This window comes from Gouania willdenowi, chromosome 11, assembly GCF_900634775.1.
Source record: "Gouania willdenowi chromosome 11, fGouWil2.1, whole genome shotgun sequence".
Taxonomy (NCBI): Eukaryota; Metazoa; Chordata; class Actinopteri; order Blenniiformes; family Gobiesocidae; genus Gouania; species Gouania willdenowi.
The window spans coordinates 4,260,187-4,404,365 of NC_041054.1; the positions used below are offsets into that span (position 1 = coordinate 4,260,187).

A 144,179-nucleotide genomic window follows, 5' to 3' on the forward strand; every position below is an offset into this window, starting at 1 on the left:
CTGTTTAGCTCTTTTTGTGACTTTTCTGTCCTTTTAAAGCTAAAGCAACATTTTACAACTTAGAATTGACAACTTAAGCCAATTTAAGTAACAGCAACTTTAAGTTATCATTATATTCATGAGGATTGATGTTAATAATTTGAAATAAATTAAATTTAAGCTTTTTGCTTAATTACTCATTATGTTCATAATTTAACAAAAAAAAAAAAATACTATGTGTTTAAAAATGTAATCCTATAATTTGATCTATTTTTGTTCCTGGCGGTGAAGTTTTTTCACCAAAACTAAGACATGAAAAAGTAGGCCTGATTCTCAGGATATATTGTAGTAAAGCCATCGCCTGTGGATGTCAAACGTAACATAACATTTTTCTCTAAGACAGTTATGGTGACATCACACTGGGGGCCAAAAAAATGGGATTGTATCCTATCCAAGGGCCACATTATCAACAATTCATGTCAGCAAAAAAAAAAGACCAATCTGAGCATTAATGCAGGAAGCCAAAGGTTTTATGTTTTTGGAATCTTTTTGTGTGTCTTTCTGCATTAAATTAGTGTTTTTGGAGCCATTTTGTCTATTTATGTTGTCATTTTGTGTATTTTTAATGTTGTTTTGTGTATTATTGTCAATTTGAGTTTTTAAGTTCATTTTGGGTATTTTTTGCTATTTTTTTTGTGTGTTTTTGGAGCCATTTTGGGTATTTAAGTTAAGCTGTCATTTTTCATGTTATTTGTGTATTATTGTCAATTTGAATTTTTGTCATTTTGCATATTTTTCTACCATTTTTTGGAGCCATTTAGTTTATTTACGCTTACATTTTGTGTATTTTTCATGTTTTGCGTATTATTTTTTTGCTGTTGTCATTTTCTGTATTTTTTTGCAATTTCTTTGCAGTTTTTGGAGTCGTGCGGGCGAGTAGAACAGTTAAACGTGGTCATAATGTTGTGGCTGACACTGGCTCTGACACTGTTACATCTTTCCAGGGATTACATACAAACATCACCTCCACCTGCTGGATCCCTCTCCCTGCTCATTAGCCTCCTATGCACCCCCCCCCCCCCCCCTTCCTCCCCTCCACACAAACAGCTCCATCTCTCCCTTGGCCTGCAGGCAAACATATGCTGCTCTTCCCGTCAGATTCCGGTGTGTTTGAGGGAGAGAGAAGGGATTGTTTAATGTTTATTAATCACCTGTCTGTGGTAGAGAGAGGAGACAACACACACACACACACACACCCCTACCCTCGCTCCAACACACTCTAGTTTCAATGTCGGCCTGGTTTCTCCAGCCCCAGCACGGCTGATGAATATATTTGGATTTCAAGATGCTACTTTATTTTGTAAATCCTTGTTTATTTCCATTTCCATGATTTGGATCAATGGACTTCTACTGGGTAAAGGAAAGTGTTTTTATCTTCTTCTGTATGCAGCTCAGTACTGATGCTAGGTTGTGTTTGGGTTTTATGGCATCCAAACCATAAACAGTTCTCGGGCTACCCTCCAATATCATCATCATCATCACTATAAATCAGGGGTATTCAACTACAGTCCTCGAGGGCCTGATTCCTGAGACTTTTAGATGTGTTCCTGCTCCAACACACCTGAATCAAATGAATGGCTAGTTATCAAGTTCTTTAATTTCATTCAATAAGTAAAACTTTCATAGATTATTGATTCAAGGCCCACAATTTAAATGTTTTCAAGTATTTATTTGTTTATTTTTTACATAATTTTGGCTTCCAGCTCAAAAGACCCACGAAAACAGGAATTCAAAAAAATGAGAATACTGTGAAGAAATCATAATTTATTTCTCAGTTTTTGCAGAAAAAAAAAAAGAGGAGAAGAAGGACTGGACTTTGACCTTGATTCCCGAATGAAAGGCACACTTTACTTTCATCAGAAAAGAGGACTTTGGACCACTGTCCTTCTCCTCTTTTTTTCTGCAAAAACTGAGAAGTAAATTATGATTTCTTCACAGTATTCTCATTTTTTTGAATTCCTGTTTTCGTGGGTTTTATGAGCTGACACCCAAATTATGTAAAATAAACAAATAAATACTTGAAATTGTTTACATTGTGGGCCCGGAATCTATAATCTATTAAAGTTTAACTTTTTGAATGGAATTATGGAAATCAAACAACTTTTCCATGATATTCTAATTTTTTGGTTTCAACCAGTTGTGATGGAGCAGGGAGACATCTAAAAATCTCAGGAATCAGGCCCTCGTGGACTGAAGTTGAATACCCCTGCTATAAATTATGCATTATTCATTAGCAAAACCGGCAAGGGCCAAAGATAAAGTCCAACAACTGCACGCCAACTACAACAATTACGCCCTTGGGGTCAATTTTGCTTATTTTCAAAAGAATGTTGACCAAGTTTTGGGACAGGCACTTTGTTTATTTGTTGAATACATAAATAACCCCTTGATAATGAAACCATGACCTGTTCTCTAGCGCCACCATCAGGCCCAACTTTTGTATTAGAATTAATTTGTCCAACAGTTTTCATCCAAATCTTTTCAAATTTACTGACAACAATAATGACCACAAGTGTATGAACACTATTGGTTGTAGTGTTGGTATGACCTTTTCTGAAAACACCACCCTCAGGTCAAAAGGGGACGTGAAGCGTTACACAGTCCGAGGTATCTTTAGCTCTGCAACACTTCGGAGTCTCTAAATCCTCTGAAATATGTGTGAGGAGGTTCTGTGTCCAACACCAGCTAAAGTGAAAAGGACACGTTTCTGATGCACAGTTGGAAGCAGCGATCTTGTCATGCTGAACTGCCATTAGCATAGCCGTTAGCGTCGGATGAGAGTACACTTCCGGTTCACGTACTTTGGCAAATCGGTAATGGAGAAACGAATAAAGGTGTTCGTTTTACGTTTTCTGTACCGAAGCAAAAGAGATTGAATTTGAAAAACAAGGCATTTTCCGTTTTTTCATTTTGGAAACAAATTTCAAATAATTGGTGTTTTTTTTTTTTTTTTTCATGTTGTTGTTACATAATCAAAAACGAATGATACACGGATTAGTCACACAGACAAGTTTTACACAGCTAAAACAGCTTGGGGTCAAATTGACCCCAGAGGAACATCAATGCTGTAAAACGTGTTCAGCACAATGGAAAATATCATGATGAAAATTGTATGCTTTATCAATTGTGTCAAAACTAGGAAAAGTCATAAAATACGAAGCAAGATAATAGTCAATTATTCTTTTTTGAATGATGAACATTGAATGGGGTCAAATTGACCCCAAGGATAATAAGTGGGTTAAAACAAAAGCTAAAAGGTTTCAAAAGGTCATCGAAAACCAAATCTTCCAGTTAAGATCCAGACTTAAGATTCATGTAGATTACAAAAAAAAAAGTCAAATTGGGTCCTCAGGCTCACCATTACAGACATACTTTACAACATATTTCTTCCTAGTTTCCAACAGCCAAAAATTATTTATTCCCAGTTCTTTAGACCAGACTCTCCTCTGTAGAATATCTGCTTCTCCAACCTGTGGCCTTTCATTCCCAGCTGACAATTTCTGCTCAAAGCGTTGGACTTTCTCAGCCTTTGTGACAAAAAGCTGCAGCTCACATGAATTCAGACTCGGGTCGTTTGGTTGACGGTGAAAGAATAATCGCACCATTTTAAAGGAGAAATGCATTTCCCGGAGCTAACTGGGATTGGGTTTCATTCTTGAACTACAAACAGAAGATCTGAACAACGTAACCCGATTCATTAGTTCTGCAGGTGATGCAAAGTGATGTTAAAACCTTGACATGCGTTGCATCAGAGGTGTTAAAACAAACTGCGCTCAGTTTTAGAGAGAGTGCCAAAGACAAGGGATGATATTAACCAGGCAGAGCAGTGTTCCCCAACAGATTTAGCTTTAGGAAACACCTTCACCCTTTCATAAGGAGCTATAACATATGGTGACAACCGTCCATCATATAAGAAGCTGTAGAGTCAAACGCTGGCATTGATTACAACAAACACACTAAATAAAAAAAATGCTGAAATATGCTTTAAAGAAGATAAAATACAGAATATCTGCCACCTATTGCTGTAGCCCTGTTGGGTTCAGAATCCTTGTAATGCAGAAATGGGCAACTGATGTCTCGGGAGCCACACGCGGCCCTTGAACTCGCGTTGTGCAGCCCCCAAAAGTAAATGACTCAAAATAGAGACAAAACGACTCAAAAACCATACAAAAATGACAGCAAAAATACACAAAAGAACAACACAAACTCACAATGACAACAAAAAATAAACAAAATTCCCATCAAATACGCTAAACAAAAACTCACGACAACAAAATCACTATTAAATATACTAAAGAACAAAAAAATGTAATAAAATGACAACAGAAATACACAAAAATGACTCAAAACATGCGAAATAAAAATACTCAAAATGGCGACAAAAACATGCGTTAACATTTAGTGTTTCCTGTATTAATGCTTAAATTGGTCACTATTCTAAATGCTGACATGAATGTTGATAATGTGGCCCTCATGTCAGACTCATTATTTTTGACTTTGCTGTGACAAAAGTTGTAAGTTGTTTGGTGTGAGTAAAATTTCATTGTGAGAACGAATGAAAGGTATGAAACAACAGTTTTGTCTTTTATTGCAATGTAGGGTTGTTAATATCCACGGCTGCACCACAGAAGCATTTGATTGTGTCTAATCATATTATTGCTTTTTCCTTCTCAGACCTCATAATAATAATTCTCACACGTGCACAAATCAACCAGAGACAGAATGACGCTGTTTATCTCAACAGTGTGTCACTTTTAATTGGAACACAAGAAGCAAAGAGGTCAATGGTACAAAAAGAAAACAAGAGGAAAAGAGGGCGGGGGAGCGGAGCGGTCACTTGGCGCCGAGGGTGAGATTCTCCAGGTCATGGATGCCCTCCTTGTCAATCACACGGACAGTAAAGGAGGGAAGGTTCAGAATGAAGCGTTTGTTCAGCTGGAAAAGAAAAACATTTGACTTTTTACTTCACAGCAGCGTTAACATCTGTAATCAGAAAAACATCTCATCCAATAGATCCTAAAATGAATGAATGAATGCGTTTTGTTGAACATGTGTCTAAACATCAATAGAATATCATGTTTAGTTCACCTGTTATGAACACTTCAAGTGCATTAGGTGCTAAATGTTTGTGTGCTCTGGAGAAATAAGATCATCTCGTCCACGTGTCAAACTCTAGGCCCGGGGGCCAAATCTGGCCCTTTCGAGCATCAAATTCAGCCCGCAGGATAAAGTCAGAATGAGAAAAAACATGAATCATCGTGTAAAAAAACCAAGTAATTCAGTTGAAGATATCTCAGCCCTTCCAAATACAGAAATTCAATGAATATCTACAATTTTAACCAGGGCACAGTTTTCCCACGCGTATATCACATGACATTTTTTAATTGCAACATGTTGAATGCTCAGCAGACCTGGGTATGAGCAGATTTGGAGGTTAAACATGTTAATGCATCTGAAGTTGATGTCTCGTATTATTTTTTCAAAATAAGAGAAATGTAAGAGGATGTTGCTGCTTAAGGCCAGTGTGTGGTTAATATTCTTTAAGAAAAGGAAGAAGCTCAAAGTAAGGACTCACCTCCTCAATACACTTCTTCAGCAGATCCACAGCCTCGTCCTGAGTCAGATCTACAGGAGCAAAGACACAGTCTTACTTTCTCAAATCCACAAAAAAAAAAAAAACACGTGGAGCACTTCAAATGAGATCCCTGTGCTGACCTGGTTTGTAGTATTTGTCCAGGATGGACAGAGTGAGGAAGGCACCGTAGCCGTGTGCAGCGAACGGAGCCTTGGCTAGAGACGACAGGTAGTCCATGTAGTAAAGTCCTGGTCCGTCTGTCTCATCGTAGCCCGCCAGCAGCAGGTTCACGTGGTACGGAGTCTGGAGGAACGGGCGAGACGGAGATTAGGACACTGCTCACACTCCTCTGAGTCATCAGTAAGAGTTTCAGATTAGGGGTGTGCATTACCATGAATCAGACTATACGATTTGCATGTCGCGATAAATACGATATAAATTGTGATATCAATAATTACAAATTTCACCTTTACAATTACAAAATGGTATGAAATACAAACCATTTCATTTTTTTAAAAACTTTGCGAGAACAAGTAAATTGTAACCAATAGGGATATAACGATTCACTCAACTCCCGATATGATTCTCTCACAATTTATTTTACAAAATGAGTCTGTAGATAAATGACTGAATTTTTTTTTCTTCTTTGAAATAAAAAAATACTGTACTATTTTCTTTTATCTTTCATTGTCAAAAAAATCCCTCGATAAACTATGTAAAACAATGCAATTTAATTAAAAATAAATCCTGAATGACAGTGCTGTGTTTTCCAATGTTATTTTTCTTGTGCAGCTGAAAATGTTATATATATATATATATATATAAAATCCCATATATATATATATATAACAGATTCTCTCTCTCGTTTCTCCCTTTCCTCTCTGTGTCCCTCTTACCTTTGATTTCACAAGTTGTTTCTTTATCACCTCTTTCATTTTGTCTTGTAAAAAGCTAAAATGCTTCCACACTTCTGATTTAAAACACGGTGGTGCGTACTGAATTTCAAATTCTAAATAGAAAGCGCTGTTAAAAAAAGTACCGCGATTCAATTTCAGGTTGTTGATGTGAATTGTGACACCTTTGAATCAATTTTGAACTGCCTCACGATTAATTTTTACATCCCTATAATTCAAGTACCAATATCAAAAACAAGAGGTATGTTTATCAAACTGTCAAATTACATTTTTCAAAAAAAGTTGAACTTTTGCTTCTAAAACAGATTATGAATATGTTATGTTCTTAAAAAAAAAAAAAAAAGTAACCACACATCTATAAAATGTAACTTTCATGAAAAACACAAGCAATCAACTTCCAAGCTAAAATGCATTGAGGACTGAGGTAGTTTAACTGGTTGTTCACCAACACATAATGACCATAGTTTACGTGCTATATATGTTAGCACAATGAAATGTTTTTTTTTTTGTTAAAAACCATGATTGGAAAATTGTTGCGGACATATTTTGGATTGATACGTTCAAAATTTTTTTTTTTTACACTCTTAATTGAGATGGATTGGTTGTTTGAATTCCAATGTTTTAGTTCAACTGGTGACCATTTCATATGGTGAATGACCAACGATTGAAGTTACAATCACTGTTGAAATTTACACACCGCAATAGGGACAAAATGTGTGGTTTTCCAGCAGAGTATACACATTACAACTCCAGCAAATTAAGGACATGTTGATAATGCAAAAGCTGCATGAGCTTGTTTAAGTTAACTAAATGTAAAAATACAAATTATACATGTTTGTTCAGCTCAAAAATTCCAGATTTGGTCAAAATAAGGAAAGTTTGTATAAACCTTCCCAATGTTCTCTTGCCAACATCTGAGGTCGTGATTATCGGGTGACACAGTAATCCTTTATTAACACCTCAGTGTGTTTTATGTTGCCATTTGTTATTAATGAGAGATGCAAACATTTCTCACACCAACTCTCCGTCTAAATAGATGTTATCAAGCACTGCTGCAGAAGTAGCACCTCACTACGAACAAATTGCTCCTAATTATCGACTTCGGTTTCTCATCTTGGCAACAAAGGCGTAGTGACGCACGCGGCATTAACACGAAGCTGCCAGTGAAGGATGAGAGAGAGAGTGAGCACAGGTGGGCGTGGAGAGGTGAAGAGGGCGTTACAGGACAGAAGAGGGGATCGGGGTGTCATTGGCAGTGTGACATCTGCATGAAGTTTACCCCCCCCTCCCTCTCTCACCAAGTGCCCTGGAGTGAAGCCAGGGCTCATTAAAAACTTCTAAAGCCACCCATCCCCCATTTCTTTTTTTTAAATTACATATTTTACGCTCGCAGCCTCTTCTTCTTCTTCCTTCAAAACACCCAACTTTGTTCCCTTGTCGTTGCTCCTCATTTAAAGCTAATTTTCTGAGGTTTCCGAACAATAATTGCCCGATAATCTTGAGACAAAGTGAATATCTTAATGCTGTGATTCAAAGGACAACAAGACAAGACGATGTGTGACTTGTGTGTGTTTGCGCTCCCTGTGGAGCCGCTGTACTGAGGACGTTTGTTAACATTTCTAATACACACACGTGCACAAATGTGAGAAAGAGAAATAGCGTGTTTGTGAAGGTGCACAATGGGCGTGAACCTCAGCTTGAATATCTTAATGTGTGTGTAACTCCTGTGTGAGTTCTGTGATCACCCCCCACCCACCCACCCACCACACAGCTGTCTCACTCGCTACAAAGTAACAATGATACACGCTTGGCATCAAAATAAGCCCCTCTTCCCTTCGCGTGCCACCTCGGAGGGATCCAAGCACCTTGTTAACCTCGCCACCTGAACTCACACCAAGTTCACATGCAAACAATACACACCATTGTATACAGACAAAAGCAACAAAAACAAATCTGATCCAAACTTTTTTGGTTTTGTTGTCTTTTTCCTGACTTAAAGCTGCTAGAGACGATAATATTTTATCAAAAAATGCATTGACACTGTGGGTGTCAATGCAAAAGAAGGATTTTTTTTTTTTTTAAAATACAATTTTTTTTTGTGTGATCCGATTGTGCATATTACATATTAAAAGCATCTTTAATCAGTTTGAATTATTTGACCCTAAAGTGACGCGCGTTCGCAGAAGAGGTCCTAAGGTGACTCATGACTCCACAGACATGTACAGTGTTTACAGAAATAAATATGGAGGCGTCCAGTACGTCCCGTGTAGGACTGTGTGTTGCGCTGAGAGATCTTTCTTTATCTGCACCCGGGACCTCGCCCTAGGCTTCCGTGCCTACTGCGGTAAACTCCTTACTCAACGCGGCCTAGCCCTAGAGGCTCATTTTCACATGGTGATGACGTAGCTCCTCGGCCGTCCCGACTGCAGTCGCATTGCAAAAATTGTATACGTATCAGATTTAGGAGCACATAAGAAAGATATGAAATAATCGGAATTGTGCTGTTTAGACTGTCTTTAATAGATTGGATACAGGTCGCATTTTGGCAAAAAGATCGAATTTGGGTCGGATTTGCCTGCAGTGTCAACGTAGCCATAGTGTAGCTCTCATGAATCAATTAATCGAAAATCATTGGCTCAAAATTTAAAATGTAAAAGGTTTAAAGTGACACTCAAAGAGTCTGTTTTGATCTCCTCTGTAAACACTCAGTTTTATTGAAATTGTTGGGAAAGTTGTGTGCATTGCATTGTGGGATGTGGAGTCCCGTAGACGGATGCATACCTGGAAGTGTTTTTCTTTCATTCTTACCAAGATATCTGGTGTTTCTTCTCCAATTTCAATAATGTTGATTTACAGTGGAGATCAAAACAAACTTTTGAGAGTTTAAATAGAAGATGGGATCTTTGAGCAAGAAAAACTGTCAAAAATAATTAGAAATTCAGGAAACAGGAGTCACGAACATAAGGACAATGGTGATTGAATTGCGATTGTACGTTTGGTCTTTTGCCAGTGTGTTTCATAATTAGGTTTAATACATCTTATTAAAGCGACGGATTAGAAATGAAAAAAGGAAGAGGTATAGAAAAGACAATTGAATTTACATACAATGACATTTAATGAGCATTTAGTGCGTAAAAACTGATTTATTTTCAGAATAAAAGTATTCCCAAATCAATCCCCCGGCCGTCATGGAGCACGTTCCAGTATCGCTGCTTAAATTCACTCTGCCCATTTCTGCGCCCTGCCCTGAGGCTCTGTCTCTTTATTGGCATTTCTCCCAAATCTGCTGTATTAATTGTTCATCTGTGCAGGGCCAGAGGAGCCGCACACAAGATGGCTCCAGTAATTATTGGTGCCCATGTTCAAATATACTTTACAAACCCATATGGGACTCGCCGTAGATCATAACAGCAACGAGGATCACTGTTGGTCTAGTCTTTAATGAAAACTATTTGATTTTAAAACCTTAATTGGAAACAAAAACAACCAACCATGTGGTTTCACACAGCCAATCAGCAACAACCAGTGCTGGAAATCCCAATATTGTTCAATTTTAAAGCTTTTTTGCGCTAAAATAGTCGTTTTAGGTGTTGCTACATTCCCTATTTCTTTTAGTAAGATGATGCATCAACATGGATCATTTTAAAGTCTTTTTTCAACTAATAGTCTGGTAAACTAGCACTACCGTCCAGTTAAAAACACAACTTCAGCTTTTCTCATCTTTACTGGACCAAAACATTACAATCCAGGGACACGGTGGATGTGAAATAAACAAAAGCTGAGCAGCTACTGAGTTTCTGAGCCGTTGTAAGTTCATGTTTCATTACCGACATGAATTTGGCCGATCGAGGCCTCAGGTGATAGTTCTCGCTGCTCCTTTTTTTATTTTTTCATTCTCTCGGAGTGAGCACGGTACTCCAGAGGTTAGCACGGGTTGTTTTTCTGGACGAGGAGCTGGTAACCACGCAGTCGTCATTTCATTTACTCTTTGTTGATATGTTCTCTTGACTTGAGCTAACTACACCTCCCTGAGGTTCGCAGTCACTGGAGTACGGCTGCTCTCAAACTCAAGGACTCCTCTGTGGTTTATCCTGCAGGGATGTGGGCATCAGAATTAACTGATAAATTAATCCATGATATACAGACAGAGGTTTGTGACTCCAGGCTCTGGGCATGAGCGCCAAACTACCATTTAATTTTTTAGGATAGGGCAGAGGGCTGATTCAAAGCTGGCAGAAAAAGGAAATGACATTTGATGTATCTTGTCTGTCTGGACCCAAATTTAATCTGTGGATATAAAATCAGATTAATTAAAATAAATCCCAACATATGCAGCTACTTTTCCAAACGAGCGCTGGCTGTCTAAGACTACGGGCGCTTTAACTTATCTACACTTCATTTTGTTTGGTTTGAAAATGGCCTTAATCCATGTCTGTAAAAGTTGCCTTTGGGGTCAAAGTTCACAGTTATCGCAGACCTTCAGTGTGTGCTGCATGAGTTTCACAGACAGTCACCTGAGTGATGCATTCATGGCACATATGAAAAAAAGGAACAAAAAAAGCCACTGAATAATTTTCCATGTTGACAAAACAAAAGGATTGGAAGTGTAGTTAAAAGTTATTGAAAAACAACACATTTTCTTACACTTCCATGAGATCTTTAGCAGTTTTTAACTCAAGTAGACACAACACTTTACAGATTCAACACACTGGAGATGTTCCGAGGCAGAAAAACCTGTTTATACAACATAATTTGCGAGTGTCCTTGTACTCTGGAAGTTGATGAATGTGAGAGAAAGCATAGCTGGAGGAAGAAGTTGGAAGGAGCGCAGAAACTGCTACGGCTTCAGTTTCCCGCGTACTCCTGAGAGCCGAATCCTGCTTTCACCAAACCAAACGCATCACCGTGAGGCACGAAAAAATATAACGATACTCTTGCAGCTCGTGGCGAGGCATGAATATGAATGTGTAAACGTTCACCCGCTCAACCTTGGCTGAATAAACGCGATCCTCATCACGTGGGTCCCTGTGTGTGCATGCTTATTGTGTTTGTGTCGACTCCTACTCGCTCTCTCACTCGGGTCTGTGTGGTGGTGTCTGCTGGGACCCGTCCCCCCCCCCCCCCCCACTCCACCCCCTATCCCCTGTTCGTCGTGTCCCACATTCCCTTCTCTGCCACACTAATTGTTTTTTGTAATTATTTTCACCCTACTGCTATTGTGACAGGCAACGGCTGCACTACTCTTAACAAATTAGGGCTTTGAACGCAACATGCAGACGTCTTGGGCAGAGCATCACACACACAATAATACACATACACTACATAGATTATTCCTTTTGAAGGTAATGGCTTAGCTACACAATTTATAGCATGATGATACATTTTTAAGTAAAAAAAAAAAAAAAAAAGCAAACTGATCTTGTTTCACACACACTGATGCAACATTTTAATTCCCTCACAAATGCAATTTCTCATTAAGATGTGATGCAGGAAACTGTGACATGCAATTTAAAGCCAATTCTGACTGTGGCATGGAATTGATGTGTGTAAAAGGGTCAAAAGGTCACTGTATACGGCACACTGCTCAAGTTTATTAAAGGTGTGAGCATTACCCTTGCTCTATTTAAAAATGATTTTACTTCCAGTTCAGAGGAATAAAAACATGCAAACCAATTTAGAAACGCACCAAAATGAAAATGCTCATCCGAAAATTAGGAAACAATTGAAATGCCATGAATTATTAGTGGCATTGTTTTTGTGGTTGTGACTGTGTGTAGTAACCTCACCAAAACCAAGACATAGCATACGCATGAACAATTAACATTAATGAATAAATCAATTAAAATTGATGCACAATATAAAATGAAATGTTTAACTTCATTCCATTCATGTGCACATTAAATAATAATGTACAGGCCTATAAATGACTGGGCTGCTAAAACAGAGTCAAATTAAATATGTTCTCTCATAAAAACACAAAGTGCATTTAAGCTCTTGATGAAGAGCAGCTTATAGGCCACGGCAATATATCGATAGTCAAGATATATTGAGATTTCTGTTTTACCGATAAAGAAAATTACAACATCACATATACCAATATATGAGCATTTAAGCATGAAAAGCACAGTTAAATGGGTTTCTGAGTGCGTTCTAAACCACACCTTCCCTTAAACAAGTTTTGGCTGAAAACAAACCAAATATATCAGTAAAACAAATGTTAAATGGTGATAAAAAGTTAACTAACGACAGAATACCTTTAAGTTAGGATTAGTGACATTAACTAGAGTTACAGTAAATACTATAAGAAAAGGGTTCATTAATCAGGCAAGTCATCAGAGTGCCTCTTTAAAAACCACTAGAATCCAGTATAACATGGTAAATAAATAATAACCTAGTGTAAGCAGTGTTGGCTGTAAACCGTCATGAAGCTGAAAGCTACACTAGGTCAGAAAGCAAATATTTGTGGAGGCGAGGTAGGCCAGACGGCAACAGGCTCAGGTGTTGTCGGGAAATCTCAGGAGGACGAACCTGTGTCGCGTCACAACAAGCTGATAAAATGTAGTCGACGGCCAAACGTATGTAGTGTAGGAGCCGACATGTTTGAAAGAAACAATACACGCGTCTAAAGTCGAGAGGGAATACGTCACACGCATACATGGGGTGCAGAGTAAGAATTAGACAAACTACACTTAAAATGGAAATGAAGTGAATAAACAAACATAATATAAAGGATTTTCTCTGATTTAACTCAGATCAAACATGAATGGTTTAGTTATTGTTGGACAGAAACAAAAATAATGCACAAAACCTGGTTGTGTGGCTGGATTCATGAATCTTATTTAAATCTTTTGAATACAAAAATAAATTCTTAAAAAAATAAAATTAAGATGGACTCGAGCACCTTAAATAGCAAATGTAAACAGTTCCTCCACCATAACCATTGTTGTTTTATACAATGGTTATGGTGGAATCACTGCATTCTGTCTCTTTCTGAACTTTTACTTTTAGTCAACTGATACCTGCTGATCAGAAGCTGCTGATCTAGAGATGTTCTAATGCTGTAGGTAAATCATGACCAGGGTAATGTCAAACAGCTTCAAATACTTATACTTCACCTTCATCAATATTTATAATGAACACATGAGAACAAGTATTTCACTGGTTTCCTCCCAAATATCCAAACCCCTGACAGGTGTATACAGATGTAATCAGGGTTATTCACTTCAAGTCTAATATGCTACATTCACACTGCAGATATATGTGGCCAAAATCAGATTATTATTGCCCATATTAAACCTGTATCTGATCTGCTAAAGACAGTTTGAACAGCACAGGCCACTTTCATATGTGCTCCTAAATCTGCTAAGTATCTGATATGTGACAGTGTGAGTGCAGTCTGAACAGCCAGGTCACTTTTACCTGACCTTTGTGTCAGTGAAATGTGATAAATGTCACAATTCTGCATCAAGGAAGAAGCAGCAAAAGAAAAAAAGCCATGGTGGAGAAAAGAGTGGAAAGTAGGGGTGCACCGATTGCAATTTTCTGGACGATCAACAAATTTTTTTTTTTAACTGACAGCAAACACCTTGAATGTTCCAATCTTATTTTACTGTACAACATTGAACAATACCTGTGAAACAATACAAATGTGTTGTTTTAACTGCAAATGAGGTAGTTATCTCAAATATGAACTAAAAGTTAAAATAATTGCTGTCCAAAGTACTAAATCAGTTTATTTAGTCTTTTTCACATTTTAAAAACTAAATAAACATGTCCAACAGGTTCCACTGCTGACCTGTTTTCAGCTCTTTGACTAAAATAAAGTACACAGCAGTATTTTGGTTTTACAAATAAAGAAAATCACAGTGTGTGGAGTAGGTGATAAAATAATAATCTACAGGACAACTTAACAAAACATCTTAAAGCCCCAATAAAGTGTCCAAAGTTTTAAGTTTCCATGTAGAGCAAAAATAAAAAATGTCCAAATGCAGCAGTTTTGTGGATATTTAAATGTAAAAATATTATTCTAAAAATAACTTGCAACAGCTTACAGAATAAAAGCTCCTAAAAGTTAAACATTCTACAGAAATAATAAAGTGCATCATGTGTAACATTTTCATAGGTCAACGGGTAATGACTGAATGAACATGACACAGGTTCGTTGTTCTCACACTTATTACAGTCACTTATTTATTAGTGGAAGGTTTTTATTCATGTCCAAAGCCGTGAACTGCATCATTTTCCTTAAAGTAGCTTTGCACTTTTCACTGACAAGAACTCTCAGCAGACCACTGGCTCTTTGCTCTGCTAGCTTTAGTATTAGCTTGATTGCTAGCTTCAAATGCTGCATACTCAGCAGTGTGGTGGCTTCTTAAATGGTAAATGAGGTAGCGTTTTGTTTGCAGCACCACCAGGACTTATTTCTGCATTACAGGAATTACAAATTGCAATCCTTTGCTCTCTTTTTGTGTAATACTGCTGAACTGCCGACATGCTAAGCTAACCGTGCTCCGGGTGACTGTTGTTGTTATCCTGTGCAGCAGAGGCATGCGCACGCACATGCACACATGACATGGTGGGCAGAGCCTGTCAGTCATCTCACAGCAGAAGAGGACAGTGGCTGACTTTATGACTGATTTAAAGACGTTTGTGGAGGTAGAAAAGATCAGTTTCATATGCAAGGATTGGCCGATCGCCGATCCCCCAAAATAAGGGAAATTGGCACGGATCGATCGGCCGGCTAATCGATTGGTGCATCCTTAGTGGAAAGTGGACATTAGTTGTCAGTTATGGTGCCAACTTCGGTTGCACAGAAACATTATCAGTGCGACATACACGCCGAGATGCCTCAATATTTACTCCTGTAAACACAGCGAATGTCTGCATGGTTGTGTATTAACTCAGGATTTCATGTGTAATATGAACGAGCACAAAAAAAAAATCTGAAAAGTGCATTAGGACGTGCTGTCTGAACATATCTGTAGTTCATATTATATTGTTGCTGAACACTGACTGAAAAAAGGTGTATGTTTAGATAATCTTAAACAACAGGAGAAAGGCAGGATTTGTGTCAGTAATTTAGAAACATACATGCAACAATCAGCCATAAGAAAAATAATTAAAAAGTGTGTGTGTGAGTCTGTTACGATGCTTTGTAATACGAGACACTTACCCTGCTCCGCAGGTAGTCTGCGAGGTTCTTTCGTGTGAAGTTGGCTGCTGCTGCTGGACTGAGTTCATAACCTGGGAAATAAAATGTCATCAAAAAATGAAAAACACCGGCATCGGAAACAATTTATCACTGACAAAAAAACAATATATAAAAAGCGGTATATGCAAAAATCTGTGTAGAATTAAAGTAAAGTGCTATCGAAGCACAAAAAAGTTTTCAGAACAATATATCAACCATAATAAATATGAAGTGTCTATAGTTCCAGACCCGGATCTTAGACAAACCTAACTATAGTTCCGACACTTCCTGTGCGCAGTTTCGTCACTGTCTGACCTTTTCTACATAAGCGTAATGTGCCTGTATTACCACCGTGTCAGGACGGCCGGTCTAAAGTGCTATACTCAAGGATTCTTAGTTCAGCTGGTGTGGGTTCAAATCCCACTTCTGACATTTTTTTTTCATTTAAACATATTTAACAAGGCAAATTCCACCTTTAAAAATACATATGCTAAAAAAAAAAAAACATTTTAGGGTATGTCCACGGTTAGGGCTAAAATAAAACTGACAGAACTATAGCTAGAAGGACACAGGTCCGGCAGTGACGGAACTACCGACATTCAGCTTACTGAGCATTCGGACGCATGCGCACAGGAAGTGCCGGAACTATAGTCAACTTTGTCTGAAGTCCGGGTCCAGACAAATAGCAACAGCTTAATAAATAACACTGTATATAGTGATCAATCAGTTGTGACTAATTTCTAAAACTGACAGTGTTCTTCTATCCAGTGAATGTTAAAAGAAACATGGTGTGGAAGAATGTTATGACAAACTAGTCTTACCGTTCCTCATTTTGTAGAGTTGCACATTTTTCTGGATGTACTCTGCAAACTGCACCGTGTCCCCTGCCTCTCCAACACACAGCAGCAGGATCTTCTCACTCAGCTTGAACATCTTGTCATAATCTGTAATAAAATGAACAGATCTGTCATTAATCCCATTCACAGAAAGAGAAAAATGAGGAGTTTAGGCTGATGCAGTCAGCACAACACTGAAAAAAACAGCTATTTCTGATGAAAAACAAAGTACAGGGATATTTTTCCTTATAAAACCGATTTGAAAAACAAACTAAAATATTTTAGAGGTAAAACAATACATTTTTTATTATTATTTCCCATCAGCTTTATTAGTTTAGAAGATGCTCTAACACAAATCTGCATACGTCACACTATCTTTCTCTGTCGTTATAATCAATACATTTTCCCAGTTTTCCTGCCCCCAAACAAATCTATTTAGAAACCGTGGTGTGTCCGTGTTCAATATTAGGATAATACGTTTTGTTCATGTCAGTAATGAGGCAAAGACGATCTGTGAGTTTCACTTTCACTTTTTTTTTTTTTTTTTTTTTAAAAAAACATGTTTAAACTAAAAACGATTTAAAGTAATTTGATTGCAAACATCTGCATTAGGTGTAACAGTTTAAAGCTTTTTTTTTTTTTTTTTTTAAATAACCGGTCATTAAAAATGCTTTCCTAAAAACAAGTTTAAAGTAACTCACGCACACAGGGGGTGTTAGCATCATTAGCCTAAGTTAAAAACTATGAGTTCATGTTTCAGTGATAGTTGGATGCTTGCTTTAAATATATAATTCCCACATATATAAACACGCAACAAAAAACACTTCTTAATAGGAGATATTTAGAGAACAGCCTTTAAGACACACGTAAAGAAACCGGCTGAGTGGCTAAACAGCTAAGCTAACGCATTGTCATACCGTGTTTCATCTGAATAATGCTGCTAGCAGCAACATTGTCGGCAGCGACGAGGACGAAATCCGGTCCTTGTATCCCGACTAAATACTCCATTCTGTAAACTCTGAATTAATATTGTCTTTTTTACGATTTAATGAATGAACAAGCGGCTGTTAGCTTCGACTCTGTACGGATTACACAGCAAAAGTTGGACAGACCGCGATGAAAGATGATGTCAGCATCTGTGCGCGTAATACCTGCGACGACAACAGTTGTTACGTATTCACTATAGGGCCCGCCCTTCTGAGGCTTGGGATTGGCTGACAGTGATGCTCTACCCAATCAACAAACGATGCAGAATGCTACTAGCCAATCAGATGAAGCCCGTTGCTTAGCTCTCATTTTGGGCGGGTTGTTTGAAAAAAAAAAAAAAAGCAGCTTTCAGACTGTGATATCCAAGTAGCGCAACCAAATAATCCCAGGTAGGATTATTGTATCGGATACTTTACTCCACCAAAATGAACAGAAAATCGCCTCGAAGTGTGATGGAGGAGGTTGTTGGAGTTAATGACTGCCAAAGGAGACGGTCGCCGCGCTTAAGCTCTCCTCCGCAGGGAGAAACTGTCACCAAAATGGCGCTGGGATCCGCTGTTGTTAAACGCTCCATTACAGTGAGGAAAATAGCGCCCAGGAAGACCGTCACACACACCGAGCACGACAAGGAGAACACACCGAGCAGAGGTCAGTCGGAGCAGGTCCAGCTGAAGAAACAGAAGGTCTCCACTCCGACTTCTGGCCCGGACCCGGACCGTGGGAGACCCTCGTCCGGTAAAAAGAAGAAGAAGGCCGCCATGCCGTCCCCGATCCTGCCTTCCTCACCACCACCACCACCACCATCATCTTCCCAGTTCACTGTGCACCCCGAGGACGCTGTGTGGTCTCAGAAGGTGCGTCGGTCCTACACCAGGGTCGGGGAGAAGTCCTTCCACAGCCCCGACAGCAGAGACACACTTTTCGGATTCGAGAAGCTGAAAACCCCGGAGGTGGTCCGCGGACCCAAGCCAGCTTTGGAGGTTTCAGGGTCCATGAACTCATTCGCGTCTCTTTTGGAGGCAGAGGACTGTGGACCAACTGGTTTCCCTGAGCAGGATCCCAACATTCCAGGGGTGACTTTGGTGAAGGAGAAGAGGAGGAGGCCGAAGGTCCAGCAGCTGAACTCTTTGGAGATGGACGAACTGGCTGCCAGGATGAATGCTGAGTTTGAGAAAGCTGAGGAGTTTGAGTTGTTTGTGGAGTAGATTATGACTTTAAAGGATTAAATAATCAAGAATTTGACACTCTGCTCTGCTGCAATCCTGATCCACAATATCATCATCATCATCATCATCATCATCATCAGAAGTGGACTTTATCTATTTTCTGTTCATAAAACTCATGAACCTTTGAAGACTTTTTAAAGGTGACACATCAATCAGTGTCTCAAGATCCTCAGAACATTCAAATTTTTTTGTATAGTTTGATGTCTCCAAATTATACAGTTTGTTTCACCACAGTTTAGATGTTTGTTTGTTCATGTAAACACTCTTTATATGGTTGCAATCATTTTTAAGTTGAATATTATCAGTCCGTTTTCTCTAAGAAGTTTGTATAAGCATTGCATTTTTCCATCAGTGTCAAATTAATTAACAAGCAAGACTGTTTTTATTTTTTACAGGTAACATTCACATGTTACCTGTAGATTTCAACCATTTTATGCAGATAATTTACCAATGTGAACACTGTAAAGGGAGGATTTTCCAACAAGAGTGTTTTTGGTGTTTTTTGAGATAAAGCAAAGCAAATCTAGCTGTTAATTTTAATGTCTGACACCAAAAAAAAAAAAAAAAAAATCCTCTCAATAGTTGTTTATTATCCACGATGTAAAAGACATTTGTTAAGACCGGATCTTCATTGATTGTTACTGTTTTTTTTTTAATGTAAATAAACCAACAACTTAAATGACCATCTCTGTTAGTTTGGACAGTTGTTTATTTATCTGTCAGTGATATTTATCGAAGCTGTAAAGAAGTCTTCTAAACTAATTATTAAATGTTAACCCACAGTTAAAACCCTGCGTTAGCATGGAGGGGTTTGTTTTTGAACAGATTAATAGGATTATAATTTTTAAAAGGTTTACCAATTTTTCGCAAGAATTGCAAGAGAATGTAAATTTAATATTTTTTCACAAAAAGTAGAGAAAATGCTTTCAAGTAAATCCCCCAAACTGCATCTGCATTCACTTCATGAAATGACAGACGAGGTTAGATGTTTGGTAAAGTGTTGTATATCTGTTATTTTTGATGTAAATACATCAATGATGTGCAGGTAAGAAACACTAGCGTTACGTAAACAGAGATGGAAAGTTAAAGTCCTGTCCTCAGGGGTCTTTGTTGTGTAGTTTACAGTAACAAGATGCAGAGATTAATCGAGACTTCTTGTCTACGTTTAAGGCTGTTGTAAGGAGCCTTTGTTTCTCTTTAAAGCTAAAGTTTTCTCATTTTGAAACTAATTTATTTTGCAGAATTACATTAGAATATGCTGCAGTTTCTAAAAAATATGAAGATTTTTGCAATCTGATTTTAAAGTAAATGTCAGCTTTACTTATATAGCACATTAAAACAGCCAGCTGCAGTGCTGTACAATATAAACACCTTGAAATATATAAAACCATGACGCCACAAATAATATAATGATAACTAGGTAGGTTATTTGGACTAAAAAAAAAATACAGAAATGTATTAAATGTCACCAGAAGTGTTAAGCAGAACAGGAATTCTTATAAAATGTGTATTTGTGGAAAAGAATAGTAGATTAGTTAAAATATAGTTGATCCTATATGCTAATTGTTGACGCCTTCATTTAAATATTTTAGTTGTGCTACTATTTGCTTTCGGAATTGGTCGGGCTAAGCTTCAGCACAGGATAAATGGGTGCACACAAAATAATCAGTTTTTCCAAACCTGCCTTATTCCTCAGGCTGCTACTTCCTAAATCTGGGTGCAACTTCTTTTTTTTAAGAACACAACTACTCCTACAACTGCTAGCAATTTATCAAAGCATAGACATGTAAAAAAACAGAATATTTCAAAGGATATTTGCCGTTATAAGAAAAAAAAAAGAAGCTTCTAGCAGTAAGTGATGTAATGGTTAGCTCATTCAGTCGTTCCCAATTTTTTTTCTGCATTCTTCTGCTGAACAATGAAAAACTCTCAGGGCCCCCTCATCATGACAAAATTAAAAAATATATATATAAATAAATAAATGGGTAAAAAAAAAAAGTGTAATCACATATTTTAGAACAGTAATATGGCTCTTTATTAATAAGCTGCAAAGAACAAAACATTTTCTAATTTTCATGCTCAAGATTAAACAAGGCCATTCTAGCGACCCCCCCCCCCCCCTTCAACTGACGCCCCCTGTCATAAGGTCACGCCCCTGCAGTTTGGCAACCACTGAGCTAACTTAACATGTTTGACTCACAGCAAAAAGGTTTGGGGTACAATGCCCTGGTTAACTGGAGTCTAGTTTGCTTTTCAGGCCACTCAGAACTCTTCATTTCCGAGTTGCAAATTCCGAGTTCCGAGTTGCCTGGAACGCAGCATAAGCAGGTAAGAAGATAAATAAATGAATACAAATGGCTGACATGTTACACATTTCACAAAGCGCTTCGCTCCGGTTTGATTCGCCCCTAACTGCTGCCTCTTATCAAAGTTAGTTGTGATCGCTATTAAATTTACAGAAGCGCCTCCGGGAATAAGGTGAATGAGTTATTCCGTAGCACAGTTAAATTGACAGTTTCACCGCCTGTATTCATATTCATATTCATGCTCCTATAGGAGGGAAAATAAACCCTAAATATCTTTATTTGAACTTTGAGAGCGTCTCAGTTTTTGAGTCAGATGTCTACCTCTGTTTTTACGTGTGTGTGTGAGAGAAAGAGGAAAATAATGAGTGTATGTTTGCAGTGCGCGGGAAAATCCACAATTTGCGTTTTTCCAGGTGCACGTGCGAGCAAGGCGTGCCATGTTTCCTATATCATTTCAGCTCAGCGTTTTGTGTTTTTCCCATGCACCACCGAGGCTGGTGCTCTGTATATTTTTAACTATAGGTATTTATCTCCACTTGTCATAATGAGTGAAAGTTACCAAAGAGAAGTGAGGAGGGTGTATAGTTTGAGCTGCCATAAACAGTTACACTGTTGTGTCTTCCTGCTGTTTTTTTTTTATTTTTTTTAAAACAACTCATATTCATGTGTTTTTTTCCCACTTTTTTTAACCCCCCCCCCCCCCCCCCCCCCCCCCTTTGTTTTCCTCCCCTTTCTCCCAACATTTCACTCAGGGCAGTTGTCGCTGGTTCAGCTTGACTGCTTCGTTAGGGCTCATCATTTGCATTCAGATTAATTATCTAATTACCGACAAATGTCCGGCGGCCACCCCACACTCCGGCTCGTCAGCTCTGCAGCCTGTAATTATTTTAATCATTTACTTTCATCTGGAGCGTTCCTGCCACACTCCTGTGTTTAGAGGCCATTCTTAATTACCCTGCCAAGAAGACACTCTTGTGGAGAGGGAAGCTGAAGGGGTGTGTGTGTATGTGTGTGTGTGTGTGTGTGTGTGAGGAAACATGTGAGTATGGAAGAGAGGGACCAATGGGGACGTGATCCAGAAGCTCTGACAGCACACAGGAAGCTGGTTGCTCCCTCTCTCTCTCTCTCCCCACTCCTCTTTCTTCCCCATCATGACCCCCCACCCACCCCTACTCCTCCTCCCTGTTATACTTCCTCCCTTTTCACCCCCTTTATCACAAGCACACACAGGAAGCGCCCGTGGGCCTCAGCGCTCTGACTACTAATACACTCACACAGGCACTCTGTGGTGCTCATCATCATGCACACATCTTGGTGGAAAACTCCATCCTATACTCTCAGATCATCCATCTGTCTCCGCCTTAGCATCCATCCATCCCTTCATCCAACCTGCACAGTCTGCACATGCAGCGTCTGTCTAAGGCCGGTCCTCTCTTCTCCTCCCCCCGCCTCCCCTCTCTCTTCCTCCTGTGACCACTTCATAATGATGCTCTCACTCATCCCTAAAGCATCTCACCCCGTCTTCTCTCCCCTGACTGTTCTTGTTAAGGAAAGCGAGCAAGAGAGAAGATATGAGCGCTGTAATTGGGCTCTTGAATATTTAAGTCACTGGGGATGAAAGTTTAATGAAAAGATGATTATCTACCAGTTTATCACTCCACTGTTCCATATTTTATATTCCTCATACCACTCACTCCGAGCACTGATGTCCGCTACGAAAACCATACGAGGAGACCAAATTATAAAACCATGAACGAGGGGGTTTGGGGGGGGGGTCACTCAATGCACTTTTATTTCACTCTTTAAATGTTTTGTTTACAACAGATTTGTCATCGTTTACAAGAGCCTTGGAGAACGTTGGTCTCCTTCATCATTCCACAAACCATCATCATTAAAGTTATTCCCAGCTGTGTTGTAAATTTGGGCAGATGTTGAATCGTCATGTTGGGCTTTTGGGAAATTTGCAAAAAATTCAGATGAATAGACAAACACCAAGGCCATGAAACGGAGGAGAGGAAGTATATGTTAACTTTTGATGACATTTGTTTACACACACAAAACCAATCATACAATCCTTATGAAATCAACTCTATTAATAATCTCATTGGATGATCATACAGTTTTTTCCTTACATGCCAACGTCACAAATCACAAAGCATGACATAGTTTCGTGCCTTCAACACACCTTTCCTCTGATCATGCTGGTACAAATGAGCTTAAAATATATACAGTACAAGAATTTAGACCATGAAATCTTGCAAATTTGTGGAAAAATGCTTCTTCATCTGCTTGGGTTAAATGAGTAAATGACTGTCTTAAAGGCCCCTGAATCAAATCAAATCATGTCAGACTTTGTGACATCGGCAAATATTGTACTGTTGTCCAAAGAATCAATATAATGGTGTATCATCTTGAAACTGGTGATTTACACCCCTTGGCACCAGGCCAATGGCATCGTACTCACACTCACTCCTACGGGTCGTTAAGAGCCTGCAATTAACATAATACACATGTTTTTGGATGGTAGCATGGGGAGAACATGCAAACTCCACATGCACAGATGGATCCAAGTGTCAGGGAGCTTGAACCTAGGACCTTTCCTGATGTGAGGCAGTTGTAATAACCACTGTACCACTTCCTCAAAATATCATTTTTAAAAGGGCGACAATTTCTGCAAATTATTCATGGACTCAAAGTCTCTCCATTTGAGAAAATGAAACACAATCCATTGGCTTGTTTATTTAATCTTGGAGTTCCTAATTCATAACATTTACTTATGGAGGTGAGTGCCAAAGTCTCCTTGAGCTGATCTTTTGTTACACTGAAAGCATCTAAAACTAAAACGAAATGCTCTTTTTTTCCACCCTCTGGCAGCCTTTAATAAAGAGATTAATTCAGTGGAAATGCTTTGGCCTACAGCAGCAGATACTTACCAAACCTTCTGATTTCAGCCTTTTCTGTTGATTATACGTGACCTCCACAAACAGCCCAGAGACACAACTTAACAAAAAGCACAAGGATACTCTTTTCTTTATGTAATCTAGTGGCAGAAACAGGCGTCTGTTTGCTATTCATTCTCATTATTCATAATGGCGAGGACATTAATCCCCTTTTTGCTGCAAGATGGTGTGAAAACACATCGAGCTTTGTGGCACTTTTAAGCAAACCCCAGTGGAATAGAAGGGACTGGGAGAGTGTGGGGTGGTGGTGGGGGTGGATTATGGTGAGGACCCACACATAGCCTTAGGCCACAGTTTGGGAATGAGGACACAGTTTGGACCACAGAGATTACAGACCAAGGTACGGAGTGAATCGAGGACATTTTCCAGGCAAAGATACAGCCAGCGTGGGTCAAACATGGACGATCATCTCCAGTTATCCCATTCACATTTCATTGTGTACGCATGAAATTTAAGATAACGCAGGTGCTTCAAAGATATGCCTGTCATTTTATCTTATTGGGTACGTGCAGGGGATTTTGATCTTGAGTGAACCGTGTCAGCAAAAACTGTGATTTAATAGTTGAAAGATAAAGACAAATTAAAAAAAAAAAATTGCCCGTGTAAAACCAACCTGAAAATGATGAACTATCTAATAAACAAGCTGTGACATTCCTTCACAGCAGAATTGGCCTTTTAAACAGTAACTAAACAACTAAACCATTCTTTTCCTGCTGAAAACAAATGTATTTGCATATAAAGTAAAGGTCTTGATTGATTCTTGACCAACAAGTATTTCAATTTAGTGTATTTTATGGTAAAAATCTAAGAGTGACTGCCCTCTATGGGTTAAAACCTGACTATTAAGATCTAATATTGCTATTGGCTGAGAATGGTGGTTTGTGATGTTTTGGTGGTTTCTTACATCACAAACCACCACTGTTGGCCCCGCCCCTCCTATGAAAACTAGCACCTGTCGACTCTCCAGTCTGTGCAAGTAGGTTGGATTGAGATACTTGCGAATAGAGAGGAATAGTGAGCATTGAGTAGCTCGTTAGCGTAGCATCAATTTTATTTACATTTTTCACTGAACATTTACAAAAATACAAACTCTCGATGAGGATAATAAACTCAACTTCTAACTTCTTTAAAAGCGGAGAACAAAAGACAAAACAAAAAGGAGTACATTAAAGGAAAATTAAAAAAAAAAGGTAACGATGAGGTGCATCGGGGCTCTCATAAGGGTTGGCCATACAAAAATATATACAGTACTGTATATGAATATGAAAATATAAATCGAAGCACACTGTATATAGGCACTGTAAACAAAAACTAATAAGCATAGCATAGATTGTTCTTTGGAGATTTCATAATATAGACTAGGCATGTCTTAACTGCTCCATGAGCCCCGCCCATAATCAAGGCTTTCTTTGTAAAAAACATCCAGCCTAGCGTATACCTCATGGTTTAGTTACTATTTAAAGAGTACAAATACATTTCACCAAAGTATACTATAAAGGAGGCTTTAAACTGAGTAAAATAGGGCACTTTTTAGTTCTAAACACTAAATGTAAGATGCCTTTGTGCATAAGCCTTTTCACACTCTGGCTCTCGTTCAGTTCTTCCGCATGAGGTCAAAGGTCAAGCGGGATAAACTCGCCATGGCTGACGGTGTAGGAAGCGAGTCTGACAGAGATTTTGATTATTTTTGCCATTGGAACGTTTATTCCTTAAAAGATTTTTTGCTCAAACGTGGCATCAGCCTCCAAGGCAGAAAGACCGAGTTAGCTGCTAAAGCTAAAGTTTAGCCTGACGTTTCATCAGTGACCCAGGATATAGTCACATTTCAGAAAATACTTTATTAAACACTGAGGGGTTTAATAAAGTATAATATAAGTATAGTATAAATGGCATAGCTGTGTATTAAAAACAAAAAACAACACTATTCATGATAATTATACACACGCAGAAAAAAGGAGCAAGACTACACAAAGTAAATGTGCAAATGAAATGACTTGTCCATCTTGTCCACTTCCTTCAAATTTGTAAATTTAAATAATATAATAGCTTAATAAAAAAAATAATCATATGGACCTGGTTAATGAATGGTGTACCTCATAAATGTACCTTTACAAAGTGAGAATTCATACTGTAATACCTGCCTGGTCCACATCCCTGGTGTCATATAATGGTTAGTTTATATATATACAGTACATGTCTGTGATATGAATCAATTGTTCATGAACACATCAAGATTAGACCAAGTCAAGAAATAGGCGACACAGTATATTCTGTTCTTCTCTGTGTTTTTTCACAGTGCCACTACAATTAATATATATTTAGTTATAATTTATAATATTAAACAATATAATATACAATTTATATTTATCAATTTTATTCACACATTCAGCTAACCATAGATTATGCCAGGCACTTTTATTTTTTTTGTTAATTAAAAAAAAAAGCTCAAATACTCATTGAAACGTTCATTTAAAGCTGGTTTTAGTGAGTGACTGCAATCTGAGTGTTGCACTTGTGATGTCAGATAGATAAAGCCTTCCTTTATCGTACAAAAAGTCCGCTGAAAATCTCAACGCATAGCACAAACAACAGAAAAACTACCACGTTATGTAAGTTGGTCAGAGTAAGCAAGATTTGTCCAAACAGTACTTGCAAATTTATGAGGGGTGGTGAAAAAAAAAAAATCCATGAATCCAGATTTTATTTTTGACTGTTATGGATCGACTGTTAAATTTCCAAAGATCAATTATTTATAGTTTTCAAATTGTAATACAAAGCAGGCTGTCATACACGATTTAACCACTACTCGCCACAGAATGCAGTGAACAAATGCTAGCTTTTATAAAAGGGGCGGGGCCAACAGTGGTGGTTGGTGATGAAATCTGCCTCCAGAACTAGTAACGGTGAGATAAAGCCTCAAGATGCATCGTACCACTTATGCCAAATTGTTTGAAAAAGGGTTAATTTGTTAACATGAAATCAATAAAAATCTACAGGTTTAACAGAGCCTGATTCTTATGATGCTGCCAAACCACCGTACAAACTCTGAACCGCTTCCTGAAGCAGTCACATGGTACAGCCAGGAGCGAAGCTTCGCTCTTCATCATTTTGACTCCTCCCCCAAATGAAGCAAGCCTCGGCCGGCGCTTTGCGGAATCGCCCCCGCCATTACTCGACACAAGCTTTATAGCCTCGGCACATCTCATAACATCATAACATCAGCCTCTATCTCAGCCAATAAGAAAACTGGATTGTAATAGCTGGGTTTTAACCAATAGAGGATGAGTCATTCTTACATTTTTACAACAAAATAAAATGTCACGAGTTGGACAACATGACTTCATTGCAAATACATTTGTTTTCAGCAGAAGAAATTGGTTTTGGGCTTTAGTTACTCACACAAACTGTTCCTTCTCTGCATGTTTCTGTTTATTGTTCATGAATTCAATTCTGTTCAACTTTATTTATATAAATAAATGACAACAAAGTCACCTCAGTGCACCTAAGAAATAATAAAGTCCATAGTAAAAAAGAAAGAACCCAACAAGATGAATGTCAGTTCCTTTGTTGAGTTTTGGTTTGTAAAACATGACAGAGGTGTTGGAGAATTTTCAAAAATATCTGCCAGTTTCCACAACTTAGCATTGCTTAGCATTGCAAAGCTTTACAGTGTGAATGGTGACGGGTTGCAAACTGTATCTAAGTCTGATTAAGGATTTGGGACTGAGTGTTTTAAAGACTTTTTGTCTCCCTTTGTAATTTTTACATTTCTGTCCAATGTGTGGAGATAGATTAAAGAGCTTCATGGTCGTCTCCAGGCTGCCATATGTTGCATTCTGCTTTTCAAAACAAGCCCAAATCCACTAACCTTGGAGAGCGACGCCTCCTGGGACTACAGTCAGTTAAACAGTGTGTTAAACTGCCTCATCAACACTCAAACAAATGTAAGCTTTGAATCTTTTATCGGCCTTATCGGTTTAATGCACAATTTCATGGTGCTGAGGCGGAGTTGACCTGCGCAGCTTGTAGCTTTTTGTGGACTTGGTGTCAACGTTTAGCCCGTTTAGCCCCATCTCTGTGGCCCCCATGTGGGTGTGGAGACCATCTCCAGACTGGCTGAGTTGGTAGGTGAGTGGGAGGGAGTAGAGGAAAGAAAAAGAGCAAGTTAAATGGATGTGACAATCTCCAAACATTCCTGCTGGCAGCTGCTGTAGTCTCCTCCACACAGTTCATCATTGCCCGTTCACCGTGGGGCCCCCATGACCCCTCTGAGCCTGGCACACGCACCTGCCGCTTTCACCCACAAGCAGATAATCTGTGGGAGGATCCCGGCCGGGATCCCCCTCAATGTGCTCTTGAGAAAACCCCTTATGTGTGAAAAGGCTTCCTTTGTTGGACACAGTTTTATGGGACAACGTTGGGCTTTATGAGGTTTGAGGGATTTTCCACGGGACTCCATAGACGCTCTAATCCTTTCAGGCATGAGCGAATAAGAAAGTTTTAACCTGCTGTTTTCATATTTATTAGCTGGTTAATGCAGACGAGGCAGCTGAACCCCCGCCCTCCTTCCTCCTTCCTCCTCCCCCTCCTCATCCTCACTCAAAGCTTTGGACTATGGACCCTGTAATGAACCTGATGGCTTGAAGTGAGGCAGTGAGGAGAGTCAAGAGGAAGTAGAGAGGGTGGTCCATCCCCGGGTCACCAGGACCCTAAACACTGAAACACTGAGGCTGGGATGGACTCAACAGGTTGGAGCCTCTCATTGGTCAGCTTTCATCATCCTTCCATCCATCCATCCATACCCCTCCTTTAACTCATCCATCCATCTGTCCTTTCAAACATCCATCCGTCTATCCATCCTTCTTTTCATTCTTTCGACATCCATCTGTCTGTCCATCCGTCCATCCATCCATTCATCTATTCATTCATTCATCATCCATCCATCCATCCATCAATCAAACAATCTTTTCCATTTTTTCATCATCCATCCTTTTTTGATTCTCTTGTCATCATCCATCCATCAATCTTTTCCATTCTTTCATCATCCATCCTTCTTTTGATTCTCTTGTCATCCATCCATCCTTCTTTCCATTTTTACATCTATCCATTCATCATTTCGTTCTATCAATCATCCATCCATTCATCCTTCTTTTCATACGTACATCATCCATCTGCCCATCCGTCCATCCATTCATCCATCCATCCATAATCCTTCTTTCCATTCTTACATCTATCCATTCATATTTTTATTCTCTCATCATCCATTCATCCATTCATCCATCTTTTCATTCTTTCATCATCCATATCCATCCATCAGTCCATCTAACCTTCATTTCATTCTTTCATCATCCATCCATCCATCCATCCATCCATTCATCTTTTCATTCTCTCATCATCCATCCATCCATTCATCCATCCATCCATCATCCATCCATCCAGAGTTGTTTCTTCCCTGACGACAGGTCTTTCTCTTCAGTTCATCATACTGAGGCCTGAGGGCCGCTGCCTCCCCACCCCTCACCCTCCTCGCCCTCCTCGCCCTCCCTCCCTCCATACCCCTCCCCTCCCTCTGTCAGAGCTGATTGTTTCCACGCCAGCAGACTGCTACTGCTGGGGGCGAACACACTGTCACACTACATCAGGCAGAGGGAAGAAAGGCAGAGAGGGGAGTGTGAGTGTGATCGTCTGTGCACTGTATGTATGTATATATATATATATATATTTGTGTTCAAAGAGCTCAACACAAACAGCCGCACCAGGGATTCCCAAACTTTTCATGTCAAGGACAGGATCAAGAATCCAAGACACTGGACTTTCACATAGTGTCCTGAGGAATGTCATGGTGGAGAGGACTGTTAGTGAGTGAGAGTGAAGTAGACAGAGAGGTGAATGTGACAGCAGGAGAGGGAAAAGCTGTTCACAGCCATGACTGCTCAAAACAACAAGGAGAGCTGTCACAACAGGACAGAAATCACATGGAATCCAAGGCAAAACACATCTTCCTTCATTTGTTTCGATCACTGTCTGCTGGTGGCGAGAGGAAAAATGCACAAAAATCACACGCACAGACAGTTTGTACTTGTTAAAACTTTCATAATATTCAGCACATTGAAACTCACAAGGTCAAAATAACTTTCACTGATTTTAGACCAGTTAGGGTCAGAACCCTATAAATATAAAGAATAATATTGAGGGGAAAGCTATGCAAAACGTTTAAAAACATACAAATGAAAACGTTTTTATTTTCAAGGTAGGATAAATACTATTTACTGTATGTAAAAGGCACAAAAAGATACAAAACAGGAAAAAAAAATATGGAAACTGATACAAAAATACAAAAGGGAGTCTTAGGCATTAAACAGAAACATGTAATTACAAAAAATATGTCAGTTACAAAAAGATGCAAGGATTGTTTAAAAAAAAAAAGGAGTATATAGGTTAAAAATGATCCAAGAGATACAATAATAAAAAAGATAGAAGGGTGGGAAAATAGCAAAAGTATGAGGAGGACTACACAACATGATAAAAACAAAAGAACATAAAAAATTCAAATAACAGACACCAAAAGAAGAAATTAAATGCAAATATTAAAGAAAGAAAACAGAAATGGGCACGTATATTCAGGTATGAATAATACAAAAAAGATACAATGATGTAACCTGAGAGATGGAAAGGTACAAATGGATGAAAGGAAATTCTAAACAGAAATGTGTAACATTATTCAATTTTCAAAGATGAAGAAAGTCCACATTTCTACACACAAAATAAAAATACAAACCTGTGTAAATATTGCACTTTTTTCAGCAAAGCTCAGTGGCAATACATTTAGATCTGTTGCTGGAACTTACACGATATGTAATTTTTATTTGTGTCACTGATAGAAAAAAAACAGTCAAATTCAACTGAAAAGTGAGTTGAAACCAATATTAAAAACATGAGAAGATCTTCTTTTGTTCATTGGTTAGTTCTCAATATGAGTTAGGGTCTCTGGTTCTCCATTAGGGAGCCTGTGTTGAGCCCCCTGTGGTCCATGTATGTGTGTCTCTGCAGGAGGAGGCCCTCATCCCTCCGAATTCTGCTGCCCCCTGGTGTAAAAGCACTGAAACTACAGCATAGGTTTTTGTTGAAAAAGTTCCATAAAACGCTACAAAGAAAGTTTGATAAAAAATACAGAGATGACAAGAAATTGTATTGTTACAAAAATGCCAGAAACATGTATATAAGAACTAAAGTATGAATTCAAGTTGAATAAATTAAAATCACAAACTGATGACTGTGCTCCTAAAGCTCTTCATTAGTACATTATCCTGCAGACAGAAGCCACTCCCGTCAATATCAGACATGGGCAACTGGTTACCCATGGGCCACATTTTGCCCTTTGGAGCAATTTTGTGCAGCCCTACAGAAAAAACACAAAAACACTCCAAAATCAATCAAAACGTCTTATACAAAAATACTCAAAACTACAACATAAATATACAAAATGAAACATCGAATGATCAAAATTCACAGAATTACAATAGAAATACACAAAGGATAAGAGCAATTTACAAAATGACAACAAAGGTACACAAAATGATGAAAAAAATATACGAAATGACAACAAAAGTAGAAAATTAGGACAAAAAAATACACAAGGACTCCAAGAATACACAAAATGATTTAAAAAAACAAATAAATGAACAGAAAAATACACAAAATGACAATAAAAAGATGCAAAAATGGCCGCAACAGTACACAAAATGGGAACAGAAATACAACAAAATGAGTCCAAAAACAAATACAAGGACATAAAAAACACAGATTGACAGCACAAATATACACAAACTGACCGAAAAATTTAAACCCACAAAAAAAAAAAAAAAAAAAAAAAACTAAATGACTCCAAAAATATACAAACCCTTTGTTCCTTCATGTATCAGTGCTTAATAATTATTATTAATATGTGGCCCTTGGATCAGACAATCATATCTTTGTGACGTCATTTCTGTGACTGTGATCTTGTATTTGTTTTCGGGGGCACGAGGGCTCACCAGTTGCCCAAGTCATGGTATAAAGTAAATGTTTTAAACTCGAGGCCCTTGGACCTAATGTGACCCATCAGAGGACCATAGGTGTTGTTTAGTTTCACATGTTTGTTAGTGATCCAATGTGACTCAGTTATATAAGCATAGAGCCATGTGTGGCCCCTCTAACTAATCTGCACACCCTGCTGCTGCTGCTGCACAAACAAGCCATGAAAAAAAAAAACAACCAAATATGGGCAAAAGTTGAGCTGGGAAATCAAATGAAATATTGAGTATAGTATAGAGCTGCTGCAGTCAGCGCTTTGTGAGATAAAGAGGAAGCATGGAGAAGCATCAGCTCCTCTTTGTCAGATGCTGCATGGGTTTGAGGCCCTTGTTGTGTGGAGGTGATACAGAGACTTTCCAAACAGACGCTGCGTGTCGCCGGCGGGCCGCGCACCGCACCTCTCCGGTTTAAACTATAGTCTGTCATCCCACACGTCTCATTTTCATCCTCTCTTTATTCCCTTCCATCTGACTCGAGCTGCAGGTTGGCAGGGGAACACGGAGGCAAAGGCACAGTCACGTTTGTGCTTTGCGCTCCGGCGCTGCGCCCCCAGCCGAGAGGAAAGGCCCCCAAGGCTCCAGCATCTCTGGATTCAAGGTGTTTATGAAAAACAAAGAATTCAAAACTGTTTACAACTTGTTTTTATGCAAGTTTGACACAAACAGGTTTCCTATACACGTCTCATCTACAGTGTGACATCTTTTTTTTATTTATTTATAGGGAATTCATATATTAACAGTTATTATGCCAAAAGAAGAAGCTAGTGAAATTTATTTTATCAACTCGTAAAATTAAATCTTACCAATATTTCGTTGTATTTTCAACACTTAAAACCCCTTAAGTATTATTAGAATTTCTTAATTCAAACATACTTTAAATCAGTGATTCTCAAATGGTGGTTCAGGACCCAAAAGTGTGTCGCGGACATGTACTGCTGGTCAAAAATAAATAAATACTTATCTTTCATTTTGAAAGAAACTTTTCTTTTGACAGGCATGCTTTAAATGCATGTTGCACAGGAAAATATATAGATTTATGTTTTAAAAAATATTCTATATGTGTGTTTTTAACAGCTATTTGTTTGAATTCTAAATTTAATGACCGTGGCAAAATGTGGGTCAGGGCGTTTACCTGCTATGCCTATGTTAGCGCGGTAGTTTTTTTTTTTTTTTTGGTTTAAAACCACTATTTAAAAAATAGATTTGGACATTTTTTGGATCAAATCGATAATCGCGTGGTGAAATATCACGATATATTGCAAAATCGATTTTTTTTTTTTTTTTAGAGCCTTACCACCAGATTTTTTTTTTCACTTTTAGTCAATTTAATGTGAGTTTGGTTTAAAACTAATCAACATCTCAAGTGAAGGTTTTCAGTTCATATACTAAATGTTATGTGTGAGTAGGGCTGGGCGATATGGACCAAAACTCATCTCGATATTTTTTCTCAAATTGATGATGAACAACATATATATATATATATATATCAATATTTTTAATTAAAATAGAGTCTTACCAGAAAGACAATTCTGGGTCAAATTTGCTGATAGAAAATGCAGCCACATTTATTAATAAACAGCTGCACAATATGGGCCACTTTTGACTTTTTCTCCTATAAGGGACAGCATGTGCGAGTGAATTCTGTGGTGTGTCTTGTTTAGGGGCAGGTCTGGGTTAGGACACTCAGTAATCCATCTATCTATGCTTTCCATGCTTTATTTTAATACAAAATAGGTTATAAAATATTTTCTATATAGGCAAAATTGTAATTTTCCATATCACAATAATAGAAAACTCGATATATCTTGAATCTTTATATATTGCTCAGCCCTATGTGTGAGACACTTTCTTTGTTGAAGTTTTCTTCCTTTCTGCCTTTAAATCCTCTGATTACCTTGAAATCACATCTCTCATGTCGACAAAAGCCTTGTTTGTTCCTGTGTTACGCATTTAAAGGTGCTTTTATGTCGCTTGTTGTTTACAAGTGACGATTGGCCTGTAAACATGTTGTCCTCTCCACTGCGTCATCCACCTCCTGCCAAAGAACAAGGGATCAAAGTTTGTGCGTCCATCTGACAGGAGAAGCTTAAAAAGTGAACGTATAAATAAACATGGGAGCTGCTTGGTGTGGAGGATTATCTGGGAGCTTGCCCTCAGGGTTTGGCCCCTGAATGCAGAGCAGACATGTGGATGGGATGGACTCCCCAGGGGTGTCAGAAGGGTGCGTTGAGGGGGCTACGGATGGAGATTATGGAGGTGGCAGCATTGGGGTGGTATCTCTCCGTGTACACACATTGATGAGAAAGAGGTGAGGGGATCTGTGATTGCCCGAAGGCAGCAGCAGCAGCAGCAGAGATTGACGCCGAGGCCTCACACAGATATCACAACACACAGGCCGTGTGATGAGCAGATACAAAACAACTTTGTTCGCCTCACAAAGAGCCAATTGTGAGCTCAAATGCCATCGGCCCCCGGGGCTCCAGTACAGCAAGTACAGCAGATAAACCACGAGCCTTTTCCAAGCCCTGTGTGCACTTTGATAAATCTAAAACCCTTGCAATCATCAAAGTTGATCTGAAATAAAATCAAGGACGGCTTTGGCCTCTCTGGACTTTTTTCTATAATTAGACTTGTGACGAATCTAAAGAATGATTGTGAAAACAAACTGTTCTGATTGAAGGATACTTTATTCTTTCAGTTCATTAGAATTATAAACATCATTTATTCATATGAAGGATCTTCTAATAGTTCAATCTTTTAATACATATTTGGTACAACAGATGTGCACGAGACAAACACAAACACACAGTCATTGCTTAACGTCAGAATACATCCTTCCTCATGTGGGATTAGAAGCTCAAAGTGAGTTTCTCTTCAGTTTTTTTAAAGTACACTACTGGTTTTTCCCTCTTCCACTCCCTCCATGATAAGATGACAGTATTAAATGCATGCTGAAGTTTAAGTTATTGGACTATATTCACAAATTTTAAAGTCTTGTTTTCTTGCTCATGTTTTGAACATGGAGGATTTCTTTCTGTTTTTTGTTGCACATTTAACCTTAAGACTCCAGTTATGTTTTTGAGGATCCAGAGTAGCCTGAAACCTCTGTGTTCTTCAGGGGGAACATGCAAACTCCACTTGAGGCGCTTATTGACTGAATTTTACCCTGAAACTGAGAACTTTCAACACCAATGTCTGCATAACAACCAGTAGAAACAAGACTTTTGGTAAATTGTTGTACTGTAGTGCTTTTCAACCAACCCGGTTCTTTGGAGGAAGGCGGGGTTTACAAGCTGGCGCCTGATTGGATGAAGCAATCAACACCAGCCAGGTTCAATCCTGTTACATTCAGTCATCCATCCATTTTCTGACCTGCTTGTTTTGACAAAGGAAAATAAAGCTTGCAATCACAGATTTGAAAAATGTCGTATTGTAAAAAGTTTGGGCTTAAAAAGATCAACTAGGTTTGGGTTTGGGCCATATTCTGTTGGACTAGGGCCATATTCTGTTGGGTTGGGGGCATATTCTGTTGGGCAAGGGCTGGATTCAGTCGGGCTAGGGCCGTATTCTGTTGGGCAAGTGCCGTATACCGTTGGGCTAGGGCAATACTCTTTTGGGCTAGGGTCATATTCTGTTGGGCAAGGGCTGGATTCAGTCGGGCGAGGGCCGCATTGAGGCTCCCACTACCTGGCATGATTGTTGGACTGACAAATAGGCGCTTCCCGCCTTGTTACAGAAGACGAGATCCAGCGTGATTATAAAGTTTAATGTTGGATCTCAGACTGCCTGATAACTGAAAAAACTGAAACAAAACTACATTGAAATCAAAGACCAGAACAACAAGAGGCTCTGACCTCCATCAGGCAGTAAATCCTTCATTCAGTGTTGAGTAGTAATAGTGAGATTTCTCCTGTTTCTTACATCGTGGCCTATGTGTACATGGAATCTCTGGACTTTAGGGCACAGTGGGAACACTGACACAAGAAGGACACAGTACACATTTCTGCCCTGGGGTGAGAACAACTCTGAACTTAAAGCTCCAGGAACTGTCGGTCAGTAAGCGCCCATAGCAACACAGTCAGTGGGCTGAAACGACATCTAAATAAACACAACAAACTAATGACTATGAAATGAAGGATAGAGTAGCTTGTTAGACTGAAAAACAGTGATGCTCTCATTACAATAATCAACAAAAGCTGAACACATCAGAACATTACACAGGATGATGTCAGATTGTCCTTTCTTCAGGGGAAACAACTTCTGGACTCCACACTTCCTTTTCCTCACAGTTTATGATTGGCTGACGGCAGCGACAGGCGCCGCCGCCGTCGTCATTGCAGCGGCGGTGCCCATTCGCAGGAGCTCCTTTCTCTGTGTGAGGATGACGTCAAAGCTGGATTGGAGACGGTTCTGCTGCTCCTGGACGCGGCCCTGCAGCGTGCGCACCCATCGGATCAGGGCCAGGCGGCGGTACATGGTGAGCTGCACTTGGTGCTTCTCCATCTCCTGGGCCTTGAAGTGTTCGCGGTCCCGCAGCGTCCAGACGGCGTCCATCATGTCAGGGAGTTCGCCGTCAGAGTCTGAGGACTTGTCATCGTTCTCATTTTCCTGTCCCTCCTCCAAAACGTTCCCGAGGGTTCTTCCAGTCATGGACTTGAATTGGCTGAAGTTTTTGGATCTTGCGAGTACTTCTCGGCTCCCCCGGTTTTCCTCCTGTTGGTTCAGTTTGGGTTCTCCGACTCCAATGCGGTCCCAGCCTCCTGCAAGCATCCCTTCTCCTCCGCTCTCCAGGTTAAGAGATGACCTGCTGCTTTCGGACTGGAAGCTATGTTCCGACTCTGAGCCGCTGTCGCCCCATTCATCTTTGTCCTCCTGAGCAAACAAATCCTCTTCCTGCTGAGATGTGAAATCCAGGCTACTTTTTCTCCTCAATTGTCCCAACTTCTTCTGCTGCTTTTCATCTTCCTGGCAATAGATGCCCTCCTCTTCCTCCATCCTCCTTTCCTCCGCTCCATCAGGGGGAACTCGTCCGTAGCCATCATCTCCGCCCTCGATTTCATGTAACGGCTCCAGAAGGTTCCAGCACGGCCGGCGCGAGCGAGGCGACAGGATCCCTGAGTTGTGGTGAGATGAGGGTGAAAAGTTCGGAGGGTCACGACCCAATGGGCCCAAACTGCGAGGACGAACTTGGTTCCGGTTTTCATCTCCGACTCCACTGCCAGTGAGGACCTCGTCCTCTTTGCTGGACACAAAGTTATAGTTGCCATCTTTTACCCGCTTATGGTTTCCAACGGAGGAGTCCAGGCTTCTGTTGGTGCCTCCATGACGAGATTTCACAGGTTGCTCCTGATGTTGAAGCATCACTGACCTTGACTGGGACTCACTAAAATCACAAAATACAAGGTAAGTAAAGTTATGACACGTTACGACTAGGGGTATAAATCACCAGTTTCATACAATATGACATAAATGATTTGGACAACGGTACAATATTTGCCAAAATCACAAAATCTGCCACAATTCAATTCAATTTGATTCAGAAGCCTTTGATTGCTTTAAGACAATATCATATATCCATTTAACACAATCATCTTAAAGCTAGAAAAACCAAGAAATATTGTTGCTTTGTCAATTTCATTGCTTAAATGTTTCAGACGTTATATGATGGCCTATAAAGTCAAGCACAAATTTGTTAGGATTTACTTCAATAAAGCTGCGAGACTCGAGAAGTAAAAGCAACTTTTAAATCTTATGACAAATATTTCATCAGTAAGTTAACACTAGGTTTTCATTTCAGATTCACAGCAATTTTAGTCGACTTCATTGATTCGACACATAAGTTAAAACACTTGCATTTTTCTTATGCAACAGATGTAAAATCCTCACAAGCCCAATGCCTAATTATTTGAAACAGACTTGTTTCGAGTCAACTTAAGAAAAAATTATTTCAGACTATAACATATACAGTATTATTGAATATTAGAGCATATTAGTCATTTTCTTTAATGCAAATGTAAATCCAGTCATTGTGTTTTTAGTTTGCGTACGTTAAATAAGAGTTGTTGATCAAAAATAAAAGATATTTTAGTCAGTATTTAGTCAATTAAATTAAGGCTAGAGCAAATTTAAAATTGACCAAATGTGACACACACACACACACACACGCGCACAGGTCTCAACACTCCTTTCATGTTAGCATCAAATATTTACATGTCTGCTTAGATTTGAAAAGTCTCTAATCCTGACTTCCGGCTAATGTCACTCACTCGCTCTCCTCCAGGCGCGCGTTCACGTGGTGCTGAAGGACAGCGACGGCGGGAGCGCGCGAATGCCGCACAGGCGTGAAACGAAACATCCGCCCGTGTAAAAAAATGTTAAATAGCAAATAACACAGGCTGATATGAAGACGTTTATATTTGTGGATAAATACGTAGGTTTGCGCACAGAAGAAAATAAATAAATAAATAAATAAAAATAAAAGGCGTTATTTGTCCAATTTTAAAAACGAATTATTATCCAAAAAATAAATATCAAAATAGAAAATGATGCATGTGATATGTGAAAGAAATAGATTATGTTTTTAAAAATATTGTACGTATATGTGCGTCAGAAACGTAAAAAACAGCGTCCGGGAGCGCGCAGTGGCGTTTTTCTGTATTACAAAACAGCAAAAAATAAATAATAAATAAATATATAACCACGAAACTCATTAAAATAACCGAAATCCTTGATAAATGTAATCGATATGGTAGAAAACGCGGTATATTGGTTTGGTAAAGGCTCACCCCATGTCAGTGCTGGCTCCTCGATGGTGGACCGTGTCATATGAAACCAGAGCACAGCGGTGCTTTCATCGGTCGGTGGGTTACATAATAAGTCCCACACTGAGCCATGTGAATCCATTTTATTCCACTGCATAGTTCTTACCTTTTTTTTTGTTGGGTGGTTTGTCCACGGATCAGACGGCCGTTCTTCCCCCTCCTCTGAATCTCCAATGCGATGTTTATCTTCCTCTCCCCTCCCTCCTCTTCATCCTCTTCCTCCTCCCATCCAGGGAAAAGCGGACCTGGTGACTCAACAACAGCTTCCTAAAGTGGGCTGGACTGCACGGAAAGGGAAGCTGCATTAAAGAAGAAGAAAGAGGAGCAGTGTTTGATTAGGACATGGGTCACATTCATAATCTTCACTTTTACATAATAAACCCAATGATACAAGCACTATAAGCTTCAGCCTCACTTGGGTTTTCTTATGGAAATGCACATCATGGAGTTATTATAGAACAGATATTTGTCCGATAACTTCAGAATTCTAAGAACACTTGTGTTGACTTTTGTACTTTTAACAGTTTATTGATTAATAGTCATAAGTTAAATTGAAATTTTTCCATTCAAACCTATTGGAACAGTGACATCCTACTGATTCTGAGGGGTAATTTTGGTTCTAAGGGGTTATTCTGATTCCGAGAGGTGACTCTTAGGGGTTATACTGACTCTGAGGTTTTTTATACTGACTCCGAGGGGTTATACTGACTTCGAGGGGTTATACTGACTCCGAGTGGTTATTTTGACTCAGAGGTTATACTGACTCCGAGTGGTTATTTTGACTCAGAGGTTATACTGACTCCGAGGGGTTATACTGACTTCGAGGCGCATGTTCCATAGAATTAAACCAGGGAAATCACACATGCTATTTTACTTTGCACCGCAATTATACCTCTTTATAACACTACAGAGTATGTACACCTCTTTGTAGATCCAACTTTCAAACACATACTCATTTGGCCATAATTGAGTGATATTAGGTATTTCTGATCTACAAAGGTCATCTTTATTTTCATTCATCACACATCATTCTTTAAGAACTGTCTCAAGTTTATTAGTGACGCATAAACACTGAATAAAAGGATGATTTATTGCCACTAATTTATTGTCTGATCCAAAGGTGACATTATCAACGTTCATCAATGAAACAGAAGAGGTAATTATTTTTGAGTCACATGGTATTTTATATCGCCATGAAATGAACAAGTTAAACCTAATTTCAATGTAATGGCCCACTGGATGAATATCTATGGAAAAACCAATACTGATATCAATCAATATTACAATTCATGTCAATATCGGCCAATAATATTGATGGGTAAATATTACCCATTGCTAATTTGTATGTTTTTGTTTTCTGTATGACTTTTTGAAGTTACATTGTGTAATTTGTTGTCCTTTGTGTGCTTTTGGAGTCGTTATGTGTGTTTTTGTTGTTATTTTATTTATATATGTTGTCCTTTTGTGTATTCTTAAGAATCCTTTTTTGTTTTTGTTGTCCTTTTATGAATCATTTTGTTCTTTTGCATGTTTTTATTGTCTTTTTGGAGTCCTTTTTTGTATTATTCTGTTCTTTTGTGTGTTTCAAGAATCATTTTTTCATATTTTTCTGTCAGCTTGTGTGTTTTTGTTGTCTTTTTGGATGTTTTTAGAATATGTGTGTGTTTTTGAAGTCATTCTGTGTATTTTTTAAGTCTTTTTGTATGTTTTTGTTGTCAGCTTCTATGTGTTTATTGTCCTTTTGGCTGTTTTAAGAATGATTTTTGTATTTTTCTGTCACTGTGTGTTTTTATTGTCCTTTTGTATGTTTTTAGAATAATTTCATGTGTTTTTGGAATCTTTCTGTGTATGGTTTAGTCCTTTTGTACATTTTGTTGTAATTTCATGTGTCTTAACTGTCATTAATTGTGTTTTTGGAGTCATTTTGAGTGTCATTCTGTTCTTTTTTATGTTTTTGTTGTCCCTTTGTCTCCTTTTGGAGTCATTTTGTGTACTATTCTGTTCCCTTTTATGGTGTTATTGTCCTTTTGTGTGTTTTAAGAATCATTTTTTTTTTGTATTTTTCTGTCACTGTGTGTGTTTTTATTGGCATTTTGTGTGTTTTTAGAATAATTTCATGTGTTTTTGAGTCTTTCTGTATATGATTTAGTCCTTTTGTATGTTTTTGTTGTCATTTCATGTGTTTTTTATTATCCTTTTGGGTGTTTTAAGAATAATTTTTCTTGTCACTTTTTTTTTTATTATTGTCCTTTTGTATGTTTTTAGAATAATCTTGTGTTTCGTGTCATTTTTTGTATTCACGTTGGCCTTATGTGTGTTTGAGGAGTCATTTTGTGTGTTTTTGTCAACATTTTGTGTATTTTCTTTGGGGGCCACACTGGTTGCCCATGTCTACTCTGCTCTGTGTGTGCGCGTTAGCTACTTAAATTGTTCTTTCATCCCTTTGCTTGGTGCCATAAAGCATTGTGGGAAATGAAGCAAATAACAAGACTGTCAAATGAAAGAAATCACAACAAGGTAATCCCAGTGCACTCCATGTAAACAGACCTTTAGGAGAGTTGTTAACACACGTGTAAAGCAAACAGTCTCAGAGGTGTTCGATGCCTAAACGGTCGACCACGACTCAGCAAACGCTGACAGGCTAAATGAAATGACGTCAGCAGTGGTGGTACGTGGTGGTGTGACTTATCTGCAAACTGGTGACGGAATGCTTCTGTGATTGTCAGCCACAGATCAGAAGGACACGGCCATAACTCTATATATGCATGTGTGTGGCAGAGAGAGAAAGGGCCTACATCAGACAGACTTAACAAGTGTTCATCGCCTCTCTCCCGATCTCATCCCCTGACATGTTGTTGCTGGCGGCAGAAGAAGAAAACACACCCTCCCTCCATCCCTCCACACACACACACACACACACGGTTCCATCCTCTCCTCCCTTTTCTCCTTCAACAACATCCCCATTCAAGTGCATCAGCTCCAGGCGACCTCCAACCCTCCCTTCGTTCGTTCCTCTCGCCCTCCCCATCCTTCACTAGTAGCCTGAGCACATGAAAAATACATCAAACACAAACGTCTGCCTAAGGCCTCGTCACACGCAAGATCATCTCTCCTTCCATCGTCCTCCCGAAAAAGAAAAGAAGAGAAAAGGGGAGAAAAAGCCCAAGTTGGGCTAGAAGAGCTGTCCACGCACAGGATGAGCAGTGTGGATGTGCACGGCCTCCTGAGGGAAGTACACCACAACCTGCTACCAGAGGTGTAAAAGAGCACTGATATATTCTACTCAGGTAGAAGTACTGCTACTTGATTAAAACTGTATTCAAGTACAAGTAAGTCATACATAAAAAATACTCAAGCACAAGTAAAAAGTAGCTCTATCAAATAGTACGCAAAGTAAAATTACTAGCAGAGGTACTCATGTTACTGTAATTGAGTTGCTTTTATAGGTACTTGTACTTTTTTGAGTATGTTTCTAAATCAGTCATTTTACTTGTACTTAAGTACATTTTACAAGAAGTAATTTGTTACTGAGTAAATTACTATTTTTTGTTTTAAAATGATCAACGGACATTATGAAACTACAAAAAAAAAAATGAAATGACCAGACAAACATCAAAGGCTTCACATCTTAGCAATAGGGTTAGGGTCATACCAATCAGATTAAACGTAATGTATCATGTCAAAACAATATTGAATAAAGTTTATTTCCTCAGTTTTAGAGTTAATAAATGTAGCTATGTACTTAGAGCATGATATATATATATTTTTTTTTTAATTTTGAATTGAATTCATTGATTATTTAAAAAATAATTGTACATTTTGACAAACCTTTTATTTTATTCAGGCGCCTTTGTGGAAAATAAATTAAGTTTATACGTGAGATGTTTCCTGTATGCAAGGGAAGCATGGCAAGATTTATTTCCAAAAATAAACAAAAGCAAGTACTATTCAATTGAGCTACTTTTTACAAGTACAATTTCAGTCAAGTAACAGTACTTCTACGTGAGTAGACTATATCAGTACTCTTAACATATCTGGTTCGTAGTTACAGTACTTTCAACCCCTATGTTTATTTTTGGTTGCCATGGTTCCCTTGCATACAATAAACATCTCATGTATAAACTTAAAAGTTCACAATTGAAACTTAAATGAAATGTTTGTCAATATCTACAATTCTTTTTGACAATAAAATAACACCAATTAATTCAATTCAAAATAAAAACAATCCTCAGGCTCCAAGTATAGATATATTTATGAACTCTGAAACAGTGCCATGTTAAATGTGCCATGTGGGCAACAACATACAGTAATAGGTAGAAACCCAAACCTGAACCATAGAAAGTGATGGGGTGTTGATCAGAAATGGCACGACTAAGAACATATGATGTTCAATGTGGCTTCATAACCAAATCTGGTTGGTCGCCTATGATGTGATGCATTTGTTTGTGAACTCACAATGTCTGTTGATCATTTAAAAAAATAAATAAATAATAATTATTCTAGAAATGTAATTAATTATTTGCTTCTTTTAAAACGTACTTAAGTACAAGTAGAATTACTGATTTAGAAAAATCAAAAAGTACAACCACCCACCTCTGGCTGCTACTATCCAGAAAGGAGCACGACTTACCTTGTGCATCATGAGGCCTTGTTGGATTTGCACACACTGCCTGCAGCTGCATGACCCACTTCCCTCAACTCAGCTCCACGTCTGCTACAAGGCCCCGGCCTGGGCTGTGACAGCGCCCGTGGGTGCCCTGTCAGATCCCGGGTGCTGAGATGCTTTCAGGCCCAACGGAGAGAAACACCAGCTCACCACCAGCATCAGCCCGATCAGCAGAGACGTGTTAAATCCATGCACTAATCCACTAATTATACACTTTTATTTTAGGCCCACATACACACACACACATCAAGTGCAGATGTCATGACATGAGAGCGCACACCCTTGGGTGCTCCAGCTCTGGTTTCTCTTTGATTATTTCACCCTCATGCCCTCAGCTCCCCTCACAAATCGCTACAAAGCCTGATCTGTGTCCTCTGGATATTTAGAGCCTCCATCCATGCCAAAACATGTAAGCATGCTCAACTTTAAGAGGGGGGTTCAGGGTTTATCACACTGACCTCCTCCTGGTTCCCTGATGGGGGGTTAGACAAAGTTGTGAAAAGCAGTTTTGGAGGAACGGGGCGTGATGTCCATGATGTAAAAGAAACAACGATTTCTGTTGAACTCTAATTAGAAGTGATTAGAACAAAGTGAGCCTGAAGTCCTGAGATCAAGACTTTATCTTCCTTAATTGCATCGTAATGACTCGAAAATGATGATGATGAGGGAATTCTATGGACTTATAATCAGACATCTTCACACCTCTGAATATATGGATAAAAGGTGGAAGAGAATCCTCAGCAGGAACATAAAGTCGGGGCCTCCATGGGCTTCATTTCACTCCCTCCTCCTGGCGTTGGCCCCTAATGGTGGTTAATGGGGGGGGGGGCTCCTGCGTGCCATCCTAACCCCGGGACCTCGGCCTTAATCACCGTGGCTACTAATGAGATGGAGAGACATGAAAGGGCTCGTTAGAGGGGCCATCCCTTTAATGCTAGACTATCATTAGCTACTTAACAAATCATTAGGCTCTAAACTGCAATTAAGCAGCTTTGAAAGAGGAGAGAAAAGTGAAAGAAGACGTCAAGGTGCTTTTTAGAAACACACCGTTCACACTTTTGTTTGTGTTACAGCTACAGACCTGGGCAATGTATCCACATACAAGATATAGCCAGTTTTCAGTTTTGGAGACATCGCCTATAGCTCAAGGCCCGGGGGCCAAATCTGAGCCCTTTAGATCATCCAATTCAGCCCACAGGAAAAATGACATGAATGAAGAAACACAAATCACTACATAAATTACCAGATATTTAAGCTGTAGCTATCTTTGTCCCTTCAAATACACATTTTATAAAATGAATGTTTGCAGGAGCCTTTGCACCTCTATCACACCACTGAACTCTTCTTTTATTGCAAATTGTGGAAAAATACTAAATTTTTCTAAATTCCAGCATTTGTTAACAAAACACTTCTAAATAAATAAATAAATAAATAAATAGTCACAAAATCAAGGATTTTTTAAGTGTTGATCTTGCAGGAGCTGAAAAAAATAAGTTTGACACCCTTGGCCTATTACACATTTTTTTTAAATTTTAGATCTTATTTTATATTTCAGACCTTCCCCTAAACAAGCCACACGACAGAACTCACTCACACATGCTGTCCATTATAAGAAAAAGCCAAAAGAGGGACATGATATGCAGCTGTTTGTTAATAAATGTCCCTGTGTGACATTTTTCATCAGCAAATTAAACCCAGAATTGTCTCTGGTAAAACTTTGAGTGAAAAATAGATTTATATTATATATTGCCATTTTGAGAAAAAAATTTTTAGATATGAATTTTGGTCCATATTGCCCAAGTCGAACACTTCCTATTGCAACACAAAGAATAATATTAAGTAAAACTTCCTCTGATGCTGTTGTAAATGTTTGTGACTGAACGCTTTGTAAGATTAGTGTTCTGCAAGTATTATTTTACATCTATAATTGATCATTTAAGGCAAAATAATTGTTAAAAATCCACTTATTTCTTTAAAAATAAAAAAAATACATAGATTAAAATAAGAAAGCCATATCATTCAGTTTCCAAATTATGCAAAAAAACTGAACAAACATCTATTTGGGTTTTTTTGAGTGACTATCCTTCAAAAGCACTTTATCTGGTATGAAGCAGTTTTGTTCATTGATTCGTGTCCAACTCTTGACATTTTAATTTGGTCTATTGTTGCAAAAATGTACGACTTCCCTCTATTGGTTAAGAATGGCTGTTTGTGACGTTTTGGTGGCTTCTTACATCATTAACCAGCACTGTTGGCTCCGCCCCTTCTATAAAACTATCACCTGTGGACTCTCCAATCTGTGGTGAGTAGGTTGGACTGAGAGAATTGTGAATAGAGAAGTATATTGAGAGAGTATTGAGTAGCTAGTTAGCAAAGCACAGATTTTTCTTTAGAGATTATATGGTATAAAATGGGCGTGTCTTAACTGCTCAGGAGCCTCGCCCACAATCTCGGCTTTTTTTTTTTTTATGAATTGCATGCATGGCTTCATGTTTAGGTTGATGGACCTTCTCCTTCTGCAGCACAGGCTTCTCTCACTGCTGGAAATATCCAGATAGATGCTGCTTACTAGCCATTAACCTTCTCCTTCATAGATGTAAATTATAGAGGAAGTTCTGATTTGCAGAGCAAGAAACCAACAGTTACCGACTGATCCAGCGTTGGAGCCTCTCAGCTTTCTGAGACGGGATGAGTGAGAACCTCAGCGTCTGTATCTGGAGGTTTCACTTAAACTGCTGCATGTGGACAAGTACAAACGTAAACGGGTAAACAGATTAGACTTAAAATACATTTTTATTTACAAAGTGAAACAAATGCATGTTAGTAATCGTAAAAAGAATTCTAGCTATTAAAACTAATTTATCCTATGTACATGATAAAACACCTTTAATCAGACTTGGATCATACAATTAAATATAAAATACATGCAAATGATTGACAGATTGAGAATTCAGTCTCCATACACGACACGCCTGAAACCAGTCAGAGCAAACCTTTGAGAGGAACTGGTTTGATAATTCCCAGATTAGTGAACATTCAGTGGTCCAGGAAGCTGAAGATGCTCCTCTGGGAGCTTATTGTTGGCTTGGTGGGTTTGTTCTCTCTGCAGAGCCTCTTCGCTGCTGGGTTCAGGGCCTCCATCGGCCTCTTCTTCACCATCTGAGGATCAAAAACATCCAGAGATAAATACAAAGGGTTAACTTAGTGATATTAAATATGTACAGCTTCTGATTTCATAGGGCAGAGTGGACTTTGGCTCCCCCTTGTGTCCAAATGTCAGATTACATCACAGGCCATAGCCCTATAACCAAGCCTACCAACCAGAAAATTAATAAAATATTAGTCTGTTCACATGACGATCACACCAAATTAACTTTAACAGATTTCTGTTTGCGTGCATTGTTTTTTTTAGAGCGGAGACAAATTGACCACAAAGACAAGCAGACAGTGTTCAGGACAGATAAGGAGCGGAAAACCAAAGAAACATTATTTTTAAACAAGTTCTGAACTAAATGTGTTTCCAAGTAACCTTCAGGGCAGAGATGGGAAACTTATCATGGTAGGGGCCACAAAAATGTGATGATATGATCTGAGGGTCACATTGTAGAATAAAGGCCAGTTTGAACAGGAACAAAAACAAGCTTTCAATATTGTTTTTTGTGCGTTTTTGTTGTCCTCATAAATCTGTTTTTGGAGTAATTTAGTTTATTTTTGCGTATTGTGTGACTGTGTTATTGGGGTCGTTTTGTGTATTTTGTTGTGTTGTTCACTCTCTCATGTTGAGTATATTTCTGTTCTTTTGTGTATTCTGTAAATGTATGCATTTCGGAGTCATTTTGTGTATTTTTCCTGCTATATTGTGTATATTCTCTCATTATGTGTGTTCTTGTATTTTTGTTATTCTGTGTACTTCAGCTGTTTTGTTTTTTGTGAGTTTCTAAAGTCATTCTGTGTATTTCTTTTGGTGTATTGTACATTCACTTTGTATTTTTTATTGTACTTTTGTGTATTATGTATTTTTTGCGTGTTTTATTGAGTCATTTTGTGAAATTTAGCCATTTAGTGTATTCTGTCATTTAGTGTGTTATTGGGAGTGCTTTTGTGTATTTTTCTGTAATTTTGTGTGGTTTTGGAATTATTTTGTGTATTTTTGATGTTACACTGTGTCTAATAACTGATTTTAAGTTTTGTTGCCTTCTTGGGCATTTCTTGTAATTTCAGACCAATCAAAAGCTCAAATAGCTCCTAAAGATGAGTCGGCGTGTGGGCACATCCACTCACTTGTTTCTGGGGAGCGTTTGTCGCTTTTTCATCTTTCTCTGGTGACAGAGTCTGAAACAGGAAGCCACGGCTACTCCTCGGGGCCAGAGGATTTCCCTCTGAAATGGACGCCAGCTTCTGGAGGACGGCTTGGGGCTGACTCAGCAGGGAGCCTCTCCTCATCTGCACAGACAGTCATAATAAACAAAAAACTTAACAAGTTGTCTACGATTAAAGCACTTTTGTCTCTTATTGTGAAATACGTGCAGACTTTGTTCAGAGTTGGTTCTTAGAGCATTAAAATGCTGGTGATGTGATTTTCTTACCAGTGAAGGTCTTTGGAATGGATTGAGAGCTGCTGATGTCTTCTTCTCTGGTGCTGCTGCTGGTGGGTCTGTATTGAACAATTCAACAACTTTAGTTTAGATCAGTGGGCGTCAACACTCATTTTAGTTCAGGGGCCAAATACAAAGCAGTTTGATCTCAAGTGGGCCACAGACTTATGCTGGAAAACGAGTAATTTTAACACTATTGTGCCCTAGTTTACACTTCTACGTATACATGAAATACAAATATATGTAAGAAACCGACCATATCCAAGCAATTAGTGATAGAAATCATTTCCAACAGGATTTTCACTTTAAATTTCCAAGATTTTGTGACCAATTTCTATTCAATTAAAGGAAATGTCATAATTTGAGGAAAATTGAAAGATTTTGTAAGAATTTAGCGATATAAGCATGGGGAAAAGTGTGAACCCCGGCAAATATTGTTGAGTTTCATTTACATGTTTTCATTTTTACTTTCTTCTGTGGGTTGAATTTGATGCTCCAAAGGGTCGGATTTGGCCTCTGGGTCATGTGGTTGACACGTGTGGTTTAAAGGCTGCTCATCCATCACATAAACAACAAACTACACACCGTGTCTGAATGATTCAGTCATTAACGAACGGTAAAAAGAATCAGAAAGGATTTCATTTGCCTGGTACAGTTTTAAAACAGGACCCTAAGCATGTGTTTCTGCCTTCTTTAGGCTCCTGAAAACCTCTGATATCAAACCCACCTTTTTTCTGGAGAGTCCTGGCTGTAAGCTTCTTGGCCAACTTCATGAACTGACTGTCCTCCTCGTCACCGATCCTCTCGTCATCAGCATCCAAATCATCGCTTTTCTTGGTTTTCTGTTCAGACTGTAATAAAAGAAAAAAGACCATTAGCAATACATTCATTTAAAAACAGTGTTGTGTTGTAAAGAGTGGGGGTGAAACTTTAAATCAATAAATAACATACCTGCTCTTTCAGCCACTGCTCTCTCTCCAGTCTCTCCTTTCTCCTCTGGATCTCACTGTGGTCGACGTCGTCATCTTCGTCCCCATCTTCCTCTCCCTCACCTCCTGCTCGATCTGTGATGAATCCATCATCTGGAAAAGCAGTTGAGGGAGAAATTAAAAACGTGAAACACAGGATAAAAAATGTGCAGCAAACTCTGTCGCCTTAAAACAAACTGAAACGACAGATTGACACACAGGCAGTGTGTGAAATCATCCCACTAAGGCCATTTTAGTCCTACCAATATTTTTCCAGCGGAATTGTCGAGCGCGTCCCGGGCCGTCAGTGTGCAGGTCACCGTCTGCGAGGTAGCGCTCCTGATAGAGACGCAGGCGCCGCTTGTCGTCGTCCATTATGTGCTTCCTTAAACACAATTAGAATCAGATAAAAATCCCTCTATTTAAAGAGCTAAGCAGGTGTAAATTATATATGTTTAATAAACTCAGTGACTTTCACTGACATGTGGATCTTGTTGACTTGGTCTTGCAGCTCTTCATCTGAAGGAAGCTCCTCAAGAAGCTCCTCCTCCTCATACTCGCTCCCCAAGTCGTTGTCATCGTCTTCGCTGCCCACGTCGCTCCCCGATAGCTCCGCCTCCGAGTCCAGGTAGTCCGTCAGACGCCTGGAAAACAACCGTTTTATTCAAGCCCATAAATGACTAAATGAGACCACCATCTACTTTCTGGTTTACACTCACATCTTTTTCTTCTTCTTCTTGACTCCTCGGTGTGGTGCAAACACTCCTTGCATCTCCTCTTCTTCGACCTCGTTGTTCTCATCTTCACTGTCATTTTCATCCTCTTCCTCCTCATCGTCACCATCTCCCTCCTGTTCCTGTACACCCACAGTTCTTTTACTATTTCAGTTTTTTGGATCAGGAAAACTCACTAGCTCAGGGTTCTCGCCAGCGCAGTTGAGTGTCGAACCCCTACGCTGCGATTTGGACCCCCCATGCTGTGATGTCGGCCCCCACACTGTGATGTCAACTGGCGTGGGGGGGGGGGGTGCTTTTCTGCTGTTTTCTCCTTTATTAATCAGTACCGTTGTAATAACTGTTGCCCACTTGGGACACAAAAGGGACTTCCATGCGTGTATGGGTTGTTTAAACTCTTATCTGCACAACCGAGAAACGCATACATCGGCCGCACCGTCTATTTACTTACAGACAAACTGCTCCGAGGACCCCTGCAGCCACTTAGCTGCCCCGATGTTGCCTACGTGCATTCTAAGCTTTGTAACCCATAATTACCGTCCAATATAAATAGCGTGCTTCATAATCTAAACAAAAACAGTCAACTAAATTAAACAAAAGGAAAATGGAAAATGAATGAGTTGGGGTAGCCCTCGTGTCCATAATAATCCCAATATTACTGCGGATCCCACATAAATACCAAATCTAAATTTGAAAAAGAAAACATTGTCTTTGGTTCTGGCGCAAGGAACAACTCGGAAAATGGAGAACAATGTAATTAACACCAATTTGTGCGTTTCTGTTTATACCACGTCGCCCCTGCCCAGGCAATGTGTTAAAAGAATGTAATCAATACCATTATTTTGTCCCGACACACGGGCAGCTTCTTCTTTGCTGTCCTATTTCTTATTTACCGATGCAAATTAGCGCCATGGTATACATGACTAGCACGACTCTCATTGGCCGACAACTTGGCGGGCTGAGCCCTGGAGTTTTTAAGCCAAAGCGTGTCTTCGAATCAGTTTATCAAGAAAGTGTTATTTCTTGTCTACACAGTGTCTGAATATGTATTTGTTGAGGATCTATACCAAGCATGAGTAACTCTAACTCCGTTCATCACGATCATTTAAAATGACTTTTTTGCTTTACAGTAAGGCTGTAACAAAGGTTAAAAAAAAAAAATAAAAAAAAATCTTTATCTTTACAAAATGTGTCCCTACAAAAGCAGGAAACAGTGTTTCAGAGGGCTATTAATTTTAACTTTTTTGGGGATGGATGCCCCTGGACCCCTTACAACACTCACATGCCTGTGCCTCTAAACGATCCCCTACGCTGTGAAAAGTTCCTTGTGAGAACCATGCTAGCTCATGAAGACTGAAGCCTTTACCTTTAAAACCAATTCATCTTTTATTACCTGGTCACTTTCAACATCGGACAGAAGGTGAAACTCGCAGTCTTCCTCTTCTTCCTGTGGCTCCTCCTCCTCTTCCTCAGGCTTCTTTTCACTTTAAATGGAAACAAAATGAATAATTATCATTTGTATTTTCAACAGACAATGACCTATCATGCATTGCAGTATAATATTTAGGCTTTGGGATGATTAAACCTTTACCTGTGAGGTGTGGGTGAAGTCAGGTGGGCTGATCCTGAAATTAATAGAAAAGGAATCAAATGTGCTTTTAATGTTTCCACGGTTATGATTTTATATTATGAAATAAAAATGTCTCCCTCTCACCTTGACTGGAGAATTTCCCTGAACAAAGCCCCAGCAGCTGATCCATAGTGTTGTCAGAGTCCTCATCCTCCCGTTGCTCTTCATCTTTCTTCTTCTCCGACTCTTCTTCACTCGCCTGAGTCTGAGGAAACGTCCCCGAGCACAGGCCGAGCAGCTCATTCTCCTCACTGTCCCCGAGCTCTCCTACCCGACCGGAGCTGCTGTCCGACGTCCGAAAAACCCCGGAGCACAACCCCAGGAGCTCCCCCATGTTGGCGTCCATTGCGTTTTCATCCAGGCTCTCCAGGACCAGCTGCCTCTTGTGGGACGCCGCCGCCCCAGGACGGGGGCCCACGTTCAGGAAGCCGTCCGCATCCAGCAGCTGGGAGTGGGCGTCGTCGTCCAGAGAGAAGTGGCCCTGGGAGTCCCCTCCCAGTCCAGGACCTGAGACAGCTCCCACTAGTGTTCCAGAGTCCGTGTTGGGGGACAGAGGGGCGTACAGGTCTTGGGAGTCTTCGACAGGAAGGCAAAGTGAGCGCTCGGAGAGTTTTCCAGAACTCTAATATGGACAAGAAAAGAAAGAAAAATGATTACACACAAAGTGCATGATGTTGGTTATTGGTTAGTGTTTCTCAAAGTGTGGGGTGCACCCCCTGGTGGGGAATGGAGGTATGACAGGTGGGGCACAACAAGTAATGAAGTAAAAATACTTTGTTACTGTATTTAAAGTGGTTTTTTCTGGTATCTGTTCTTAACTAGAGTATTTATTTTAGGGCGACTTTTAACTTTTATTCCAGATATTAAAAGATTTTATATTTTTCCATGTACCAGTATTCTACAAGTTCTTCAAAAAAAAAAAAATATTGTGGAATTTGCTAGTTTAAAAAGCCTGTCTTATTATTGAAGGGACAGTTATTTTACTTTTTTACTTAAGTACATTTAGTAGAATGTACTTTTACATTTACCAGAGTCATTGTTCATTCAAGTATCTATACTTTTACTTGAGTACTGAAGACTAGTACTTATGACAGGTGGGGTGCGACAAACAGGAGGAAATTTTCAATTTCATGCCAATCTTAAAAACCTTTTTTCATTGACAATAAAGATCATTAACACTAAACACACAGAGTAATTATGAGAAGCCTGAAGATACAGCATAGACTAAAATAACATTAAATTATTAGACTCCATTAGAACTAAAGTGCAACTAAAAGTGCAAGAATAATGATCTACGTCAGCATGCACTTCACACGGAGCGGAACAATAAACAAACTTTCAATAGCTGACTTAAAAATAAAAGGTTTTTGTTTACTTAAACTTTCTGGTTATTACCTGTATTTTTTTACAATTGCACTTTTAAATGATTAGTTTAATTTAGTTTTTATATTTTGGTTTAATTATGACATAGGTTACTTGCATTATGAAACATGAAGTTATTTGTTCCCCTTCAGTTCATTTCATACTTGCTCTGAATTTCCGTTTTTGTTTTCTACTGCACTCTTACATTTGTTTTTTCATGCAGAAAATTTGTTTGATTTTGTCTTTGAAATATTATGAAATATGATGTTACCTGTTCATTCTCTGTTTGTTCAATAAATCTGAAAATGTGTGATAAGTCAGGGGGCGGGGCAATGAGTGCAGCATCATTGATCTCACCTTTGAGGCCGAGCCGAGGAAGCTGGACCTAAACAGACACGGCGAAGGAGAGCGGAACATGGAGTAGTTGGCCACGCCTCTTCCTGTGCAGCGCTGGTTACTGATTGGCTGGTAGGATGTGATCATGGATCCAGCCAAGTCAAAGCTGCTGTTGTGACTGTTGTCCTTCACCAATGACAGACAGTCATCGTCCTCTGGAGACGAGACAGATGGAGATGATGAGTGATCACAACATCTGGGCACGGGCTACAAGCTAACAGCTAACAGCATATTACACACCTGTTCTATTGCCGCTGTCCTGTCCCGGGGGGGGAAACCTTCTCACACCATCACTAAATAACAAACAGAACATCAGTGTCAAACCCAGACATAGAAAACAATAATAATGTTCTTTTTTCCAACCTTATTTTTGTCGTGACCCCATTTTTATATCCAGAGACATTTCTTCTCTTTAATTAGTTTTTTTGATCATGTTCATTATACTGAGTTACAAATACAGAGTAGCCAGTAGAAGAAAAAAAACAATATATATATATATATATATATATATATATATATATATATATATATATATAAAAAAATATTAAAAAAATAATATGTATTTATAAAATTGTATTATTACTAGACATTTCAGGTGACACCACATGGGGTCACGACCCCAAGGTTGAAAAGCCCTGATATTCTATATTTGACTTTCATACACACACTGACCCTGTGCGAGAACAGGAGCTTCCAGGGAACAGCAGGAGGGTCCCGTCTGTGTTAACCAGGTCAGGGACCGGCGAGGGCCCGCAGAGCCTCACAGAGGAGGGACTCTGGACGCTCTGCACCATGCTGCCCTCCTCATCCTCACGCTCTTTCTCCACCTCATCACCATCACCTCCTCCCAGTAGGTCCTCCACACCCTGTCAGGCAGAACATCATCATAAATGTGAGCAGCAAAAAATGCAGAACTCAGCAGCAAGAAGAAAACTAGACTTTAAAAAAAAAAAAAATATATATATACCTCTTCTATCTCCGACTCGTCTGTCAGATCTTCCTCTTCCTCTTCCTCATCCCCACAGTCTTCGTTGTCAAGTCGATTCAGTTCTGCTTTCCGTGCCCTCTCCTCTTTTCTGCTCTGAGCCATGGCGAGCTCAAGGCGCTGCTTCAGCGTCAGTAGCTTCTCTCCTACACACAAACACAAAGTTCAGACTTTGGTTAGAAATCACAGCACAAGCAATCTTTAGAAAACTAATGATCACACGTTCACGTTTTCCTGAGGATTCCCACCTGGTTTGGCGACCACCTGCTCCTCTGCTCCCTCTTTAACTGTGACCGTCAAAGCCTCCGCGTGCAGCTCCTCCCGACCAGAAGGGGTGCTGTCTTTGCGGATGATGCTTAGCTGCATCGTGCGCTCTCCCTGAGGACGTGTGGGCGCGTGAACGTGTTTGAGGTAACGTTTCTTCAGAGCTTCCAGACCTGCGTGGAGATAAATGATCCCAATGAGCTGACAAAGACAGACTTTGACCAGATGGACCATTAAATGAGTAAAAAAAATAATAATAATGATTCGAACTTTGTTAAAAAATCTGGTCGAAAGGATCCAAATCAACAGATTGTAAATGGGTTATAACGTTATTTTTATTGTATCAAATAAGAAAACTCAGTACTTTAAGATATTCATTTTTATTAATTAAAACTGTTTGGTCTGATTCTCTACAATCACCTGTAACCAGTTTTTTTTAATTTATTTTAAGTAATCAGCTCAGATTCTGGATAACGGATTAGATCAAATCTTGGTTTTGATCTGGTTTTGGGTTTTTCAGAACTTTTTAGTAGGATTGGGATCACTTTGACCCCCAAAAATCTGGATTAAACTGATCTCATCTGTAGGTGGATTCTGGATTTCAGGCTCAAAATGAAATGAAACTCTAAAAGTGGATCAAATAATACCATATTTAGACCATGCACTATAGCCTACAAGATATTCAATTTATTCACAAGGTTTTAATTTAATTTGTTCATCTGTCAGGCTACAGTGATTAGGTAAACTATAACAGAATAGGCCTACAGCAAAGTAGGAAGAGTTTGGCCTCACAGAATAAACCACCAAACAACGGTCAATATTGATCACAAATAATATATTTAATTCTGTCACTATTTGATGTATATTCATCACAATCAGTTGTATTTTTCTTTTGATTTTAGATAATGATGCATGCAATAATAAAACAGGATAATAAAGCAATGGCATCACTGGTTTTTGAAATCCAAATCAGAAATGGTGATCAAACAAAGATGAGCACTGGTTAATAAGGCTGGGCAAAAAAAAAAAAAAAAAAAAAATAAATCAATTTAATCCGTTTATCGAATTTTGTAGATAAAAATTGCAAATTCAATGTTTTTTTGTTTTTTTTAACATTTTTTTAAATTTTGTAATTTTTTTCCCCCACCACAGTTTTTTCAGACTTTTTCGCATTCCGTCCTTATGGGTTACCGTAGCGCGATGTGAGCCAGCCCCCTCTTTGTTTACCCTATGAGAAGGATATATGTGTGCCACATGCATGTTTAATGTTTTATTCACACTATGCTGAGATGCTAAGGGAAGAGTTTTTTTTTTTTTTAATGTAATGTTATAAAAATATGTAGTCATCTGATTTCTTAATCAGAAAATTTCAGCTACTGTGAAGGCGCTGTTGCACTTTTGCTTAAACCTGGGCTAAAGCTTGAAATAGTTGAATGACAGTCTCATTTACTTTTTATTTTGGGATTGTTTTATGCATTTTAACTCTTGAGGACAATCACAGCAACAAAGTTGCACTTTTGGCAATATATCTGATGTCTGCAGTCATTTTTACGAGCATTGAAAAAAAAGAAAAATAACTAAATAAATAAATCAATTGAAATTCAAATTTATTTTTAAAAAATCTGAGATTTTTTTTTAAAGGCAAAAGCGCCCAGATCTAGTGGTAATCTAGATTTGGTGATCCCGAAAAGTCTCTATCCTGATCATATTGATCCAATCCAATGTTGCTTTAAAAAACAGGATTAAACCCTATTGAAAAACCATAGTCACACGAGCTGCAAGACAAGGTTTATACTGTTAAAAACCACATGCAAGCCCATCTTAAAAAAAGAAGCCCAGAAATCACAAGCTCCTATTCTGTAACGTTATGCCACACTGACAGTTTCATGTTCTCTATACAAGCCTGAAGCAGGATTTGGTCACGCCCAGTTAACTGATGCATCCAGAGATCACGTGGACGAGGGTTTTTCCACTCACCGTTGTTGATCTGTGGCTCGAGCTGAACAAAAGCTCCGTCATCTGGACACAGTTTGGCGACTGGTGGCGGGTTCAGTCCCAGCTCCTTCAGTCTGGCTAGTTTGTCCTTCTTTAGCTTTCCACCGTGCCGCGCTGACGGCTCTGCACCACCGGCCTGAGGGGCGCCAGGCTCTGTCAAAGTCCTTAATTCTTTCTCTTCAGGTGTTATTTCTTTGCGGATGTGTTCTTCAGTTGCAGGCAACGTTTCCTCTCTTAATTCCGAAGGTTTCCCCACCGTCTCCTCTGTGATGGAGTCCTGCAGACTCTCAGAGAGGAAAAGCATCGGGCCCGATTCTGGCTCGGCATCTGAAGTCTGTGTATTTTCTCTGGTTTGATCCGTGGTCTCCTGCTGTGGTGAGGAAGTGGCTGTCGGCTGAAGTAAGGGCTGCACCTGAGCCATCGACAGATCCAAAGAAGACGGTGGGTCAGGGTCTATTGGAGGAAGTTGGGGATCACTTCCTGGGTTTGGAGGAAGAGCTACAGGTGTCTCCTTTAACATCTCAGAATACTTGGTTGATCTGGGGAAAGAAAGGGTATTTTTTAATAACTGTGCAACATTTTTGAAATGGTAAGGTGAATCATCTTGACCTGAGGACTGATTGGCCCTCATTTATCAACCTTGCATGAAAACGGGTGCAAATCAGAGTTCACATTGTGTCGTACAGTAGGACCATCGTGTGATTCATGAAACATTCATATTAGACCAATCCCAGCCTACAAATAATCAGGTGTCGAATGCGGCGGCTGAAATTGATCATCATTGACTTATTACGTCCTTAGTCCTGTTTCGGAGGCCCCGCCCACTGAGGTCAAACAAGAAAATAAGCTTATTTCACAAGATTAAAATCAGCCTCCTCACATCTTAGGCGGAGTAAAACAAAGATGTCGTTATTGAACATGTGAAAATTGGAATTAAAAAAAGCGCATTTAAACGCTTAATCAGCTACCGAGCAGGTGACGTCTGCCCCCCTGTGTGCGGCGCGAGCAACTTCACAACAGAGATCCTGGACGTTTATATCTGCCTCAGTCCACACGATTTAGGCAGTAAATATCACATTAAAAAAGATCGATTGAAATGGTTTTAAAATGCCTAAATGTTGTCCCTTGTCTGTGTTTATTACGCCATCAGCCGATTTCACCTAGAATTCATCACATTACTGCAGCACATTTGTAAAAATTTAAGGAACTATTTACATTTAAAAGCATGAATAAGGTCATATTTGCTTTACAGCCCCCAGTGATATGCTGTATGGAGAAATTAGGACCTTATTCTCCAAGACAGAACATAACAGCGCATCCCGGTTGCGTGTGTGCACTGGGTGAACCTATGCGCTCCTGCTCTGGAGCAGACTTTATTATTGGGGTCATTAGGAATTCCAAAAAAGTGGTATCAGTAATAAGGTCATTCTATTTAAAAATCTGTTTTGATCTGTTCTGAATGTATGTCTGCATACACTTAAATGACTGCTGAGGCTTGTTTAACACCTTATTTTCAGTCTCAGTCAGATCAGGCTGTGCTGCATCACAAATCCACACACTCAGATTTGCGTACACAAGGTCAGACCTGACGTGACATCTGATCATAGCGTACACTCACGTTAGAACTGAAATACTGAAGCTTGCGTGAATATGCTCGAACGCTCAGATCTGAACGGTTGATAAATGAGGGCCAATGTGTGTTGGGTGCGGGTTGTGTTCGTCGGTGTCGGTGTGTGCGTTGAACAGGCAACCAATCAAGATATAAAACTAAACCTGCACCAAAACAAAGCACACCCTGTTTCTGACTTCCCTTTGCTAAACTGTCTGTTGTGTTTTTATTTACTTAAGCAGCGCCATGGCAGGACCTTCTGGTCTGGCTCGCTTCTTAAAGAACTGGTCGAGGGTTTTAGGTTGGGGGATGTGGTACGGCAGTCCGAGGGAAGACTCTACAAAGACAGAAGGGGGGGGGGGGGGGGGGGGGGAATGTCAGCAACGGAATCTGAGGCGAAAACATTTAGAAGACATAAATGATGGTCTACAATTATTGATCCTTTATGTTTTTTAAAGCTAAAGACACTGACCTCTGACCAGCCTCTGTGAGTCACTGTGGAGCTGCTTTATTGCCTCTTTGCTGGCTCGTGCAGCCTTCCTCTCCTAATGACAAAAGAGAAAAAAAACAGCATTTGGGCTCTTCAATTAAAGTGTTTCTGCACATCATTACAGAACCATGCAAGCCCTATAGCACAGTTCTAATGGATTGATTTATCTGGTCCTTGGTATCTCTACAAGCAGCTTTGAGGTTGAGTTAAAATGTTTCTACACAAATGTGTCACATTTCTTTCCAAATAAAGTCCAAAAATTAAAAAGCTCAGTAAAGGATTGTCAATAATGTTAAAGGTTTATAGCAATCATGAGAAACTGTGTGGGGCTGCTTACTGTACGTTGGGGTTTCTCAGGCACTTCATCATAATCGTTCATTCCATCGTCATTCAGAAGTGGATCCTGGAAAAAAATTGTAAATATAAATACAGCACAATCAGAACTAAAACATTTCACAGAAGAGCATTTTTTTGTGTCTTCTTTCATACTTTGTGTTTTTTCATCTTCTGCTTAATTGAGGCTCGAATGGCATCCAGAGACTCCTCTTCCTCATTTTCTTCATCATCCAGTCCAGTGTCAAACAGGTCCGGGTCACCTAGCAGGCATCCGCTGTCATTCAGAGGCAGAGGGAGAGGCAGAGGGAGCGCAGGGTCCTGAGGAAGTAATTAAATGTATGTTTAGTGTGAGTTGTAAACTGTTAAGTATATTATGAAACTTTTTTTAAGAGCGAACCTCAGCCCGTTCAGAGCGTCTGTCCTTTTTCTTCAGTTTTTCCACCGCTTTGCTTCGCTTCTCCTTCTTCTGCTGATGCCTCTTGCTTTTCTCTCTCATCTCTTCTTTCTCTGGCTTCACTTTTTTCTTCCTCTCCTCCGTCTCTCCACTCTCCTCTAGCTCGCTGCCGTCGCTGTCGACGGGCGCTCGGCTTATTCTCCTGCACTTCTGCGTTCCTTTTGCCGTCGCCTGGACGTCCCCGATGTCTGCGTCGTCTCTGCTGGAGTCAGAGAGCACCAGTGCGTCTGCCATGTGTGCGCTGCTCTCTGCTGCTGCCTCTTCCTCCTCACTGTCGCTGTCTCTGATGGCGTTTCTGTGGGTCTTTCTGTGAACTGTGATGGCTTCATCGTCGTCGTCAGACTCTGCAGTAGAAACACATGCAAAATGATGATCCATTGTTCTATGAATCTGTGTTTATTATAATTTAATTTTAATTAATTTTAGTATAATTTATTTATCTGAATAATATCCAGTGTTATGCAGGATGTTGAGTATTATTTGTGCCATAGTATATAGTCATCTTAAAGATGTAAATTATTGTGACCAAAAATGGTAGAAAACTACTGAAATTGGTTAAAAGTTGCAAATGAGAGTGGCCATAAACAGATAGAAAGTGTCAATATTGGCTTAAATGTGGCAGAAATGGAGGGAGGAGGTAATGTAATTTGAAAAGTAGGAACAATTAGTTTAATATGGAAAATAATGGGCACGAAAAATCGTGGGATAAAATTGGCAAAGATTAGAATGAAAAATAGTGAAAAGAGGCTAAAAGTGACAATAATGGGTCAACCTGTGCGACATTAGGTAGGAAAAGTGGTGGAAAGGGTTTAAAAGTGCAGAAAACCTCTTAAAAGTGAGAAAAGGGAGCAAAAATATTACAAGAAAATGTGATGAAAATAGGTAAAAATATGGCATGTTTGCTGGAGTTGCAGAAAAAGGGCCAAAATAAGAAAAAATTGGCTCAAATTTTTGATAGCATCTAGCTATTCCCTTCCGTGACCCCAAATGTGGTCCTGGCCCCAAGGTGGAGAACCCCTACTCTAATCTAAAGTATGGGTACCTTTGTATAAACTACTCCCTTAATCCTGGTGTCTTTCTGTTTAGAACAAGGTTCTCTCAGTTGACTTCAAAACATGGGAACTTCTTCTTTCTTTTACCTAGAATGTCCTCGTTCTTCTTGGATATTTGTGTTCCCACGTCCTCGGCTGGAGAGCCCATCCCACTGTCCGAGTCACTCTCTGAAGCAGGCTGGAGCCCCTCAATCTGCACACGTCACATGGAGATATAATGTTAATGTAGAACACACAGCACAACCCCAATCAGGCTCAATATACAGCAGAGGCATATTGGACATAACACAGAAAAAATAAATAAAAACATTTTTTAAAAAATGAAATAAAATCAATCAACAAACATCCTCAGCAGATTAAATTACAAAAATTAGTCTAACATAAAGTCGTCTTCACTTCCTACATTCATCACAAGCCTGGACTTTCAATGACTCTTTTGATAATGGTTAAATCAACTCATGATTTCCTAGGGCTGGGCAATATATCGTGATTCAAGATATGAGTTTTTTAACTTGTTTTTACTTATACAATCAATCAGTACAAATCACATCTTAAAAGTATTTAATATTATTCATAAAGTACAGCCAAACAGTGTCTTTCATTACAACTTTTCCATATTCCGGCGATATAAATTCTATAGCTTATTTTGTATTGAAGTACTTCAAGAAACAAAGAATATTTTTTAACAAGTTAAGCCAATTTGTACTTATTTTTACATTTTTTCTGCAAGTACACCTAACTTGCCATATTTTTCTTGCCATTTTTTGTTCATTTTAATACATTTTTGCTACATCACTCCAATTTGTGACACTTCATCAAATTCCAATGACTTTTCTGCAAGTTTTTTTTTTTTACTTTTACGACATGTTGGGCACTTAAACACTTTCCACCACTGTTCCCACCTAAAGTTGCTCGTTTTAGGAGTGGCTGCTTTCCTTACTTTTCAGAACAGCATGAAAAGCACAGTTTGATTGATTACTGGGTGCGTCCTAACTGAGACCTTCACCTAAACAAGCCACACTACAGAACGCACTCACACGTGCTGTCCCTTAAAGAAGAAAAAGCCAAAAGTGGCACATATTGTGCAGCTTTTGTTAAGACTGTATTAAGTTAAAAAAAATAATCGAGATTTATATTGTATATTGCGATTTTGAGAAAAAAATATTGAGATTTGAGTTTTGGTCCATTTTGACCAGCCCTATGATTTCCTAATTGAACTTTAAAAATCCAACCACTAAATGTAGTCACCAGTAATGACATTAACAGTCTAAACACATGGTTTAATGCTATTTTAGTGCATGCAATCAGGATTCCCTAATATCAACTCTAATCATCAATTAAAACTAAGTTCATACTGTGTCCTTATATATATATCCTGTACATGTTAACCTGACAGCTTCTTGATTATTGTAGATATCTGTATTATATTTGTACATTTGAATTATTATTTTTTTTATCTCATCCTTTTAATTGTTTCTACTGTAATGTGTGCACTTTTATTTAATCCTTACAGTCTTTTACTTAATTATGTAAACTTTCTTTTTTCTTATTTTCTTTGTTTAGTTTTTATTTTGTTCATTTGTAACATTTCTTGAGCCTCTGTGACAAATATTTTCCCACCGAGATAAATAAAGTATTTCTGATTCTGATGTTTTAGTACAATATACATGTTTATTTTTTAATTTTGTACATGTTCAGATGATAGATAAAACTGCTTATTTCATTGTTCCAGCACGTTATAAAGACGCAGAATAAATATTATACAGTATATATATTTTTAATAACACTTAGCAGTGACGACAAATGACTGTTGAGTGGCGCCTTGTAATAGTTTAAACAATGAGCACAACAGCGCTACAGCTCACATAGGACCACTATATACGGTTTATTTACACATCAAAAGCTTTAACATGTTCAAGTGAGAGATATTATGAAGAAAACACTTATATTCTATATTTAATCAACTAATCAATTGTCATCATAAAGTCCAGAACCGTAAAAACTCTCAACAGTAGCTGGCTAAACCTAACCTAGCCTGCGTGCTAAGAGGCTAAGGCTAACTTTTGGATCAGTTCTATGCCCTTACTCCGTTACTGTGGCATTTTCTCAACGATAACACACAGGTGAAACTACATATGTGAATCTGTAGGTGCCAGATTACACAACAACCTATGTTTAACATGTTTTATAGTCACCTGCTGTTGGGACAGAACTAGGCTCATCTCTGTCCGCCGCTTCCTCAACGACACGGAGAGATGAAACCGCTCCAGCTAGTCCACACAGGAGTCAAAAATAGGAATCAACCTCGGAAAAATATTAAATCTTGCTTTTAATCCGCATGTATGTGTGGCCAAGCTTCAACCGAGCCCTCTCCTCCCGCCTGTTCAACACAGCCGAGCCCAAGATTTGAGCATTCGCGCGCCGTGACAGCTGGCCCGCGGAATTGCAACAACCAGACGTCAATCAAGCTCTTCTCGGTCTTCTATTGGTCAGAATGAAGGTTTTGGACCCGCCTTGTTATACGTCACAAGGAAGTGGAAACTAGTTTTTGGCACCAAAATCGTCCATAATAATAATAATAATAATAATAATAATAAAAAAATTAAAATTAAAATTAAAATTAAAATTAAAATTAAAATTAAAATTAAAATTAAAATTAAAATTAAAATTAAAATGCATATATAGAAATAGATAAATTCATTTATTGTCATTGCACATTGTTATACAATTACATTTTATTTGATAGCTCTTATTGGTGACAGCAGCAAACATTTACGATGATATTCGTTTTAGAAAATAATATATACTGTATATATATTTACCCTTTACCATTAAATTATCACACCATCCACTGACATATTTAAATCCTGCCTAAAAACACATCTATTCTCTTTATCCCCAAATTCTCACTTCGGGACCCCTGTCATTGTAGATTTTACTGGGTTTTATTACATCTGTGTGTATAATTTACAGCATTGTATTACTGTTTTCCTTTGTTATTTTTTGTTGTAAAGCAGTTTGAGCAACGACTTTTTTTTTTTTTTTAATGTGCTCTATAAATAATTAACTTTAACTTGACTTGACTTAAATTAGGCCATTAAAAAAAAAAATCAGAGCAGTATTTATTATTTTACCACTTTCAATTTATCTTAAGTCGAGCAACCCATCCCAAAGCTATATAAATTAGGTTAAATTAAGATCAATAAATGTATAAATCATTTGATAACATATGTCTTGTGCATTACTCATGCCTCAAGTACAGAACAAAGAAATGTAGAATGTAAATAGTAAATAAACTGAAGTGCATTGTGATAGCGGAATTGAATATGATACAAAAATAAATATATAATAAAATAATTGGTAAACTATGTGTTACATGATTAAATAATATAGAATTTTATTCATGGTTTAAATAACTTTTTGCAGGTTAATTTTGAGTTTCTGCGTTTTTGTGTAGACTTGTTCATTGTTTAATAGCATTTAAGTGGAGGCTTCAAATTAGTTCTTTGAGCTTTCTGTCACTTCCTGCACTGTATATCAATCTATTTCTGTGATATTGTATACTGTTTTTAATTGTGAAAAATAAATAAATATCAATACATAAAAGTGTAGATGAGCTTAAAAAAACTGTTGTAAAACTAATTTAAAAAGCTAAATGTATTTTACCTGTTTATGCTCAGTGTAGCTGCAATATATTTGCATGACTATTTAATGTAGATTGGTAGGACAGGTAAAGGCCAACAACATGACCTCATGGCTTTGTTACTGGTCTGAGTCACTAATGCTAATTAAATGCTCGACAACGAGTCACTGAGCCCTGAGACAAAACAATTCTTGTGTAAATTTATCACCTTTACTCTATAAGGTTGTTAAACTTTAAACAGTGCCCCACTACCAACTTTATTTATTTTAAAATTCCCAGGGAGCAAGACACTTAAAAAAAAAAAAAAGAATAAATAAATAATAAAATTTCTATGAAATATGTTCTCAAAAAGCTGCTATTTTAAGCATTTACAAGTAGATATATCTATTATATAATATAACAATATATCATAATGTTACCATTATGTAATAAGCCTACAGGGATTTTTTTTTCTCTTGTTGCATTTGTAATTCTTTAAAATGTATTTTGGTTCAGCCTTAGTAAAACGTGTGCAAACAAGTGAAAAAGCAAAGTGTATGTTATCTTTTGCAATCATCTTCTGGATTTACTGTTTAATGTCCTGAGATCATTTTAAGTTTATCAAGCGTGTTGCAGAATAATGCGCATGCGCAGATTGACAACCCCCCCCCTGCCCCCCCCCCCCCCCCCCCCCCCCCCCCCCCGTTTGCTAGGTGACGCATGCGCACTTCAGAATGTGCTGAAACAGGAGCGCAGCAGCGGCACTGCTCGGGTCAGTCAGCAGCCGTCCACGCAGCTTTCTATATTCCATTTTCTTAGATTAGCCCATTTCAGCTTCGCGATACCGCCCCCAATTTCAGCGTCGGTACGGAGCCGGCAGGCCGGGACAGAGACGGAGAGAGAGGCCTCGGCCATGGAAGCTGTCGGACCTGGTGAGTGAATTCTAATGGCAGCGGGCGAAGTCCCAGAGTTGACCGAGCGCGGGGCGCCTGTGTACGGACTTGTCTCCTCACTGGGGGCCGCGGATGCTGCGAGGCCTCGGTGCACTGAGGGAAAACAAACCGAGGCCCAGCCTCAGTGTTTGTGTTTACACATGCGGGGCTGCATTTACACCGAGCGGACGTTGTCTTTCATAGCTTTAGGTAGAGGTTTTTTGTGTTTCAAAGCGTCGTCCTGTCGCGTCTGCACGGTTTTTATTTATCCGAGGCACGCACTGCTCGTCGTGTCGGGGCTGGCATTGTGTGAGTGGGGATTTAACTGGGAGCTTCCTTCCGCGTCGTGGTGTGTTTACTATATGCTTATTTTGCCCTTAGCAAAGATTTGCGAACCCGAACCAAACTGCGACCAAATCAAATGTACACGTATGATACGACAGGGATTACATGTGTTTTCCACATATTTTCTTAATCACCTACATTTGTATCGTCGCCATCAGGAACAGCGCGTCTCTTCGCGCTACCGTGATGACAGCGGTAGGTGGGAAATGCAGAAGAGCGCCAGTAATAAACAATTTACTACAGATTGGGGTGTTTTTATGTGGATTTGTCACCGACTGTGTGCCTGTCTCCATGCGTCCGTGAGATCAGCAGCAGCAGCCAGGGCGAATGGCGCTTTTATCGATCAGCTCTGCGGGCCAGTTCCACAGTATCCATCATCTCCCATATGATAACAAAGGCAGATATTCTGCAGCCGCGCAGAGAGCCAGCAACGTGCACCCATAGAGATCATTTTTACTGTCAGCACTCGGTGTGCACTGCTCCTGCTTCAGTTTGCATGTACTCTCCTATTTTGTTGTGCAAGGATGTCCTTTGTTGCATTTCTAACACACTCACGTTAAATCCCCCAGGCCACATGTGTCAAACCCATGCTGGGCGACCAAATCTGGCCCCTCTAGTGCATGGATTTCCTAACTTTTTTGGATCCAGGGACTCCTTAATAAATCCTCCCCCCTGAGAATCATTACCTCAATTAAACACATATAACTGCCATCTGTACCCCTAAATGCTAAATTACTTAAGATATTTGTAGTATGAATTAACTGTACCTGTATCTTTTTTGGTGTGTACAAACAATAAACACAAATATGTCTACATTTATTTTGAAAAGACAAGTTCAAATACTTTTTTTTTTTTTGCACAATATTGAAATAATATATACCTATGGACCCTCAAACTGGTACTCAGAGGCACCGGGGGTCCTCGGACCCCAGTTTGAGAACCACTGCTTTAAAGCTGTCCACTTGAAATCAAACTGCTCCATATTTGGTCCCTAGTGTGAAATTAGTTTGACGCTCCTTCTGTAAAACGGTCCTCTAAGGCTAGAATTTTGTTTTGCATTTCATGTGATGGTATATGAATGCAGGAAACCATGCAAGATAATGATCCTGTGCACCCATCCATGCTGTGCAGTGACATTGTTGCACCTATAGTTTTTAACAAAATACTAGGTTTAATTCAGGGGTGTTGAACTCATTTTATACTCTGGGGTGGAATACGATTTGCCAGTTTGTGCTAAAAGGAGCGATTTCAATATTGTGCCCTCGTTTGCACGTCCACGTATTAATTATATATAAAATAATATGTAAGACACAAACAATAACCAGCTGATTACTCCCTGCAGGATCTCCACTTAAAAAAAACTTAATTTGTGTGACAAATATTAGGGGAATTATGAGGAAATTGCAGGATTGTAGAAAAATTGAGAGGTCATTCAACAATGTCTGACTGCAGTTGTGATATAGACACAGGAATATAGCGAGCCCCTGCAAATCTCGTTACTTTTCATTGAATTTATGAGATTCAGAAGACTGCGTTAGCTACAACTGAATGATTGATGTTTTCTTGGTCATATTTACTTTCACCGGTGGTTGATTTGAAATACTCTAAAGCAGTTTCCCTCAAATAGGGGTACGCGATGGCACTGCAGGGGTAGCTGAGAGAGGAAAATTAGCAAACGAAAGCATTAAAAATATGGGTATTTTAATTTAATTACTCATAATTTAAAATCACAATAATTATGAAAATTATCTTTATTAGAACATGAACTGAAAATACAAAGGTCAGTCTTGCTCCCATACCAGGTGGGAGATGGCAGGAAATGATGATAAAATGTTGAAATAAATCCCTTCAGGAGTCACTAAATACTGTTTCTTTCCACTTATATACAAAGTTGTTTTTTAAATTGTGTTCTGAGTAAAATGTTGTAGCTGGACAAAGTGGGTACTTGGATTCAGAAATTAGATAATGGGGGTACTTGACCCAAACAAGTAGGGCTGTAGTCAACTAAGGAAATGCTTGGTCGACCAAGACTATGGCACATGTAGCGAAAATAAATGACAATGTTTTGGCGTTTTGTGGTGCCGATAAACACAGACCATTTATGATATGAACCTTATTCAAGCTTTGACCAGAACCCGACATAGCAAAAGTGAAACCTTCAGCTCCAACAGACATTAGGTATTTATATCACAGCCTGACCTGAAACCGACAGTCCAAACCTATTTTTTCCTCATACTAATGACATATTTACGTTTGTTTTAGTAGTAGGCCTGCTTTTATTAATAAACAACTGTTAATTTCGACATCAGATCAGCGCACGGGGAAAGAAACGCACGTCAAACACAGGTGCTCAGAGCAGTCAGTGATAGTGCAACAGTTTTTTTTGCAGCCAGCACTCAGTCACACAACGGTTGCTGGACATAGAATCATGTTTAGGCATCATCAAATAAATTATATTTGACATTTAATCCTTATCACCTATATAAGTGCATTGCATTTTTTTTAATAAAAAAAAAAAACACTATTGAAACTGATACCATTGCTGGTCGACCAATGAAAATCTTGGTCGACCACGACGGCATCGACCAATTAGTCGACTAAACGAACAACGTTGGCAGCCCTACAAACAAGTTGGTCAGCTGGTCAAAAATAAATAAATGCTTAGTGTCTCTCATGTTGGACTTGTATTTTATTTTGAAATATTTTTTTTGTTTTTACAGGCATGCTGTGAAATGCATGTTGCACAGGAAAATATATCGATTTATGTTTAAAAAAAGATTATATATGTGTGTTTTCAACAGCTATTTCTGAAAAACGAAATTTTGTTGGTTGAATTCTAAAAAAAAAAAAGTGGGTCGTGATGTAATGTCCGTGGCAAAATGTGGGTGAGACCAGTTGAGAACCACTGCTCTAAATGACCAGGTTTGTCTTTGCTTTTGGACTCATATGACTGTCCATTGTTCAATGTGCAATAATCACTGATATTTGAGATTTTGAAATGACAAGAAACTTGTTTCATATTCTTCTGAAGGAATTTGCAGCACCGTCGTGAAGATGTCTTATTTGTCTTATTTTTTATGTCTAATTTTTGGTGTCCATTGTGTCCCCTATCCGTGCTATCAGTCTCTGACTCATCAACAGGCCAAGCCATCATCCTTTAACCCAGCTGTCTCTGTGCTACATCTTTACACAAACCCTATTAGTCCACTGTGGCAGTGCCTTCACCATTTAGTGTGTTTTAAAGCTAAGGAGTGGATAAACATGTCCGATGTGCAGAATAAGAGATAATCAGATATTGCAGGCTGATTTCTAGTGATAATTTTCTGTGCCGTTTAAAGCTTCAGAAGTAGGATCTTGCTTGTTAACTGGAGGTTGAAATAGGACTAGCTGGCTCCCAGTATGGGGTTTAAAGATGTGTTTAGATGTTTCATTCCTGCTGTTCTGGTGGAAAAAGGCAGATTTTGCTGAACTGTTCATGGTTTTGTATAGTTAGACATGATCATGGCTGCTAAAAAAGCATGTAGTTTGTATTGAAGATTAATATGTTTTACTATCCCACAAGATACATTAATTTAAAAGGCAAACATTTGCAGTATTGATGTAACATTCATAGATGGAATGTATCGGTTTTTAAGGCTTGATGATTTGCCTTTTTCTACTTTGATTAGAATGTTTACATCTTGTGTTTTACTGCTTTTACAGTTCCCTGATTATGATCAACTTTTGTTGTTTTTGCTCTTAAATTCTTGGAATAATTGTTTATTTAGTTTGGACTACAGACTAACGATTAATAATACATCATCCTGTTGCTTCTGGTCTAATAGAAAGCATTTTTTTTTAACATTCATATTTCTGTGTAGTAATGTAGCAGCTGGGTTGCGATAGTAATAACTACATGGAAATTGCAGAAACTTGTTTATGGACCAAGGTACAGGCTGCTGATTTTAAATATTGTCATGATACTATACATTTTGTACTATTTTAAAGTGCAGACAATCATATCACAGACTTACCAGTGGAGCTCAGCTACATCTGTAGCTACGGCTGCTGTCACACATGGAGCAATGCAAATGTTTTGGTATTTAGAAGCAGACGATATCTATGATATCTACCTCTACTGACAACACATGCAGGTTCTACTTTAGCAACAGAATGTTGCACTAAGGAAGTTTGTGCATTTTTACAGTAGAGAATTGTATATACATTTCGTGATTGTCCCAAAACATGTCAGTAAGGATTTAGTCCGTGTCATTTTTCCATTTCAGGAGATGAACTTTGTCATATTGCGTCATATTACATCATGTTTTGTGCAAGAATGGATTTCCAACTCTTTGCCCACTCATTTATGATGCCACTCAAAATGCATTTTCATTCATTTATTCTTGCAGTTTCTTTCATGTACCGAGTATTTAGTTAGGATTTATTTTTTTTATGCGACTGTTGCTTTGTGTGTGTTGTCTTTGTTGCTGATGTAGTATTTTATTGCTACTGTTGAAACATTTTTTTGAGTCTTGAATCTTTAAAAATTGTGTGTTTATATCATTTAAAAAATGCATGTGAGGGTATATTGAATTCTGTATCATATTGCAAAGTCCACTCGATTTGTTTAAAAATATATAAAAACAATATGGCCATTTCTGATTCAGGAATTCAATTCCATTTTTCCCGGCTGTTTTTGGATCACAAAAAAATCAGACCTCTAACAAATAAATAATTTTGGAGTTTTTATTTTGGTCCCTGCTGCTTTTAAGCTGTAAGATTTCTGTATAAGGTGATGACAATAGGTTTTAAATGCTCTTGGGTGTGCTGTTAATAGCAGGGGTCCCCAACCACCGGTCCATGGATCATTTGGGGCCAGGCTGCAAAGAAAGAATTAAGTTTAAAATAGGTTGTGTTTTTCTACCATGGGTGTTTTATTTTGAAAAATTCCTAAGTCCACTGTTAAACTCATCACACCTGCACACAGTTAGAGTGAATGGAATGTGTGAGCAGCACTACAAAAACACACTGACCATTTAAAAAACTGTTGTTTGTGTTCACTCTTTTAAAACTCTTTTAAAGACTTTGTGTTGCTGGTCTTTGCTTTTGTTGCAGTTTGTGATCCAGCTCGCCTTTGATAACAATGAAAAGTACAAAGCACAAATCCAATCGTAGGATTTGTTGTATAAAAAAACTACAAACTATTGAACTTGCACTGTCGCAGATGTAGGTATGATGATTATTTCTGGAGTTGTGGTGGGTGTTTTGGTTTGCACGTGTTTCAAAGCTGTTGATGGACACCTAGTTCAACTACACACATCTATTTTTGGGTATTTGTGGGACCTAATCACTTCAAGAGAAAAGAAAAGAAAGATGCATACAAATTATTCTGGAGAAAAAAAAACACATTAGTACCATTTAGATATTAATGGTTATTAGTAGTTTTTGCTGTCATTTGTAACAAGGCCACTATGACAGTGTAATGACTCACCAGATAATTTTAATTCAAATCGTGACAGGGAAAAAGCAACAAATGTCATCCTTTTGTTACGCTGTGCCATACTCGATTAGGAAATGCTACGGCTCCATTGGAAGACTGGAAGTGGTGAGGGGTCGGGGTTTGAGGGAGCAGGGGGGTGGGGGGGTTCATCTGTCGCCCAAGCTACATGTGAGCATATAGGGAACTGTGTTTTCAGGAAGCGTTGGGGAGGGTCGCGATTGTCTGTGCTGTCGTGCTTCAGTTGCTAACTGGAGCGTGCGGATGCATAGAGTTCAGGAGGACCCCCACAGTCTCTTAGCTGTCAGTGGACAAAAGCTCTCAGCACCGTCACAGCTGTATTGTTTAACCCACGTATAGTTATATTGTCCTGCAGTGACTTTTAATTGTGCTCTCAGTCTTTTCTTACACGTATTATTATGGAATGACCAGAATGTCTTTCATTCATTTATTTTCAGAACATAATGTACCAGCTGATGAGACGAATCACAGTTGTTGAATAGGTTAAAATCTTAGTTTTTTATGAATTGTGTTAGGATTTTAAAAACAGCTGGTATTAATTGATTTATTGAGCAGTTTACGTCTTATGTTGTATTTGAACGTGAGCTAATGCTAGCCTTATGACGAGGATGACTGAGATGCATGCGAGCGGCGAGTAACCGTAATCCCAAACTCTCCTCGTGTCAGCCCTCCATATGGTCCCGCTGCTGTCTGTCTGAGACGAGCCCGGCCTTTGTTTCCGTGCGAGGGGCGGGTGCCCTTTGTGTTTGGGTGGAGCTAGGGGGCGGGCCCAAACATAATTGGAGGTCATTGTGTCCAACAGCCCCTTGTTGACCCATGTAGGCCAGGGGCCACAGTAGACTAGTAGGTATGTTGTGTCATTTAAAGCAAGTATGTGCCCCCCCCACACACACACACACACGCACACCTCCCAATCTTGGGTCGGCTACATTTAGTCCATTCATGCACGTGTCATTGATGATGTCACGCATGTTGATCTTTCAATTGCTAGATTTCGTAACCCGTGAACAGCTGGATGCTTTAGAGGACTTTGATGGCTTGTGTGTTTAATAACATGTTTTTTTTTTTCTGGTTATTCATTTGTAGTGTGTACGTTTAGTGGCATTAGTGTAAGTTTAGTAGCATTAGTGTAAATTTATTGGCATGTTAGAATTAGTCATTAAGGCTTTATAAGGTCCAAGTGTCTCATTGTCCAGGCTTTTGGGATAAATTCTGTCCAGAATAACTCAATGGATTAACGATTGATTCAGTTTCTGACACCTTCTCCCTAACTAGTACCTGTATTAAAAAAAATTTCAAACTTTGCCAAGGAGTTAATATTTTCACTGGCGCTTGTCTGTTTACAGGAATACATTAAAATTAGTTGAGGGATTTTGACCAAATTTTAACTAATGATAGAAAATGGAAAATTCCATTACATTTTGGAAGGGATCCGGATCAATACACTGATTCTGAAGCAGTTTGAATATATTACCATTGGAGAAATTTCAAAAATTCTTATCTTGGTTGGTAATTGGCCAATCCTTTTAAAATTGGACTTTGTTATGTTGTTCTAGTTTTTGAATTACCTCACTGAGTTTCATCTGAATCAAATCCAGATTCCACATTTCATCATGATTCTTTGAAAATATGAGGGTGCCCATACATTTTTACCTCCTGTATGGTTATTAATGGGGATAAGAATTTCATCCAAGCTTTTAAAGTGTGAATGATCATTGAACAACGATTGTGATCATTGATCCAGAGAACTGACAATATCTGGCAAAGAAGAGATTTGGCACTTAGTGCTATGAATTACGAGCATCTTTTGGCGGCACTATTTTCTCCTCTAGTATCTGTCATACCTGTGTAAATATATTAAGAAACCAGAGTGAATAAAACAGGGTTTCAATGCTGCCTCACAGCTAGGACATGGTCATTGGTTCTGCCCGTCTGTGGAATTTGTATCAACGGTCGGAAAAACCTTGTTGGAAAGAGCGGATGTTTGTCCTGACACGGACTAGCTGGGATAAAGTTCTGCTTAGATTTGTCACTATAACCAAATGTGTGGTTTCTCCACAGGCCCGCCGGCCCCTACCTCTCTGTTCCAGCCTCCGCGACGTCCCGGCCTCGGCACAGTGGGGAAACCCATCCGGCTCCTTGCCAACCACTTCCAGGTGCAGATTCCCAAGATTGATGTCTATCACTATGATATCGACATCAAGCCTGAGAAACGCCCCCGGAGGGTCAACAGGTTAGTACATTGGTCTGGTTAGGTGTTGGTGAAGCATTTTACCACCTTGGGGTCATGACCCCATGTAGGGTTGCCTGGAATTCAAATGGGTCGTTTAGTAATTGATAAAAAAAACTAGTGATTAAAATAACTTTTTTAATTTTCTTAATTATTATACTTTGCCACACACAATCTCAAACAACTGTATTCTCAACTTTCACTTTCTTAAAGTTAAATTTTGTTAAAAATATTAACACAATATAGAGATATTTCAGCTGGGGCATCTTGTCACTTTGTGCACTATTCCAGGCTACTCGTTACACAATATCACAAACATGATCCAAAACTAATTCTAGGAAAAAAATGTCTCTGGGGTCGCCAGAAATTTGCAATATCAAAATAAAAGAATGGGAACCACTTGGTTATTGGTTAAATAAACAACTGTGTTTTAAATAACTAAATGTCAAAAGTGGTACAAATAAAACGACAGTCAAAGTAATGTGAGATTTACGTGTTTTGATTGGTTGGTCTCTCTGTCTGTGCCTGACATTTTCTTTTTGACCTTCAGGGAGGTGGTGGACACCATGGTCCGGCACTTCAAGATGCAGATCTTTGGAGACCGACAGCCAGGCTATGACGGGAAGAGGAACATGTACACAGCAAATCCACTGCCAATAGGAAGAGACAGGGTAGGTACTTATTCTCTAAAGCAAGTCTGTGAACTGGTTTGTGTGAATTTTCCACTAGTACGTTCTATAGGACGTTATACGTTTTAGTACTCTGTATTTTTCATGCTGTAAACATTCACCTTGTTATATATAAGGTTGGATGATTGAAGGCAGGGTTGGGGTCGATTACATTTTTCAGTTACAATTACGTTTTCAATTATCCATGTTCAATTACAATTCAATTACGATTACAGTAACCAGCATTTTTTTCCCAATTCCAATTAAATTCCAATTATTTTTTATCCTCAGAAAGTCAATTACAATTACGTTCTCAATTACAGTTAATCACAACTACTGAGCCTGAAATAAATAACATAATAAAAGTTAATCTTCCTCTTGTGTTAGCTTTCTGTTAGCTTTCTGTTAGCATTTCTAATTATAACAGGTCCTAAATCAGCTGTAAAATACACTAAAAACAAATATCTATCCTTTAATTTTTTACCTATCTATTGGTTACTTTGTTAGGCTTCCTAATCAATGAAAATATAGGTTTTAATATTTTTGGTGTGGACATCTGAGCCTTTTTTGTATCAGTATACCTCTCGATTTCAATTTTTTAAAAAATGGTAAAATGTGGGAAAGCTTTATATGAAACATATTTTTATAATTATTGATGACATATGGGTAGAACTGTACATAGAACTGTAACATGGTTCCCCAATTTTTTGTTATTTTATCTAAACTCACTTACAATTTAATTACTATTACAACAGCAAAATATTTTTAAAATGATATAATTACGCCATAATTGTAATTAATATCCGTTACGTGATTGCAATTATAATTGATTGATTGAAGGTTTATATTTAAAGATTCTTCAAATACATTTTTGAATTGTTCCCCTTTTTTTCTGTTCTCTTTTATAAAACAAACATCTTTTGCCTACTCTCCACAGGTGGATCTGGAGGTGACTCTGCCCGGGGAAGGAAAGGATCAGACGTTTAAGGTGTCATTGCAGTGGGTGTCTGTGGTCAGTCTTCAGATGCTGCTTGAGGCATTGTCCGGTCACCTAAATGAGGTCCCCGAGGACTCCGTTCAGGCTCTGGATGTCATCACGCGGCACCTGCCGTCCATGAGGTGCATTTCTTTGTCGGTTTGATTTATTCCCATAAAACCAATGTGCCACCTTCTTCGCTTTGAACACAGTTCCTAGGTTATTGCTTTTATAATTTATGCATCTAAAGATGTTTTTTTTTTTTCATATCCTGCTTTCTTTTCTTACCTCACGTAGGGGTGGATTTAATTATCTGTAATACTTTTGAAGAAATTTCAGGGATCCCTTTCCCTGGCAGCGCATTTTCAATGTCATCCACTTTTATTAAATGAGTTTTTAGATCAGATTAACTTTCTATCCTATTGGACGGAGCTTGTGACACATTTTGATTTATGAGGCGGCGAGAATCGGGTTTATACCCAGATTACGTTTGGCATTTATGTCAGCTGATGCATGCTACTTTTTTCATGCAAAGATAAAAATCAACACTTTTTTTCCAACTTATAGAAAAACCTAAAATACTAGCAGTACAAAGCTCAGTCTGGGGTTGACATGAATGCAATTAGTTGATCAAAGTTTGGCAAATGGACATGTTTCTCTGAGACAAATACTACAAACAGGAAGTAAAAACATCTTTTGTTTCATTGGTGCTTGATGTTCTGTCCACTCCTCAGGTACACTCCGGTGGGGCGTTCGTTTTTCTCCCCTCCGGAGGGTTATTATCATCCCCTCGGTGGAGGCAGGGAGGTGTGGTTTGGTTTCCATCAGTCCGTCCGTCCTGCCATGTGGAACATGATGCTCAACATAGATGGTAAGATTGCACATTCTGCCTCTTTTTGTTGGATAAGGAGTGAATTTACTGCTTGAATAACAGACTCAGTTGAAATGTCTTTAAATCTAGGAAAGTCAGAATCTTTTTTTAAATGTAAGATTGTATCCTAAAACATACATCACACGATTCAAAATCAGGATTGTTTGTTACTCTTAGTGTTGATGATTTTTGTTGCACATTGACCTAAAATGGATCTGCTTGAGTGACTCGTGCTTTTTGTTCCACCCACAGTTTCAGCCACTGCGTTCTACCGAGCACAGCCTGTGATTGAGTTCATGTGCGAGGTGCTCGACATTCAAAACATCAACGAACAAACCAAACCCCTCACAGACTCACAACGTGTCAAGTTCACCAAGGAAATACGAGGTGAGCAGCGCACAACCTAATCGACAGTGAGGATCGTTACTGCTGCCACTAATGGCTTCGATCTGTTGACTGATCTAATAAAAAATATATAATTTAATGTTGATGAGGTAGACTTATTGCAGCAGCACTAATGATTGTGTTGTGGGGGGAATATTGTATTCATTGAACACATAAAATAACAGATTTATGTGTGAAGTAAATGGAAAAATTGTGTGGTGACAAGAAAAAGGGCACTTTGAAATGACTTGGTGTTTTGAATCAATAATTTAAGCATTTCATTGAGGGGACATAAAAGCTTCTACCTAACAGTGGAGAAGTCTATTTGAGAACTGCTGGGTTGTCTACAGCAGTGATTCCCAATCAGGGGTACAGGGGATACTCGGAAATATTGATTATTATTATTAAATAATAGGAACATTTTCCTTTTTCTTTTTCAGGGTTTTTTTTGGGGGGGGCTAGAATTTACCACAAACTAACAATATTATTGCTCAATAAATACTGTCTTTTCTTGTAATTTATTGAAACAGGATAAATTTGTGCTGTAGAGGACATTAGTAGACAAAATTAGCTATATTTTCTTAAGAAGATAATATTTCAGAATGAAGTAATCACTTGAAAGTTGCATAGTTTTTTTTTTTTTAAATAATCTTAATATTCTTAGTTTAGATTAAGCTTTAGGGAGCCATGTTCAAGACAAGAAGGAGTTCAGTTGACACACAAATGAAACAGCTTATGAAATTATGGAGGAAGTACTTTTGATATGAAGAAGGGGTTAGACCTGATTTGACAAAATTGCAAATGTAGTACACGGGACAAAAAGGTTGGGAACCACTGATCTACTGTGTGTCAGAGCAGGATTCTCTCATTCGCTCATGCTTCTTTTGAAATGCACAGATAAACATGCATCAGTGTTATCAGTTTGTTCCAGCTGACGTCTAGAATGACATTTTCGTTCCGGTAATTGTGTTAGTGTGTCGTCTTTGCACAGGCCTAAAGGTTGAGGTAACGCACTGTGGTCAGATGAAGAGGAAGTATCGTGTGTGTAACGTCACACGGCGACCCGCCAGCCACCAAACGTGAGAATCCGTTTTTTCACTGCATCTGTTCTTATGACTCATACTGAAATATATCTGTTTATGGTTTCCCCTCTCACTATACTGCGTTTTATCCCCAGGTTTCCCTTACAGCTGGAGAACGGCCAGGCCATGGAGTGCACAGTCGCTCAGTATTTCAAGCAGAAGTACAACCTGCAGCTCAAGTATCCACACTTACCCTGTTTGCAAGTCGGACAGGAACAAAAGCACACTTATCTTCCACTAGAGGTGAGAAATCAATCAATACACGCTTAGTTTATTCACTGTTATACCTGCAAGATTATTTAAGTTTAGTTTTTGCAATACTGGGAGTTTCTGTGTTTGAGAAAATTTAACTCTGGATAGAATATTAATGTGTTTGAAAAACAACTTGTTCTGAGAGAAGCGATGGCACGATCTGATATGAAATACTTCTCCCCACTTTAGATTTTTATTATATTTTCAACATATATATACATGAACATAGAACAACAAACAACAAGAATGGCACCAGGTCTTAATGTACACAGGGGTTTACAGTTTTCAGTTTACATTAGTTTTTTTCATTATACAAAAAAAAAGACATTATCCTTTAAATGCTGGTGTCTCTGTAAATTTAATCCATTTGATCCATTTTCTATCAAAATCCTCCTTTTTTATTCTTAAACAGTAAGTCATTTTTCTAACACACATTTCTTCTACTATATTTAACCATTGTTTATGTCTTGGAGGGTCTAAAGCAAGCCAGTTTCTTGTTATGGTCTTCCTGCCAGCCGTTAGAGAAGAACCTTAACCAGATAGTTATCTTCCTTTTGCACAACTTTGCCAATATTTCTCAGATACAAGATGGAGAAGGTATAGGTGATCTTATATCCAAGTACCTCATTAATCACAAGGCTCACCTGGTTCCAAAAATGTTTTATTTTGGGGCAACACCAGAAGATATTTGTATGGTTTGCATTCATTTGACCACATTGTCTCCAGCATATTTGTTTTCTAGATCAGTGTTTCCCAACCTTTTTTGTCCAATGTACCCCTTATCTTTTCTGTCTTAAGGCGAGTACCCCTTTATTTTGTTAATTAGTGTCAGAAGGCTTGTCACTCATATTTTTCTATTGTTTTGACCATTTTAGGTTTTGATCTTCACCTTTTTTTTTATTGTATTTTAACGAGTTGTGCCACAATGTATTATCGATAGATAAGGAAAATGTCTGTGAGCAAGTGGAAATTTGTCTCATCATTTTAGAAAAATAAATTGACAAATGTTTCTATGTACCCCCTGAGGTGTGTTGAAATAGCCCTAGGGGTACACGTACCCCTGGTTGGGAACCACTGCTCTAGATAATTGCTTGCTTTTCAAACATTTTTCCATTTAAACTCTCTCCGTGTAAGAGAATTTGTGTATGTCTGTTCAGTTTGTGAAATACTTGAATTTTAAAATGATACTGTGTAACCAAAAAAAACACCCATTCTATCTCTATAGGTCTGCAACATAGTCGCAGGCCAGCGCTGCATAAAAAAACTGACAGACAACCAGACTTCCACCATGATCAAAGCTACAGCTCGCTCAGCCCCCGACAGACAGGAAGAGATCAGCCGACTGGTGAGTGGAGGACGGGAATAAGTGAAGCCGCTGATGTTTACTTCAACCTCTGCTGGAAACTTCTCTTAACACATTGTTTAGACTCATTGATGTCATGCCAACACTTCCCTTCTTCTCTTTCCTCTAGGTGAAAAGTAACAGCATGGTCGGGGGGCCCGACCCCTACCTGAAGGAATTTGGCATTGTGGTGCACAATGACATGACGGAAGTGACGGGGCGTGTTCTCCCTGCACCCATGCTACAGTATGGGGGCCGGGTGAGTACAGATACAGGGCGAGACTGTGGCAGGGTGAGTACCGGACCGGGGCTCTCTTTGGGTGCAATGCATGGGGTGGAGGGTGGAGGGGGGGTTCCAGGTTGTTGCAGTGTTTTAATAACCAAATTTGAAAATTATGAATTTGGACGAAAAACCCAAAGATATTCATCATATGGATTAAAAGAATCATACCCAGTAAATCTGGAATTTTTTATAACCATTCTCTATATCGGCACACACTTTTGTAAAGCAGTGTTCTGTATTTTAATTGTCCTTGTCTCCATGGTAACCGACTGGCAGACATGCCAAATTAATGAAAACAGCAAGATTCTTAGCGCTCGGCACAATAAGAAAAATTAAAAAAAAACCTGGAGCGTCCCTCTGTGTTTTAACCTTGTGATGTGTCTCAGCAGCTCTAAGCATCCCTGTCTCTTTCACTGCTTTGCCTTTTTTCTTACAAAGCTTCTTATTTGTTACTATCACTACGGTTGCAGTAAAAAAACTGCTTCTGCTTTAGGTGTAGAGGCTAAGTGGAGGAGCGGGGCTGCTGTGGGTTGCTGGTTTTAACCCAGTGTATTTTAAATCACCTCATTATTTGTGTACAGTTACTTAAAACGTTTTTTAGAGCTTATTTTGTATTTCAAAGTAGACAAGTGGTCAATTTTATAAAATTCTTGCAGCTGTATCCATATTGTTTTGTGATTGACAGATAGTAACAGTAAAAAAAAAAATGCAGATCTGAGCATATTTTAGCAACAAATACATTACTTTAACAAAGCAGTGTTGTTTATAAAGGCAACCAGGTGAGGATAAATCAAAGAAAAAAGAAAAAGCAGTGAGTAGAGTAATATGTGGGTGGAGTCGGATCATTTTATTGCACGAGTATGGCCTCAGCTGGTTTCCATCTAGTCTTTCTGGAGTCTCTTAAAGCATATCTGATTTTCTCCATGTGCTATATTTCAGTCCACATATTGTATGTTGAGGGGTTTGGCTTTAACCAATTAATTATAATGCATTTAATTGCTGCTGTTGTCATTATCTGCAAGATTTTGATACCTTTTTATTAACAATTTTTTGCTGATTTGTCGGGCATCAGAAATTGAATAAAGATCCAAAGGTTTTGTTTAAATAGAGAACATATTTTGTATGGTTAGACTCAAAATACCAAGCAAAAAAGCAAGAAAAGGATGTAAAGCAGAATAACTCGGGGGTGGTTGGGTGATTCCCTGGCCCTGCATGTGGTAGATCTGCTACATCTACACAGGTCTAGCTCTGCAGCAGCCTGATTACATTTGCATGTGGTTTGAAGCAGCGGCGGTGGAGTGTTTTAAAACCGTACAGGCTCTCATTGGAATAGGAGAGAAAAATCATCAAAGTAGTTCAAAGTTAAATGCAGCTTTAAACCCTGTGCAAAGTTTAACTCCCTCTGACTTCACAACACCCCCCTATTAAAGAATAGGCCACTTGCCTGCTGGGATTTTCACTTTAATTAACGTCCAATGAAAATGTTTAAAATTCCCACTGAAAGCTTTAACCAACCATAAAAGAAGTTTAATCAGTGCAAAGCATGTTGATGTGCATTTATATGTTGTTTTTCCTTTAAACCATTTGCTTGAAACACAGAGTTTAAAATGTGAAATCCTACATTTAAGAAAAATCAACTTTCCCTGGCTTTACACCAAAGTAGTTCAGTGTGGCCACTTATCTGGAGAATAAAGCTCCTTATGGTCTTTGGTAAATCTCGTTAACTTATTTGAAAGATGCTTCCCTTTTAAACTCGTAGTTAACCTCACACACAGACTCAGCAGTGGGCTGAAGATGTGTACAATGAGTGGATAATCTTTGCCCCAGTGAAAAGGTCAGACAGCCACAATTAAAACATGCCATCTTACATTAAAAACCTGAATATTTTTATGAATATTAATCTTATTTAAAAGCTGTTTCTCAAATTGTGCACTTTTTTTTAAATTTCAAAGACATTTAGATAAATGTCTTTACAATTGTTTCTGTCAACCAGCAAACTACCAGCTCCTTTTGTGTACATTTTAAAAATACCTTTTATATTCTCACTATAGAACGTGTTGTAATGTCGCATGACGTTAAAAATAGAAAGTGCACAGTTTGGGACTCGGTGTTGTTGATAGTTGTGCCTGAATGTGTCGGTTCATCCCACCGGGGGGTTGACTAAGAGTGTAGGGACTCTCTCCACAGAATAAGACCGTAGCCACGCCCAACCAGGGCGTGTGGGACATGAGGGGGAAGCAGTTCTACGCCGGCATCGAAATCAAAGTGTGGGCCGTGGCCTGCTTCGCTCCTCAGAAACAGTGCCGGGAAGACCTGCTCAAGTAAGTCACTAAAGCCAGTGCCTCACACAGATGACAGGCATCTTTAAGGCAGGTTTTTATTCAAATGTTAAGACTGGGTTCCTGCGGATCCTTAAAAATATATTTATATATAAAAAAAGGCCTTAACTGTCAATAAAATGCCTTAAATCAATGTTTCAATAGTCTTATATTTTTACACATAATAAGTATGATTTTATGATTTTAATTAGTCTCACGTTTCAAAATAAATAGTGACATTTGTTTTTAAAAATATATATAATTTACCGTAACATTGCACAATCACGACAGCGGAACCAACTACAAATCAGTGACATGGTTGCAGTGCGACTCTGTGCAGATGTGCATTATGCTTGTAGCAACTTATAACAACAAGGGGAAATGTAAAGTTAAAGAAAATTGCCTGTCCAACGAAGGCTTTTCTTAATGGTTTGTGTTTTTTGTATTTTAGTTGTTTCATAGATTTCTGGCTATTTTTTTAGGCATCTTGTGTGTTTTTAGTGATTTTCATTATTTTAGACGTGTTTTTTTTTTTTGTGTGTCTATTTTACTGTCATTTTGTGTGTTTACTTCCACTAGACACTGGAAAAAATTGACCCTAACCCTATGTAATAATGATGTGGCATTTTTTTTTCTTCCCCCAATTGTGTTTACTGTGAAGTCGTCTCAAATTTAATTTCAAATGGCATTAAAAAGTCTTTAAAAGTCTTGAATTTAATTTGACTGAAGCTGTTGGAACCTTTTAAGAACAGATGATTTAAATTGTGAATTTGCTTGCATCCAATAGGAGCTTCACAGACCAGCTAAGGAAGATCTCAAAGGATGCTGGGATGCCCATTCAAGGGCAACCATGTTTCTGTAAATACGCCCAAGGAGCCGACAGCGTGGAGCCCATGTTCAAACACCTCAAGATGTCCTACGTCGGTCTGCAGCTGATTGTTGTGATCCTGCCTGGAAAAACCCCCGTCTATGGTAGGAAAAGAAAACTGTCACTTTAGAGCCCGGAGGATAAATTAGAAAATAAACATGAATGAGAATTATCATCGCTATATAGTTCAGTTCAAACTATTTTAGTCCAATTCACAAATATCTGATAAACGTAGAAGCTTGTACACTTTTTGTGCTCATTATTCAAGGATTACAGTATTTTTAAATGACTACATATTGGTTAATATTTGGTTTCACAAAGAATGACAAGCTACAAAAGTGTACAGAGACTTCAATAATTCCAAGAAAAGTCCAGTCAGTCTCAAGAGTCTTCCTCATTGTGATACACACAGGTGATAAATGGCCTCCATATAGATTCAAACAAGTCATTTTATCCTTACAGGAGATTTGTAATCGATATCCAATACTTGGGACCATTAAGTTGATTTTTTAAATTAAAACCTGCAATTTTTCTCAAATATTCACAATAGAAATTCTTATAAAAGCAAGTTTTAAGTCAAATAGTAGACATACAAGTTATTTATTTATGCTTAAGGATGTTCTAAGTTAGGGGTGTCAAAATAATTTTAGTTCAGGGGCCAAATATGGACCAGGTTGATCTCAAGTCGGCCGCAAATTTCTATGTTAATGTACCTTAGTTTGCAATTCAACGTATAATAGTATTTAAAGTATGTAAGGAACCTACAATATTCAAGCAATAAGTGATAAGATTTCATGCAGAATCTTTCATTTAAATTTCATTGATTTTTGTGCCAATGTTTTTATTTAATTTGAGATTCAAAATAATAAATGCTATCATGTGATTTAAGCATTATATTCATTGGAGGGGCTGCGATATCTACAACTGAATTAGTTGGTGGTTTACACAATGACTCATGTTTTTCTCCTGCGGGCGGAATTGGGAGCTTTATATCTGATCTGAGTTTGACACGTGAATTACAAACATTGTTTAGATTTGGTGAAGAGCAAATCAGGTAACAATATAGATCCAATTGCACATTTTCTCTCAAAGAAATCTGTATTTCTGAGATTGAACTTGGTTGTAATTGGAACTGAAGTGAGTTTGACACCCCCTGCTTTAGAGATTAAAAAATACATCATTTCAGTTCTGAAGTAATGTTATTGATTTCTCCCGTGCAGCTGAGGTGAAGCGGGTGGGGGACACGCTCCTGGGAATGGCCACTCAGTGCGTGCAGGTGAAGAACGTGGTGAAGACGTCTCCTCAGACCCTCTCCAACCTCTGCCTCAAGATCAACGCCAAGCTAGGAGGCATCAACAACGTCCTGGTGCCTCATCAAAGGTTACTCACTCTTTTTTCAATTCTTTAAAATCATTTAGTGTGTATGTTGCTTCAACTTTCCTCACTTTTGATGTGAACGTTGATCTAAATCCTGCTGTTCCTTCCGCAGACCCTCTGTGTTCCAGCAACCCGTCATCTTCCTCGGCGCAGACGTCACCCACCCACCAGCGGGTGACGGGAAGAAGCCTTCCATTGCTGCGGTGGTGGGCAGCATGGACGGCCATCCCAGCCGCTACTGCGCCACCGTGAGAGTCCAGACGTCTCGGCAAGACATTTCCCAGGTGTGACATCACCAGCTGAATACAGACTTCCTCAAACACATAGTATTTTTGTGGTGTGTGTGCGTTTCCTCTCTCACGCACATCACGATGGCATTAGAATCCAGGAAATGCTGACTGTAGGACTTTTTCTTTTTGAAATTAGGACATTAAGATGAAGTCGTACAAAAGTTAAAAAAAAAAAAGTAGAAAAACACTCCTTATAAGAAAACTGTTCCTGTTACTAAGATGAAATGACGGGTAGATGTCCCTGTTTGCTGTTAAACTTTTTTTATTTTTATCTTTTCAGGAGCAGCTCTTCAGTCAGGAGGTTATCCAGGATCTGACCAACATGGTGCGAGAGCTTCTCATCCAGTTCTACAAATCTACACGTTTCAAACCCACACGGATCATCTACTACAGAGGGGGCGTGTCTGAAGGACAGATGAAACAGGTGTGGGATCATCATTCATCGTCACCCTCATGGTTTATGACTTTGCAATTCAAAGGCTTTGATTGGAACATTTTGGAGAATCTTCCCTAATCTTTGTTCCTTTGACTTGTGTGTGTGTGTCTCAGGTGGCTTGGCCCGAGCTGATCGCCATCAGGAAGGCCTGCATCAGCCTGGAGGAGGACTACAGGCCGGGCATTACTTACATTGTCGTGCAGAAGCGTCACCACACTCGTCTGTTCTGCTCCGACAAAGCTGAGAGGGTTAGTTTGCTCCACTGTGATCTGTCTGTGCACACATTTTATTTGTTTTTTTTATTTTTGCTGTCACTTGAGCTAATTCCCATTCGTCCACCCTGCAGGTGGGGAAGAGTGGCAACGTTCCTGCAGGCACCACTGTGGACAGCACCATCACACATCCGTCAGAATTTGACTTTTACCTGTGCAGCCATGCTGGGATTCAGGTGAGAGACAAAACTGTGACAATCTATCAGTGGCAGAAAAACAGGCAGTGTGTCAGGGAAGTTGCTTTGGGGGACCATGCATTAGTGAGTGAAATATCTAATATATTAATTCATTAATATGATTTTTGCATCAAAATAGATGAAAAAAACGAAATATAGGTTATAAATTGTCAGGTAAATCCAAGTTTTGACATTTTACCACATCCTATTGAAGAAAAAACAGTTTTACTGAAATTAAGGTACGATCTGAGGTTTATAGCAACTCCTTTGGACCTTTTTAAAATCACATTTTGACAGGATGGAGAAACTTCACGTCACTGTGTTTATATTAGGGTTATGCCATATCAGGAGCCTTACGTTCGATTTGATTCAGGATGCTACGATTATCACGATATTTGATATATATATATATATATATATGTTTTCCCCTTACATTTGGGGTTTCTTTTTTTCCCCTCATTCGTGGCTATTTTATACTTTTAAACAAGGTTTATGTGCCGGTATTCATTAGTTAAAATATCCAAACAAATGTATTACCATTAACTTTTATGTAAGTCAAATCACCATATCCAACAGTAATCACATTTCAAAATAAATTAATATAACAATATAAAAATAACTAAGATATTATTTTATTCATCTAATTCAATCTAAACCAACACAAATGAAACTTCCAAACAAAATCCTCAATGAGCTGCATAAATCCCACAAGAAAGGAAACATTTTGCTATGCACACTTTAAAAAAACCTATAAAACCTACATCAATTCTCATAAAACTTGTTGGAATTTGGGTTTTTTAAATAAAAGGTAAAAAGATAAATAAATACAATGAGTGCACACTTGCTGTGTTTATCCAGCTGCTTATTCAGCTGTTCTAATGGTTGTTCACTTCCATCACTGGAGCTTTAAAGCACTGATATCCAACATTTTCCCGCCCCTTTAGGGAACCAGCCGCCCCTCCCACTACCACGTCCTCTGGGATGACAACTGCTTCACAGCTGATGAGCTGCAGCTCCTCACTTACCAGCTCTGCCACACCTACGTCCGCTGCACGCGCTCTGTGTCCATCCCGGCTCCAGCCTACTACGCTCGGCTAGTGGCATTCAGAGCTCGCTATCATCTGGTGGACAAAGACCACGACAGGTAGGAGAGAGACCTTCATTTACAGCGTTTAATTCATTCCACCACTTTCTATCCTGTTAAAAAGGCCCTAAAGTAAAGGCACAGAATTACAGAAAAACACACAAAAAACAACAGTAGAACCACACAAAACTAAAGACTAAAGACGACGAAATTACACACAAAATTACTCATAGCAACAACCTAATAGACAAAAAAGACTCAAAAAACACTAAATGACAACAGAAAAATTATAGATTAATACATAAAAGGACAGCAAAAAATACACAAATTGAAAAACACACAATATGACATCAAAAATATATTTAAAAAACCCCAACAAAAATACACAGAACTCAACACACAAAACAACTATTAAAAATAAAGAAAATGACTTAAAAACACACAAAATGAGAACATAATTACTACAAAAACACACAAGATGACGACAAAAATATACAAAACAACAAAAGAAATACACAGAACTCATAACACACAAAACAACTATTACAAATAAAGAAAATGACTTAAAAACACACAAAGTAACTTTATCTTACCTCTCACTACCTAATGTACAGTAGTGTTTAATTATTCTCCCAGTAGAGATGATGAAGGCTTGTTACTGGGAAGGCGATTGCATTAAACCAGTTGACATTTTTCAGCACAGGACTTTATTGACTGATCTAATCGTCATTACCAACTTCCAAACATCCAAGGACTAGATTTGTTAGGATGGGATTACAGCAATGCTAGCTCATGCTATCTAACAGTTTTGATTTTGGCTTTGCTGGTGTGTGTTTTTATGCGTAATATTCCTGTTTTTAAACCTCTCATTGTTCTGCCTCGTCATCCCAAAGCCAAACTAAGCCACATGTTTGTGTGTTGCAGCGCTGAAGGCAGCCACGTGTCGGGTCAGAGTAACGGCCGGGACCCGCAGGCGTTGGCAAAGGCAGTTCAGATCCACTATGACACCCAGCACACCATGTACTTTGCCTGAGCTCGGGGAATCCTTCATCCAGTCCACCTGTGGATTCTCTCTCTGGTTCTAAATTCATTTGCCAGTTTCACATATTTCCCTCCTCCTTTCTTCACTGATAGTTTGCTCTTTTTCTTTTGTACTCGCGCCGGTTTATTAATCCTAAATCTGCATCAAAGCGGCTTGTGAAGTGAAAGGCTTGATCCCGGCCTTTTTGAAAGAAAAAAAAAAAATCTATATCTTACTGGGACAGTCACCAACCAGCATTCCCAGCCAAGCCAACTTCTCAACCAGCAATCCAGCACTGAAAACTCGAGCAGGTTTCCAATGCACAAACAGGAAAAAACAAAAACAAACCATCCCCTTACTCGTTAAAAAAAAAGAAAGAATTGAGCCATTATTATTATTATTATTTTGATTGCGTTTGTTTTTTCTATTTGAATGTCTGCACTCATGCATTTGTAAGATACACTGAGCGAGGGAGCCCATTGGCACCAGTCGTGCCAGCACAGCTCCTCTCTGGCTCTCCCAGCTATAAGCAGGACTCTTATCTACTTTTTACCTCAAAAGCCCCTTTGGGCGAAAATCTGTCACAAGATCTTGGGTTTAATGGGGGTGGCGGGGGGCCGAGAGGGAGGGGGGAGTCAACCTTTTTTCAAAGTTGTTACTTTTTCCTCCTTTTCAGTCTTTTTACAAGCGAGGTGAACCTGGGTGTTCGTGCCCACAGCTACTTTCCTTCCACCTTAGCAAAGAATACTCAAGCGTGCGTGTGTGTGTTGATCTCTGTATATAAATATTCTGCGGTATGTGTGTGTGCGTGTGTGCATGTGTTTCATGGCAGGCCACTGAATTGTAAAGGGAAATGGAGAAGAAAAAAAAAAAGATAACTGCTGTAAATGCCTCAGATTGGTTGTTTTTATATTCACACATACATGAATACAGTACATATAAACATATATTTACGTCTATAGAGCATCAACGGTATGCTTTGCTATGAGCAGCCCTCTACGTGGATGATGGTGTGTGTGTGCGCGCGTGTGTGTGTAGCAATCCTGGGCATATATGGATTATTTTGGAATGCGTCGAGTTGCTAGGAGACTCTCAGGTCGACTTTAACTCGATTTATATTAAAGTGGTGAATGGAAAGTAAAAGCGTGTGATGTGTAGCAGCAGCAGCAGCCTGTGTGTATCTGTCGAGGAGCAGAAGGAACACAAACAACTTAATTATCATCTGTGTTTTCTGTGTGAAAAAAAAAAAAAAAAACCCTCATTTTTTACCTGATTTTATGACTGCTGAACTTAATCCCCCCCCACCATAATAGATCCACAATCCACCTTTACTTCTGCTTTTTTTTTTTTTTTAATTTGTACATTCGAGGTCTCCTTTGCCAATATTGGCCATTTCATTGCACTGACCCGGGACGCTTGGCAAGTAACAGAGGGCACTGTCAATCTCTCTTACTTTTATGCATTTATACATATAAATCAAAAATTTGTAAAAGTTTAATATAAGATGTTTTGTGCTTATCTTAAATACTGTTGTTTAGAGTTGGTAGTTTTACCATTTGTGTCGTTACTGTTGTTATCAATGTTGTTACTATTGTGATAAAAGAAAAAAAGGACAGAAAAAAAAAAAGCAGCAAAAGCCAGGTATTTAGTTTCTAGTGTAAGTTCAGGATTAGTTGAGCTGCAGGTTAACGGGTTAGACTGAGCTTTGGGCTTGTTTATTGTTTTACAGCAGCCTGGTTTCATGTGGGTACCGCTGCATGCTAACATGTAGCGTAGCTCTCCGCTGGTTGGTTTCAGTCCGATTCGATCAGGAAGCTGCTCATCAGAGTGACCCCACTTTAAGGGATTGGTTTTTTTCTTGTTTTTTTATTTTTATTTTTTCAAGAAATTTAAAAAAAAAAGCATTCTGCGATGGCAATGAGTTGAGTTTTTAGACTTTTAAAAATGTTTTTTGATAGCCTGTATTTAAATTTAAATCTAGTCCACTTCTTAATGTCGTTTGTCTCAAATTTGTATGCATTTTAACACTGGATTTAATAAATTGGCGATGAGCATAAGCACTGCCCTCAGACGTTCATTATACGTTTAAAAAAATAAAGTAAAAAAAAAGAAGAAAAATCAAAGATCGCCCCCTTGTGTTGGACGATGGAATGACAGAAAGGTCGACGTTCACGCCTTGTCAGGGGTCGAGTGCTCATTTGGAAACTCTTTTGTAATAAACCGCCCGTAATGCAGCAGGTTTACTATGAATGAGCTTGAGCACCTTCCTGGTGAAGGCGTGGACGCTGGCGTCGTGCTGCTCATGGTGATTGGGCGGGGGTCTGTAGGGGGCGTGGCATACGTCGTCTAGGCATCACTCGCAATAAGATGAACTTGTGCTAGGTTTCACTGACGTAGCGAGCTAACATTGAATTATCATCTGGCTTTTTTTTTTTTTTTTCTTCTTTTTTTTTTAAACTTAACTCCAGTCAGACTGAGTCACTTCCAGTTTGTTTCTTGGCATTACAAAGCAATATTACCAGCTCTTTAATGTGGAAAAACAAAGCTATAAATCTACTCATTGGGCTTTTTTTGATCTCCTATAGCTAAGGTGTGTTTGTATTTTATTTTTTTGATTTAAATTGTTTTGCTTGTATCAATCAGTGGGAATGTGCATTTGATGGGTTAGTGGCATAGGCTTTAGACAATTTTCTTTCAAGTAACAAAATGACTTTGCTCGCTTGCATGCCAGAGTATCGTTCATTTCAAAATAAGAGTAAAAAAAAAAAAAAAAATGAAATTGAAATATTTATTGGGAAAGGAAAAAATATAAACAATTTTTTTTTTTTTTGGGTGGGGGGGGGTTGAATGTGTAGCCATTTAGTGGGGCTTTTGAAAGCTAGCAATATTTGTTAAGTTTTTATTATGTGTTTTAAGGATTCCTAAACAAAACGTCAGTAATATTTGGAGGTACACACTGTTGCCGAGGCGACGAGGTTGGCACCGGTTCTTTGCGCTGTGTCCAAAATTCAAACGAGGTACTTTGTTCAAACGTGGACCCGTTAAAGACCAAAGCCCTTCTTCACCTCTAATTAAGGTCGCTGTAGTTGGGGTTGTTTTTTTTGGTTTTTTACCTTTAACCAAGTCTCTTGCTGAGTGCTCACCTGTGCTCGTACCTTCTCACAAACCCTCACAGTGAAAGGTTTTATCAGAGGAGCAGGATCAGGCTCTTTTTAACCTTTTTAAACAAATATCCACAACTCCTTCTGTGCCGTGATAGGAAGAGAGCATGAATTACTTTGGAATTCCTCTCACTTTGATATATTATATTGTGACAGCCTCGTAATTTGACATGATGTATTGTGTACCTCCCTTTTTTTTGTTTCTCTTATTGGGGATCAGTGTAGCTCTGCTCTGTTTCTTTATACGTGTGTATATATATATATTGTTTTTTTTTTTTTTTTGGTTTTTTTCTCCTGCCAGCGGTCTCTAAAACTGTGCGACTGTCCGATAGCAATAGAACCACAGAACGTGTACATTTCTATTCTGAGAATGAAATGTTTGAGTTCTGTGAAAGAACAGAATCCTTCACGATTGGTTGGGTTTAAAAAAAAAAAAAAAAAAAAAAAGAGGGAAAAAAAGAAAAGGCGGCGCGTGTTTTGGCCCCGCCTTCAAGCAGAGGGCCTTTTACTCGCTGTATTGCTATTATGTGACATGTTCAAATACAATTGTTTTCAGCCTGCAGGGAATTCTTGTGTTAATGTGCAAAGTAATAAATTGGTATTTTATGCCTATAAACCTTTGTGTTGTTGTTATTGACCATTGCAATTAATGGGTGGTCGCTAGAGGGCAGGCTTTCACTTTTATTAATGTAAGTGATGAGTGTCAGTCCATTTATTTTCTCTCTAGTGGAAGTTAAATTCTGGTCTTTTTTATTTAACTACTGTAAGCTACTTAGAGAGAATCTTGACTTTCTAATAATAGGTTTTAAAATTGTTTATCAGTGTAAAATCTGCCCCAAAAGACGCATTTTTGTGGGGTCATAAAAACAATTTTAATGTATCTTCTATTGAGAAAAAAAACAATTGTAAATTTTATTTTAAAAATAAAAAAAAGTTTTTCTGCTTTATTTTAAAGCTTGTATTTAAATAATTATACATTTCATCTCCTGAGAACCAGCCTATTTTTCCTTTCACTGTAGTAAACTTTAGTTTTTAGTCTGTATTGTTTCTCTCGTTTGAGCTACTGTAGTAATAACATTTATATGTTGACATTTTTGATGGAATTTAATTTCAGTAAAATAGTCAGATATTATAAAGTGTTTTACACATTTATTACATTTTGGTGTCAAAGTGAAGTTAAACTTTTTCCAGAAAACTAAAAGGCCTTTTATTCATGTATATAAGCATGAGAACAGTTAAAAATGGTTGACTAATTGATAACTAGTTTGCTCGTTCTTTGTTTACAAAAAAAAGTTTTTATGTGCGCTAATAAAGACTCAATGTATTCTTTAAAAATTAGTTCATTTAACAAATACATTTCACCATCGCAGGCTACAGACATCATTTCTAAAGAATTGAAGCAGACATGTCATTAAATTTAAATAAAAAATATAAAATCTCTCTCCAAAGACCATTAAATCTCTGGTCTTTGGAGAGAGCAGACGTGTTTTCATTCGCTCCGATAACACGACCTTGGCTACAGCTGGCTACAGCTGAACAGCCTGAAAAATTGGGCCCAAGACTGAAGGAAAATGGTGAAAAAACCGCAGGGAGGCCCTTCAGAACCCAATTCGGGTGTGGAAGAGGTCAAGGAGATGATACGCGAGGGTCTACGAAACCTATCTGCCGAGATAAAGTCGTTGGAAAAGACGCTGGAAAACATACTGGAAAACCTACAAAGCGAAGCAAAGGTACTGAAAGAAAAGAATGAAAGAAATGCTGAAGAGATAAAATTGTTGAATGCCAGGGTTGAACAGCTGGAACAAAAGGAAAGAGAGAAAGATGTCATCATTACAGGCCTAAAGATAAAACCCAGGAGTTACGCGAGTGACGAAGAAACAAAATCGATTGTACAACAGGTCATTGACTACCTGGAGTCGAAGGACATTGTCCTGAACCCTGACAACATCAACTCCTGCCATCTCCTGCCAAAGAAAAATGATAACAGAGCTGTAAAAATAACTTTCACGAATATGAAATTCAAAGGAGAACTACTGAAGCAAGGAAGAAAACTGAAGGAAACGAAGGTTTTTATTAATGAAAACCTGACAAAAAAAATGCAAGCATCGCATGGAAGGCACGCCAAATAAAAAAAGGAGGAAAGATTTTAAAGACGTGGACAAGGAACTGCAGAATTTACATCACACCACTGGGAGAAGAGAACGGAAAACCAATCCTCATCAAAACAATGGAAGACTTGGGCAAATAAGAAGGATCCACCTAAACAACAACATTACTGATGGTAATCATGGATATGGACCCAGATTTATATAAACACTGGAAACAAAACTCAGACTGTGATTATTTTACGGAGACTGAATTAAATGTGGAAACCAAGAGTAAAAAAGATCTGTCATTTATTCATTTCAATTGCTAGGTGGTGGGGTGATTAAGGATTACATTACATTTAAATTCAAAGTGTTTATTGTCATATGTGCAGTTAGAAACACGTTTTCCTGTACAATGAAATTACCACCTTGCTTATGAACTAAGATATAATAATGTGTTTATACAAGTTAAATCTAACAGTGGAAAATACAACACTGCCAATAGAACTAACAACAGCTGGATTAACCTTGATGTAGAGACAAAACAAGCTGCAAACTTGTGTGTCCAAAAGAGACATTCCCGAGTGGTGACACTATGGATGAAAAGGGAAAAAAAACTTCCAAACACCTTCGAAAGAGGAACTATTCTTGCACTGGAGGAATGCTAATACTTGGCAGTTAATCACAAAAAGTTCAATTATCTTTATTATTACATGCATTGGTGTCTTTACATTGCCAGGAATAAAATGTAAATAGTTTTAAACAAACAAAAATGGTTATCCAAGCAAAATATAAGTTTGTTACTGATTATTAAATTAAAAATATTCATAAATGACCCAAATGCATAAGCCAAAAGGAAATATTTTGGATTTATTCGTAGGCTAGCAGTACTTTCACTAATATTCAGCCTTGATTTTGCAGGTCCTGCATATGATTCCTTGCAAAAAAACAAAAAAAAAAAAAAGACAACCAACCTCTAAGTACATTTAATAGTTTTTGGTTGATTGTGAATTCCCTATATATTAGACCTGGGGTTCTCAACTGGTCTCACCCTGGGACCCACATTTTGCCAAGGTCATTACATTTTTTTTTTTTTTTAATTCAACCAACCAAATGTACTTTTTAAAAAATAGCTGTTGAAAACACATAATTTTTTTAAAAACACAAATCGATATATTTTCCTGTGCAACATACATTACACAGCATGCCTGTCAAAAGAAGTTTATTTCAAAATAAAAGACAAGTCCAATATGAGAGATATTAAGTATTTATTTTTTCACCAGCTGTCCGTGACCCACCCAGTATTTTGAATCCAGACCCACCAGTTGAGAATCACTGTATTAGACAAACCATATCATTAGATACAGATGTTGCAGTGTGTTAACAGTAAAGCTGGGAACATGCACACATTTTACCTCATATAAAGTGGAAATTGTGCCACTATGGTAAAACAGGGAGATAAACCCTGTCTGTGTTTGTATTAGGGTCACCTTCCCTCAGCGTCTTCCCCTCTGCTCTCCCATTTCCTGTGTCTGCCGGTTGTCATGGCCACCGTTTCCACGGAGACGAGAAGCAACAGAAGAAAGGGAAACCTGAACCACAGATCTTGGTGCCGTGATATTTTATTCATCGGCACGTTCGTGCATCAACATTCAGGAGAAAAGAAACTGTAGGTAGACAAAAGTGCTGCAGAAGTCACAGTCAGGTCAGAAATATGACGACGATTTAGATGAAATGAGTCAAAAATAAACAAAGGCACAAGATGTTTTAGTTTAAACATTTTTTTTTAAATTATGAAATTGAACATTAGAGCAGAAACATGTTACGAAAGGATCAAATAACCTTTAGTGGTCACTTTTACTACAGGGTTGTTAAAAAAAAAAGCTCACATTGGTTAAAGGAAGCAGGGTGGCGTGGAATGGAGCGGCACAGAGCGTGTAATCCCCATTGTACAGGCCCAACCCGCGTTGTCTTTGTGTGAACTGATCCAGCTACAAACACCACCCAGACCCACGTCCATCCATCTCTCCCTCCTTTTGTTGTTGCCCCCCCCTTCCCTCCCTCTGCATGCCGTGGGCTCCAGTGTTGCCTCCTGTAGCAGTGGCATTGGAGGGGCACATGTCCAACTGTCCAGCCCTGATTTGCGTTATTTTCCTTGCTCTCGTTAGACGCAGGAAAACCTATTTGGGCTGCCAAAGACAGCAGTATGGGGGAGGGGGGTTGTGGGTGAAGCCGAGTCTGAAGTGGCCTCATCAAGGCTTTCGAAGCCCCAGCGCCATTTGTTGTCACTGAGGAGACACTTCAAGCAGCGACAGCATCTGATCACGAGCTCTGGAACAACTCGGCTTTTCTAACCTTTTTTTTTTGTTGCTGCGGATTGAAAAAAAAAAAAACATCTTACAGGAATAACTCATCTTTGTTAAAGCTTTAACACTGGACTAAAAGGTAAAAACCTGCATGGTTTGGCTTTCCATGCAAACCAGGGTCACCATTTCCCCCCCCCCAGGCTGTGACAGGATACACTCATCAGTGGCTTCAGTCTGAGTATCAAGTTATATCCCAGTGATCCACCTCAGTAAGGCTACACCAAACCAGTGGAGGAGACACTGAAATCAACATCAGCACAACCAGAGGACAGTTTGGTTTGGACGTAAAAAGAGGAAAAAGCAACGTTTCTCTTCATCCCTGAAGGTGGTTGGCTTTCAAGACTTTCAGAGGAACAGCTCCTTAAAGCTCTCCACAGTTCTGCCACAGGTGGCTGCACAGCATCAGCTACTCAATAATACATCTGCACAGAACAAAGGAGGAGAAAGTGCAGAGAAAGCAGGTGAAAGAAAAGTTATGGAGGAATAAAATCCACAAACCTGAGATGGATGAAGACAAAGATGTGAGCAGATGTTTGAAGGGAAAAGAAAAAGACAAGAACATTGTTGTTGTTGATGATGTGACGACCAGGGGAAGAGTGTAGGAAGGACCAATTCAAGATAAAGAACAGACTTTAACAAACGACAAAAAAACACAAAGGCAAGCTGTGGCGTCGTCATGGTGAACACAGGCATGCAGCTGATCAGCTTCACCTGTGCGGTGACGGGTTGGATCATGGCCATCGCCGTCACCGCTCTGCCCCAGTGGAAGGTCACGGCCTTCATCGGCTCCAACATCCTCACCTCTGAGATCAAGTGGGAGGGAATCTGGATGAACTGCATCTACCAGACCACGGGCCACATGCAGTGCAAGACGTACGACTCCATGCTGGCCCTGCCCCCGGACATCCAGGCGGCCCGGGCCCTCATGTGCCTGGCCATCTTCATGGGCTGGCTCTCCTGCACCGTGTCCTGCTGCGGCATGAAGTGCACCACCTGCGCCGGGGACGACCGCCGCGCCAAGGCGGGCATCGCCCTCTCCGGCGGGATCCTCTTCATCCTGACGGGCCTGTGCGTGCTGGTCCCTGTGTCGTGGACGGCCAACACGGTGGTGCGGGATTTCTACAACCCCAACGTGCCCGTGATGCACAAACGCGAGCTGGGCCAGGCCATCTATCTGGGCTGGGCGGCGGCGGTCATTCTTATGATCAGCGGCGCCGTGTTGAGCAGCACCTGCCCGCTCATGGAGAAGGGGGGCCGCTACCGGAGGGGCTACATCGGCCGGAGCTTTGCTAACTCCCCTGTTTTAGCACCTGATCCACCAAAACCCATCATGACCAATAACAGCCTGCCAATGAAGGAGTACGTTTAACGCTGGGGTGTTAAATACGGACCAGGTTTTAGGCGGGAAAAGGAACAATTCATGTGTTCAAGTTTGCACTTCAGTTATAAATTACACATAAAGTATGAAAGGAATCAGGGTTGGGGTTTATTTATCATTATAATTGCGCAATCGATAATTAATTACAATTATGGCTTACTTGTAATTGTAATTGAAAACATCTGTTTCTGTTGTAATCATAATGGAGTTCAGATAATTGACTGTATTTGTAATTTGAATGAACATTCTATTAAACATTTTGTCAGTTGTAATTAGGGCTGCACAATTAGTCGAATTTTAATCCTGATCACAATTTTGGTGACTTGATCGTCTGTGATATTTACATTTAAAATACGAGCTGTGCATTCTGTAATAGTGTATTTCTTCAGTTAACTAGTTCACTTAGTTACAATTTAAATTCTGGCGTTATTTTTTAAAATTATCAGTCCATTTTAAAGCTTAATTTTTCACTGTAAACAGTTTGTTTAAAAGAAAATATTTTTCCCCTGATATGATCAATAATTGTGATGCTAACTGTGATTACAATATTGACAAAAAATAATCGTGATTATAATTTTGGTCATAATTGTGCAGCCCTAATTGTAATTTGATTAAACGCAAAACTGTGGCTTACACATATTATTAATCATTAAAATATGTTTCATATCAAGTTTTTCCTCGACCTGTCAGTTCTCTTCAGGATCTTTTTTTTTTTTTTTTAATGAATTTAAATCTATTTAAGATTTTGTGGAATAATTTCAGAAAAAATTGTAAGATTTTGGAAAAATGTGGAGTTCTTTCAACAACAATTTACAACCGGTCAGTTACATAATTATTATTCATGTTTTTTGTCATTTTCACTTTTTCCTGCGGGCCGAATTGAAAGTTCTGAAGGGCCGGATTTGGCCCCTGGGCCTTGAGTTTGACACGTGGTCGAACACATGATCAACATCTGAAACTCCAGGTCATGTTTGTCTCACAAAGGTTTGAAGTTTGGTCTTTAACTGCGTTTTAAATCAACGTGCACGCCTGAGGACTGCAGTGAAGCCGGTCACATGATGGCACTAACGCTTATGTTACAGTGATTGTAGTGATGAATTATCTGTTTATAACATATTCACCCAAAAATACTGAAATAAAGTCTGCAAAAGTGTGCTTCACGAACAAAGTACCTCACTTTCTGTGTGTGTGTGTGTGTTAGAATCTGACATGAATCCCAGTCACTTTGAGAAACGAAACTCATCCAAATCCAGAGAAGTTGAGCTTTGATGGATTCAGATTCAGTCTTTTCTCCAGCGTGTTTCAGGCTTTAACTTTCCTCACCTCGACTCCATGAAGAACGACACTTTGCACAGCGTATCTGTAAGAGGACAGGGGAGTGATTAGCTCATCAATAAATCATCAGACGCCTTCAGAACATGAGAGTCAGACGTGTTTGACGTCTATCCAGTGAGGATTAGCATGAGTTATTTTATTAAACGTGCTTTCAGGGGTAAAACATTCCAGGATTGTTGTTTTAATCTAATCCTGGACTTGTGAGTTATTAAATTATGAGCTGCTACGGACAACAAAAGAAGCTTTTGGTATTTGTTGGAAATAGTTTGGGGCTGAACTTTTGATTTAAAAAAAATAAAAGCCAGAAAAGAAACTACAAAACATGCTTGCAGTTTGTAATAGGGGTGTCCCGATCCGATATCAGCCAGAAAACGAATATCGGATTTTATCGGACTGCATCTAAAATCTCCGATATAAGCGCTCCGATAAGTTTTTGTTGTTTTTGTCCCCACCCTCAGTTGTTCCCACCATATACTGACAGTAAAAAATAACTGAAGTGAACTTGAATTGTTGACTATTGTTCTCTATTTGAGTGACATCACATGATCAAGCCTTTTCTAACATTCCACACGACAAAATAAGTAATAAAAGTATGTATGATTCGTGCTGATATAGTATCGAATCAATATTGGTATCGTCCAACATGCAAGGCAGCAATATCGGTATCGTATCGAAAGTGAAAAAGTTGTATCGGGACGTCCCTAGTTTGTAAGCGGGCCACGACCCAGTTTTGGCAATATATCACAATATTTCACCGCACGATTATCGTATAATCCAAAAATGTCCAAATCAATTTTTTTAAATCAGGTTTTTTGACAAAAAAAAAAAAAACATTTAAATGTGCTAACATATGCATAGTGAACCACATTATGCATTGTTACACTATCTCGCTCCTCAATGCATTTTAGCTGGAATTTGATTTGATTGCAAACAGAACACTTAATATACCACTTGTACTTGAATTACAGTTCGTTACCATTTACTTGTTAAAAGACATGAAATAAAATGCATTTCATGCCATTTTGTACTTGTAAAACTAAAATTTGTAATTATCGATACCGCGATGTATATCGTATAGTTTAGTATCGGGATATATCGAATTGTGACATGCAAAACGTGAATCTTATCATAAGATTAACACCAATGCACACCCCTAGTTGGGAACCCCTGAACACTCAACAAACCTGAAGGATAAACACACAAAAAGTAGTTTCACTCTGACTTTGCTTTTATTGAGCAAGAAAAGGTTTACAGACAAAATTTCTGTAAATTAAAAAAAAAAAAAAGAACAAAACGTGCTGAAATAGCTAACATTAGCTTAGCATCGACTTTGTTCCAAGACTGAAGCAAGAACACAATCAAAAGTTTCACTAACCATCTAAAAGTTTGTATTTATTTAATATATGTAACTCATATCTAGCCCAACGCTGCCACTTTATTAGGCACACCTGTGATTGATTAGCCAATCACATGGCTGCAATTCCACTTTTAAGGAACTATTTACCTTTTTTTCATGAAGAAAGAATAAAAATAACAAACCAAGGCTCATTGTATTGAAAATAAATGGTGCGTCCTGTTTATGTTAACCATATATATTATTTACAGTACCTGTTATTTGCTCATTTGCACTTGGAGACTCCAGAGACTTCCATGTTTTGGGAGCAGCCTCCAGCAGCGACAGGTCATCTGCTTTGAGCATGTGAAGCAGAGTTTTCCTCTTCAGGAATCTGAGCACATGTGCTGAGGAAAAGTGGCTCATATCACTGAAGCTAGTTAGAATCTCATGAGTTTATCTGATGTGAAAATCTGGATGTGAAAGGATACTGTTGCCGATAGTGACGCTCAGCATCCTGCAGCCACTCCAGCATGTCGGCGACCGACGGGGTGACTGCTGATCGTTGGGTTACAGTATGGAGATCCAGGTCCTCAGCGTTCTGCTGGTACAGACGGAGGACTGCACTGACCTGGTTAGTGACGGTGTCTCTGATGGACTGGAGGGACGACCTGAGGGAAGCAGACAGGTAGCGTTCAGATAGATTTTTGCTCTCAAAGCATTAAAAACAACTTATTGTAGTTGTCAGATGGAACTGAAGCAGAGATTTACAGGTTACTGTTGAGAAAATTAGTCTTTGTATTGAGGAATTCATATTTTTATTCTGAATTAGGGTAGGAAAGGGTCAGAAATCTTCCGATAAACTTACTGTAAGAGATCAGGAATTTTGGGAATATTAATAAAGGTTTTGTTTTTCTGAAGACTGCCGAAGTAAATTAAAAAATTCATATTTTTCACGGGGAATTATTTGTTGGAAATGACTGAAAATTGGGAGTAACTTTAAATTACTGATGCCAATGTTTTAGATCACGTGTTAAACTCAAGGCCCGGGGGCTAAATCCGACCCTTTAGATCATCCAAAGAAACATGAATCACTGCATAAACTACTAAATATTTACGTTGTAGCTATCTTTGTCCCGATAAATACACACCTTTATTAAAATGACACAATGTTTGCAGCAACGTTTGTGCCTTTATCACACCAATGCAGTCTTATTTTATTGAAAATTGTGGAAATAACTCTCATTTTTTTGGAATTCCAGCATTTTCCCCACAAAACTTTTCTAAATTACATTAAAAATTGGTCACAAAATAAAGGATTTTTGAAGTGTTGTTGATCTTGCAGGGGCTGATATCCATCACTTATTGATCGGATATTGTCGCTGACCTTTCAAGTGAAAACTTAGGCAAATTTGTGTTAAAAGTGCACTTTATTTCTCACTATTTATTTCTAGGTGTAACACTGCCCTCTCTTTTTGTTTCTCTCCCTTTAGTAAAGTGTTTCTCACCCTTCCTTAGACAGGGCTGGTGATAGTCACAATTACGCAATAAAATACATTCATTTATTTAATTGTAATAATAAAAATGTGTTGACCTTCGACAGCATGTGCAGACAATTTTTTTTAAATGAGTTTGACACCCCTATTTTAGATGATGCTAAAATATATTTCTATCATTTATGAATATTCTCAAAGTTCCCCTGTATTTTTAATTTATTTTATACCAGTATTTTCTGCCTTTGCAACCCTACCCTGAATGAATGTTATCTTATTACATTTACACAAAAATCTACTTGATTTTTTCCTACAAACCCTGTTTGCAGGTGTAATCAAACAGTAATCACTCACATTTTCTCATGTATTCGGTTCAGAACGGTATCGATGGCTTGTAGGAGTTTGAATCGTAGTCGATCCTCCAGATCGGGGAAGTCTCTGAGCGGTGTGTTGGAAAGCTGTACATTATTCAGTGCTATGGCCTGTTCTGCCAGGTTTCCTAAGGACACCATGAGAGGGCTGCAGTCCGCTAACACACCGAGCCACAGCTTCTGACTGCTGTCCACACTAGCAAAGCTTCTCTGCAGGGCCTGGTGCAGGGAACTAAGGGCGAGTTTAGACATCGTGGACGCGGATTCAGAGGCAAATTACGCTCAAGATTACGATTCTGATCTTATTGTTGTAAAATAAAAACCAACTCTGCTTTCCTGCACTGGTAAATGAAGGTAAAACGCATATTTTCGCTGGTTTTGCTTCACATTATCCCACGTTTCTCTGTGAGCCTCGGTTTCCTGATGTAAACAATGACGTGTAACGCTCTGATTGGTCGACACGCTACGTCCTTCTTCTTCTCTGGCGTTTATTAGTGATTGGCAAAGTGACAAAAAAGCTATACCACCACCAGGTGGGCTTAGAGTAGCAATTTTAGCAATTGTTTTTCTTCTTTTGCTTTTTTATTTACCGGTGAAACAAAGTGATAAAACTAAAGACATAAAAATACAATTTGGCAGCCAGAACAGTACAATTATTATATTTCAGGATAATACTGTAGTGTGGATGAGCAGTGAAATAAGGATTGCTGAAGTATTGTCAGAAGTCGCTTTTAATTGCTGGTTATAGAGCAGGACAATCGTACACAGTGTTGTTACACACACCATCCACACTGTCAGACATGAACTAACTCCTCCTCCCGCCAACACTGATCTAACTCTCGTTCTACTCCCGCCCGCTACGAACTAACGCGAGAGTGAGGATACAGCCCAGAACAAGAGGAACGTTACAATCACATTCATAAATCAGGGCGGCAACACACACGGTAACACCTAACATGGCAACCCAGACATGGCAACACATAACAAACATTAACACTGGATTCACCGGCATCACAATACATTGATGGAGAATAAATGAATAAACTGGTTTTATTACCTCAAAAAACTATCTAAAGTAAAAAAAAAAATAATAATAATATCAACATATGGTAGTTAAACTTCTAAATAAAATGCTTTTCGATTTTTTGAAGGGAAAACACCAGAATTCCAAGACACAAACAAATATACAGCACAGTATACAGAAAATTATCTCAAGATTGACGTTTTTCATTCATTTACATTTCATTAAATTTTACACATTATCATGGGATAACATTAAACGACTCAAAATCAGATGTAGTTGAAACAGCTTTCTTCCTGTTGATGTTGCCAAAATTACCACAAAGTAAATAAGAAACTGATCAAATGGATTCAATGTATCATTATTTGATTCATAAATAAATGTATTTATTATCTATTAATACATGTAATGTTTTTATTTATTACGTCGCGCTTCAATATTATGCTCGACATTTCCTCACACTAAGTGACAGTAATGTTCTCTTGCTGTGGTTGCCGACCGCTAATAAATACCACAGAAGAAGAAAAAGAACCAGAAGCTGATTGGTTGAATTGAAAAGTTTAGCTCCGCCCAGCGCGAAGATTTGAAAAACTGCTAGTCGTCGTCGAGCGGACAAGAAAAACATCAGGTATTTACTTTCTTTTTGACTATTTTGGCTATTTAAACAACATTTAGCTATATCATACTGTTTACCAGATAGTTTATTGTTAGATATGAGTTGAGTTTGCATAGAGTCCGTTTATGGGGAACGTGTTTAGTTCCACGACGTTAGCAGCGGCTACATTTTGGTGTCGTGGTTCAACCAGTGTCCAGCTTAACCGGTGAAAACCCGACTTTGTTGGACAGAGACCCGCAAATATAAAACCACTTTTTAAATTTATTTTGATTAATTTCTATAATGGCTTGTTAATGCCTCCATTCAACCCTGTTACGTGCACGTCTCCATTACGTTTACACAGACATACAATAGGAAGTTTGTCATCAGGTCGAAAGGAAACCATTTATGGCAGAACACCCCAAATGTCGCTTTTAATCAGCAGTACGCCATTAATCACTAATTCCTTATGTCTTAATAATGTCTTGCTTCTTTCTATTGTTTTGCATTTCCAGACATGGCGCCCAAAAAAAGAACAACCAAACGGAAAAACAACCCGAAGATGGCGAAGCTGGAGGCGTTTCTGGAGGATTTCGACAGCGAGGGTGATTATTATTCATATTGTCACTTAACTTTAATTCGTAACATGAATAATTGAGAAAGATAAGAGTGTGCAGTTCATTTCACAAGTACAGCTATTGTTTGAATGAGCGAGTTTGTGAGTAATATAGTCACCATCTTTTTGTAGCAATCTCACACATACTGATAAATAATTCCTTAAAGGAGGTTGTCATCTTTTACAGAAGTGTATTACATTCACTCGAAGAAGATTTTTTTCTGAGTTATTTCATTTTTTGGTTTAGTTTTTGGGCTATTTTTTTCCCCCCTCGGACAGTTTTTGTTTTGTTTTTAGAGTAATTTTTTCTGTTTTTCTTACAATTTTTTCCCATTTATTGTGCTAGTATTTAAGTAAGTAATTTTCTCTGTTTTATGAACAAATTTTCCCCTGTGTTTCGAAGTAATTTTTTTGTTTGTTTTCCAGATGATTTTTTTTCTGTTGTTTGTGGTATTTTTTGCCCTGAATTATTTATTTATTTACATGCTACATACAAGTTTGGGTCTGCAGATTCCGGTGTTTCCGTGTTTGCTCTCAATAAAGAAACAAATGCATCTGTTGTTTCAAATGCCCTCTAAGCTCAGAAAAAAATAGTTTGAAAAATGAGCACAAATGAAAAAAAAAAAAAAAACAATAAACAGAAAAACATTTCTCAAAAGAACTTAAAAAAAACAAAAACAAACTAGTAGTCCAAAAACATGAAAAAATAGACTGAAAAACTGAGAAAAATGAGTCTGAAAAACAAAACAAAAAAACCCCCAAAAATAAATTATTCAGAGAAAACAGTTTTTCGTTTTTTTAGGGGACACAGTCTGCTTCTGTAATCTTTTGCGTTTTTGTTGCACAAAATATTTTCCCAACACAGCTTAAGCAAAACTTGATCTGTATATTTTCATACAAATGCAGACTGTGATGGTGAATTACATCCTGGAACCTTTTATTTTAACAGTACAAACCAGAGTTGGACAACTGAAAGGAAAGATCAACCAGCTAATCAAAGACTGTGACAACAGCTACAACATGGGACTCATTAAGCTGCCAAAGGCTGTCAGACTAATGAACTGGCTGGAGCACTGCAGTAAGTAACACGTATGAATAGGGTCCCTTAACTGGGACTGATACTGGTTACTTTATACACACATACAGATAACAGGGGTTTAAAAAAAAAATGTTTTCCTTGCAGAGTTTGTAAAGCCAACAACACCAGAAGTAGACAGCAAAAAGGTAACGAGAGATAAACGTGACTTTTGAACGTGTGTGTGTGTGTGTGTGTGCAGTGTTAAACATCAAGTGTGTGTTCACAGAAAGAAGAACAGGCAGCTATTGTTGAAAGTGTCGTTGCTGAGGATCACGCCATCCTGCTGAAATCAGTTAAAAAAAGTAAGTAAAAAAACCTCAGAAATACCAAAAAAGAAGTGTTTTTAGATGAATGAGAGCTATTATTAAAGCATAAGTGGGGCAGAACTGGGCTCGTAACTGGAGGGTTGAAGGTTAAAATCCACTGTGGGCCATCACTGTGGGACCTTCAGCGAGTCCCCTACACTTAATTTCTTTGAGGACTCTCTTGAGAAAGAGATTATTAATCTCAATGAGACTTTCCTGGTTAATTAAAGGTTAAAATAAAATAATTTTATTACATTTATTCATCCCACAGCAACAAAGACAAGAGGCAGAGCCAAGTCCGTTTTACAAGACGAGAACACCCCTAGCACAACAAGAAAGGTAATGGAGAATAGAGTGTTTGCGTTTCAACAATACCTCGTTCTCCACTCATTTCCATGTCATAAGCTGTTTCTATAATTCATTTTTAGGCCAGAACAACCAAGAAACCCCCAACCACGTCAAAAAGAGCCAAAGCCCTGGCACTGAGCAAAGAGAGCACCACCATCAGAAGGTCCACCTCTGCTTCACTCCTACTCGTTATTTCTCCTCTGCATCATCTGAGAACAGACGCTAATGTTTCAGTGTGTGTATTTTAGGTCGAGCAGGAAGCCTCTGGTCACTCCCGCCCGTAGCGTGCTGGATTCTTCTCTGATGATAGGCTCCACGCCACTCGTGACGCCACGCTTTGACCCACGGTGAGGCAGCACGACATCTTCACACTATTTGATGTAGTTCATAGTTACAGTGAGTATCATGTTGCTCACCATCAACGTCTTTCATCCTCAGACTTCCAAAGACTCCCGCTGTACGCGTTCCCCGCCACAAGGAGAGAGTCTTCAGCATTTCAGTCAACGGTTCTCCCATATCAGGAGGAAATGATGACATCGTCATTAACGTTCCCGTCGGCAACGGAGAGGTGAGGGCACAGTTAGAGCTCCACGCTACATTTAAGGTCCTTTTCTTACACATAGTCACTGGAAATTATACAAATTTACTGCTTTAACCAAATCAAGGTTAGCCAAAAATGTGTTTTCCAAACTTTTTGTTTTGTCAGTTTTTATTAAAAGTTCTCTAATTTTTACACATGAAGTAAGAAGGTGCGATTATGTTATCGTTTACATTGTCAAAGACATTCCCACCAGTAAGAATATGTCATCCGACAATATAAACGGTAAATCACCATTGATGACATACGTAAGTGTGCGACACACTCAAATGACGTCGGTAAGTGCACGCATTGTCGGAATTTAGAGAGGGCCACTGGCCATTTGGCCCTCAATATAGCAAAGTATGCCCCTAAAAACCTTGTTCCACTGGTCAAATTTGCCCCCATTTTAGATCGCTGTTCATAGGAGCTCTGCGGTGTGCGCTGCCACTGAAATATAAGACTGGGATAAGAGTGTGTGGAGTGAAAGAGCAATCAAAAGCGCTTTGAGTGTCTATGATAAAGCACTATATAAAATCCAATGCATTATTATTATTATTATTATTAAGAGCTAATGCTAACGACTTCACAAAAGGAAGAGACCAAGTAAAAAGAACACGGCTTACTGTCATCAAAGGGCCACCTCTGTCCTTATGGTAAGATTTAAAACTTGTATGGACGGCTAAAAGCTAACATGTCATGCCGTGTGAAATAAAAGGAACCTAAGTATTTACAGAGTTAAAGTCAAATAATAAAAACATGGTTATTTTTCCAACTGCAATTTAAATTTTTGTTTTTTTTTTTTATCCCCTTTCTAAATTGTCTTATTGTTATCACCAGCCCATCATCAATTATCATAGACCTGGGCAATATATCAAGTGTCAAGATATATTGAGATTTGTTTTGGTCATATTGAAAATTACAATATTGCCTATATCAATATACAGTATATATTTTTAAAATATATAAAGTACACAAGTATATTTCATGGTGGCAGCAGTTTTGATGATGTAAATGAATGTAAATGAGTGTTTGGTTGATGCAGAGCATTCAGCTGCTGGCCAGTCAGATGGACTCTGTGGATATGTCCATGCTGGATGAGACGGCTCTGAGGAGCATCCGCCTTCTGCAGGTACACTACTCACCTCCTCTTCTTCTTCCTCCTCCTCTGTGCGCTGATGCCTTTAGTACGCCTGTGTTTTCTCACCTTGTTTTTTTTTTTTAAATGTCTTTCTCTCTTTTCAGAATCGTCTCACAACACTGTGCGGGACGTCAGAGTGACCGCCAGCTGACAACTTGTAAAATATTCTAGAAAAAATAGCTTTTATTTTAAGATTTTGTTTGTATGTTCATTGTTTTTTTCTTTTTTCTTTTACTTAAAAATATACACGTGACTCATTCACTGTGTTGCATGTTTAAATGTGGGTTACAGTGTTTTATTTTGCTGTTTATTTACTGTTGTTAGTTCTTGTTCATCATTTAAAATCCAGACTTTTTAAAGTGTTTTTAGGCAGCATCATGTGAGCTGAAGCAGTGTTTTTATTCCAGCTCAAGCTGTTGCTGCTGACCTGAAACTCATAACACGTGACATGCTGATAACTGATGACTGATAAATAGACTTAAACAATCGGCCAATCAAATCGCTTGATTTCCTTGTATCTGTTGAACAGTTTGCAGTAACTTAAAGAAAAAAAACACAAAGGTTTTTTTCTTCCTGCTCTGAAGTTTTTTTTTTTTTTTTTGGTTTACACACAGAAATGAGGTTATTTTATATGTTACCCAAACAGTTGTTTCTGTATAGTGGGTGACAACTAAAGCATGCAGTTAACCAAAAATGTCTTCTTTTTAGTTAGAATACTGCTGTCTATCTAACTTTTAGAGAACACGTGTCAAACTCGAGGCTTGGGGGCTAAATCTGGCCTTTAAGTGCATCCAATTAGGCCCGCAGGATAAAGTAAAAATACAAGATCTTAAAATACTGTGTAAATGACCAAATAATTCAGTTGTAGACATGTTTATTTAACCTCCACAATATTTGCAGGGGTTCACAGTTGTCCTCGTGCTTATGTCACACGACTACAGACATTTTTAATGACCATTTGAGGAAAAAAACTAAATTCTTTGAAAATCAAATTTGTCCCTAACAATCCCACAAAGTTCCTCTAAATTACATGAAAAATTGGTCACAAAATCAAGGCGTGTGAAGTGAAGATTACTAGGGCACAATATTGTGTTTTTTCTTTTTAATCCCACCCAAAATTTGTGGTTCCTGAGATTAAAGTGCTTCGTATTCGACCCCTGAGTAAAAATCCCTAATTTAGGCTTTTACTCGATTAAGTTTGTTGCTTTAGAGCAAAAAATAATCTTTGATATGATATTTAAAACAAAAAGTCGTGAAGTTATGATTCACTTCACGAAATAATATAAATAAAAGATCCCTGTGCTAATGTTTTTATCGATGGCATCCACCGAAGTGGTTTATTTTTCCTCTGTTAACACGGAGCACATTTCACAGTCAGTTCTTTTTCATTTGCAGCCTCTTTTTTTTGTTTTTTTTTTTTTTTTTTCTCTCTCGAGGTGTCAAAACTCTGGCTCTGGTCCACCGAGAGCTCCAATTGTTCCAGAAGTTTGATCTTCTGTGTATAGAAAATATGGAAAACTGTGTGGTAAATGTGGTGGAAAGCCTGTCTTTTCATTATAAATCTGTGGTTTATTTTGGATAAATATTGAAAAACTGACGTCATATTGTTTGAAACAACATATTAAAACAGAATGTTGCACTTTTTCCATTACTAAAGTGGAATAAGTATTCTTATTTTGCACATAATGACTATCTGTGGAATACGTCCAGTGTGGCACATTTAAAGTAGCTGGAACCTGTTATTTTTATTGAAAGATGTGTAATTGTGACCTAAAATGAGATTTAAGAGGGTTTTTATGCATTTATCACTATAAGTACATATTGGAAATGTAGTGTTGGACAACATTGGGATATAAAATATTAAACATCCCTACTTTTATGTAGATAATGAATTGCAATCCAATCGTATTTAACTTGTCTTTGGTGCCCAATAAATTACAGGTTATTGTTTTGTAATCAGTATATATATATATATATATATATATATATATATATATATATATATTATTACATTTTTATTGTACATCTAAACAGGTGAAAATAAGTTAACTTCATGTGTTTATGCTTCATTGCAGTCTACACTTTACAATCACCTGTGCACCCCTGTGTTATTTTAAATTTTTATTTATTAGCATGTTGGTTTATTTGAGATTTCTGAAGCTGTAACTGGGTATTATGGCCACTAGATGGCAGCATTCCACCACTCTTTAAATCTGTCTCTCTGAGGTTTTTTGATCTGCTTGAGAAGCCAAATATGTATATTTAATTTTACTGGATTTTATTATTGAAAACTTTCAATTGCACTTCGAAAGCCACTGTGTGAGAAAAATTAAAATGTTACACCTTAGTATACAAATTTTTATACATAAAGCTGACATTATGGTGTCATTATTTTGACATACCTGTCAATAAGTCAATTCAACTTTATTTGTATAGCACAAATTACAACAGTCATCTCAGTGCGCTTATAAAATTCATAATAAATGTGAAATTCATAACCATTAATAAGGTGTCATGAAGGGTTCTTTGTTACCCTAACCCTAGCTAACATCTTTAGATCCATCCACCTAGCCCAAAAAATGCCAACATAGCTCCAAAGGTGTCACAATTTAGCAAGCAAACAACACTTAAGCCTCAAACATACCTGGGCGGAAACCCGCAAATTAAATGCAAAGCTCAGTTTTTACGATTGCGCTGACTTCTCTGCGTAGTTGGCGTCACATAAAACACTGCTCAGTTGTATCGACTCACATTAAATGTAACAGCTTTATTTCACCTCCTGGTGAAACAGCAGGAAATATAAACACGAGCTCAGAGGAGAGACTGGCAGATGAGTTACGACAGTAGCGACACCTTTAAAACACATCCCAGGAAAACAAGGACCACAGAGAAGTGCTAAGAATCATGGGACATGGAGGATTTATTTAATGGAAACTATGTGGTGGTGCGTACAAGTATGTAAGCTCTGAGGTGAGCGGATAGTCCGTTGTGCCCGAGTATTAGGGATGTAACGATTAATCGTAAGGCAGTTAAAAATCGATTCATAGATGTCACGATTGATGTCGATACATTGAAAATTGAATCGCAGTACTTTTTTCAAACAGCAGAGGGCGCTATATATATATATATATATATATATATATATATATATATATATATATATATATCCCTTCTCTTGTCCAGCAGTGTACATTCTGGCCGCAATCTTCTCTTAAACATGTTAATAAATGATTCCTTTCCCCTTCAGCACCGAAAGAATATCTGTAATATTACGTGAATATCTGTGAAAGTCACGTTTTTCTATTAGCTCTGTCTGCTAGCATAGCATCTCTTCTTCACTGCAAGAATTTCTGCATGCCAACCGACCACTGGGTTACCAAATCAGTGAAATTACTGTTTTTTTTTTTTTTCAAGTCCAATTGTTAAGGCACAAAATACATTTTCAGTTGCACTTTTCAAAAGAAAAAGAACTATTATGCAGTTTTGTATTGTTTACTATAGAACCAGAATTTAAATTAACAGGCTTCTTCTTCATTTGTATTATTCCTTTATTTATTTCATTCAAGATTTATTTTTAGTTAAATTGCATTGTTTTGAATAGTTTATCAAGGGATTTTTTTTGACAATGAAAAATAAACGGAAAATAATACAGTATTTTCTAAAGGAATATTTTTCAGTCATCATTTGACTACAGTCCCATTTTGTAAAATAAATCGTGAGAGAATCGTATCGAGAATCAAATCTTATCGGGAGTTGAATGAATCGTTACATCCCTACCGAGTATATATGAGCCTTTAATGACAGCCTTCGTGACACATTATTAATGCTAATGACTGCGTAATGTAATCCTTATGTATAAAACTATAAGTAAAGTGTTAGCAAATGTGAAATAATCTTGTGTAAAAAGAAGTGCACGAATGCTTCACACTTTCAGTCTAATAATCAGGGGTCACCAACCTGTGCTACTTCAATAGGCCAAAGAGCTACCAGTTTAAAAAACACTTATTAAATACTAAATGTTCACATTTTCACTTTAAATTTCAACATGCAACACTTTATTACTCCTAATTCATGCAATTGTTTCATTTTCATTAGGTTTTAGAGGAAATCATGTTCGTATTTTACTTGCCACTAGCAATTTAAAATAATCGTAAAACATGTAATATGTTTGTACAATTTAAAATGATGTAATATCATAGGAATATCATATCTTATCACAACCTATATACAAATCAGTGAAACTTGAAAAACATTTGTTACAATGTTTCAGTGAAAATAAACATTTAAATGTGATTAATTTATTGTTGCTCCGCTAAGGCACTGACTATATCTGTTATCTGTATTTATCTGTGTGGGTTTAAAGCCTGGCAAGTAAATCAGATTTTAATTGGAGCTCATTAATGATGAGAGCTCCAGAACAGGCCTGAGGGCACCTCACATGCACCATGTGGGCTACCATGTTGGTGACCCCGGTTATAAAGGCTGTAAATATCAACCCTTTCTGTGATGGAGTTAAAAATGTGCATCCAAAGCTCCTCCCATCTGCCCTCCTGTGTTTGTGCAGGTACACAGTAGGAGTGTGATGATATCTCGATATGGCGATATATCGAGATATTTATTGTCTTTTAGAGATATAAAATAAAAACTGTATGTTTTCACTTCATCTTTTTTTTTTCTTGTTATGTCAGAGATTATCATAGATTCATTTCTGACCAAGATATCGATAATCGCAGTATTGTCATATCGTGAGATAATGGTTTTTTTTGTGAGCTTTGTATCGCGTATCGTATCGTGAGGTACCCCGAGGTTCCCACCCCTAGTCAACACGCTGCCCTCCTGTGTTTACTCTGTCTGAGCTCACTGTGGCGTCCTGTTCTGAGAGCTGACCTCTGACCTTATGGGGAAATCCTAACGCAGCCAATTAGAAGCTGCTCACGCCTGATGCTCATTAGAGTGGGTGAACCTTTGATTCCCATTGACGAGCATAAGGTGCAGCTTCTCACTGGAGCCTCATGCATCACGTGCTTCCAAACGACAGCATGGTCTCCTCCTCTATCTGCATCCACTCTGTGTGCTTCATCCTGTTGGATTCTTTCTTTCTTACTATGAACTTTATATGTTGTTAAACGCATCGGGATGACATTTGTTGTAATTTGCGCTATATGAATAAAGTTGAATTGACTTGAATGTGCTGACTCTCGTTGTGCAAACAGTGAAGCACGCGCAAAAAAGCAAAGCGCGCATCTATTCTCTCCGAGCGACAGATGTTGTGGTCAGCGGTGCATACAGTGCAGCTCCCTTGTTAGCCCCTCCACACCTGCTCTACATATTTAGAGACATTTTCTCCTCCTGCATGAGAAAGGAATAGATTTGAGAATGCAGTGAATGGCTCAGCTTTCAGTAAGCACGCAGGTAGCGGCACAGTGACAGGTGCGGTATGGATGGGGCGGATCGGGAGGTCACAGAGCAATGTTGATACATAAATCATCTGCAGGGATGTTCAGGATGAGGGACTGGAAGCTGAGCGAGGGGAGTGGGGGAGGGGAGGGAGGTGCTGCAGAGATGCTTCAACACCATCAGCATCCATCCTCCAGGTTGTCAGACTTAAAGTGACAGTTACAGAAAGAATGTGATCAGAGGAAATAATCAACATCATTACGGCAATTACTGTATGTTGGTGCGTGATAAGGTGATGCTTTTTGTTTAAATGTTATAAATTTGACACATTTTATAATGAAGCTTCTGGATTAGACATTTTAGGAAGATTTATTTTAAATAGTGTAGCCTTTGGAGTCGCTTTAAAGTGTTCATTTTACAGAAAATGACAATTTGGACTTGATTTTAGTTTTGTGATGAAAATCTGCTGTAAGTAGCTTAGTTTTATTTTATTTATTTACAACAAACTGTAGATAAAAACAGTGTAGGTCTCAAAGAAATTGAAAGTGTTTCTTCTAAACAAAACAGGAAAATGCTTTTGGTATCCATCACAAACATTGGGTTTGTTGACAAATTGTCTTGTGACTTGAATTCCAGAAGAGAATTGCATTGTGGGATTGGGAATCCCACAATGATGTTTGAAGTTTTGACATTTAAGAAGTGTTTTTACTTCATTCTCTCTGTGATTTCTTGTTTCTTCACAAGAGGAAGAGGACAGTGATTTATTTGACACCTTTTTTCTTCTAGTTTTTTTACAATGTGATATGACGTCACTCCACGAGACACTAAATTTTGTCCGTATTCGAGTGTTTCTGTGGAAAGCTCATATATCAACACCCGCCACTGTTTTGGCACAACTTTCAATCGGTGAAAACACCAGAAATGTCACTTTGGCAGAGCTTTTGAGGGACACACTGGGATTAATAGAGGATGACGGCATCTTTTAGATAAAATACAGCTAGCTTTAAATGCAAAAAAAACAGTCCAGTTTTTTTTTTTTTTTTTTTTTTTTTAATTTTTGCGCATTTTATTTTGAAAAATCTTTACGTCTGCTTTAAGGTTCTTCTCTGCTGAGCTTGATGCATAAACACAGGCAGATACAAACATATAATAATAATAATAGTGGCTTGGATTTATATAACGCTTTTTTCGAGGAGACTCAAAGTGCGTACAGAAACCAGTCACTCACATCAGTCATACTGGTGGGGGTAAGCTACAATGTAGCCACAGCTGCCCTGGGGCAGGCTGGCAGAGGCGTGACTACCACCAACATTCAAGCACAATTATTACCCAACAATGTGGGTAAGGTGCCTTGCCCAAGGACACAACTACAATAACTTGCCTAGAGCTAGATTCGAACCCCCAACCCTTCGATTATTGGACGACAATATATAGCATATTTAAATCTGCAATAATGATTTAATCCTGTTTAAATAAGCCCTGTGTCTGCATCTGACCAGCATTATGTTTTGATACATAACCTGTTTAACTCATTTTAATGTTTACAGACTTTATAATAATTCCTCTATTGATGCAATTATAGGAACATTAATTATTTTCTTAACATTAATTCCTATCTAGAGTACAAATATATACGTTAAGCTTTCAGTGGTTTCCGTTAGTCACGCTTTGTTGTGCAGTAAACTAAGGTATACCACGTGTACATTTTCTGTAAAAGTTACATTTGCCTTTGGTGAGACTGACGCACATGGTTATGTATTAGATTGTGTACGTTTATGGAGACAAACAAAAGGCTTATTTTCTGCAGAAACCTAAAGGAATAATAATTTACATATGAATACATTCTATAATTTTTAATGAAGAAGTTTACTCCATAGGTGGTATTACAGCTACATCATCATTAAATGATAATTTATTCTTACATTTCTTTGGTCATTGGAGACACAGCTCCCATTCAGATCTTAATGATTTCAGTTTTTGCTACACCATTATTCACTGGGATGACATATTAGTAAATTGTTAATAAAATACACACAGCAAGGACACAAAAGAGGCAATCAGCCCTTCTTTGTGTTGCTGTGAGATTGCCAACACCTTTGTAGTTCCCCACCCCGCCTTCCAAACCCGCCTCTGACTCATTTACTCTTCCTGAAATCTGTTTTAGCTAACATGTGTCTGACACACAAATGTGGAACATCCCTCAATAAAGCCGTTCCCTCCCCAAAATGCATCGGCGCTGGGAGTTAATTGTGCTTCTAAACCTGGGGAAGCTGCCAACTCTCCCACCAAGACGAATGAACCTGGCACAGGCGTGTTCTCCCAGTCAAATTAATTCGGTGCGTGTCGAGGCCTCCTGTAAACGCCATCCGTCATTTGCTGAGCTAATCGATTTATTCGCGTGGCCACGCCTCCGTCTGCTGCTGTCGTTCACTCAGAGCAGCGAGGCTCCTCTTTTGCTGAGTTAGTTTGTCAGCTTGAAGATGACAACCATTAGTTTGTATTGTTTGCTCTGGTGATGGAAGGCCACAGCAACACAAAGTGATGGTAAAGTGAAGGAGGAGGAGGTGAATATAAGACCTAATGACCCTCACGTGAAGTATTTTGGCCCTGCCTTCAGTGGCCAGCAGGGTCCTGATGGCACTTTGATGGGTGGCGTCTCTGCCACTGATAGGGGGTGAGGGGAGGGGACCATCTGCTGTGGAAATGAACCCCTTGGTGCTCCCAAGAGATGCAGGAGGGCAACGGTGGTTTGCTGATTGCAGGGGGACAAACTTTTTTGCCTCCTGTTGGCTTCCCAAATCACACATTTATTTGCAGCAGCTACAGAAATCAAATATATATTTGCACAATCTCTGATTCACAGACGCGTGTGCGTGGCTTCTTTAGTGTTGGATATGAAGGTGCCAGATGTGAAAACTTGGTCATCGTTTCATCGTCGACATATTTTGAACATTTAACTCACATTTAGCTCATTTTTCCTTAATTTCAGACAAATTCATTCAAAACAGCGTGTTCTATATCATTGTTAAAAATGTGTACACATGAAAATTAAATCTGAACGTGAAATCTAAATGTAAAAGCTAAAGCTAAATATTAAATCTAAATGTTCAATGTAAATCTAACCGTTAAATTGGTCGCCAAGTGCAAAGCTAAATGTTTTGTAACATTTAGATTTAAGTTCAACATTTATATTTAGATATAACTTTTACATTTTGATTTATTTTTTGTGTGCACATTAAAAATTAGCTAAATGTGAGGAAAGAGAGCTAAATGTTCAACATATGTTTAACTATGAATAGTGGGACACGTAGCTTTGGACGTAAAGTCATGATAGGACCGATCGGGCCTGATTAACTAAGATCCCAAATAAAATTTGGTTCACACGTCAAAATAAATGTGAATAACAGCAGGAGAAACACCATATGGAAGGATGTCTGTGAGAAAGTCGATGCAACAGCTGCAGTCCAGTAAAGATAGACGGATCGAAGAAGAAATGTTTACATGGTTTTTGATGAATTAGGACCTGATAAATGAGCTTCGTTTTCTAAAAGTGCGTACATTGAATTTACGTCTCTGCCTCCGACTATAACTCCAGCCATCTGTGAGTAAAGCTGTGACAGTAACACCTGTCTGTCAAAGAGAAAATCTGCAAAACAGCCACATCGCGTGGGTTTAATTGATCTATTTGCATCCACTCTAACCAATATTTAGCTTCTCCTGGCAGTTAGTTCGTAACATTGTGAAGTTCGCACACATTTTCACTCATGCAAACCTTTATGAAACAAGCCCATGGTTTGTTAGTTAAGCTTGTGTTATGTGAGATATGTCGAGGTTGTTAAAAATAAGTTGATTTTATAAAGTTTGGGGGCGAACTGCCAAAGTATTTTATGTTCTATACAAAATTTCACCTAATTGCAGCTACAGCAACTGTTCGTTAGTTTGTGCAGATTTTCTTTCCAATGGAGGGACCAGTGAGCAAAAGTCAACACAAGTTGTAGAGGTGAAAGCAGAGAATGTGTGGGTGTTAGAAAGATCTATTAACAAGGTTAGGGTTCAAATAAAGTACAAGTTGTCCATGAATGCTTAAATGATGAAGCTACACAACTTTCTCTGTTTTCTGGTCGTCTACAAATAAAACAAATAGTTATATTAATGATGCTTTGGGCGAATGTGTCGTCAATGCAGGAGTTATTTTTCAAAAAATGTACTAAATGTGACCAAGTGATAATGGGAACACGGGCCTAGAATTAATTGGATGCTTATTATGGTGACAATAATCAGAAAAGCTAATGCTCAACTGTAAGGAGGAGCTTAAAGCTCACAGCATTATTACGCACAACATATAAGAACATTAGTGTGGTTCGACTCAAATCACAGAACAAATACACCCCAGACTCCCCTTAAGAACAAAAAACGAAACAGAAGAGAAAAAGTAAAAAATAAACTGTAAATATAAAATCCATTAGCTTTTATTGCCTCAATTTACAGATTAATGACAAAGCAAAAAAAAAAAAAAAAAAAAGACACGTTAGCAAAAGGAAATTAGACGACATATGAAGAAGGAAACTATTCCCTCCATCACTTAAAGATGCAGGTGATTAGATTCTATAGACAATTACAAAGCCTTTATTATTACTAATTGGCTGATGTCATGCTTTACTGCTACTTTGACTAAAATTGAAATAATAAAGTAAAGCAAACGTTGGAGAAAAAGTATTTTGAAAACTATTATTTTGATGCGATTCATCGTTTGCTTTGGACTGCAGTTGAATCCAGGTGGGCGGGGCTTATTGGTCACTTTTTCACTTATTTACCTGTAGGGTATGTAGGTATGTAAGTGTGTATTAGACTAGACATGGCTATTGAATGAAAATTAGTGTTGCATATTTCTGTTTTTACCAACCTGCCTTTTGGCATCTATTGTTATGTTATGCACAAAGAATGTGTAGCTAATGCTATTGCTACTGTCCCTGGTTGGCAAAAACAATCAGACAATGTTCAAATTAATATATAAAATCTATGTATCTATCTATCTATCTATCTATCTATCTATCTATCTATCTATCTATCTATCTATCTATCTATCTATCTATCGATCTGTCTATACCAGCGGTTCCCAACCAGGGGTACGTGTACCTTCAGGGGTACTTCAACACACCTCAGGGGGTACCCAGAAACATTTGTCAATTTATTTTTCTAAAATTATGAGAATTATGAAATTTCCGCATGCTCACAGACATTTCCCTTATCTATCGATAACATATTGTGACACAACTCTTTAAAATACACAAAAAAAGGTAAAGATCAACACCTGAAATGGTCAAAACATCAGAAAAATATGCGTGAAGCTTTCAGACGAGCCTTCTGAGGCAAATTAACAAAATAAAGGGGTACTCGCCTTAAGACAGAAAAGAAAAGGAGTACATTGGACAAAAAAGGTTGGGAAACACTGATCTACACCAACACTTACTTGGTAGAAATCAGTTTATTCTGGTTTTCTTTATAATAAATTTGCATTTCAGATGGTGATTTTACTTAGTGTTAAAGTTAAGATCAGAGGGAATCATAATAAAGACTCTTCTTTAAGATAATCTAAAGCAGAGCTTTTTCAGGGTCACCCAAACAGCTTTAGCTCCGACTCATTTTCTCCAATTAATAAGACAACTGATTTCGTGAATAAAAACTTCTTGTCCAAACTTCTCCTGGAGTCAAGGGCGGAAAGCTCTTACCTCGACTAGAGACGTGCTCGATAGCGAAAGACACCAACTTTGTGTCTCTACGTCCTGATGCTGAACTACGAGCAGATAGAAAACAAGCGTTTCCCAATTGTTTAGTGACGAATATGCGATGCAAACGAAGCGCAGTGATCGGCGAGAGTGCATGGGTAAGGGAAAGTGATTTCTCACCCCATTCATTACAATCACTATGAGAGAAAAACAAAACAAAAAGAAAACACAGAGGCCTTAAAATGAACAGAGGAGCAATAGCTTGGATTGCTTTTGAGAAATAATTAAAACCCATTTGCAAAGCTGGTGGAAAAACTCCCATCTTCTGCCCTGTATACAGCAGACCTTCAAACCACTATAACACCTATTTGTGGGAGTAATCCAACCCACTGTGGCCCTCAATTAGGTATAAATGACACAGCAAATTGGAAAATTAGAACTAGAGGGAAGGATAATTTGCTGCAAAACAAACTAAAACCAATTTACCAGGAGAGCAGGAAAGAGACAGAGGGTCCGTCTCTGTCCTCCAAGGGAGAGAAATAACTCTAAATAACTAATAAATTAGGTTCAGTCGTTTCACTTGGAGCGTGGACTGAGCCACGACCCTAGAGGTCAAAATTAGTCTCCAACGAAACAACATTTATTATTGTTGAATATTTGTGACAGAAACATAAATGGTTTACATTTTTGAGGCGATCTCGGAAATGGACAAGGACATTTTTAACATATTGTCTCATAAAACGGGTTAGTGAGCAAGTGTTTGGAAGAGATATAGATATACGGAAACACGTCAAATCTCACACAAAATCTTTCAATCAGGCAAGATTTGAGCGTACGGCTCCGTCCTGCACTTCTGAAGCAAAGAAAATGTAATTACAAGATGTAACTTAATTAACCCCTATTTAGCTTTTTTTTATTTCGTTTGTCAGTGTTTACTTCAAATAAAGAAAAAACCATAAAACAGAAAGAAAACTGGGAACCTTTTAAACGGATGCTCTATTTAAGAGTGACTAATAGCAGGCTTTTCAGTTGAGGGAAAACGAATTGTATTCCTACATATTTGGACGTTAAAGCTGCTGTACCTGTATTTTCATCTAAAGGTACTACTGACCCTAGTAATGATGCTAGTGTGTCAATGGCGGATGTTGATATTGTGGCGTCTGGAATGTCACATATCACAGGGAACACCAAGAGCAAAAGTTCCAAGGTGCTGTGTTTCTTTACTGCGTATGACTGAGAGGGAGATTATTATTGATTCAATGTTTTTACTGCAGATTTTAATGTTCTTATTGATTTTCAAGCACTTTTTAATCATGTAAAGCACATTAAATTGCCTTGGTTATGCAACGCGCTATGAAAATAAATTTTCCTTGCCTTGTCTGGTGAAGATACAGAAGAAATACCAGTAAAATGAAGTAAAAACACTTTTTTAAATATCAGAAATGTAACTTTGAATTTTGCCAGAGATTTCCAATCCCACAATGCAATGCATGAAACCTTTCCGGAGTTCAAATCACATGACCCCTCGTCAAAAAACCAATTGTTTGTGATGGAGTCAACAATATTTTTGCAAGCGGCAATTTCAACCATCAACATCCATCCATCCATCCATCCATCCATCCGTTTTCTGACCCACTTGCTCCACTTTCAATATTTGTTTGGTAATAAATTCTCTATTTTTTTGTTGTTGAAGAAATACCTTTGATATAATAATCTATGAGGCCTGCATTGTGTCTTTATCTCTGTTATTAAAACATGTTAGGGATTGTCCCTATAGCAGCTTTAATAAATAGCTTGAGAAACATGTTATACAGTATCTGTATATCATATATTTGTGTTGACGTGGCATCAGGTGCATGTGAATCGTGCAGAAATTTCCTTTCCTGTTATTACTTCACGTGGAGCTGCTGTCATGCACACTTTGATATTTTCTGTAAGTTTAGCTTTGGTGGGAGTCCAGCTCCCTTTATGAACCCATAGGTGGTGCATGTGTGTTTTCTCCCTCTCCACAGACACAGACCCCCCCAGTTTGTTCCCACCACAGTGACTGGCTGCACAGACAAACATCTGCAGCCCACTGCGTCTCATCTGTCACTGCATGCAGACACGACGTGACAGTAACTCTATCCAGGTGTGCTTCTCGGATCCTGTGTTTATACAGTATAACGCAATAAAAGAGTTGATAACATTAGTGAAACACAGATTACAGACTCCCAGACGGATCTGTTTGGACTCACAACGTTATAGAAAGAAGCTGTCATCATTCCCAGCGCCGCTACTGATCAGATGCAACAGTGAGTGACATTAGTTACACACACACACACACTGATACTGAATATGAAAATGATTATTTTTAAATAGAATAATCTATCTATCTATCAAATCTGGCGCCATGTGCCCTTTATTAACGCCATCAGTGTGTTGTTTCTCATATCTCAATGGGTCAGTTTAGCATTGAGGCCTCTTTGATTTGTAATATAGTTCAGTCAGGATCACTTTAGTCAAATTGTTTATTAGAATGCAATTTAGCCTTGGCTGTAAGCCTCTGTTCTGGGACCTCTCTGTCCTTTCAGCAGCTGCGTGGAAAGCCTGAAGCGAAGGGAGCTCCCCCTCACTCTTTCATGGAAAGGCATAAGCAGAGAGAGCGGTCAGCAGGACTCCCTGCAACAGAAGCACAGGCGTTAGATGGCAACAGAGGACGCTGAAAGGATACAGAAGAGGAGGAGCTGGGGTGGCGGTGGGTTGGAGACGTTTGCGTACGAGTAGGCATGTTGCAGTGGTTTAAATACAGCGCCGTGACTAACTCTAACCAATGGGAAGCATGGAACATGATTAGCCAGATGATTGACTAAATTAAGGCGATGATGCTGTCAGTTGTTAACAGCTACTGTCAGCTGATGGGGCTGTGCCTGCCTTAACTAACATGATGCTCAATTTTTGGCCTTATATATATATATATATATATATATATATATATATACGCAACACACAATGCCCTTTGTGTTTTAATGAGAACATATTTATTTTTGACTCTCTTTCAGAAGCTCAGTCAGTTATGGGTCTGTACAATATTATTTAATGTATGAGTGGGGGCAAGTTAAAGATTTTATTATTTTTTATTTTATAATGTGCATTGTTGGAATGTCAGTGCTAAATAAATATTGTCATATTTTGAATGGATTTATTATTTGACTCATTGATATTAATTCATACAATTGCACTGTTTTCATTTTAGTGAAGTTAGTACATATTTATACCCATAAATACAATGGGAATAAATAATTTGCAAAATAATTTCTTTTGGCTTTCAGGATTTCGGCCTTGGTTTTTGGTTTCGGTGCATCCCTAATATATATACAGTATATATATATATGTATATATATATATATAAAACATCATGGCAATATTTAAAATCATTCATTACCAAATACCAAAAGGAGAAAAAAAACAACAAAACAAAACAAATATCCACTGAAACATATTCCATGACCGAAAAGGAACAGGAAGAAGGAAATCTATTTTATCTGCCCCTCACCCAATACACAAATAAACAATAAAAACAGATGGTGAGCCTGGTTACAGTCACTCTTTACTTTTTTCCGTTCTTGTTGACCTGTTTTAATGGTCTCTTTAGTCTGTGACATGTGTTTAGGCTCCTGTCTGTGTTTCTTGCCCCTCCCTCAGTGTGAGAGACTAATTAGGCTCCTTCTGTTTTCACTCACTCAGGTGTTTCTCATCCCCTAATGACCTTCCTTCTCTAACCAGAGGAGTGTGTAGGGTAGACATCTTTCTCTTCTGTGACGTCTCCTGTTCCTGGTAGGTCTGCGTCCTACTTTATGCTTTTACCATTGGTTGATCAGTGTGTTACATTTTCAGCACCTTTGCTTTGTTGACTTTAATTTCTCTCTCTGCGATTGGGTTCGGCCCACTCCTCCTCATCCGTGACAGTAATGAAAAAGTCTTTAAAAAAAAAAGAAAAACTTCAAGCGAACTTCTTTATTAAGTTTTCCAGATGCAACAATCTATATTTATGCACACTCGTGTAAGCCATTACCAGTCAATTTACACTTGTGACTTTATTAGTTGGAACCACAAACTCGCGCTGCCTCATAAAAGCTAAAGCAGAGGCCGCTTTGCTTTTATTACAAAACGATATTTTAATTTCAGTTAGACTTTTATTGTGTTTTTAAAGATGAGCTACAGTACATAAATTAACAAAATGAAGAAGAGAGGCAAACCCGAGCAAAGAGGGATAATAAACTACTCCATAAAAGCAATTCTGTACAATTGAGAGAAGAGTTTGTTGTGTTACACCACGATGAGTCACAGGGAAACATGAGCTAAAGGTTGTGCTGAAACAATATGAATCCTTTCCAAAGATGGGATGACTGTTCATTGGTGAATAACGAGTATGAAAAATAGAAAAGTATTTATCTCTTTACACTCGGAGAACTTAAAATATTACTGTTCTGTATTATGTGATTGCACATTTTTGTTATTGAGACACAATTTTTACCTTTTCAGTAAAGGTTAAAATACATATATTTTTTTTTTACCAATTTTGTTGAATTTATTTGCGATGGGGCTGAAAATTTTGCGTTCTTAAATGATTTGCAACAGAAAAAGTTTGAGAACCAATGAAATATTTTTGGACATATTTAGGTACATTCTTACCCTGCGTTTGACCTTTTCTATTGGATTAAAAAAGCTGAAAACAAGCAATAGCAATCTGGTTTGTAGTATTGCTGAGACCCTAAAGGGACATATATATATATATATTTGTTTTTTTAATTGAGAGCATGTGAAACTAATACGTGAGCGCGATAAAGTTCTAAGGGAGCACGTAATAGTTTTAAGCGCGCGCACGTAAAATGTTTTACGCACGTCAGTCATCAGGCTGCATGCTTTGCCCGTAAGGAGTTAATCATGTTAGAGGATTTAGTAAAGCTTTATTTCAACCTGAGGGTTAGGGTTAACAATTACCTTTATGTGCTTGTTTACGCAATACTAGTATTATGTGCTCGCGTGTAACTTTTACGTGAGCACGCAATAAAAAAAAAAAATATCCGTGTCCCTTTAGGGGCTTCGTATGTAGTAGATTGTGTGGATGTTGTTTTTTATTACCTGACCCCTCTCCTTCTTACAATACCCTTGCCGATACATCTTGTGACTTTATAATATTGCGATATATCGTCCCACCTTTACATTGTATATATGTAGTATGTATTTAATCCACTCAAAATACATTATTACTTGGTTTCTTTGGTAATAGACATTGGACGAAAACCATACTTACATCAGTGCGTACTGTACATCATACAAAGTTGATCTCAACTCCTCGATATGTCAACGGTTTGATTCCATTTCCAATCCCACTGTTTCCAGAGCTGAGGTAAATACTTTATTTTTGTCTCCATTTTGGAAGAATGAAAGTAAATCTTTTCAACTGCTACAAAATCCCCGAAATGGTCTCAGAAAAATGTTCTTTTTTTAAGTCTTCCAGGTACAATATTGTGATTATCGAGCAATACTTGATTAGGCATTTGCATATTAAGGGCCAAGAGTTTCTAACAAGATGTCTTCCACATATTGTTTATCTCTCCAGTTGAAGTGAAAGGAAACTGTTTGATGTGGACGTCTCTGTTACATCTGTTGACTGGATTCAGGAAATGTTTTGCTATTCCCAGTGTCTCACTGTGTACGTCTGCTTTGTTGCAGCTTTTGATTCTTATTTTGGTCTTTGTGAAAACCCTTGTGGCATCTCATGTGGATCTTGTTGGGTTCTTTCTTTCTTACTATGAATTTGATATTGTTAAGAGCTTTGAGATGACTTTGTTGTATTTTGCGCTTTATAAAGTTGAATTGAATGGAATTGAATCTGCTTTTTACATGCCCCTTTTTAAATTAACATTGTGCACTCATTGATTTGGTGTCTTCTTTTGTACAAGCGGCCTTTGAGAGAGAAAACGAGCCTAAAAACATCCTCGGCTTATTGACGAAGGCAGATTTGTCACCTAAACTGCAAAAATGTATATTTATTCAACATGGTTAAATCCATTTATGCAGGTTTATCTGTTCACATATCAGTAAGAAAGATCTGTTTATTGATCAACTGGCTGCACTGACAATAGTTAAAAACCCCCCACAGAGTTCAGTCTTAAAGCAAATCCATTTGGTCTGTTGATTCAGAGTTGAGAAATAGTTTTTGGCCAAAACTTCAGATTTGTAGTAGCCTGTCAAACACCATAAATCACCATAATCATTGAACAATGCTTCAGTTTATGCTTTCTTATTGTTTTACAAGAAAACACATAACCGATTGTGGATGCGTGTCCATACTTGCATTTATGATATTGAAAGTCACATTCAGTATTTGCATTTCCTGAAGAAAATGCAAGTGAGGATGCAGGTGCTGGTCCATGTCATATAATACTGCATTAAAGTAGCATTAGCATTAGCCTAGCATTAACTAACATTAGCATTAGCCTAGCATTTACTAGTATTAACACAGCATTAGCCCTAGCTAGCATTAGCTTAACATTTGCTACCATTAGCATTTGCTACCATTACCATTAGCCTAATATTAGCATTAGCATAGCATTGACCTAGCAATACCATTAGCTAACATTTAACATTTACCGAGCATTAGTGTTTGCCTAGCATTAGTGTTTGCCTAGCATTAGCCATCAAACAGCTGAATATTTTAAAAGTCGAAGCTTTTAAATCTTAAATCAAAATGAATGGGGACATTTAAAAAAAAAAAAAAAAAACAAATGATAAAAGTTTCACAACTCACAAAAGTAAAAAGTGAATCGTCAAAATTGATCAAACGCTGAAGGAATTAAAGCTCGCCAAAATTCTGACAGAAGAAAAAAACCAGATAACAATAGTATAATGTCTCCTTCCTTCCAAACCACCTTTGGCTCTTGTCTTTAAACAGTTCCTGAACACTTTCTATTCCCTTGTCAACGCACATCACAACATTTGAATCATTTTGCAAATTTAAATTTGTGTATCACACTTTGTACTTGTCACAGTTGTACAAGCCTTTCCTGGTCAACGCTAAACATCTCTGGCTAAAATGATTTTTTTTTGCTGTTAAACGTGGACCTAAAGGCACATTTTCCCCCCACATATTGCTTTTTACGGGATAACTGGACTGGACGGTGTAAATCCGACTGCTGGCCCCTCGACTCGTGTACCCGTTGCTCTCTGAAATTGATCTCTGAAATCCTGACATCGCGCATGAAGCGAGGTGAACAAAAAACGCTGACCTCGCTGTAAGCAACACCAGCGCGGCGTTAGCAGACAACCTTGCTCCAGTGTCATGCATCACAGCGCGGTCGACCTTCAAGGCCCGGCCTCAGTCCGGTCAGCCGCGAAACACCAGCAAAGTGTTTTTCCTCCAGGCAGGTGCCCATTTACTTTGACAGTCTCCGGGGAAACAGTGCATCATTAGAGACTGGGGGCGGAACGTCTTGCCTGTTGTAGCAAGGTGCTAAATTGCTGACTTTCCTCCCCCCTGTGCATAATCAGTGCATCACATCAACGGTAATTTGATTATGAACGCCGATGAGACCTTGAGGAAGGACAGGCGCCGCTGATTGGAACAGATTACAAGAATCCCAGCTGAGAGAAAGGAACAAACAATTCAATAGTTCAAGGTGATAGTAGTCGTGTGTTTACATGACATTTGTAGTCATGCCCTGCTCTTGTTTGTGCTTACAAATAGTTTACACTCTCCCATGTGTTTCCACCGTTCCCGTGGAAACAATAAAGCTGCAGCTGCAACAACGCGTCACACATTTGCATGGTGATTGCTTTTTTTTTTCTTTATGTTTTACTGCAGCGAGCAGGAGGGAGTGGATTCAGCGTTCCCCTGGTACGGGTCGATGCGAGTCATGCTAATCTGAAGTTTCACGGTGATCATCTCAGAGCTTATTCAAAGCGACTGAGCGAGGCTGTACCTGCCAAGAGCCTCGCTAATACAGCAGCTCAGCAGGTTTAACACGCATTACTGCAGGTTTCCAACTGGAAGGACTTTTCTCACATTTTCCTTGTTGGCTTTTTCACAAGAAGTGACAGTTAACACGATTCTCTGAGACACACGCAAGAAGTTCTACTCATCATAAGAAAAGCATTTTTAAACACCTTTTTATTTATACTCTTTACTTACAATTTTATGTTACATGGACGACAAAAAAAAAAAAAGGATTGCTCTTTGTGAATATTCAGTCATTTATTCTATAGTGAATCAATTTTGTCCATCCATGCCTCAGCTGGGTTCTCAGGTAATGGGTCCATTTCTCCATTACGTATATTTCCTCCAGTATATTTGTCCATTGAGTCACTGTTGGTGGGTCAACTTCTGCTCTTTTTTTTTTTGCTGCGATTGTCATCATTTTAAAAAGATAAACGTCACTTTTGGAGATGACTGCCACTGGTACAAGGCCAAGGTAAACCACAGGGTCCAGTTTTAACCACCATTGTACTTCTATTGCAACTGATGAATTAAATTCACTGAGGATAGTGATGGTTACACTGGTCAGCTCCACTCTGTTCTGAACTCATTCATTAATCTTATCCTGGCACATAACCCTGGAGCAGGGAGTTCAATATCCTTTTCGTTCAGAGGACAAATACAGAGCAGTAAGATGTGATATGATTTAAAAAAAACTGCAATTTCAGGTCATTGTGTCTTAATTTGTACTTCTAGAATAATTTGTAAAGTACAGTATGCAAAGCACCAACAATGACCAGGCAATAAGTGACAGATATCAAATATGCAATATTTTCTCTAAACTTCCATGATTTTGTAACCAATATTTATTCATTTTAGGGAAATTCTCGAATAATTAAAGGAAAACTACAGGATTTTTGGAAAATCGAGAGTTCTTTTAACAATTAGTGAATAAAAAAAACTGCAATCATGTGATTTAAGCATGGAATAAGTTTTGGGAGGGGCTGAGATATCTACAGCAGTCTTCTCCAACACTTCCTCATTTATATTATACTATGTGGAGATGATCCTCAAGAGTCTGTAGCATCTCACTTCAATGCTTTGTTTCCTCTTATGCAGCTCTGCTGTTTGGTGCCATGTATGGACCAAAACTCATATTTTGATATCAATTCTCAAAATTGTGATAAACATCTTGTTTGTTTTAATTTAAATAAAGTCTGACCAGAAAAACAATTCAGGGCACATTTATTTACAAACAGTTGGCCAATATGTGCCACCTTTGGCTTTTTCTCCCATAAGGGACAGCAAGTGTGAGTGAGTTCTGTAGTGTGGCTTGTTTAGTGTAGGTCTGGGATAGGATGCACTCAGTAATCCATCTAACTGTGCTTTTCATGCTGTTCTGAGAAATAGCAAAAGCAGCGACTCCTAAAACAAGTGTTTTAATGCAAAATAAGCTATAAAAAAAGATATATATTGATATAGGTAATATTGTAATTTTCTATATTAACAAAATAGAAAACTCATTACAGTATATCTTCAATCTCGATGAATTGCCAAGCCCTAGCTGTAGTCTCCCTTTTTTTTGTGCTTTCACGCTGATGTTTTTATCCTTCTATATTTCTATATGGGATTGAATTTACTCAACTCAACTTTATTTATATAGCGCAAATTACAACAAAGTAATCTCAGGGTGTTTTAACAAAATATAAAGTCTATAGTAAGAAAAAGAACCCAACAAGATCCACAACAAGCATTTATCGACAGTGGGGAAAAAAACTCTATTTTATAGGAAGAAATCTCCAGCGGAACCAGGTTCAGAGGTAGCAGCCATCCACTTCCACTGGTGGGGGTTAGTGAACAGAAGGACAAACAGGATTGGATAGGATTGACCATCCGAGTGTTCCAGACTAGTTGAGCTGCGAGCCATCGATCAGGAACAGCCAGTTCCAACATCAAGACACCTGAAACAGAAAAGAGAGCCCTCGGAGGGCGAGGAGTTCTCTGTAACGTTCTGCCAAGGATTGCCTGTTTGAATTTCCCTTAATTGAGTTCTCACAAAGTGATGTATGAAATAAAGTCAAAAAACGACATGTGTATATACTGTAAGTGATGCCTCTTATTAGGTAATAGTGTTATTTTATGCTTATATCTACACTGTATGAGCATGTGGTTACAGTTTGAAGAAAAAGTGTATTAGATCTATATTTGATCATTAATGCATGCGCAACTGCAACCCTTCAGGATCAGGACTCCAATATTCTTGATTTTATAGTGATGGGATGAAAAGGAAGCTGATATTTGATGTCGTATCTCCCCAGGTGATGATGTAGATGGTAAAAAAGGTGTAGTGTGGAAAAAAGGTCTCCGTTGAAACTGACTTGCAAAATAATACAAAGTTTATTAAAACAAGCAGGATCAAAAACCAGGGCAGTGACAGAAACCCTGGGAGAACAAGGGAGGTCAAATCATGCTCTGAAGAAATCCAGCCCGGCAATCACATATATGAACGGACGAGAAACCTGAAACCCAACAGGTGGAGTTTAAAGCTTTAACTTTAAGACAAAGGGAAGCAACAAATGTTTATTGCGGAGGTAAAACTCCCATATCAACAAACGGAGGCCGGAGTTAGATACGTTTATGGCATGCAGCTGTAAATGGAGGAAGATCAGGCACATGAACAGGGAAACCTCAAGGTTCACAAGTAAATACAACATTCCAACAGCAGCACTTGCTGGTTATGATTATGAAAACATGTGTCCAAACATCCAAATGGCTAACACTCAAATCTAGGTAAAATGTATAATGCATTAAATGAATATCATGTGAAGCAGTCAATACACCTCAGATGAGAACGTGCGGACGCGTTCGTGACCTTGGTTACAGGCGACAGCTCGCTTCACTCGTCGCGTGAAAGCTTGGGCGTTAAAGCGTCTAGATGAGATCATGTTGGGAAATACATCACTGCCACAGCATCACATAATTGCTAATAAGGCACAAATGGAAAATTAATTTCGGGGAGCGCTCAGCTGTGCCAGCGTAAATGGCTCAGAGCACTGGTGGAGTTGGCTCTGGTGTGAAGGAGCGATGTGCGTGAGGTATCTGTGCATTGATTCATGTCCTTTAGCACTTTTAATACCCAATCGATACATGTCAGAGCTACTGTATGTGGACGCACCCGTTAGGTGACAGGTGGAGGTAATGAAAGGAAGCAGCTCGCTGTCAGATATGACCTTATTACACAGCCCAGTTTGGATGGGTCAGCCTATCTGCAGGTTAATAGATAAGGTGTTTTCATTAACTGTTGCACAGCTCGATGGGGACAAACCCAATTACACTCCAAATGTGTGAGGGGAATTGAGACAATAGGATGTCTTTTAGGCCAGAACAAAACAGCTTTAGATTGTGAATACTTAAGACCTAATTTGTATTTAAAAACCTTAATTCCACTCAAAAAAACCACATCAGTTTTCATCCTGTTCATTACATCACCTGTATCTCAAGCAGCATCTTTCATTTTCTATCTTTCTTACTTGGCTGAGATACTTATTTGGCTCCAATCCCCTGATAACACACTGGCTATATTACACAGCTGAGGCTATCGCTGAAGGATTCGAGGCAATAAAAGGTTTTATTTACTCTTATCGCAGGCAGCCACCTCCAAAAAACTCTACAGTATTATACAGATCAAGACACTTTCCACCATCCACCGCTGGAAGAGGCGCAAGTCCTTCCCCTGGCAAGATCTCCTCCTATTTTTGTTTATTAAAAAGCTTTATTTTTGTCGCTGCACATTGTGCATTATTGCCCTGCATTCTTCTCCCACGAGAAACTCCACACACACACACACACACACACACACAGTGAAAGAAAGAAAGCACAAACCAAAAGAAAGGAGGAACCTGTGGTTAAATGAGGTCTTGCCTTTAACCTCTAAATAAACTGGAGAAACTGGCAGCAGGTGAGGGGAATTGTCGCCCATTTCTCCACAGAATGAGCAGAGCAGCCGTTATAGTACCTACACACGTGTGTTTCATCTCACTTTATATCATATCCTTCACTGTTGTCTCATTTCACCCTTTCTTTATCACGTATCCTAGTCTCATTTCATGCAATCACATTTTATTATTATTAAAGAGTCACTAACCTTTTTTTCTGCTGAATACTTATGTTTTTTGGGATTAAAGGTCCCATGTCATGCTATTTTTCACCCATCTCCATTTGTTCTAAGAACCCCAAAAACATAGTATTTGAAGTTTATTTTCCCAAACTCGCCTGTTTTCCAGAGTTTTAGCCTCTGAAAAGTCACTTTCTGAGCAACTCTACACAAACAGGCTGATTTGTGTCTTACTTATGTATATTTATGAGTGGGCGTGTCTATAGACGGGACACTGACTTCCTCCTCCCCGCTCGGTGACGTAGGGCCAGAGGATGGCCCGCCATCCTCCTACCCACTCTGTAGCCGGGCTCATGCTGCTTTATAAACACGAGACAGAGCGTGGGGGCGTGGCGTTCACCGGTACATACATAGACTGTAGAAAATCTATACATAGCACTGCGCGAAGGATTCTGAAATGCTCACCTTTGTGGGCGTGTCTGTTCACAGGTCAATCATGGCAGAGAGCTTCCTGGTGGCACGGCTTCTCCAGCTCAGTGCCACGTCAAATTTGTCATCAAAGTGCTAACACGTCATCAAATTGTAGCGATGTGTTTGGACTCAACCTGTGGTAAGAAAGGAGCAAATCACCCTCTAACTCATGATTGAGGGAATCAATGAAAAAACACTTTTATGATGCTTAAAGCACAGAAAAGTCAATTTAGCTTAACATGGGCCCTTTAAGTCGTGTATTTCAATTTGGCATATTTTTGTTGTTGAAACCCGGCTATTACAACTGAATTTTGCAATTGGCTGAGAACGACATTCTGTGACGTCATTGGACCATCTTGTGTCACAAACGAGCGCTGTTGGTCCCGCCCCTCCTATAAAAACTAGCATGTCAACTCTGCAATCTGTGGTGAATAGGTAGAACTGTGAATACAGATGAATACTGAGTATTTAGTAGCTATAGTTAACATAGCATAGATTGTTCTTTGGAGATTTTATAGTATAGACTGGGCGTGTCTTAACTGCTCCAAGAGCCCCGCCCATAATCAAGGCATTGTTTACATTTCCAGCCTAGTGGCAGTCAGTGAAAACCAGGGGGTTCAGTTACACTTTTAGAAAATCTGGTATTTTCTTAACTTTTGTAGTTTATTCTTATCCCTTCATTTAATTTTGTCTCAGCCGATTGATTTCCCGCCTTATTTAGAGAGATTTAATTATATATACACCTACAGTGAAAGCTGATCAAAACTTATTTCATATTGCTCGTTTTTAGATCATCTGTCAGTTAATTTGTCTCATTTTTCACACCTCATTTAATCTCATCTCATTAACTTAGACTCGTCTCATTTTAACTTTAATTAAATGACTATCATCCTATTTGTCCCCATGTTTCTCATATACACCAGCCAATTATTTAAATCTATAATCTTTTCACTCATTTTTTAATCTGATGTTCTCACAATCAATTACATACAAACTAAATAATGAAAATGGTATTAGAACAATAAAAGTCTTGATCTCAAAAGTACAACAGGGTTTTTTTTTGTTTTTTTTTTTTTATATACATGCACATTTTTTGAGTTCCTTAGTTTTTCAGGCAGTTTATTCCATAGTTGAAATGATCTAAATAAGACAGACTTTTGCAGTAATTTAGTTCTAGGCCGATGAATGATGAAATCATGATGAAGCACGCCTCGTAGAATGATAGTGTTTGGTTTACATATCTAAGATTTTCAAACAATGAAGCTGGTTTATCGGTCAGGATTATTTTCTTTCAAAATAATAGTAGGTTGTTGTGTATTTTGTCTTCCAACATAGACCAAGACAAGGTAGAATGTATTCCGGTCAGTTATGTCATGTTAGTTCAGCAATTACCCCACAGAGTTTTTATAAAACACCATTTATTTCTTGATTTTTTTTTTTTTTTTTTTTTTTTTTTTTTTGGGTTGAGAGGAAAGCATTGTTTGTTTGCTGTTGCCCTTAATTAACCCTCAGCGTCCATCACTTCCTTTCTAACGTATGCTAATAAGGTGCCAGCATTGCCTTGTAATGTGTTAAATTGTGCAGCTCCTGCACTTGTAGCTATGGATCCTCGACGCATGGCACATATCAAGCCCTAATAGTGGAGTTTCCTGTGCAAAGTTGTGGGATGACAGACGTATGGCAGGAGGAGCTTTTGGCGCTCGGCTGTGACACGAGGTGACCTTGATGCGCTTGGCGTTCCCATATGGATATGGAAACATAAAAGTGAAGCCTGCATGTAGGGCGTAGTGACAGCCACCTTTCCCTTTTCCTGTGAGGTGTGATGGATGGTGTGAGCCCCTCGCAGCATGTCATTTTCACACGCTTCCCACCGTGTACCACTGGCAGGAAGACGCAGTAAGAAGGCGTGTTGAGAGGAAGGTCGTTTGAAGCCAAGGTGTCTAATTTACACCAGTTAAAGAGCGCTTCTGTCAACATGTTGACGGCGATGTTAAAACGCGTGTTTTCCTCGCCCTGATCACAGATACAAGACGTCTACACTTTAGAGACACGTTTCACCTGCTAATGCATGCTTCCGCCACACCAAACCTGCAATATAAATAAGGATGGTCATTGTGTTTTGTCCCAGTCTGAATACAACTTGTAATTTGTTTGCCTGGAAATATCTCCTCTCGCACACTTTTGTTGTCCTTGGTCCATTTTTTATTTTATTTTTTTTAGACAAGGCTCCATGCCCTCCATGTAAACACCCCCTGTGATGTGGTTTTAGAATAAAGAGGAGTCATATCTGCTGAGCTACCCTTGCTGTGAGCACCAAGTAGAGACAGTCCCAAAGGAGAGAACCCATCACTGTGTGATTTATTGTCTTCATGGGCTCTGTGGTGCAACCAGAGGTGGAAGGAAAGGGTGAACTACTGGACGTATTTCAGACTTCACACTGAAACTATTATGCACCATCAAGCAGTAATTACAGCATCACACGAATACCAAACTGTGCTTTTTGATCAACTTTTTCTAAAAATGACGTAATATCTTCTGTAGGGGAAAAAAAACCCCACATTTAAGATACGAGCAGATGCATCTTGGAAAATTTGGGGGGCTTTTATTGTATCAGAACAACTTTTAAAGGGATACTGAACATAAATGACAGTTTGACTGAAAGATATCTTACCAAACTTATGTTTGTTCAGGGGTCAAATATGGATCAGTTTGATTGGCCACAGATTTTTTTGTGGGAAAACGAGTAACTTCAACATTATTGTGCTCAAATTTACACTGCTATGTATACATGCAATACAAAATATGTAAGAAATCAACAATATCCAAGCAATTATTGAATATTTCTTGGACTTCTAAGTGCACCTAAAATCTACAAATATGCACTAGAATTATTGTTTTCTTCTGTACACTAATAACAATTTAATGATAATCACTTTTTTCTTTAATTAATTGCTATTTATTGCACTAATGCAAATCTGAAAAGGAACTCAAACTTACGTGTTGAACATTTTCAATAGCGTTCGTCGGTGTTTGGTTTTTAAACTATCATTACTGACCATGTCAAAGCAATAACAATATTAACGATGATGACCAAATGTCTCCATAAAAGCCTCATTGTTGTTGAAAATCTGGAGCTTCTACATCAGATCAATAAAGACAATCCTCTTTGTGCTGCTCAAAACTACCTCCATATCTTCAGCTGAGCTGCTGACCACCCAGACGCAGCACAGACCTCCCGCATGTGACCCAGAATGATGCGAGGGAGGTTATCAGTCCCTGTCAGGCCACACAATCAGACCCATTCCCACTCCAGTCCAGTCAATCACACAGAACTCAGTATCATACGCTCCCAGATGGCAGTGACCTCCTTAAGTCATCATAAGTCGGATTGTGTACCTGGAAGCAGGTACAGTTTTAATAGGAGAGTGAACATTTTACTGTAAATGTGACAGAAAAGGTCAAAGCATCATTAGGTAAATTATATTCGACATTATATTATTGACAGACTTTATGTAGAGCAATGAAAAATTAACCTGAGTCTTAGATTAGAAGAAAAAAACCAACCAAACCTAACTATGTTGACTCATTCTATGGAAGTGAACATTTGAAACCATGGGTTAAAACGTTCAGTTCCATAGAATGAGCTAAAAGATAACTCAAAAGGTATTTTGACTGATCTTTACTAAAATGCTCATATACAAATTTATTGATATATTGATAATTTTCGATAAAAAAAAAAAAAAAAAAATCTGCATTGAAGTGTCATGCTCGAATGTTTACCTTGCCTGCAAGATGGATTCTCCTGGTGTTCACAAACACCAGACCCGTGTTGCAAAAACGGCAAAAGTCACTCAACTTCATTCGGGAATCGAGGTCCAAGGGTTTGGAAGAAGACGTGTGAGGAACAGAACATTTCACCCCAAATCAAGCAGCTTGGGTTCTGTTCCTCACCCGTCTTCTTCCAAACCCTTTGACCTTGATTCCTGAATGAAAGACTTTACTTTCATCACAAAAGAGAACCTTGGACCACTGGCCAACAGTCCAGTCCTTCTTCACCTCTTTTTTTTTCTGCAAAAACTGATAAGTAAATGGTGATTTCTTCACAGTATTCTAATTTTGGAAGCTGGAAGCCCAAATTAATTAAAAATTAACAAATAAATAATTGAAATTGTTTAAATTGTGGGCCCTGAATCTATAATCTATGAAAATGTAACTTTTTGAGTGGAATTTTGGAAATTAAACAATCTTTCCATGATATTCTATTTTTTTTTGGAAAGGGTCTGTAGTACTCAACCATGATTCATTGCAAAATTCATCATTCACTGTAAAATGATCCTTCAAGCTATAAATCAAACATCCCATTTTCAAAACAAAATCATCTGTTCTTGTCTTCCATTAGTTTTAACGCTTTTGTAAATAGGGCTCTTGTTTTGAAGTTTTGTTAGTAGCACAATGGAGGGTCTCTGCAAATGTCGGCATGAAATGTGTTTTCCACAAGTTTTATCATGACCACATGTTGATATTCTACTTGGTCACTTTCTTGCTTAAAAGTTTGTCAGAACTTCCAGAGATTCAGAATGCATCTTGGGAAACTTTGGAAGTATATATATATATATATATATATAAATATATACAGTGTATATATAGTAGGGGAAGTTACAGGTCTGTGAGAGCCAGAAATCTTGCTTGCTTGTAGGTGATCAAATACTTATTTTACCGAGGGATTTACCAATTAATTCATTAAAAATCCCACAATGTGATTTTCTGGATTTAATTTTTCTCATTTGGTTTCTCATAGTTGAGGTATAGCTATGATGAAAATTACAGGCCTCTCTCATCTTTTTAAGTGGGAGTACTTTCACAATTGTTGGCTGACTAAATACTTTTTTGCCCCACTGTAAGTATCAGTGGGAACAGACACCATACTAATCATATTGATAGTATATAGTAGACAGTATATACTCATTGAGTGTGTAGTGTTGTCGTGTAAGATTCCCCTCCTCTCATATCCTCAGCCTTTTTATCCACTTCCGTCTCCACCTTGCTCCTGGTTTGCATCAGGTGTTCCGCTGAGAGAAAAGGAGGAGGAATCACCAGCTGTAACGGGATCGTTTAAGGCAGCTGCAGTTGAACGCCTTGAAATTCACTGGGAGTGTGAGCAGAAAAGGCTTTTTATTATTATTACTACTACGCCTTAAAAACCTCTCCTCGCCCTCCCAACCGTCACTTTCCCTGAAACATTTAAGCACTTTATTGGTTTACCATTCACACCTGTGCACACTGCGTTTTCTGCCTGGATTTTCAGTGTCATTAACCTGGACATGACGGCCCCTCTGACTGACCCCAGGCCAGTCATTTTCTCATTACCTACCAGCTTGACTTCATCGTCCTCCTGCTGTTCAACTTGTCCCCGTTTGATCCCTTGAGTCTGGCCTGCATACATCTATATAACAACTAAATCACGATTTGGGATTGAAGACCTTTCAACTGTCTTTGACCTCTTAAGACTAAAGAGACCCTTGGTGTCAGTGAAGTTTTTAGATGTAATTAATTGGATAAGCAAGTTCCACAGACAGGGATGCTGTTGTCTCATTACTGCTGCTGCAAAGTTTAATGACTTTTTTCACTTTAAATTTCATAGATGAGATTAAAAGGATGTTCTAGATAAACGGGAGCATGTGAAAACAGACTTTTAAAGATGTTTTTCACCAAACCTTAAAGGTGTTTTCTATAGTTTTTTTTTAGAAATTGATTAAAACATTGAACCTGATGTTCAGATCTGTGTGTTTATGTGACGTATCAGTGGATGTTGAATTAGAAGTCCTGGTTATTAGTGTTAAATTTGTCCCCTTGAAACTTTCTTCATAGTTTCCGTCGACTACATTTTTGACTAATTAAGAAAACACATGTGGATGGAAACTACTGTATATCACGGCAATATTGATATTTTTGTCGACTTATTAAAAATGTAGCTATAATTTTGTCACATGGGATGAAATCCAATCAGAATTCAAGGGATCATGTGGTGTTATTTGATCGTTGATCACATGAAATCTGTCTGTGTGCTTTTATAAACATTGATACCATCCTATCCCAGGCTGATCAATGGTAATTGAATCTTTAAAAAAAGCATAAACTCTGATTCTTTGTATTTTAGTCGACTATGTCTGTAACAGATGCAGTCCACTAAAATCTAATATAATTGACTAAAACTAGATTATAACTGAAATAGTCCTTGTGACTAAATTTGGACTAAAACTATATCAAAATGAACACTGGTCCTGATCAGATATTGATATTGGTCCAATATTGGCAACAAACCCAAAGAAAGAGGATCAGATTAAATCAGCCTGTATCTAAAATCTTCTATATAAAATGTATCATTTTAAATGATTATTTTTGCAGGTTCTTATCTTTTATTTTAATTAAAAGTAGAATAGTCTTATGTTTAAGATTAAAATGTATATAACTACTCATCTGGTTAAAGATAAGAGCCAGTTTTTGTCATATTTACTGTTGTCTTGTTGACATTTGTTCTTTGAGTAATATCATTTTATCAAACCATTTGTTTTTTTAAGATTCCAAACTACAACATGGTTATATCGTATCGATCAATAGTGGCCAATACACAAGGCGGCAGTATCAGCATTGTATCGAGGGGTGTCACGATACAACTTTCTCATTTCCGATATGATACCGATATTGCAGCCTGGCATATCGGCCGATACTGATATTGATCCGATATCAGCATGAATCATACATACTTTTTTAATTTTTTTTATTTCATTTTTTCTCTCTCTCTCTGTCTCTCTTTTCTTTAATAAAAAAGTAATAATTACTTATTTTGTCGTGTGGAATGTTAGAAAAGGCTTGATCAAGTGATGTTAACAACAGTAGCTATGAGAAAAACTGACCCATTTATTATTAACCAGTTGGTTACATCATTTTTAACCTTCAACATCATATCTACAGTATTCTACAATTGAATAAAATGAATGAAAAAATGAATTAAAAAGCAAAAAAATAAAATAAACAGAAAATCCGGAAAATTGTATCCGATATTTGTTTTCAGGCTAATCTCGTACCGATATCCGATATTGATATCTGATTGGGACATCCCTAATTGTATCGGAAGTGAAAAAACGTTGTAATGAGACATTCCTAATTTGGTGCACAGATACACTATGCATAGGTGACCTTAAAAGTAACTTATTTCAATGATGTCAAAAATTGTGCTGGAAGTGGAGCCCTATTTTATTTTTTATTTTTTTTGTGAAATACTGGTTTCGAATGAAAATACCAAACTAAATTATTAGTTCTCAGGCATGTTTTTACAAGCTTCATTTGTTTATTCCCCTCAAAACAACTTTTTACAGTATTAATTCTGTGTTCAACTCCTGGCGGCTGCTGTTGTGAGTACAATATGCATATTTTGCATAATGAGTTTGAAACTTTATTGCTTTTTACCGGGGTACCCAGTTTCCTCCCACAGTCCATGTCATGTATCTTTATAAATTCATAGGCGTTTCTGGCTATAGGCGAACTATTGACTGGTAGACCCAACCTTAGGGTCCATGAAAATAGTTTAAACTTTAAAATTGTCTTTTTTTTATTCACAGTACCTTCTCAGAAATCCTCCAAATGACTTCTGGGTGAACGGACTTCATCAGTATATATACGCACACACAGAAACTAGATCAGTTGTGTATTCTTGCTGAAAATGAGCCCAAACTGGAGACGATCCCGGGACTTGTTTATTACTAAGACACATTACAAAGTATAAGGATGAGTTGCTGATTTTTTATTTATTTTTTCTCCACTCATCTCATTTCACAATCGCTCGCGGGGAATTTGCTGCCAAAATGTTTGACTCAAGTTGCATTTTTTAACATTAATTGAACTTTCACTTCATTACACTAATGTTGCTCGGTAAACAACAGATGGGATTTGAGGAAAATTGGTTTCTCAAAGGGTTTCACTGTACACAAATACAGGGGGAAAAAACCCCAGCCTCGTCCCTGCTTCTGCTTTGTTTATGACTCCGTCTGGAAAAGCAATAAGTAGAAAATGTCTGAGGACTCGTTATTTGTTTCACCCGGAAAAAAAAAACCGGAGGATTCAGATCAGCAGCAGAACAAAGGAGAAGCAACAGAATGTGGAGAAGTTTGTCTTTTTTTTTTTTTGTTCATTGGAAAAGGAGATCTGTCAGTTTTGAATTATTGTAATGTGCTCCCAAAGCCTCATTTACACCCCCATGCATCAGAAGACATGGTTTTATTCCCAATGAAAACACTCTGAAAGCTTTCTATATACAAGTAAAACGCCTCCTTCCATATGATCATATGATCATCTGTGACGCTAGTTCATGCCAGAGGTGAAAGAACCAGATTACAAGTACTCACGTTACTTGCTTTTATGGGTACTTGTACTATTTGTATATTTCATTTTTTGTAGTTTCACAATGTCTGTTGAAACAGTAAATAATAATCTACTCAGTAACAGTTGGGTGGAGAAATGTAACAAAACGTACTTAAGTAAAATGACTGATTTAGAAATATACTCAAAAAAGTACAACTCAAGTACAGTAACGTGAGTACTTGTAATCAGTTCACCTCTATATAGCAGTACTCTTTACACCTCTGCCTGTCTGGCTTCCAGATCAACTCTTTTCTGAGCTTTTTCTTGTCTACCTTTCTCCATTACTCATCACATTTCTCTATTCTTGAGCCACACTTCCCGATCCTTATCTTCCTACACTCCCGTCACCTCTCTTCCCCTTCTCGGCTCTGCAGCGGCAGACGCATCGCTGCAGTGACAGCTACCTGCTCATTTATTCTCCCTTCCTTCACAATAAAGAGTGCAGAGGCCAGTTACGTGGGATACGACACTGCAGATAAATAGGACTGCAGCTTGTCAATCGGCCCAGTCTAATGCATCCCACCTGATGTTTATCTACCCATCTACATGTCGATAGAATCTGTGTTTCATCTGCTCAGCTGTCAGCTAAAGCTTTTATGTGACTCCGGACATTCGTTCTTTTCTATTTCTATATTCAAACTGTCAAAACAGACGGGCGTCAGTGTCTTAATGAAGCTGTCAGAGGCGTCTTCCGTAATCAAAACAGATCTAACCGTGTCAACTCTGATTAGCTGAAGTCTGTTGAATAATGTCTAGAATGTGAAAACGTGATAAACTACTTTGTCCAATCAGGGTGTTGTTTTAGTTACGGATGCGAAGGGAATATACCTTCTTTCAGTCACCTCAGAGCTAAATAGTCGTTTTGTTACTTTTTGATGCTGACCATATTGTCTTTCCCTTCATTGAGTGTCTGAAGCTGATGATGAAGATGGTGATGATGATGATGGAAAGGTTAGATGATCATAAGCTGTGAATGCAACACGTACATAAAGGGCAGACACTCACATCACTAAAAATAATAGTTTTCCTTTTTAAAAGGATCCTTTTAAAATGTTTTTACAAATGTGGCCTAAAATCTTTGAAACGTACATATCAGAAGATATATGTCAAACAAAACGCATTATTTTGCACCATATTAGTTTTTTTTATTAACGTTTAAAAATGGAACTACTTTACAGTTTTCCACCATCTTGAAATCATGTGCTTGATGACATCACACAGCCCCACTGCCTGTAAACATCTCATTGTTTCCTATTGGAGTGAAACATTCAGCCTGCATTTTAGATCATTTAGTAGCTTTTTTGTTCAAAAAGAGCTGCTTTTGGCTACTCGAAATGATCAGGAAAAGTTAAAGATGAAGATCTGTGACCACAGGGGGGCGACGGTTCTAACTCTGCAATTTTCCTAGTAGACAATGAAGCAGAGAAGAAGAGCTCTGTTGGAGAGTATGCCTTTTTTTAAGGCATAGATCTTCTCATGAGTACATTTCAAATGTTTTTGGCCACATTTGCAAAAACAGTGGAGGATCCATTTAAACATAAATTTGCCACAGACCGATGGTATCATGGTTGCTTTAACAAAACAACAAGTAGGATAGGATTTCACCAACTGAACAGAAGAATGAGGCATTAAGCACAAAATGCCCAAATATCATATTTTTAGTATTTATTTATTTAATAACCCCCTCAAAAAAACAAAAAAACAAAACAACTAATTTCCAGGATAAACAATTCCATATTGCAATATAACCAATAAAAGCATTTCATGAGTCAAGATGCAGACTCTTATTGAGTCTTACCCTCTCCACCACTGAGTGTGGAGTGAAAGAATAATGCCTTAATTCTGTAAAGCGCTTTGAGTGTCTATGATAAAGCGCTGTATAAAATCCAATGCATTATTTATTAACCACAATGTGCTTATGTTAGTCTTTACCTCACCCCTCCCACCCCCCCCCCCCCCCCCCCCCACACACACACACCCTCATTCATTCACTCACTCATCCTTTCATTCATTCTGAAATTTGCCAAAGTCAGCAGAAAAAAACTTGATACCAGATGTGCAGATTGATACATAACAAGTCAAATCCCCAAGTCCTACAGTTCCAACAGAAAGAAAATGATGATAATAATTCTACCAAAGTACAACAAAACTAATACGAGAAAAGAAGGCCACGAAAACAGATGGTTTTGCATTTGAGATTCTCTTCCATTATTTCAAAGTAAATGTTGCCTTTTTTTTGACCAATCAGATTTTAAGTTGTGACACTAGCAAACAAACCACAATGTTGGGTGGTTACAAGCCAAACTTAACTAAACCCTAAATGAGTTGCTAATATATTGTGATGCTAATGTTACACATCTCAGGAAAGTTAAAGCTATAATCAACGCTAGACTCAGACTTTTGGTTCATCACTACAACTAACTTCTATCCAACCTGTAGATAGTAAACTCATGCACGTTGCTCATCGGCAATCATTGCTGTGTGTGTTTGCAGTCGATATTCTGATGCACCAAGAATTCAAGTCAAGACACTTTATCACAAGTAAAAACTTACTTTCAAGGTTCTGCATTTTTTATTCGTCTTTCTTCGCAGAGTTTAATCTGTCAGGGAGCTGTCAGCGCCTCAAATGGAGCGCAATCAACCAAAATGTTGTCTTCAGGTTTAGGTTATTTATTGTCGAGGCTACGGCCGCTGATTAGTGTGAGTAAATCTAAAGAGAGAAGATGCAGGAGCACAGTTTTTGCAGCAAAGTCATCCACGTACGCTGTGTCTGCTTTCTTTACTCTGTGTGTGTGCGTGTGTGCGTGTGTGTGTGTGTGTTGATGCAGGCTAAATCTTCTTGAAAACAGTTAAAAATAGTGCCAAAGTCCTTTGGAACTTGGTAAACTGCAAACTTCTCCTTTCCATTTCATCTGTTTAACTTGAAGAATGCGTTGCTTCATAATTTATCTCGAGCCAAGAACAACTTGGCCTCAACATTCCTCCGTGTTTCTCCGACCTCCTTCCGCTTCTCTCCATCCTCACCTCCGGACTACTTATTTGCTAATGATGTGCAGCAAACGCTTACTCTTGTGTTTTCTCTCAGCTCTCTCCTCTACCCTCTTCACCCCGGCTTTCCTTATTTCGCTCATCCCCTGGTATCCACTTCATGCTCCTCGCAACCCCATGACTCCACCTCTCCTGACCCCTCAAGGTGAAACGGAGAGGCTTTAATTGGCTGGATATCAATTAAATTCTAAAAGCACGCTAACGCTCTGGGAGGAATAAGAGGACTAGTAATCTCTGCTTTCTTTTCTTTAGGGCCTTCAGATTCCTGGACGTTCGATTAATCCTCAGACGTGGAGCTTCCTTTCAATACGTAAATCTTCTCCCCCCCCTTCCGTCTGCATCGTTCTCTTCGGTTTTCCTATCACTCTTTTCCTTATCCATCCCTGCTGCCCCTTTTAAATAGATCCCCGCGGCTGCGGCTGAGCCAGACACGGCTTCCATCATGGGACCGAGAGGAAGCTAATGCCTTTTTAATGAGGCCTCGGCCACAATGTGACACAGTAAAGTGGCAGGAATCGGTGGCTGGTGAGCCCATGGTCCACTGTATTTATCATCTAAAACCCTCGGATCCACTGCGCCAGTGGGAGGAAGAGAGATGGACAAAGAGTGGGAGGCTGTGAGAGTTAACAAAGTGCCCACAAAGCAGGTAGGAGAAGAGCAAAAAGAAAATGGATGGTGGAGCAAAGTGGAAAGCACGCAAAAGCGGAGACTGTGTGCCACAAATAAAACATCTGTATTGAATTATCTGCGTCAAACACGGGCCAAAACAAAAGAGGGAAACAAGAGTGAGAGAGAAAAATGAGTGTCGGTCTAAAAAAAAAAGGCTGCGTTGCATTTTGTACTCCCTCCTCCATCCTTTTATCATCTTTAATGGCTCGTACCTGCTTAGCATCCCTCCACAGATTGCCTTAAGTCACTGCATAATGTGAAATCATAATAATAACCATAATGTTTCGACAGTAATTAATATTTTTCTGTTTATATCGCTACCGAGCCAGACTGAAACACATTGCGTGTGGTTAGCCTGCAGTGAGAGGAACTCACATTATTATATTCCCATTTCATCCAATATTAATGCCCATTGGGCCTTGCATTATAATATGAGATAGCATGAAATAGCCTAAAGTGTCTGAATAGCAAATAAGACAGATTAGCGAGAAAAGAAAACCACCTTTTTCATTATTAATGACGATGATTGAAGGTAATGGGCAGGGCAAAGGCAAGAAATCAAAGACGTTCTGAAATATGAACTACTGAATTACCCTTAACACCATGTCACCACTTCAGTGGCTCTCAGCACCCTATACAAAGAGAATAAGCGCTAATCATACACTTGTTGTCATGATTGCCCATTGTCGCTACTTTAATCCTTTGTTTTTTCACTTCAATGTCAGCCAGGGTCAATCTTCGTTGGCCTATTAGTGTGATTCTGTTAATACCCCAACACAAGTTAAGCTTCTGTATTTTCTTCTTTCTCTTATTTATCAACATGGTTTGTTCTTTGAATCTACCTTGTAATGGGAAAATACAATGTAACAATAAATACAATGATAAGTTATTGTCTAAGGTTCAAAAATGTATTTATCTCTTTATAATAAAGACTTAAAGCCAATTTGTCCTTGAAAAATGTCATATACACCATCTTCAAATCTCTCAATCATTGAAACAATAAGAAATATCTCCTCCATTAAAACTATAACAAAACACCCAAGGCTTACAGAACAGTAAATAATAATGAAATATACACTTCAATAAATAACCTTTACAATTAAATCACCATTATTTGCTCTCTTTTAATCTCTTTCTTTCCTTGTGTGTGACAATTTCATCAGAACAAAGCATCGTCTTTAATGATCACATGTGAGTAAAATTACCGTAAATTAACCATATTAAAGCGTGCTTTAAGGAGCAACTCCTTTGCTTTCAGAAACTGACGAAATTTCTCAGATAGAGCAAATATTAGCAGTGTTGCTGTCTTAAATTAATGTGCTCCATGAGAAACCTGGACAATTTCATTAATTTGTAAACTATCCCCCAACGGCCTGGACAAGACTTGAAAAGAGGACATGTCGGTAAAATCAGACGTATGGTCACCCTATGCTCTATTGGTGAATGTTGGGAAAGAACAGGCAGAGAAGGCAGAATTTTCTACGCACTCTTACTCGCCTGCTTTAACCAATAGTCGAGAGCCTTTCCTTTCTTCTCTAAGTCCACCTTAGAGAAGTCTCTACTCCATTAAAGCGCCCCCAAGTGACGACTAGCTCATGTAACTGCATCAGAAGATGTTAGAAGCGAATCTAAGAGTTTGCTGTGAACACAAATGGAATTAATAGCTGTTCTATTTGGCCTGAGTCTAGGACTGTGTAAAAGCTGTCTTAGTAACCTAGATATGACTTTAGAAACTAAACAGGATAAAGTGGTTGTTCATAAATACATGTTGAGAGGAAAATAATAGGAACAAAAAGACAAAGAAAGTACCAGTAATAACTCAAGGCTCACCTAAGGCGAGGTTGTGAATAATGCGACGAATGAAACAGGTTTGTTTGCTCTAGAGTTTCTTTCAACTCTAACTCCAACCGAGGCCGGCTCTACGCAGGGGCAACAGGGGGCAGTGCCCCCTCAAATCAAAAATAAGTAAGTAGCGGTAAAATCCGCCGAAAAGGCTGCATGAAGACGATATAGTATCAGCTTCCTCTCATCTCTCTGTGCGTCCGCTACCAGCCCTCAGTAAACATCCACTGTTAGTGTGCACTGTTAGTATGCAAATGAGCCAAGAAGTAGCCGGACAGGGTGGTGTCAGGTTTCAGCGCGGCCACGGAGCGATGGACTTTGAAGAAGCAGCTGAGTTTTCTAAGTCACAACCAGGGCTTTAAATTAACACCCGCCAACCCGCCAACTGCGGGTAAAAATTAACTTTGGTGGGTAACATTGTAGCGTTACTAACCATTTTGGCTGGTGAAGAATGAAACAAATACCACTGCGTCTGTTTGAATCGGCAGGCTGCAGAAATGATGCGACAAGTCATTGTTGCCAGATTGCGGTGTTTTCCACC

At 38.5% G+C, this 144,179-nt stretch overlaps 8 protein-coding genes across 12 annotated transcripts; 4 read left to right on the forward strand and 4 right to left on the reverse strand.

Annotated features, from left to right (window-relative positions):
• Positions 1-4,762: 4,762 nt before the first annotated feature.
• Positions 4,763-17,684, reverse strand: psmb2 (proteasome 20S subunit beta 2). Its single transcript, XM_028461992.1, has 6 exons — positions 17,472-17,684; positions 16,540-16,662; positions 15,701-15,771; positions 5,755-5,917; positions 5,615-5,664; positions 4,763-4,974 (listed from the first exon to the last, which is right to left on the reverse strand). Exons 1-6 carry the CDS (start codon positions 17,560-17,562, stop codon positions 4,873-4,875), a joined length of 600 nt encoding a protein of 199 aa, XP_028317793.1. The 5' UTR covers positions 17,563-17,684; the 3' UTR covers positions 4,763-4,872.
• Positions 17,685-17,879: 195 nt separating this feature from the next.
• On the forward strand, positions 17,880-19,068 carry cdca5 (cell division cycle associated 5). Its single transcript, XM_028461631.1, has one exon. The coding sequence runs from the start codon at positions 17,967-17,969 to the stop codon at positions 18,744-18,746; it is 780 nt and encodes a 259-aa protein (XP_028317432.1). The 5' UTR covers positions 17,880-17,966; the 3' UTR covers positions 18,747-19,068.
• Positions 19,069-34,773: 15,705 nt separating this feature from the next.
• c19h1orf216 (chromosome 19 C1orf216 homolog) lies at positions 34,774-39,195 on the reverse strand. 2 transcript variants are annotated; one of them, XM_028461259.1, is made up of 2 exons: positions 39,033-39,195; positions 34,774-37,488 (listed from the first exon to the last, which is right to left on the reverse strand). In XM_028461259.1, exon 2 carries the CDS (start codon positions 37,464-37,466, stop codon positions 36,396-36,398), a length of 1,071 nt encoding a protein of 356 aa, XP_028317060.1. In that variant the 5' UTR covers positions 37,467-37,488; positions 39,033-39,195; the 3' UTR covers positions 34,774-36,395. The 2 variants fall into 2 exon arrangements, with proteins under 2 accessions (XP_028317060.1, XP_028317059.1); XM_028461258.1 differs by lacking the exon at positions 39,033-39,195 and adding an exon at positions 38,891-39,025.
• Positions 39,196-46,366: 7,171 nt separating this feature from the next.
• Positions 46,367-62,893, reverse strand: clspn (claspin). The gene is made up of 24 exons (XM_028461163.1): positions 62,658-62,893; positions 60,550-60,655; positions 59,354-59,754; positions 59,110-59,274; positions 58,958-59,023; positions 58,603-58,675; positions 58,365-58,467; positions 56,504-57,060; positions 54,511-54,699; positions 54,245-54,408; positions 53,950-54,143; positions 53,518-53,570; positions 53,239-53,432; positions 51,604-52,141; positions 51,481-51,514; positions 51,283-51,373; positions 49,875-50,011; positions 49,638-49,799; positions 49,419-49,540; positions 49,139-49,269; positions 48,915-49,038; positions 48,179-48,246; positions 47,874-48,035; positions 46,367-46,751 (listed from the first exon to the last, which is right to left on the reverse strand). Exons 1-24 carry the CDS (start codon positions 62,682-62,684, stop codon positions 46,629-46,631), a joined length of 3,984 nt encoding a protein of 1,327 aa, XP_028316964.1. The 5' UTR covers positions 62,685-62,893; the 3' UTR covers positions 46,367-46,628.
• A 1,920-nt stretch (positions 62,894-64,813) lies between these two features.
• ago4 (argonaute RISC component 4) lies at positions 64,814-90,396 on the forward strand. 4 transcript variants are annotated; one of them, XM_028460786.1, is made up of 19 exons: positions 64,814-65,016; positions 72,920-73,091; positions 73,639-73,759; positions 74,694-74,875; positions 75,467-75,603; positions 75,856-75,990; positions 76,961-77,066; positions 77,165-77,312; positions 78,547-78,666; positions 78,794-78,955; positions 81,119-81,267; positions 82,052-82,236; positions 83,353-83,512; positions 83,622-83,793; positions 84,080-84,223; positions 84,349-84,483; positions 84,582-84,683; positions 85,628-85,827; positions 86,692-90,396. In XM_028460786.1, exons 1-19 carry the CDS (start codon positions 64,998-65,000, stop codon positions 86,798-86,800), a joined length of 2,658 nt encoding a protein of 885 aa, XP_028316587.1. In that variant the 5' UTR covers positions 64,814-64,997; the 3' UTR covers positions 86,801-90,396. The 4 variants fall into 4 exon arrangements, with proteins under 4 accessions (XP_028316587.1, XP_028316588.1, XP_028316589.1 ...); XM_028460787.1 differs by having other exon boundaries at positions 81,134-81,267; XM_028460788.1 differs by having other exon boundaries at positions 76,979-77,066.
• Positions 90,397-94,129: 3,733 nt separating this feature from the next.
• cldn35 (claudin 35) lies at positions 94,130-96,290 on the forward strand. Its single transcript, XM_028461423.1, has one exon. The coding sequence runs from the start codon at positions 95,079-95,081 to the stop codon at positions 95,769-95,771; it is 693 nt and encodes a 230-aa protein (XP_028317224.1). The 5' UTR covers positions 94,130-95,078; the 3' UTR covers positions 95,772-96,290.
• Positions 96,291-96,599: 309 nt separating this feature from the next.
• Positions 96,600-100,729, reverse strand: airim (AFG2 interacting ribosome maturation factor). The gene is made up of 4 exons (XM_028461424.1): positions 100,296-100,729; positions 98,940-99,119; positions 98,724-98,842; positions 96,600-97,140 (listed from the first exon to the last, which is right to left on the reverse strand). Exons 1-4 carry the CDS (start codon positions 100,562-100,564, stop codon positions 97,100-97,102), a joined length of 609 nt encoding a protein of 202 aa, XP_028317225.1. The 5' UTR covers positions 100,565-100,729; the 3' UTR covers positions 96,600-97,099.
• Positions 100,730-101,857: 1,128 nt separating this feature from the next.
• cdca8 (cell division cycle associated 8) lies at positions 101,858-106,471 on the forward strand. Its single transcript, XM_028461541.1, has 11 exons — positions 101,858-101,961; positions 102,444-102,533; positions 103,494-103,622; positions 103,728-103,768; positions 103,849-103,924; positions 104,199-104,266; positions 104,356-104,438; positions 104,524-104,622; positions 104,714-104,843; positions 105,898-105,984; positions 106,098-106,471. The coding sequence occupies exons 2-11, from the start codon at positions 102,446-102,448 to the stop codon at positions 106,131-106,133; spliced, it is 837 nt and encodes a 278-aa protein (XP_028317342.1). The 5' UTR covers positions 101,858-101,961; positions 102,444-102,445; the 3' UTR covers positions 106,134-106,471.
• Positions 106,472-144,179: the final 37,708 nt, after the last annotated feature.

What these genes read in the sequence shown, in the direction of transcription:
- psmb2 (XM_028461992.1), bottom strand. Translation starts at nt 17,562, where the DNA reads ATGGAGTATTTAGTCGGGATACAAGGACCGGATTTCGTCCTCGTCGCT. An exon ending in CATTATTCAGATGAAACACG is followed by an intron (nt 16,663 to 17,471) that starts GTATGACAATGC and finishes ATTTTATTACAG; the next exon opens with ATTATGACAAGATGTTCAAG. An exon ending in GGACAAATACTACAAACCAG is followed by an intron (nt 5,665 to 5,754) that starts GTCAGCACAGGG and finishes TTGCTCCTGTAG; the next exon opens with ATCTGACTCAGGACGAGGCT.
- cdca5 (XM_028461631.1), top strand. Translation starts at nt 17,967, where the DNA reads ATGAACAGAAAATCGCCTCGAAGTGTGATGGAGGAGGTTGTTGGAGTT.
- clspn (XM_028461163.1), bottom strand. Translation starts at nt 62,684, where the DNA reads ATGAGCCTAGTTCTGTCCCAACAGCAG. An exon ending in TAGTTCTGTCCCAACAGCAG is followed by an intron (nt 60,656 to 62,657) that starts GTGACTATAAAA and finishes TGACGTGTGCAG; the next exon opens with ATTGAGGGGCTCCAGCCTGC. An exon ending in CAGGACTCTCCAGAAAAAAG is followed by an intron (nt 48,247 to 48,914) that starts GTGGGTTTGATA and finishes TGTTCAATACAG; the next exon opens with ACCCACCAGCAGCAGCACCA.
- ago4 (XM_028460786.1), top strand. An exon ending in CATGATGCTCAACATAGATG is followed by an intron (nt 75,604 to 75,855) that starts GTAAGATTGCAC and finishes TTCCACCCACAG; the next exon opens with TTTCAGCCACTGCGTTCTAC. An exon ending in GTGGACAAAGACCACGACAG is followed by an intron (nt 85,828 to 86,691) that starts GTAGGAGAGAGA and finishes TGTGTGTTGCAG; the next exon opens with CGCTGAAGGCAGCCACGTGT.
- cldn35 (XM_028461423.1), top strand. Translation starts at nt 95,079, where the DNA reads ATGGTGAACACAGGCATGCAGCTGATCAGCTTCACCTGTGCGGTGACG.
- airim (XM_028461424.1), bottom strand. Translation starts at nt 100,564, where the DNA reads ATGTCTAAACTCGCCCTTAGTTCCCTGCACCAGGCCCTGCAGAGAAGC. An exon ending in AACCGAATACATGAGAAAAT is followed by an intron (nt 99,120 to 100,295) that starts GTGAGTGATTAC and finishes TGCTTCCCTCAG; the next exon opens with GTCGTCCCTCCAGTCCATCA. An exon ending in GAGCGTCACTATCGGCAACA is followed by an intron (nt 98,843 to 98,939) that starts GTATCCTTTCAC and finishes ACATGTGCTCAG; the next exon opens with ATTCCTGAAGAGGAAAACTC.
- cdca8 (XM_028461541.1), top strand. Translation starts at nt 102,446, where the DNA reads ATGGCGCCCAAAAAAAGAACAACCAAACGGAAAAACAACCCGAAGATG. An exon ending in CCCCTAGCACAACAAGAAAG is followed by an intron (nt 104,267 to 104,355) that starts GTAATGGAGAAT and finishes ATTCATTTTTAG; the next exon opens with GCCAGAACAACCAAGAAACC. An exon ending in ACGCCACGCTTTGACCCACG is followed by an intron (nt 104,623 to 104,713) that starts GTGAGGCAGCAC and finishes TTTCATCCTCAG; the next exon opens with ACTTCCAAAGACTCCCGCTG.